This window comes from Medicago truncatula, chromosome 6 (genome assembly GCF_003473485.1).
Source record: "Medicago truncatula cultivar Jemalong A17 chromosome 6, MtrunA17r5.0-ANR, whole genome shotgun sequence".
NCBI lineage: Eukaryota > Viridiplantae > Streptophyta > Magnoliopsida > Fabales > Fabaceae > Medicago > Medicago truncatula.
Window position 1 is genome coordinate 10,717,808 of NC_053047.1, and position 144,179 is coordinate 10,861,986.

Below are 144,179 nucleotides of genomic sequence, written 5' to 3' on the forward strand. Positions count from 1 at the left end.
TATCTTACTAAACAAAGTTTGAAAATTGCAATAGGAAACCATCGTGAAAGTGAACATAGACGAACATCGGCTTTCAAGGGAGGTACAATATCACCATCAACATGCGACAGCTTTACAGCAGTCTGTTTTGGTGTTGGTGAGTGTGAGAGACTCCGAGGGAGACAAGATGGATGGTGCAAACTGCAATTTGCAAGGAACAACAAGAACAACGGATTGCTTAAAAAAAACAAGAACAATGGATTCTTGCTGCCTTGAAACGGGTGTAACCTCTGGCAGCTCATTGTTGTAAGCTTCAATTATGTATAATGTATATTTTTTACTTCTTTTTTATTATGTTTAGAAGAACCAGATGCTTGTGTGACACCTACTTGTGTCAATGCATGGCTCAGATGATTGCCATGTATAGATTTGTTTTATCAACTACTATATTTTTCTGTTGTATTTTTTTGTTCAATGGAAATTTATATTCTCTACTATTTCGTTGTAGATAAATGTATAGATAACATTTACTTTGACATTCATGTTTGCAGATATTAAGCAAACCATTTATATTATACCTTTTCCTGTGCTAGGGTTGAAGACAGTGGTGATTAGTGACAAGGCAGAGAAAGGTGAGAATCTATCCCCGAGGTTTTAAGATTGGTTGTGCCTGAATTTTATATACTAGTTTCAGATACAATACTATAACTATCCCCGAACTTCGATTAAATACAAGACCAAAGCTAGTTTTAGTTTTATGATTATATCTCATCATGCAAAATTTTGTGAAAATAATTTTCTGACGTTCTTTCATAATTTATGTAACTAGGGAAAATATGAGAGCTTTTCATTTTGTCATGGGGCTGAAAGAAGATAGGCATCTCTTTTGATTGACCTCCACATTGTTGTTGATGTTTATTTTGGTGATTTCTGTTAAGAGTGTTGAATTGGAAGTATGGAGGAGCTTATAAAATATCTGACAGGTATTCTCAAAATGTAACAGGTCACATAGAACATAGAAAAGAGAGCTGCATAGGTGAATTCTGATGTATTGAAAATGAGTTCTCAGATACCACTGAATTATCATACAAGCTATTTATACTTGGTTTTCAAATTGAGATTCATATTGTGAATCAGAAGAATCATTTTTCGAGTTGTGAATTATCATACAAGATACTTTTTACTAATAAAAATATGATATTTTTAAGTAAAAATAAGTGACAACTATATTATAAGCAAATATATCATATACAATGAATAAAGAACAGTATACTATGGTAAGATAAACTGTACTTCTTGTTAATGAAGTTATGTATTCATTTTCTGGGACATGAGTTTCAAGAGTGAGATATTTGAAGAACAATATATATGGTCCAAGTTAAATTTCTAATTTGGAAGCTAAACCTTGCAGATATGAAAAGTTTGCTAAATTAATAGTGCAAACTTTGTCATGATGGAATTTAATATTTTGAAGAGTGTAGTCTCGTTCTCGTTCCTGACACAAAACAGGGAATTCAGGTTATGACAAAAAATAAGAGAGAAAATGAAGAGGATCGTAACTCAAAAATTAAACCGGGCTACATTAGTTCTTCTGTCAAATTTTCAACACAACTGTTTGTATTTTTCTGGTGTCATACATAGTTCACATAACCAATCTTTCCGTAGAATTTATCCTAATTTATTGGGCTTGCGTATTCTAGGAGATGGTTTGTTACCCCTTATTTTGAGCATAATTATTGTGTGCGCGAAGAGTTGCTATCGAGTGAGACGTTCCTTTTCACCCTGTTGTAGCTGCTAAAAAACTCTAGTTTATGGAAGTGCACTTGCGGACGAATTAAATTGTCCGGAAGTGCACTTTAAGACAGTAATAAAATACTTGTTTTTTCATGTATACATCCAATCTTATGTTATGGGGATCATGATTCCCTCTCGAGTGGTTATAGGTTCAAATCATGGATTAATTAACCTCTTGCAAAGGGTGTAGATCTTGTCATGGTGAGATTTTTTGTCACCAGATATGTATTTATGCATCTTAAGACTGATAAAGCTTCAAAATATAAGATAGAATATTTATACAAATTGATATTAAAATGTAAATGTACCAACTGCACCCGAAATTTTACTTCAGTATTACAATCTACATAACACTGTAATAATTATGTGCAACTGGCACATATCCCTCTCTGAAAGCTTCATAATTGGATGCTAAATTTTCATCTGTGCAAGTAGCAACTATATTTGTTGGTCGCATAAGAGATGAAAGTACCTGCCTATGCGGGAGTTTTAGTGTACCAGGCTGCCCGTTTTATAAGAGATGAAAGCACCTGGTTAGGGGAGGGGGGTGACTGGAGGATAGAACCTCCAACGTTGTCGACATGTCAAAGTTTGAAGACTTGGTTTGCTGTTGATTGAACTACAAGTTCAATGCCAAGTTCTGCAGTAATATGCAGTACCTGTAGCTTGCCTTTAACATTTATGCAGAGTACTAATAATATATATGTGATTCCAAACTATGCCCTTATTGATAGCTATAAATGACTTGAATCTGTTGTGAATTAACTTTTCCAAAATTGTTATGTTTTTTAAATTAAGATACATAAATAATTTTATATTATATCTCTAACACATTAGTCATGTTAGAGTCATTTGGTGCATAATCCATAGACTGGTCTATCTTGTATGTAAAGATACAACTCTAGATCATTGATCACATAGATTGTTATCATGATATAAATCAACCACTATTATTAAGAATACATGAATGGCTTTATATTATAGACACCTTTTCCCATCCTATATTTGATTTCTCGTGCGCCATTTGCACTTCGGATTCTATAATCCGAATGGGATAAACACACAATAAAAATCTCCAAAACACGTTAAAACATTTCAGATTTTGGAATCCAAATAAGGCGCGCGAAAAACTCATAAGGTGAGAAAAATAACATCTATATTATATTACTCCATATAACAAACTTAAGAGTAGACTACAAGTAACATCACTCTAGAGTTGCAAGTTCTCCATGAGATAAACAAAAAATGGGTAAAATAGTTCCTTATAAAACTTTTTGCATATGAAATGGAAGTATTCAAATAAACTCATGGTGCTATGAATCTATGTTGACATGGAATTAGTAAACCTTAAATTTAGTCTCTAAACTATCATTCTCTCTTATTTGGTCTATAGACTATATAAATATATAAAAAGTAGTTTCTAAACTATTATTAATTTATCAATTTAGTCTCATAATTTCTTTTTTAAAAATAGAAGAAAAGACAGTTTAGGGACAAATTTGATGAATTAAAAATAGTTTAGAAACTACTTATTAAATTTAATAATTCGTAAACAAAATAGGAGGGATAGTGGTAGTTTAAGGAGCAATTTAATAGGTGTAATTGACAAGGAATTGATGTTGTATAAAATGTGCAAAGAGTAACATGGTAATGCTAAAGCAACTTTAAGCACTTTGGTGGATCATGAAGATCATGAAAACAGACCAATCATAAATATATCTTTAGAATGTGTGGCTGTTTCTTTTACCACATTATTGTTTACTCACATGCTTTCATTGAATTTCTAGTCACCTCCATGCCTCATCCTATGAAATTATTACTACAAAAGTAACTTTGTATGAGTGATCTTCAACACACTTATTCAACCACATATTTTATGTGCCCTTATCTAGTCCCATTCCCACCTAAAATGGTAAAGTATGTTTCCTTTATAATTTTAATTGTTACCCTTTTCTTCTTTCTCAAAACAATTATACATGAAGTTACCTTTTCTTCTTTCTCAAAACAATCATACATGAAGTTAAGCTTATTTCAGCCATAAGATATATACAGAAGAAACCCAATTTAAGAAACAATAGAAGTCAATTATCAAGGGGTGTGTGCGCGCGGGGGGATAGGGGTGGGGTGTAAGATATGGTCTACTATGAACCAATATTTGAAAATCGCTCAAAATATTGTCGATAGTAGAAGTTCAGTGCTCTCTTTATATTTACGATTGAGAAAGTGATTTGATCGATGTTAGTTCAACGAAAACGAAAAAATAAACATAATTTGAATTTTTATCGATGTTAATTTGACATTGACCGGTCACTGTTTCAATCGTGAGAACAAGTAATACCGTTAGTTTTTACCAGCATTAATGGTCATTTTTAGAGTTTCAAACGACTTTCAAATATTGATCATTGTAAATTATGCGAGACACTTCTCCATCCAAACATTGGTCATTGTATGCATTTGTTGTATTGAAACCAACAAGGGGAACATGTGGCATGATTTTAGGAATTTCTGGGGATAATGTTTGATACTGTGAGGATTATTGTAGGGTTCTATGAGATTTAAATTAATTGTGACCAGGACATAGTTGTATGTATCAATAAATGACAATAAAATTTTGGTAATTATGTATATTGTTGATAGGAGATTGAACCCTTCAATTAGACAGCATAATGGTTTATAAGAGACCAAATTAAAGGCTATGTGCAATGCATAGTCATGAGAGTGAGGACAAGAGATGTAAAGGTCAAGTAATTATGAAATAAATAAAGGAATGAATATGTTTTCAGTGTTAATAAAAGGTTTAATTGCAGTTTTGATCTACTATTTTCATCTTGTTGTGAAATTGGTCTCCCTATTTTAAAGTTCGACAGTTTTGATCCATCCATCATATATTTTTAACTAAAAAGAGGTGATATGATAGGTTTTAAATGTCTTAGTATATGATCTGAAAATGAGAAAATATCAACATCGATGAAATCGTAAGAAAACTTCCTTAAAAACTTCATTTAAAACATGTTATATCATCATATTTTAGACAAAATAAATGATATAGGAACCAAAACTGTCAAATTTTAAAATAGGGGGACCAATTTTGCAAAATAGTGAAAACAGGAAGACCAAAACTGCAATTAAGTCTTAATAAAATGAGTAAATTTTGATTTTGGGTAAAATTTTTGTTTTTTTCCCACCATTTTCAAATCTAAAATCATCATTATTTTGACTTGAAAAAAATTATCATTATTTTTCATCAATAATATTCATTTTAGGTCTCAGATATTTTTTAGGGGATTAACATGCTAACATGACACATGATCATGATTTTCTCTCAAAAAAAAAAAATGACACGATCATGATCAATAATACATCTTCATGTGCCTTTTATATTAATTTTAGATTTTAAATTAATCTCTTTTTTTTTTGGACAAATTTAGTCCCACATGTTCTGAAGAGTCAATTTGTTGGAAATTTACAATGAAACATACAAGTAACAAGTGTGTCATAAAAACAGTCTGATGCAAAAATCATGTATTATTACATAAAAATCATGTAAATCTTATATGTTTCAATTATTCACAAAATAATAATTAACTTGCTCTATTAAACTTTGAAAAAAAGTAAATACAAACACTTCTTTTACCAAAAACGACAAATGAAAAGTGTGAGAGAGAGGGGGTATCAATCAACTACCTCAAAAAAGAAAGTAATTTATTTATTTATATAATAAAAAAGTGCATAGAGGCTAAAATATTAATTAGTTATATATTTGTGTATTTTTTGAGTGAATTGGTTATCTTTTGCAAACAACTGCAAAACCTAATCTTATGAACCGAATAAGATCATAATGGATGACAAAACTCTCCTTTAAAAGTATATATTTATGTTTGATTCTTATTCTTTCCGTACATTTAAATATTGTCTCTTTCAATTATAATAAATTATATATCATTATTATAAACTATTATCAATATTTTTAGTTTTAAATAACATTATTTAGGTTTAGATTATGTTATTGTTATAAAAATTATTTAAATAATTCTTATGTACTTGCTTCTCACCGTATATGTTTGTCCATTCTCTCTTTCAATGGGTGTAATCAATCATGCATGAGTCCTAATTTGGACCACAAAATTCAAAAGGCTAAAAAGTGGGGGGAGAGAGGGAGGGAGCAAGCTTTCAAAAGAATCTAAGACTGCCAATACCAGTCTGTGCTTCTCTCAGTTCTGCTCTATGAATGCATCTTTTGAGAGAGTGAGTGAGGATAACAAAATCAAAATTATAGTAAATAACAATATTATAAAAGAAAATGATAACGAAGGGTATTTTTTAAGAATTTTAGATAGTAAATTTTTATGGAAAATTGTACATTCAATAATATTAAATTTTTTTAATAAATAATTTTTTAATTGAGCATCTTTAAAGAATGCTTTTAGAACACTCGTTAGCAAGATACTGTAATAAAATATATATATATATATGCCGCCAATAATTGCAAAGGAGATATTTTCAAACTTCTTGTTTTTGCATTATTCTTTTAGAGTGATAACAAATAGTTACAAATATTACCATTATTGTTAAGATTATTTTCTTTTTCTTGTTCAATTTCAATATGTTATGAGGTTATTCTTGTTTGGTACTAAGCTTGCCTCAAGCCCGGTAATAATAATTTCATAAAGCTAAGATCTCATCCCTTTTTTCCATCCTATAACTATATTTAGTAAATAGTGTTAAATGAATGGGTGTGTTTGTTTCAAGTTATAATTGTTGATTCCCGAGGGTGGGAATAAAGTTCCCATGGAGATGGGAATAAATTCATAAATAGTTTACCTATTATAATCCCTAATTTTATGGTTCCTAGGAATATTATAAAGCTAACCAAACATATTTTTCCTAAATTCCTTGGAATAAAATTCCCATCTTTATATTCCAAGGAATGTTATTCCTAGGAATAAATTTGGTAAACTTGAAACAAACACACCCTAAGATTTCATCCCAATAGTAAACTTAACAATGAGGGTGTTGAAACACATCTTATACGTCCAACATTCTGAAAACCTGAGTAAAACATACCACAAACAACTTTAATACTCACCCTCATGCTAAACATGAGTCTGAATTCAACTCTCACACTGCAATCCTTATCCGACTCTAATGTCAGTGTCAAATAAACTTGTATTTCATCTTAGAAGCTAACTCAAAGTATGAGGCAGCCAAACATATTTATACATTTAACAACCTAAGAATATGAGCAATCGTAGGACCACAAACAACTTTAATATCCACCCTTACAAATGAGTGTTCATAAAAATGATACAAATGAGTGTTCATAAAAACTAACTCAAAAGATACGGTGTCTTAACACATTTATACTTTAATCGAAAATATGAGCAATGTGAAACTTCCAAGTGTTTTTCCTTTGTTTTAGGGGTGGTTTTTAAAGGGGTTTTTGTTCGAGCCGGTGTTGTGTGACAACCGATTTTCCCTTCTTTGTTTTTTCTCCACCTGAACCTTTTAGTGCTTCTTGCACGGGCTTGTTGGTTAATAATATTTTTGCCGATTAAAAAAAAAAGTCATGTATATATATATTTTTTAGGAAAAAATATGTACATTTGAACACATGAAAAATTGTGATTAAATAAGTTAAAAGTTGTTGTTGAAAATATTAAATGAATGGTTATTGAGTCGTAGACACTTTATTATATTCATTGACCATCAAATGAACATAATTGACCATATAAATTAATGACATTAACAATTCAAATTATTCATCTAAAAAAAATATTCAAATTATTATCAATATTTTTTTTGTCAAATTCAAATTTTCATGTAAAAATATGTATGATTTATATAATTATTTATAATTAAAAGAATTACATGACCAAGGATGGATAAAAGCTGGATAACACATATGGTAAAGGTAAAAAAAAAAAGAAGATATAGTTGGAAACATGATAGTGTAAAATGATAGATGATGTTGATTGGTGAGTGTCAACATGAGACATAGATATAACTTTTTTCACCAATTTAATTAACTTTTTTCATTTGTTTTCTTTAGCTTTTATCTGCCGACAGAAGCTCTGAGTACCATAAAAGAGAACACTCAGAATTGTGTGACATGTAACACAAAACTTGGTTCTATTCTTCTTCACACCCCCTTCTTCTTCTTCACACCCCCCTTTAGACATGGATATTTGCAACAATGTATCAGTTTCAGAAGAGTTTCAACAAGAGTTTTCTACCATTGATGACCTTTTTCCTGCTCACAACACGGTTAGTCTATACACATATATAAATAAACATGCATGCATATATTTTGCTAGTACTTTATGTAAAAAATGGTTATAGAGATATATTTTTGTATGCATATAGTATTTGGTAATACTTCAAGTTCATAAGGATTGTAGCTTTAGTTTTTTTTTTTTGTGAGTGAATGTTTATACAAGTTGGTATTACTTTATAAAGTTTAAAGCTTTAATTATTCTTGTACTACCAAATTTTGATTTGATTTTTTGCAAAAAATATATAATTGCTAGTACTTTATATTAAAAAAAAAGATTGTAGAGCAATAGTTTGTGTATGCATAGAATTTGGTAATACTTTAAATTCATAAAAATTGTAGCTTTAATGTTTTTTTTTTTTGTGAGTAAATGTGTATAAATATAAGTTTTTATTTTACTTTATAAAGTTTGTAGCTTTGATAATTTTTGTTGTATTGCATGTATGTAATGTGAGTGTTCTATTGTTGTTGGTACTAAATTTGATTTTTTTTTTTGGCAAGGAAAAAAAGTTTTCTATTGTTAGAAATTTATGTTAAAAAAAGTTTGTAGAGCATTAATTTGTGTATGCATAGAATTTGGTAATACTTTAAGGTCATAAAGATTGTAGCTTTAATATTTTTTTTATATATAAGGTTTCTATTTTACTCTATAAAGTTTGGTAATAAATTTTGGTTTTTTGTGGCAAATTTTTCAGGAAGTGGATTTAGGGATGGAGTGGTTGTCAGTGTTTGTTGAAGAATGTTTTTCAAGTAAACCAAGTTGTGTCATAGCACCTTCTTCTAATGTTCAAATTCAAGAAAGTACAAACACAAAACCTTCAAACACAATGCAAAAACCTCAACAACAAAATCAATCTTATTTGCAAAATTTTGTTGTTCCTGGAAAAGCAAGAAGCAAGAGAAAAAGACTTTCAGCTCCTAGTACAAATATTTGGTCACATTCACATCTTATAAGTGATGGTAATTTGATTTCAGATCCTCCTTTGTTGAAACAAGCTTATTGGTTAGCCGATAGCGAACTCATTGCTCCGAAAAACGAGCAAAAAGTCTCTGCAGTTGCGTACGGAGATCAGAAAGAAGCAAAAAGAAGGGTGAAGAAAGAGAGTTATGAGGTTGGAATTATTCAAGTTAAGAATAGTGAGAATGTTAATGATGATGATGAGGAACATATTCCAAATGCAAGAAGGTGCACTCATTGTTTGTCACAAAGGACCCCACAATGGAGGGCAGGACCATTGGGACCAAAAACACTATGCAATGCATGTGGTGTGAGGTACAAGTCTGGTAGGTTGTTGCCAGAGTATAGGCCAGCAAAGAGTCCTACTTTTGTTAGCTACTTGCATTCAAATTCTCACAAAAAAGTTCTTGAGATGAGAATGCAATCTATTAAGTAGGGCTTAATTAGTGATTAGTGAAGTTGGTTTATAGTTTATGTTATTTTCATGTAGACCAAAAGATGGGTTTTAAAGACCAAAACATGTTTTTTCATGAAAAGTATAATTAAGTAGCATGTTTAGATTATTAGAGTTTCTAATCAATTTTAAGAGGAACTAAATCATGGCTTCATATTTAAAATGATGTTGAAATATAATGCACTGTGATTGTTAGAGTTCCTGATATTTTTTGGGTCGAACTCCCGATATTTTGATGATTGTTCAATAAGTCTCTCAAATTGCTCAACCTATTGAATCATAACTTCTGATGACATTTTTTGTAAGTAAAACCTGATCGGATCGTAACTTCTGATGGTTATGGTTACTATTTTTAAAAATGTAAGCGATTTGAGGGACTTATTGAGAAATTATCCGATATTTTAATTCCAACCTCAATCCAAATTGTAGCAAACAATGCTACAGTTCTGGTTTTTGGGTTCAGATATGGGCTCAATGGTTAGGAGAGCTGCAATCAATAGTGGAAGCCCAGTAGTCATTTTCTCTTCCAACCTCCTGATTTTTAAAATTTACCCTCGTCTAAATTTATCCATCTGAAAAAGGAAAAACATCATATATTTTAGATTTACCTATCTGAACACGAAAAAAAGAAAATGTGTTTTTTTCCCTCCGGATTGATACATCTGGAGGGAAGTGATTTCTAAGAAAACTACGGGGTTGTGCGGAGTTAAAAGTATCCCTCTTGAAGAATAGTATAGTACTAAATCTTTTGGATTGATGTCTACAACAAGAGCTTTATGTGTCTCCCCTTTGGGTCGGACCGGTCTACTTGATATCTATCGATCGTATTATCTGCCATATAATTAGGGAGAGAATTTTCCCACCCTAAAAATTTCGAATATGCATATTAATAAACACAATTTTATTCCGTTTAGAAGTATACTTTCGAATAAATAAAGTGTCTAGAAGCACACATATAGAGCTATGTGGGGGGTGACAAAAGTTGTTCTCTGTAATCATATGATTATAAAGCCCAACCCAAATAATTGCATTTTGATGACACTGTTCAAAATTATTAAAGTAGAAAAACAAGCAAAGCTTAAATCCATACAAAATCTGAGTAAAATAGAGTTTTGATTTTATTTTTTATAATGAAGTTAAAATAGAGCTATTAAACACACTTTAGATGCAACGGTAAAGTTGTTGCCACATGATTGAAATGTCATAAATATAAGTCTTGGAAACAATCTCTTGTGTAAAAACATGGTAAAACTGGATGTAATACATCAAGCATATGCGGGAAATCTAGTACACTTGATTACTTTTCTACACGCACTTTGGATGCACATATCTTAATGATGATTTGGTATTTTTTATTTATTTTTATAATAGAATAGATGAATAATGTAGTATTGTCTAGTTTTTATAAATGTCAAATACAGATCCCACATGAAGCATCATCAGTATGATAATTCCAATACATGTGGAGACCATAAATTGTAGATCACAATAGAAGAAGTCAAATGTATAAAAAGGACAACCCTTCAAAATAATATATTCAAGTCTACAAAACTATATATTAAATGAATCTTCAAAACTATATCTTCCACACCATCTCCAAGTACAATATCTCTCATTTACATATATTTAAATATAAGTCACAAAATCACCTATAACATGTGTACAAGAAGAAATTAACCTAACACAATAGAATCATAGGAAGTATACTAAAAAACAAGAAAACAACAAATGAAGGGAACAAAGAAGAGGATGAAGAAGGGTTAATTTGAATAATAAAATCACAAGTAGGAGTTGAAATATTATTTGTTGTAAGCATAGCTAACCCTTCAAAATTGCAAGCCAAGTCATTCTGATTTTGCACTTGATAATACATATTAAATGCATATGAAGCATTTCCATTAGCATCCAAATTGTTGCAAGATGATCCATATCCAAGTGGGGTGCAATCAGCAAAAGTGCAAGCATAATTAATATTATCTGCAAGGTTGCTTAAATTATTGGCATTTGGATTAAACATGCACCATTTTGGATCAAGATAATGCACATCTTTTGCACCAACCAATAATTTATTTTGACCATGTTGATTTGAAACATGCATTGGAAATTTAGGTTTACCATCAAAACTAAATATTCCCCAATGTCTTTCAAAATTTCCTGGCTCAATGGATTTTGCATCTTCATCAATTAATCCAAATAAATAAACTTCAATGTAACCTTGTCTTCTTGGTGTACCTTTGTTTGATGCAAGCCTAGGTAAAAGACCATTATAGAATCTTAATGCATTTTGAATATTTGCATTTTTGTCACCATCTGTTGGCCACCCTACTTCACCAACAAAAATTGGCATGTTACCAAATCCAATTGATTTCAATGCTGAGACTAAAGTATCAAAATTTGCATCAAAAACATTTGTGTACAAAACTCCATTGTCATTTATAGGATTTGATACTCCATCAAAAAATGCATAGTCAAATGGAAAATTGTCATTTCCATAAAGACTTAAAAAAGGGTAAATGTTGACTGTGAATGGTGCATTATTTTTGCTTAAAAATTGGACTATTTGTGTCATAAGTTCACTTAAATCAGGCCTAAATATTCCAGCTGATGGAACAGCATTGTTTGAATCTGGAGATTCATAAACATCAGCATTTAAGGGTACTGTGGCCTTAATTGAGTCACCTAATCCAACTTGATTTAGGGCATTTTGAATGTTCATTAGGGCAGGGAAGGTTACATTCAAGAATGAATTGTTGTATGCTTTCAAAAATGGCTCATTTCCAACTGCCACATACCTGTAACAATAATAGTGTAAAGATGGAATGCATAAATATGTGTTTAGGAAATAAATAATTATATGAAAAAAAATCATATGAAAACCATAATATATAGTTTCAAATATCTCCCTCATTCACATACAAATAAATAAATTTCTGACAAAAAATATGCAGAATTAGGGTTCGAACCCTAACATACTGCTGATCCACCTTAAAAATGTGAATTTTTAGTTGATAAACTATTTGACATAGAAAAACTCATTTAAGTACATAAAATTATTTAAAAATCTCATCATATACAAATGATTTTTATTGAAAATATGAAGTACGTGAGAATATAGTTGAGTTGAGTCCACCAATTAAGATCTAGTTTTGTTTTTTATAAAAGAAATACTTGAACAACTCAAAAGAGACACAAATACAAGTACCAAGAAAAAAAGAGAAAAGAATCTAACTTCAGAAATTGTACAACCTGAATCACTTTGCTAAGTTTCATCTTCATATTTAATATTTTTATCTGATGTGATCACCGTCCATGGCAGAACAAAAAGCATTTAACATTGGCCAGCCATACAAAAAAAATGCAGAGATCCAAAGTAACATATAGTTCCAAAATTCCATATCACTCTCTTTGAGTGCAATTTAGAGAAAAAACCAAAAAATATACTAAAAGTTAATAGAAAATAAAATACTATCAAAATATCACATTAACCATATACAATTTGAACCTATTTAATAAAATAATAAAATCAATTTAAACCTTTAAATTAAAATTGGACAACATCATATATTCGATCTTGATCATACGGTTGATATCATGTGGCCATATGAAATGTATAATTTCCTTAATTTATAGAATCATATTCAACTTTTTCCAATAGTTATCAACCGATCATTATTTTTTTCTGAAAGGTATAATTATCAACCGATCATTTCTTATCAGCTTTATGGTTACATTTCATTGAGTCACTTTCCCTTAATACTTTTCGAAGAATGTTAACCGGTGTCTCCGAGGTATTGGTTAAGCAACCAAAAGAAGTAAGATTTTATTAAAAAATGATGTAATAATTAGTTAGTCAAAAATAACAGTTTATATTTTCAAGACAGTTTTTCTACTTTTAGATTATGGAGCATTGGTTAACAAGACTAATAGTACTTTTTTTAGTGACTTTCCCTTAATACTAGAACCTAGTCCAATAATTGACATAAAAAAAAGTCATTCAAAAAACAAAATACAATAATTCACACAATCAAGATTTCAACTAGTTTCCATATTAACTAGTATATATTTTCTTCTTAATAATTTTTTATAGATGAAATGACAAATAATGATTGAAACTCATGCATCTAAGTGGAGAGATCGGGGTTCAAATTCCAACTGCAACTTCCAATCTAACAGTTTCGACATTTTTACATGTTGAACTAGGACTTCTGAACATAATTTTTTATAATATCAAGAATTACGAAATCCAAACAGCAAATGCAATTTAAAACCATGATCACATCCACAACGATTAACAATAAAAACTATATAATAAAAAAAATCAAAATATAAAATTAAACAAACTTACTTGATATTTACTCCACCAGATTTGAAGTTATAACGTGTAACATTCTTTCTAACCCATTGCAAAGCACGATCATAATCACTCATTTCAGCTAATTGATTATTAGGAATAGCAACCATTACTTCAATACCTGACCCACCAAGTGCACTCATAGTTTCTTCATCAGCATCAAATAACTTCACTTTTTGAATTCCATTATCTTTCAACATTTGTACAACTGTGTCTGGTTTCAATGGATGTGTTGCTTGTGTTCCCCAATTCACACCAAGTCCTTCCACATACCAAAAAATTGTACTCATCATCATAGCCATAAAAACCCATCTTGAAAACCAATTTTTCCCCATTAATTTTCACTAAAAGATAAAAAATAATATTGAATACAAAAAAAAAATTGTAATTGAAACACTTCTATATTTGTATATTTTTTTGAAAGAACTTCTATATTTGTATATGGTAACAAGATGAATATGATAAGTCTTTAATTTGATTTAAATGAAAAATATTTTATAGAAGAAAAAAAATCTTGTGATCACTTTCCTTACCCACTTATAAAAATAGGAGTGAAGCTTAATAAATAGCTATGTTAATATATTTATAAGAGTGAAAGAAGATGAACAAGTAAGAAGAAGCTAGGAAAATGGAGTGGGAATATATATGATAAAAAGTGAAATTTATCAAAGATTAGAATTGATTGAAAGATTATATTCCCTAAGTGAAGAAAGAGAATGGCTATTGCTTCAAGAATATATTCTATTTTTGATTGATTGGGGTGAGATGAATCTAGAGAAAGCTATAAAAAGTTAGAACAAGTTGGAGAAGAATTTGAAGTATGAGAAGCTAATTAAGGGAAGAAAATATAAGTATATGAATTATGTATGTGGTGTGAAAAAAAGGTAGGAATTTCTATAAGAAGAACATGAAGAAGACAATTAGAAATAGATTAGATAAATGGAATTTGGTTATTTAGAGATGATGAAGAAAGGAAAGAAAGATTTTTCTATTGCACCCCCCACGTGTGTGTTTTGTGGACTACAAGGAAAGTGTGTTACATCTCTCTAGCATACTTTATAAGACGTCGGTATGTCGCACACTTAAGAAGTCGGTGTGTCATGTTATCTATCAAATTTTTTATTATAAATTTTGTATGATTAAAAAAATAACATTTTGTTTGTTTAAAATATATGTTAATCTTATATAATTGCTCTTGCAAGAAAACAGATTTAAATCTCTTAATTTTCAAAGTAATAAATCTCACTAGTATATATATTTTTTATTTTAAATTATTGCTAATGTATAGTAAATTTTGAAAATAATTTTATATTAAGAAATAAAGTGTGCGTGGTTCGAATGACTCATTTGAAAACTCTTCTTGACAATGTGGTAGTCAAGTGAGTATCAATGTTGATGTAAATGGTTGTGGATGGAAAAACTTCGTTAATTTGGTGGGGGTGGAGATAAATCACAATGATGAATAACTCGTACTTCTTGACTATCAGGAGGAGATCGTTAAGATGTAAAGTGTGAGTAATAGTCTTACTTTGTATTAAAAAAATTTGATGTTGGGGACCATATATGTGAGAGGATTCATATACCTAATACCTAACAACTTGATGTTGGTAATCTCATATACCCTTTCATGACCTAACAAGAAATACTATATGAGGTAAAAGAAAAAGAAAGGAAAAACTACATCAAGAGGGAGATGTTGAGTAAGAAGATGTTAAGGAGGGACATGTTAAAGGGAGAGATGTTGAACATGGAGATATTGAATAGGGAGTGTGATGAAGAAGATGAGGATTATATTGCGAATTTTGATAATAGCGAGTTTGATGAATTAAATATTGATGAGGATTGAGACTCAAGTCATGAATTACCAGCTGAAACATTTATTGTGTCAAGATAAATCAACGGTGGCTACAAATACTTTTTAGAGCTACTAAAAAGTACTTTAATTATTTCAAAATGTCTATGCTATGAATGATAAAAAAAAAATTTATTTAAGGCTTAATTGCATTTTTAGATCATTTTTTTTTTCTTCAAAAGTTGCGGTTATGGACCTCTAACTAATTTAAATACAAAACAGCCCCCTATATTTTGATTCTTTGGCAGTTTTGGACCCCCAAGGCAAAAAAATAAAAAATATTGACACGTGGCACCTCACTTAGGGTGCCACGTAAGCGTTGACCGAGTCAACAATGGACTGGGGGTCCAAAACTGCCAAAGAATCAAAACATAGAGGACTGTTTTGTATTTAAATTAGTTATGGGTCTATAACTGCAACTTTTAAAAAGATAGGGGTCCAAAAGTGCAATTAAACCTTTATTTAAAAAGAAGGGAAATGCTAACTTTAGAAGTCCAAAGAAGAAATTATAGTGATCAATACTTGCTTTTGAGGAGTTATGTTGAGAGAATATATTTGTAAGGTTTTTATTTGCTTATACACGCATTCCTTCAATTGGATTGGATGCTTATTTCTTGAAAAAGAACATATGGTTAGTTTTTTTTTTGAACAATCAAAACATATGGTTAATTAATTTAAGGTCAAATGCATCTAAATGTCCCTTAAGTTTTTCGTTTTTTTTAAAGTGGTCCTTTAAGTTTCAAAAATTTCAAACAAGCTCTTTAAGTTTCAAAAGCCCCAAACAAGTCTTTTTAGTTTTCGAATCGTTTTAAACAAGTTCTTTTAGAGGATGACGGTGATGATTGAGATGATAGCAACAAAGAGCATTATCCACCATTTGCAATGCCTAAAAAGATGACTAATTTTAAGTGGGTGTTAGGAACCAGATTTGGTACCAAAGATGAGTTCAAGGAAGCAATTACCAACTATGCTATCTACAATAGGACTTGTTTGAAACGATTCAAAAACGAAAATGACTTGTTTGAGACTTTTGAAACTTAAAGGACCACTTTAAGAAAAACGAAAAACTTAAAGGATTTTTTAGATGCATTTGACCTTAATTTAATGTCCATAATATGTAAAGATGAGAATAATAAGATGATTCTCATTGCATAAGAGAGAGTTGTGTCGGTGGTTTATGGTACAAGTAAGCAATGTGATATTGATTGCACCATGCATGCGTAACAATCTAATATATGATAGCAAAATTTCAATTCATATAAAGAGGCACTTCTGATTTCAATGAAAAGTTCAAGTAATGTTTAGATTCCCTCACAACATAGATTAGTCCCCTCATAGAGCAATAACTGTGGCGTAAATAAGTTGGATAGAAATTACTATAGTTGTAGTAAATTGGGATTGTTTTACTACATCTTAGTAATGGAGTTGTTGATGATTCAAGTTAAGGGTCGAAAATGAGTTGAGTTGAGTTGAATTTGGTTTGAATTGATTTGATTTAATAAGAATTTATTTAGCTTGAAACTTGACTCGAGTTTAAGAATTTTTTTTAGCTCGGCTTTGACTTAATATTAATTTGCGTACAACTTGATTTGGCTCGGTAGTTCAAAGAACATATTCAAAAGTCAATTTTTTAGATATTTGATGACGACAACAACAACCAAGCCATTTCCACTAAGTATTGTTGAGTACATCAATCAAACGACGCCATAATATTTTATCATATATATCATATCTTCATCCAACTCATCATTCTCTTGATCTTTTTTAATAGTTTCTGTTATATTTTTTTCTTGGTCTTTCTTCATGCTCTAGTGATATGACTACACTCCTTATGATCTTTGCTTATTATTATAGAATCTCCATGTTTTACATGCTTGAAAAACCAGAGAATAGATTCTCTCAATTTTTCTTAATCGTCCGATGTCAATCATTAAACATAATAGAGAAAAAAGATAAAATTATAGAGAAAAAAAGGATCAGATTTGATGGTTGAAACAATTGAGAAAATTTGAGAGAATTTTAATCGAAGGAATCCATTCCCTTAAAAATCACTTATCTAGATATTTTTTTATCGAAGGATATTTTTTTAGTAGCTACCAAGTGAGTTTTATGGGACACCTAGATTTGGTTTAATGAGTACTAAATCGTTTTTTCTATTACTAGTGAAATTGATTGAGAAGTGTGAACCCATGAGATTTGGTTTATTGAAAACATGGAAAGTGATTGATGATAGGTATGGTGCATATCCATTATGACGTTGAGTCGGCAGTAACATTCCCACCATCCTCGCCGTTGCTTCTGTATTGCATCATGGATCGATGGATGATGCATTCCATAATTTCTCAATCAACTTGTACACGTGGCAGTGATCAATTATCACTTGAGAAAAAGTATTCACAATTAAACTTTTTAGCATGGAGTTAAATACCCTTAAAAACATGGTGCTAAATTACTAATATCTCTAACATCCTATAGATACACACTTTGATAGTTATTTATTGAATGTATATTTTATAAAAAATGTATATTCGATAGATAACCACCGAATTATTTAGAAGGCCTTAGATATATTAAGGGCGTAAAGAGAAAAGTATTCACAATTAAACTTTTCAGCATGGAGTGAAATATCCTTAAAAAAACATGGTGCTAAATTAATTAAATAGGCTTAATTGTACAAGGGTGTTTATCTTTTGACTCCTAATATCTTTAAGATCCTATAGATACAGTTTGATAGTTATTTATTAGATGTACATTTTAAAAAAACGTATATTCAGTAGATAACTACCAAATATTATTTATAGGGCCTTAGATATATCAAGGGCGTAAAGAGAAACATTCATTTTATAATAGCGCAATTTTAGGCTTTAAATTTAAAATGTGCGTTAATTAAAAAAAAAAAACCACACAACACATGTCAAATAATACATCCTCCAGTCACTGTTATAAACAAAAATCAACATTTTAGATTCATTTATTAAATGATGTACATGGTCTATAATAATGACCATATACATCATTAATTGAATGAATCTAAAAAGTTATTTTTTACTTATAATAATGATCGGAGGATGTATTTTAAAAAAAATTACAATACATGTTGCATCGACATAAAAAAAACTTAGGAAATTGCCTTTAAACATATCAAATGATTCAACCTCCAAATAAGGTAATCAAAATCAAACATAACATAGCACGCTTTTAACCAGCAACACTAAAGGCTCTTGACCTTTCTCATTTACTTTTACCCTTTTACTATTTCCTTTTGTGTGATAAAATAAGATATTTAATGTGTAATTAAATCTTAATTTTATTATATATATATTTTTGACGAGAAATCTTAATTTTATTATATTTGCAATAGTTTTAGTATTTGTCATAAAATTCTTACACTTTCTTTTAATCTATTTTTCATCATGTTTTTCAATCATTTTATCAGACATTTGAACCATAATAGAGGAGTTTTAAAGAAGTTGTTCATGGATGAAGGGACATTTTATGATGTCTACAATCAAGTGGTGTAATTTCATTTTTTCCCTAAATAAAACAATTTCATAGGTATTTTGAGTCTTTTATTGATAAATCTTATAACAAGATACCTCATGAAATTTTTGGAAGATATGAAATGATTACCAAGGTTCAAGAAAACTTTGAAGACATTAATAGATTCCATCCCAAGTCCAAAGAACAAGTTGGAGGAAGAGAATCCTTGAAGAATAAAGAAAAAAAAGGAAAAATCCACACCTAAGGTTGAACCCATGCTCCTTGTACATGCCTCAGGCGCATGAGACAGAGAGCATTCTCTATATGTCATCTCTTATGCGCCTCGAGCATGCCCTCATGAGCGAGACACATGTTGTTATGAGAAAATACAACTTTTTATATTAATCCCAATAAAGAGGTAGAGGGGACTCGAAGAATCCTAATCATTGCTAATAATCTGAAATAATCCTTTTTAATTTCTGCAATAAATTCAAACTCTTTGCGCAATCAAATCAAACTTGAAAAATCCTTCAAATTTACTGCTTTTAAATATGTTTAGCTATTTGCCTTGATGAAACGACAATCCCGATGGAGACGATTTCACTTACTACTTTATTGCTTGGAAATAGTTTGGTGCACTTGAAGTAGCAATAAACGTCGCAGGGGGGTTTGAATTGTGACCTTTTTAAATTTAATCCTAAAACTTATTTGGTTAGATAAAAACAATTATATAGTGTATATTTAATTTATAATGTAGGAGATTTATATTATCTTTTTGAATTAAATAACTTGAACAGGAATCCGAATACTCTGGATTAATTTATTTAATTAAGGACAAGATTATTCTGGAGAGTGATTAACGTGAACTAGAGCACTCTGGATTAATATAGTGTAAAATAAATGACAAGATAAGGGAAGAGAAAATAACACAGGAGAATTATTCTGGTTCACCAAATCCAGCTACTTCCAGTCCTCACACTTCGTGTGGGATTCTCCACTATAGTATCCTGCTAAGAGAAACTTCTGACTAGCACTATAAATTCTTGATCACACCAGATCAGTCCGTTACACCCTGTATTATAAACCTCAACAGAGTTCTAAACTTCTTTCTCAAACTATTATGACAAATAGACTTGAGAATTTACAATACACTGTATGATAAAGATTTTGTTGATCACTAATTCTTTTAATATTAAAAATTGGGTTCATAATAAAAAGAAATGCAAAAAACTAAAAAAGAACCATCATTTTGTTTAATACAAAATGAATCTTAAGTATATCGGTTGTTGTTGCGTAAAAAAAGTGTTCTTGCTATCTAAATAGTGACAAACTAGAATTAATATCAAGAAAAAAATAGTAGCAAATTTGTACTGGCATGCATGATTAAACTTAAAACATTAGAAAAAAAATACTAATCATTTAACATATTAAAGTTGTATCCTTCATGCGAGGAAATAATCAATGAACAATTTTTAGATAAGTGCGCCAATGCTATTTTGGAAGAACAAGTAAATTTTCTTATATTGGTTACTTCAATTTCTGTTATGTTAATGTCTCATCCAGTTGATATATACTACTTTTTATCGTAAATGTGAATACTATATGTACTCCCTCCGTTGCTATATTTAAACACCCATTTGATTTTATTTTTGTTTTTAAATGTAAATTTTTTTTCAAATTACTAGATGCATTTACTATTTTTTTTTCCTAAGCATACCCCTAATTAATACTCTAACTTGTCTTGAAATATGAAAAGTCAAAGAAAGAATAATTTAGTAATATTAATACATAAAATAGATACGTTAATTACATTAACAATTTTTTTTTAAGAAATGTAAAAAATGAAAAGATGCTTAGATATAGGGACGATGAAGCGAGTACTTGTTATTATAAATGTGAATAGTGTAGTGTTAAATTAAAGTGTAGTGTTAACAAGCCTAATTGAACTTGGGATTAAGCTATATTAGCTAGATCCTAACTTTTTAATATATACATTCTTTGTCCCATTTAATCTCAAATAGTTAGATAAACATAAAATAGGATATGCTCCCAGATTTTCATTGGTATTTCTATATTATGTGCCATTCAAAGAAAAAAAATCACTCTTTTATTTTAATTTGTATAAATGAGCAAATGTAACACTCAATGTTAGTAAATCCACATCTAAAGCCCACATTTAAACACGGGAGCTCGATCCGTGATAGCTTTATTTATATCTCTTAGAATGTGTGATTGGATCTAACAAAACTTCACAAAATCAATAATTTTCTTAGGAAATATATACACACATGCCTCTCTCTCCAACAGTAATTTTATTTCTATATTGAGCTTCATCAAATTTCATCTTTCTCATTTATTTTTATCTTTTTCCATTTATTTGCTTTAAAAAAATGAAAGAGTGTGCAGAAATTTTGTACCCTCTTTGGCGTGTGAAGTAAAAAAAAGATTGTTAAAGATTTTTGACCTATTATCAATTTAAAGAGTTTCATTAATAATCAATTTAATTAGTTTCTTGTCTATAAATTGAGTCAGCCTACTCCTTTGTGTTTCCATTCATTCAGCCATTCTCTCTTTCCTATTCCTTTTAATATATTTTCTCTCTAATTTTTCTTGTACCTTCATTCTTTTGCATTTTTTTCTTCTGAGCAGTAAGAAAATAATTATTAGAATTATATTATTTGTATATCTTTCTAGTAAAATGAGTTAAATGGTCATCTACATTTTGTTTTCCATTTGTGCAAAGAAATATAAAGGATTATTAAACTTAAACAAATGTCAAATTCAAAAGGAAGGGTAGAGAAACATAAATATAAGGTAGTAACGGCAATGACATTTGTCCAGTATTTTTCTTATGCTTAATAGCTTTTGGAATTTTCATTTATATATGGGATGATGTTTAATATTTGATTTAAATTTATAGATCCCTTCTCTGTGCTTGTTTAGTTGGTGGAAAGGGAATGATGGACATACACATGTGATATGGTTAAATTTAGGAATATTTACTGTTTTAATTTTTCTTCATTGTTTTTTATCTGTAACTTATCAATGAAAATTTACATAGGGAGATTACAGACAATTTAAGTAAGGGTAGTGCAATTTATCAAGAACGATTTTATTACGAAACAGTCTCGAAATTGATGTTAGCCAATAAAATTTCTGTTTGGCCAGAAATCATTGGATGATAGGTCATTTTTTTTATTTTTTTATGAAACAGTAATCAAGTAAGACTGATATCCAATGGATAGTATTGTGCCATGTCATTTTAGAAGAAATCATGATTTTACATTTAGCTGCACATAGCATTATGCTTTAAGTAAACAATTCTTAATTGCCAAAAGTGGAAACCATTTTTTTTGGGTTTTTTTAAATAGTTTCAATGCCAGATATATGTGTCAATAGTTTCAATGCCAGATATATGTGTCAATGAGTCTTTAATCGGATAGGGATTAGCCAACTTTAATTAAGAGCACCTTTCAAAAAAAACCATAAAAAAACTTTAATTAAGAGCAGGAAAGATACATACTTTGGCTTGTTTTATTTTGGACCGTAGATCAAACGCATGTTGTTGATCTTGATAAGTTTCCAAGGTATTTATTTTCCTTAGAAAAAAAAAATAGAAATGGGTATTTGATCTAAGAGTAGACACATCAATCCAGTGTCGTTTCATTTGCGGTTGTTTCAATTGTCAACGTCGTCTTGTAGTCAACTTCACCTCGATCGTCATCGTAGAAACATTTATTGTGGCCGATCTTCATATGGTGGGAATCACATTATTGATAATATGATTCCCAATCTATGATTTTCCGATGTGTGATTCTATGGTGACGATTGGAACTGAGGCTGACTGTAAAATGACAGTGGCGATCGAGCAATTTTTAGTAGTATGACAGTGAATTGAGGTAGTAGTCGAAGAACAATAAGTGTTTGGGAATCGAGTTTCCTTGTTAGGAGGGTGTATTGAATTGAGATTTTATAAGACTATTTTAGCAAATCAAATAAGATTTTAAAAGACTTTGTGAGATTATATTGATTATGTTGGATTTTAAAATACTTTTTTAAAATAACTTTTTACAATCAAGATTTTGAACACATGATTTCAATAGAATTATAACAAATATTTTTAAAGAGTTCAAAGGACTTTACAAAATTGTTAGACTCACTCTAAAGTTGGTAAATCTTAATTCGTTGTTAATCCTTCCATTGCTTCTACATACTCTGATATTCATATATTGTGATGTTTTATAAACTCACACACACAAGTGGAGGTACTAGGGTTCGAACCCCGGTCATGGCATCCGGCCTAACAATTTCGGCACTTTGCCAGTTGAGCTAGGACTTCTGGATTGTGATGTTTTGTTTTTACCGATACATTAAAGTTGACAATGTAATAACACATGCCTCTATTTCCAATGTTTATTTCATTTCCGTTTCAGCTATATTCAATTTCATCTTTCTTATTTACTTTTCCCTTCCTAAATACAGTTAGCCATGTTGTTCATATCAATTAGCACTAGGTTGCCAACACCTTCTTTACTCAAAAATCTCATTTTCAAGTGCTAATCAAATGTTAATGTGATACAACATCTATGAAGAACGTTAAGAGTTTTTGGTTCACTAATAGAAATTCTCGATTTTCCTGCGGATTTGCATGCGGAATATGGTGATAAATCCGCAGGAAACATTATTCCTGCAGATTTTCCCAAGGACTTGCACTCCAGGTAAAACCTTCGTGGGTAATTGTTCCCTAAGGATTTCAGAAACGGCAGGAATTTTTCCTACGGAAATTTCCTCTGGAAAAGTCAATAATATCCGCAGGAAATGTTTGGTCAGACCGTCAGAGTGGGAGAGGTTCCTCTGCCCATGAATGGTTCCTGCGAACGTTCCGCTTGTAATTCCGCAAATAATTCCGCAGGTAATTCTTTAGGAAACTGAACGTAACCGCAGTTAAATCCGCAGGTAATTCTTCAGGAAACTGAATTTAACCCCAGTAAAATCCGCAGGTAATTCTTCATGAAACTGAACTTAACCGCAGTAAAATCTGCAGGAAATATACTAGATTTCAGTGTTTTGATTAATTTCTATTAATGAATGCCAACAACCATATTAAAATGATTTTTAATTATTTATTTGGTAAAGAAGTTTATTAGAAACTACCAAATTAAAATTGTGAATCTATCAAATTTGTCTTTGCTTAGACTTCAATAATATTTCAATTAACCAACAATATTTGAAGATAAAAATTGTGAATCTATCAAATTTGTCTTTCACAGTTCATGGTTCTTCTATGTATCTTGAATATTTGTGTCCTGCTCTTTAAATCAGGAAGCCAAATTCAACTTTACTATCCAACCGCCCACGCCGCAATAGTTCTGGATACAAAGTGTCTGGCCTAAAAATAATGGACAAAAAGGCATTAGTTATATGGTCAACATATTTAGAACTAAATCCCTATAACTTTTCAAATAACAAGAGAAGATGAGCATACATATTTAGAACTATACAGAAGGAGATGAAAAAAAATCTGGAACTGTCAGAATCATCCTTATGATCCCTAATTCACCTATAAACAATTCAGAAAATAAATTGAATCTAAACCAATTCCAGAAACATTGATATCGCTAAGAAAAAAATCAATAACCGCAAATCAATTTGGTAATAGAAACACTAATTAACCAAGAAAATATCTAAACCATTTTTTCATAAGTGCACAAATTTCAAACTAATAAAGCTACTATTTGATGACACTAGCTTCAAATGTCATTATGTAATGTAAATAAGATAATCATAGTCCAAGTCAATATTAGAAACATTAGTGTCTTGGCCTGTTCTCCTGAAATCACAGTCCAAGTCAATAAGATAATCATAATCAATATTCTTTTGAAGTTAATAAGGATAAGAATCATACCAAATCAAGGCCAATTCCGATTCAAAACGCATCCTCACCCCTAGTAACAATAATAAAATGTTAGTTATGGTTAAGAGTACTCATATTTGGTAGAATTTAGGTTGCAATACATAAGAAACTACCAAATATTTGGTGTGTCTGATGTCCACAACATCATCAATTCTGACTATTGGTGTTTCCGCTGATTAAACTTGAACTGCTAACTCTTCCACAAACATTTCATACATGAAAGACCATCACCTGCATATTTTCATGAATATATAAATATAAAATGAAATCAAACAATATATGTTAAAATATTTGGATCATCCACGAAAAGCTGAATATTTTGAGATATGGAGTCAAGCAAACTTTTACCAAAGCATAATTGTGCTGTATTTTGTAAAAGCTCAATCAACTCGTGGGGAACTTCAGAAATCATAAAGGGGAGACAACGAAATTTGCAGGGAAATCTGCAGAAATACCTGCGGAATTTCCTATGGATTCATAAAAGAAAATGAAAAAAGAAAATAAAAACACTTCCGCAGGAGAAACCCCGGCAAATGTATTTCTTGCCTACGGATTTTCATGCGGTGATTGCAACTGCAGGAAACTTCCTGCGGATCAATTTCCGTAGAACAATCCGCAGGTAAATCGAGTGTTTATGGTAGTTGTACTTTGTGTTTTGCGTCAAATGTATATAAGTCAGGACAGATAATGTTTTTATTTCCTTTATATAATGAAGGCTTAAACTTTTTAAAAGTCATTTTAACTAAAAAGGTCAAACTATGAGTCATAAAATAAATTCGTTTAGATCTATTAGACCAGCCTATTTAAGTAAATATATGAACAATATTATTTACATTATTATATTTTTTAAGCCAAATAATATTATTTATTATTAATATTATTATATTATGTAAATTGAATTAAATTATAATTTTTTTAAACCTTTCAGTAGTTTAAATTTATTGGTATACATTAATTTTTCACATATTTAAATGTATTATTATAAATTAGAGTTGAAACATGATATAATATTTAGTCAAATTTTCTAAAAGTTCATGTTAAATATCAAATGGAAGTTTAATCTCATTGATCTATAAGTTTGCTAGTATATTGAAACTTAGACCACATTACTTAGACACGTATTTCAAAATTATTTATTTAAGAAAGAATGCAATGAACAACAAAGTTACATATCACATTTTTTTTAATAGAAAAAATAACATAAATTATTATCCATTAAATATAAATAACAGTTGTTCTACAAGGAATCCAACACATAGCTTTCTTTCTATTCTATAAATTGAGTCACCCACCTTTCCATGTTCATACTCTTATTTTTTTTAGGGACTCTTACTCTCTCTATTGTTACTCGTTTTCATTTTCATTTTCATATATTTTCTGTAATTTTTCATCCTCATCTTTTGCATGTTCTTTCTTTTGTGATAAAAATTAAAATATCTTTCAAGTATCCAAAGAAACATTCTCAAAACACCCAAATAATGTACTTATTCAACATTATTTGCATAAGTACAAACTTCAGGACCATCCTCATCCAAAATCAACATCTTCAATCCTCCACAATATATTGACATATTTTCTTGTTTGTTGAACTTCCTTATAATTTTCTTTTCGATAGACTTTCATTTTTAAATGACTAGTTTTAACAAGAGATTTGCTGCATTTCTGTTTATTAATGGATTAAATTTTCACATTATCTTGATCTCTTGTTTCTATCATGACACCATCTTGTAGCAGTTCAACAATACATTATATTGACATATTTTCAAAAATAAGATGACTATGAACCGATGGAAAACAAAACTAACCATTTTATTTAAAAATCTAATCATCACATCCATTTTCAAAAACTCAAAATTCAAAATTGAAATTATATGAACAGCACATATGAAGCACCAATAGTTTGGTTATTTTGAGTTTGGTGTTGTTTAGTTTACTATAGTATAAGTTGAAGCTATTTTGGAAGAACAAGTAAATTTTCTTATATGGTACTTCAATTTCTGTTACGTTAACTACGTGCCCATTTTCCGATTTTTTATTGCGTTAATATTTAAAAATTATAAATGATGTTTTTTATGAAATTTTGATTTTGACTAAAAGTATATATATAAATGTTTGTTACTTTCAAATTATAACAAACTAAACTAACTAGCTTTATCTATTTCAGTGACACCAACAATATAATAAAAAATATAATATAAATTTTTATACATCAATAACATTCTTTATTATAGAAAAAACTGTTTAAGATTATAATTGAGATAATGAAAAAGTCAGTTCAAAATCTCATATTTTCTTTATAGATGTCTCAACCAAGTTGATATGTACTCCTTGTTATAGGAGTACTTGTTATTGTAAATTGAATTTGGGATTAGCTATATTAGCTAGATCCTAATTTTTTTGATAGCTACATGCTTTGTTGCAAAGCATATAATCGTTGTCCCATTTAATCTCAAATATTAGTTTGTTAGTCTTTAACCGTTTTCATTGGTATATAACCATTTCTCAACAAACCAATGTTCTAAAAACCGACTCGGATAGTTAGGTTTGGACTCAAAATGTCAATATTATGTGCCATTCAAAGAAAAAACAAATCACTCTTCTTTTATTTTAATTTGTATAAAATTAACAAATGTAACACTCAATATTATGTGTCATTCAAAGAGAAAATCAATATTATGCGAACAAGGAGTAGCAAACAAGCCAGTAAATCCAAATCTAAAGGCTTACATTTAAACATAGAACTCAATTCGTGGTAGCCTTATTTCTACCTCGTGGAATTTGTGGTTAGGTATAACACAACTTCACAAAAGTAATTTCCTCAATAAACACACATGTTTCTCTCCCCAACAGTAATTTTATTTGCATATTGAGCTTCATCCAATTTCATCTTTCTCATTTGTTTTTCTCCTTTTCCATTTTTAGACTTCAAAAAAATTAAAGAGTGCAGAAATCTTTGTACCCTCTTTGGCGTGTGAATTAAGTAAGAAAAAGATTGTTAAAGATTTTTTGACCTATTATCAATTTAAAGAGTTTCATTAGTAATCAATTTAATTAGTTTTTTGTCTATAAATTGAGTCAGCCTACTCCTTTAGTGTTTCCATTCATTCATCCATTCTCTCTTCTTTGCGTTTACTCTCTTTTCTATTCCTTTTAATATATTTTCTCTCTAATTTTTCTTCCTCATTTTGCATTTTTTTCCTTCTGTGATCACTGGATAAAATTCTATATTATGAATCTCACTCGTGTCTCACATGTTTATTTTTTTATTCTCTTCACGACCTTACATAAAATTGTTTTAAGTTGTTATCTATGTTGAATTCTTCTAGTAATTAATCTCTGTTTTCTTTCTGTAGTACTGCGTTCTATTCAATCATTTTTGTTTAATTAGTTATTTAACCCTACTTACATTAGGTTTAATCTACTCTTCCATTTTTATTATTTTTTTTGTTATGTTATCTTTGGATTTTGGTCTGTATTTCTATATATTTTTATTGAACTTGTAGTTTGTAAAACAAGCTCCACTACAAAAAAAAAAAAAATATAGTTTGTATATATTTCTAATTAATTAGCTGCCATTTGACTAACTTTATATATATTTACAATTGCTATTATTGTCTAAACTTCATTATCTTTTCTATCTAAGAAACAACTCTATTATTTCAATGAATCACCACCTATATTATATATAACACACCCAAACACTCAAAAAAATGTATTCGCGTTATAATGTAGGGACTAGAAGAATGATTGACAATAAATAAAAGAGATATTAACTGTTTGTAATTATTTTCACATTCTTAAATAAAAAGTTAAGTATGATATGTGTATCGCAATGACATGCTCTCACTCTCATTTTTTTTTATTTCTTTCCTTATTTCTTTTAATCCAAACAGGAACAATTAATGAATTCAACAAAAGTAACTCAAAATGAAGAATGAAGAGATGACGGTCCGTGACTTTTAGTTGGTGTCAAGTTGTCCTCTTGGTTATGTGTATCACAACATGTAATCCACAATTTTGAAGCATTTTTGGAAACTTCTCAAGAGGTTGGGTAACCGAATTTTCGTTGAAGTGATTGATGAAAATTTAGCGATATTATGGATATAATAACAGAATCATGAGCTTAATCGGTTAGTGGTACTTGGTTAAATAGGATTGATTTTTATCTAATTAAGCCTCATTAACCCCTTAAGCATATGGATTTCTGTTATCGCAACCATATTATTACTAAAATTTTATCAATCATTTCAACAAAAAATTTGCAACCCTACCCTTGAGAAGTGTTTCTATATGCTTGTAGATGGAGGATTGTAGAAGTGTTTCACACAATCATGAATGACGATTTGACAACTGTCAGCGTCTAAAAAAACTAGCATTTCTTCATCTTGGTTTACGTCCTTAGGGTTCATTCTCGGAGGGTCTTGTTCACATGTTGATCTTATTTTTTAAGAAGATAAATGATGAAGTAAGGCAATAAGAGTGAGAGGCAACATCAAACACTCGTACATATATTACTTACTCTTTTATTTTAAATATATAAAAAGAATATTATCATTAAGTTGATTTGATGAATAGTGACCTAATTAGTTTTGATGATAACAAAATCTACTTACTATATTATAAAGATTAATCCCTATGATTTTACCATTTTGTCCCTAGGAGGGGCATTTTAGTAATTTCCTATTTATGGAATATGGTTAGTGCCACCTCACATGTTTTAGGGTTCATTTCCCATTTTGCCCTTCACCAATATTTTTAATTATTTTCTAATTTTTATATTTTTAACTATTTTCCAATTTTATTTTATTTTATTTTAAAACTATTTTTCAATTTTTTCACCCAAATCCAGTAGCTTCTACATTGCAGTTGTGGGAGATTATGGTATCGTTTGACCCGACTTTTTTCCAACTTCTCTATATTTTTCAGGAGAAGTTAGGTCAAACACACTATCAATTATTTTAATTTCAATATTGTTTAATCATCACAACCTCATAAATATTTTTATTCACAATGTCATTTAATGATACCAAATACTTTTATTTCCTTTCTTCAATCTCGCAAATATTTACAAAATACACTGCAAAAACATTTTTTTTAAAGTATAGTTGAATTAAAAAATACATTTGCAGTGTATATAAACAACAAAATATATTTTCTAAATCCATGAAATAGGCATATTTAATTTGTTTAGAAAATTAAAAATCAATCATTCACATTAAGCCTAACTTGAACTTTTTCTATAAAATTTTGTCATAACTTTAGAAAACTCCAAATTCAGATTCACAAGTAATAATGGAAAATAAAGTTGAAATGGGCTATAATAGTTTTTTTTTTTGGTACAAGGCTATAATAGATTTTTTTTTTGAGAGGAAGGGGATATTTAATCAAGCTAAAAATGAGAATGTTACAACTTTAGTAAAATTCAAATTTTGAGCTTATCATATAATTTAATCTAGTCTAGCTAAAAAGTGTATGTTGCAAAATTATCACCCAATTTGATTCTAACCTTCAAATGTCATAATAGAGAGTTTACAAAATGATTGGTAAAAAAACCTTCTAGCTAAAACAATACGAATCTAAAAAGAAACAATTACAAAAAGTATAAGAGGGCATTAGATCATTGAAATTTGAATGTTGTTTCTTCATCTATTTCCACAACTCAAAATGGTATCAAGTTTTTTACTTATATTTTCTTGATCAAATTTCATTTAATGTTACTTTAATTTTCTCCCCTTTTATTTTACAAGATATTTCTCTATCACATGCAATCTTCATTTCAAATTTGATGATATTTTCTTTGCATAATGTTTCCATTTCAGATTCTTCAATTTCTTACATGACTATTGGTAGAAATGGGATTTCCCCCCTAAGGAATTGAAAATCACCTCAACAAAACAAGACCACCCTTTAAGTGTATGGTTATTATTGATCTTCTATTATTACTTTCAATTTATATGAACAAGAAAAAAGTAGGGTTTTTTGTCAAAAAAGAAATAAGAAAAGGAGGATTTATTATAGGAAATTAAAATCTTGCAAAATGGAGAATGAGCAGTGGTGCAGCATATGCTCTAAAATGGTGAGTCCAATGAATGAATATGAAAACAAATGTCCATTTTGTGATACACAATTTGGTGATGCAATGGAAAATCTAAGGGACCATAATAATGATGCTATTGATTTAAGGTCAGCTTGGGTTTTCTCACTTTATGCACCAATTTTTCTTGGTTTGATGAATGCTTTTAGTCCTTCTCTAGCTACAATTTCTTCACAAGAAAGCACATCAAGAAATGATGAAGAATTCGAACAAGAGACTGGAAATTACAATGAACTTGTAATTGGAAGAAGAAGAAGAACTTCAACTTACATGATGCATCTATTTAGAGGACTTCATGTTAGAATGGTTTCAGAAAATGAAAACATAGAACAAAATAGAAACATTGATAACAATAACAATAATAATAATAATAATAATAATAATAATAGTATATTTGTTATTGATCCATTCAATGAAGGTGCATTAATTGTGAGAGGTCCTAATTTGAATCACACAAATAGGTCAAATGAAAATAATATTAATACTACTATTGGTTCTTTGAATGATTTTGTGGATGGTAGTGGATTTGATTTGTTGTTACAACATTTGGCACAAATTAGTCCTAATGGATATGCAAGTGTAAATCCTCCAACAAAGAAGGAAGCAATTGAAGCAATGGAAAGTGTGATTAATGATGAGAAATTGCAATGTACAATATGTTTGGAGGATGTTGAGATTGGGGATATTGCTAAAGAAATGCCATGTAAGCATAAATTTCATGGTGATTGTATTGTATCATGGCTTAAGCTACATAGTTCTTGTCCAGTTTGTAGGTTTCAAATGCCTTGTGAGGAATCAAATGTTTTGGCAAATTTGGAAAATGGAAATAGAGAAAACCAAAATAATGAGGTTGTGAGGGGTAGAAATGGAAGGAGGAATTGGTTTCCTGTGCTTCAATCTTTTAATAATTTCCTTCCTTTTCCTTGATAAAGTTGAAGCGAAGCTCATACTACTGAACTGACAACTCATCGACATCGATAGCTACATCTTGACATGTCACGCTAAGGAATTATTCCGTATTTTATATATGTTTTAGATTGTATAGTTTGATTTTCTTGTACCATTGAAATATGTATTATGTATTTTAATATTTTCAATACCAGAATAAATTCTTATATGACTCATATTTGCTGAAAACATGACGAGACTTGATAATTTTATAAATGGAACCGTAGTATTTAGAATCGGATTTACTATTCTAACACTTTTATTCATCAATCTAAAACAGAATTAGCATGGTGTACGTCAATGTTTAATTCCCACATGGGATCTCATTTTCAATGAAGTCGCATACATAGTTTTCATTTTAAGCCTCTACCTTTAATTTAACTTTGTTGTATATTTGATTTATGTATCATAACTTTCTATGCAAGGAATATCTTTTCAATTGGGATTTCCATTCCCAAGTCACCTCTTGCTAACATTAGAATATGTTTATTTTGAGGAAATTTGTTTTGTTTTCATTTGGTTTCATGTTTTGAAATATTTAGAGCAAACAGTCGTTTTTGTCCTTAAACGTGTGTGACACAATAGTCATAGAATGTACAAAAAAAAAATATCACAATAGTCTTAGAATGTATAAACAATTATGAAAACATACATAAATGTGTTTTTTCTTAGACAAAGTCTGATATTTGAATATGTCTTTTGTTAGTTAGTTTGGTTATCGAATGTATCTTCAATTAGTCAATTTAGTTAAAAATTATTAACAAAAGACACATTTATTTTTTTTTCCTTGGTAATTTCAATTAAAAATAACCAAACCATTCTCTATCTCATTTCAAGAAAGTGAAACTAATTGTGGTTGATAACCTTTTATGGTTATAATCAGTTGTGATTGTAATTTCTTGTTCTCTATGGATTTATATATGTTGGTTTAAGTTTCATTAAGCACTTTTAATGTTTCCCCAAATAAGAAATATTCAGAAATTTAAAGGTTATGCATATTTTTTTTTTAAATTATTGAAATTAGACTTAGTTACAAGTGTATGTACAAAAGCTCTTTGGGCTAACTTATAGAAACAACTAATAGATAATACGAAAACAGTTTGACTTTATTTGAGATATGAGTAATAGAAAAACTTATTCATGAGCGCACTTACGCTATATGATGTAAGTAAGTTGTTTATCCAAACATGACCTATATCTTGTATACCAGACATATTAGTCCAAAAAACATCTAATATTGTTATGAACTATTTTTGCATTTCTAAAGGACTAATGTGTTGGCATAACTTGTCATGTAAGAATATCTAATATAATTATTAAAAAAAAGTTTAATTCATGTCAGAAGACAATGTTAATCGTATAAGATGTATAAGGTGTTTTTTATGAGTATGAATCGAGTTCAGTAAACCAAAATTTACAACACTCAACACACTACGCACCAACCAATTGTATGTGGTTCTTTTAATTTGTCTATAAAGGGAAGGGCCAAGGGGGATGGGGGAGGTATAGAGAAGCAAGAAGGATGAAGTGAAAAGTTATAAAGTACATTGAGTCTATTGTGAATGTGGTGCTCCTGAGAATCATGTCAAAGATTCCTAAGTGGAAAGTTATAATGAGACTAGGACACGGATCATGTCAAAGATGTAACTTCTAAGAATCAGCCGATCTTAATTTAACCAACAATCAACATCTTAATTATCTTCTCTTATGGTGTGGATTAATTGAACATTCCAATCAAGTTTCAACAAAGCTTGGATTGTGGGAATCTCAACCACATAGCAATTCAAATGAATATTAGTTATGGAAATAAGGTTTGATAGTGTGCACGGAATCAGGATAACGAACAACATTCTCAAAATTTTGACCCCGACTATCATTTTAATTGTGAAAAACTACTAACCCAATGATCATCTCCTATCCGATAAAGTTAGAACTGTCAGATGGGCTGCCCCCACCCAACCCACTTCAACCCGATAGACCAACACATATAAATGGATTAGAGTGGGCCACTCAAACCGAAACCGACCCAAATAATAGTGGGCTATGCAACCCATTGGGCTAATTATGCCCATATTTGAATATCAAAAAAATTATTTAAAAAAAAGAGACGCAATATTCATGAAAGCTACTCTTTTTTAGACATATAACAAGAATGATAAATCAGACAAATTATTTCTTTACAGGACTATTTACTGGCAACAATGTCTATCACGTGAAACTTAGTTAAACCATTTGATGGAAACTTCGTACGAATGGCAGTACAACTTCTTCTGTTGAAATATATTTGCTCCTCTTCAAATGGATCGAGTCTCGGTTTTCAAAATTTTCAAACAACAAGGATATATGGGTGGTGTCTCCTTCAAGTGGAATTGACCTCCAAAACGGGGTACCTATTCCCCCTCCCTTTAGATGTCATCTCAACCATTACATCGATCCAACATGCCCAACCGCCAGTGTGAAGCTACAAAACAAAAAGGGTTACCCTGAAGAAATTATAAAAGGCAACATCAACAAGTTGAAACTTAGCTTCGTAGATAGCTATAAAGTCAAGGTGGTTGGACGAGATGGAGTACCCATCTTATTCTTCCTAATTCTCCCCCTAATAACTTTAACCTTTGTTTGTTTCTACAGAAGAAAAGAAAGAAATATTGAAGAGAAGAGTTGAGAAGAGACGATTGACATTCTTTTGTTTGGTGGAGAGAGAGAGAGAGAGAGAGAGAGAGGGAGAGGGAGAGGGAGGATGAATTAATAAAAAGTGAAGTGTAGCCAACTAAACTTATAGACAAGAAACTCAAAACAAAGAATGAGAATTTCACACACATAAGTGGTTTTTTTATGCATTGGATTGCTTTGCATTGTTTGTTATCAATGATGCAAAATAAGCCATAACAACCAATTCAAAAGAGTTCATGCTTGAGTTATTTCTTGGAAATTTTGATATGCACACTCAAACAAACATTACATGATACAATTTTTTTCTTGAGTTATTTTATTATCATAAAAACTAACTAGGTCATTATTCTTCAAATCAACTTAATTCTAATATTCTTTTCATATTTTTAAAATAAAAAAGTAAAGTACTATATGTACGAGTGTTTCATGTTGCCTCTCACTCTTATTGCCTTCCTTCATCATTTATCTTCTTACAAATAAGATCAATGTCAACAATACCCTCCCAGACCTTAAAGACGTAAAAATGTCACCCCAAAGATAAAGCTACTAAGACCTCACTTTAGGCCCACCAACTAAAATTTATTTTTCTATTAAATTTTATAAACAAAAATGACTCATATGCAGAAAAAAAATTGTCACATATATTAAAACTTGTTTTAAGCCCCAATATTAAACTTTATTGACCCAACTGTAAGACAAAATTGCAACTTTTTGCTGTTCTCCCTACACTTGCAAAGAAAAGCGAGACAAATACCATCAATTTATAAAGAGAAAAAAAAAACTATTTTTTTATGAAGGGACTTATTTGTCGATTCAAAAAATTATTATATTTATCTCTTTCTTATTTCTCTTCTATTTTTCTAGTACCAAACAATCAAATCAGTTACATTTTTTATTTCTTTCTCTCTTTTCCGACTCTCTCACACATTTCTCTCTTCAGAGCTTCGCATAAAAACCAAACACGCTATTAACGTTAATTGACCCCTTAATCATCATACCTATATCCTAGCTATCCTTTGAGGCAACCAACCTAGACTCTTCATAATTGCTTCATTACCATCTTTGAATGGAATCATATTTTAGACCGGATAATATAGACATTGTATTGCAATGTCATCTATGTGACCAATCGTGTTATTATTGTCATCAATATGGTTGATATGAGTTGGTTTGAAATTTGAAGGATAAGGTTAAAAAAATTATTTTGCTTAGTCCAAGACATGAATTGATGTTATATCTTTACACGTTTTTGGCTTTTTTTCGTACAGCAAGGATCAATGTTTTATATCAGTATAACATTTTAGGATTGTCATAAAGATATTTTCATATCATCTTTAAGATTTTATTTTTGAAGTTTTCAACAGCATTGATCTAAATTTACAACAGCATTGACAGGGACGTTTCACATTGTATACAATATATATGAGTCGGGGTTCGAACCCTAAATTCTCAGTTTATTCATCGAGGTGAACTTTTAGCCATTATGTAATTTAGCAAAAAAAAAAATATGATTGTTCTAATAAATAAAAAAGTCTCATGTTAGTCGATAATAACGTTAATTCATAAACAACAATCATACTTTTCAACCCAACGAAATATATTTTGCAAAGACAATCACGATGATTCATATAAGGTTAATGACAGACAATGCTTTGAAAACATAATGTTGTAAACTTGAGGTCGGAACAACAATAAACTATACTTAAATTTAAAAAGTAATTACAATAAATTGTTCTTAACTTTGTTAACTACACTTATAATATTTAGGAAGGTAGTAAAACTTTAACCTATTCAATATTAAACTTATCTCTATCAATAATGTCGATATTGATAGATTTAACACTTTTACCTTAGTTTGAACTTCGAATAGAGAACCTTACAATTGTGTGTTTGAATATCAGATGGTGGTTGACATTTTCTCTAATGAAAAAACAAAAATTATTAACCTATTTCTCAAAAATAGTTCCTTGAATATGGGAGAGAAGAGCTATAGTTAGTACTATTACTTTTCTTCACCCACCGGAAACTAAAACAAAGTACGAACCCGACAAAATCATTTACTAATATTTATGACTTTCTAATTTTTTAACCGAAAATATTTATGACTTCTAACTATCACAATCCGACTTTTAACTTTCTTTACCAACTTTCTTTACCAACATAAACAGTGCCTAAAATAAAAATATTACCCAACCTTTAAAGTACTATTCTCTATATCATCATTATGTTTCCCTTACTCTATTCATTATTATTTATTTATATTTTATGAAAACCCTACTTGAGTCATTCCTATATAAATTACCTCAAATATACTTCTATTGTCTCACACAATATCATATAGCTATACCTATCCTTTTCAACAATGTTGAAGCATTTCTATTTGATATCAAACATAATGAACATTTTGTTCATGTCACTTTTAATAGTAATAGCTACATCATATGTAGGTTGTTTTTATGTCAATGATGAATATTGCAATCCTCAACCATCAATATTGATAAAATCATTTTGTTTAGCTACTTCCTTAGTTTACTACATTTTCATGACTAGACCAAACAAAATATACCTAGTAGATTTTGCATGTCACAAACCAAAAAACAATTGTCTTTGCACAAAAGAAATGTTGTTGGAAAGAGCAAACAATTTTGGTTTTCTTAATGAAGAAAGTTTCATTTTGATTCATAAGATTTTAGAAAGGTCTGGTGTGGGACCCACCACTTATGTTCCTGAAGCATTATTGGAAATGCCACCAAGACTAACACTTGATGAAGCAAGAAATGAATCAAATTTAGTTCTTTTTGGAGCTGTTGATGAACTTCTTGAGAAAACCAAAGTTGAAGCTAAAGATATTGGAATTCTTGTGGTGAATTGTTGTTTATTTAATCCTACACCATCACTTTCAGATACTATTGTTAATCATTATAAACTTAGAGGAAATATTTTGATCTATAATCTTAGTGGTATGGGATGCAGTGCTGGTGTTATTGCGGTGGATTTTGCCAAACGGCTTCTTGAGGTAGTTTTTTCTCTCTTTATTTTATACATATCTTAATTTGTAGAACTTTATACTAAAAATAATTAATTATTTGTCAAAAAAAGAGTACAAAATTAATTGAGGAAACCTTATTTTTGTGATATTGCTTCTTGTTTGTCGGTTTTGTTTTATACTTGTTTGTTGGTACAATTACTAGACATTTTTGGTTTTTTTTTTAATAAGTAGGACCATTGAGAGACCCAAATTTTTTTTAATAGTAGAAGTAGCATATATATATATATATATATATATATATATATATATATATATAATATTTTTAAAAAAAGTAAACAATTATTTAACCATTCATCAATTTCATATAATTTTCCATCTAATTCTTTATAATATTTATAGCAGAGATATCAATATGTATTTATGGTAAAAAAAAAAAATTAGAACAATATGACTTTTTTTTTAAAGAACAATATCACACACACAAATATATATATATATATATATATATATATATATATATATATATATATATATATATATATATATATATATATATAATACATTATTAAAAAATATATAAGTTAGTGGGAGCTAAAGCACAAGCTCCAACCTATAGGTCCGTATCTGAGTAGGACTAAGGTAGTTTGGTTTTAGTTATTTTTTAGGTTATTTAAATATAGCCAAAGTGTAGCTTTAAATATTTATTATCTATTTGTCCAAAAAAAAAAAAAAAATTATCTCATTTTAACTATTTTTCTCTACAATAAATAAATACAGATAATTTTAACAAAATAATAGTTATTAGTTTAATACTCTCTGCAGTCTCAAATTTAAACAAATAAAAAAAGTGTAGTTGGTCCAAATTTAGATCAATAACGTAGACTTTTTTGTATACATTAACTTGAGACCGAGCAATATATTTTAGTGACTAAATAGAAAAATAGTGATACTTGAGTAACTAAATTAAATATATACTCAATTCTCGTAAACTTAACTCAATTGATATGGACAATGCATAATATATGCAAGATCTGAAGTTCGAACCCCAACCACCACCAAACAAATATTTACTCAAATCATTAACTATTAATATTACATAACACATACATATGTTTGAACACTATCATTTAATGTGGTTCTACCCATGCTTTAGGAATTAGTCTTTATAGTTAACTGCATATAATACAAATTCACACACAAAAAAGAAAACACATGCATATGTTTGAACACTATATCTCTTTCTTGAACTCCTTATGAAAGAACGTTATTTTTCATTTTATTTACGTAATTATTTTATGAGGTAAATAAGTTAGTTTGATGAGAGGGAAAACATTGAATTGATAAGGAAATACAACTTCACATATACCTACAACTATATATATATATATAGATTTTTTAGGAACATATGGAGCCAACCTAATCTGATCGACCACCACATTATTTTGGTACCTATCAAAAAGTATAAGCAATAAATATAGAAGACATAGGTGCATATAGTTATTACAGACAAGTAACTCCATATATTGTTTTCTCATATAATTGGTCCAAAAAAATGCATCTTCCAATATATCTGTTCACTCACAGTTTCGATATGTTCGTACAGTTTCGGTGTGAATCATAGGTCCATTATTGAATTAAAGATTCTGACACTTTCATATAGCAATAACAACTATAATAATGATGATGATGATGATGCACATTTTTCTGAAGTAACTTTAATATTTTTACTAGTGATAATCAATAAGTAGAACATGATTGTTAATGCTAACAAAGTTAATACACACATAGACATATACAAATAAAATTTATCAATTATTTTTTATTTTTGAATCTTTAATAAGTGCTTTTAGGGCACTGGTTAGTATAACCCTAAAAAAAAATAACAAACATGATATTCAATATCCTTGCTGGTTACATGAAATTTGTTTCTAACTAAGTAAGCTTGATTATTATGACATGCAATTACAGGCACACCCAAACTCATATGCATTAGTGCTAAGTACAGAAAATCAAATCTCAAGCTTATACAAAGGCAATAACCCTTCAATGCTCCTTACTAATTGTCTCTTTCGAATGGGTGGATCGGCAGCCCTACTCTCAAGTCATCCATCGGACCGTAGCCGCTCAAAATATCAGTTGGTGCATTCGTTGCGCACTCATGTAGGTGCCGATGACAGCAGTTACCAATGCGTCTTTCAGGAAGAGGACGAAAAAGAAATAGTCGGTGTTAAACTATCGAAGGATCTCATGAATGTTGCTAGGGACGCACTTCGTGTACACATAACATCGCTCGGTCCATTAGTCCTCCCAATTTCGGAAAAACTCAAGTATGTGAAAAATTTAGTTGAGAGGAAGATTTTGAAGAAGAAGATCGAACCATACATGCCAAATTTCAAGTTAGCGTTCGATCAATTTTGCATGCATACGGGCGGTAGAGCAGTTCTTGATCGGATGCAAAAGAGTCTTGAGCTTGATGATTTTCATATGGAGCCTTCAAGAATGACACTATATAGATATGGTAACACATCATCAAGTTCTGTTTGGTATGAATTGTCTTATTGTGAAGCTAAGGGGAGAGTTAAAAAGGGACATAAGATTTGGCAAATGGCTTTTGGATCTGGATTTAAGGTTAATACTGCTGTTTGGTATGCTTTGAAGAATGTTGATCCTAAATCATTGAAAAATGCTTGGATGGATGAGATTGATGATTTTCCTGTTCCATTGCCAATGAACAAACATATGATTAAAGCATAGTTTATAACTTTCATGTCTTGTTTGTGCTTTATGTGTCTTGTAAGATTACTTAGGTTTAGTTTTATGCGTGTTATGTTATTTATTTGAGAATAATTATGTACTCTAATGTTGTGTGATGTGATGTGTGCTGAGATTATTGATTAGAATATTCGGCCAGTTATGTAGTTGAATTGAACTGAAATTTCTATTTAATGATTGATGAAAGTTTCCAACATATATTAGAATTTTCACATTTTGAATAGTAATGAATTAAACTCAAGTTACTGGACCAACATCTGGTTGGTGTGATAGGTAAAGAACTCAAGTGATTTGATTGAATATTGACTTTTGTGCATAAAGAAACTTGGTTTGGAAGAAAAAATCTATCTTGTATTTATAACATGTATGATGATGAAAGAGAATGTGTTCTAAGATGTTGTTATGAGTTTGATCCAAATTCATAACAACATCTTCGTGTTCGAATTGCCGTATAAATTTTTTATAGTTCTTTGTTGAGTTTTTAAGATGAGTAATGACGAAAGGGAATATGTTCAAAACAACGATGTTGGAACTCCTTTCCTCCATCATCACTCATCTTATAACCAACATGTTTATAACAACATTCGACATTTAATTTTCTTAGTTCTTTGTTGAGTTTATAAAAAATGCAACAAACACGCCTATTTAAATAAATTTTTGAGTGTCTTGAATCACATAAACTATCGGTGCATCCTTAACCACACAAAAAATGGGAACCGCAACAGTTAACTGCTGCTAGTGCCAACAACAGTTAACTACCGATCTAACCAACGATAGTTAATAGCAGCTGACACCAACGACAGTTAACTATTGTGGTTTCCTGATAACAAAAACATACAACTTTCTTGATAGAATTGTTGTTTTATTTTACATATAAACTTTCCTTCATTCATACTTTGATTCAATCATTCATAAAATCATCATACATCCATTCTAACCAAAGTCATTCATATCATTTATGAAATAAATATAATACATTCAAATCATTCATTAACACAAGAAATGATCAAGTCATTAATTTACATCCCCTTTAAAACCAAAACTAAAAACGATCAAGTAATTAATCCTACGAATTACATGAACGTACAAGTCAAAACAAAAATAAAGCATTGTGCCATGTCCCGCCCATGCTTCTGCTTCCTCAACTGCTTCCTTGTTCTGCTAACGGAATATGTAGAAGCTGGTATGCATGTTTCCCTAATCATGTGCAAGTAATCACGATACTCCTCAGATGTGAAGTCACCACTCAAACCCTCATCACACAAGTTGACATAACTCATTATGATACTCAGGGAATCGAACCTATCTTTGGTATGGTCATGCTCAATGATTTGTTCTCATTAGCTGGCCTAAGAGGATCTCCCCTGATAGAACTATACCAAGTATCTTGATGTGTGCTGCAATCGAACCTCCACCACCAGACCCCACTATGTCTAAGGTATGACCTGCACACAGAAATCCAAGAAAGCCTGAACTACCTGGGCAACACCAAGAACACGCACATAATGGTGATATAGGGATGTCTTGCACGTGTTTGTATTGTCTCTTTACCTGCTCAGGTAAGTGATCAAAAACCTTCTCTTGACTGCACATAATTCATATGGTCATCGTAGGGACTGAATACCACGTCATCCACTTTCAGACGATCAAGGATCAACCAGTACGAGCCCGAATTAGCATGACCCCTATTAGGAATGGATCGGGTTGTGCGTGGGGTATACAGTGCGTGAAAAAAAAACTTATATTAACATTTTAAAATAAGAAATATAAAATCAGATACACAAACATAACAAATATATATCATTACCTACAGTAAGGTCATGTTTCCCCCAATGATTTTTTCGCGCAGTTAGTAGCGTAGCTAAGATTATGATAAGGGAAAGCCAAGGCCATCCCACCATATGACCATTCATGTATCGTGCACAAATTCTGCATCGTCTCAAGATATATCAACTCGATGTGCCTATTGCTCTTACAAGTGAGAAAACTACATTCGAACAGATATAGCAAGAAACACCTCATGCACTAGAGGTGACGGTTATTTCTCTCCACCATTTCCTCCCTCGCAGTTGGATTTGATAAATTATTTGGTAAGATGCTCCTTATAGATTTGCATCAGTGAAGGATAAGTGATATTATCACCATACTCTTTGACACATTTTTTTTATGGCAACAACCTCAAAAACACCGATCAACTCAGTCATAAGCGCAACTCCTACCTCATGGAGACCTTTTTATCATGACTCAACATCTTCCCTTTAATGGGAATGTGTAGTATACACGCCACATCATCCAATGTAACGATCGTCTCCCCTGCAGAAAAATGGAAACTATTAGTCTCTTCATGCTACCTCTTGGACAGGGCAGTAAGCATAACATGACTCACATTCATGAACCCCTTAAAATGCAATGGAAAAAGACCAAAATCATGAATGGGACCCCAAAACCAATTCAAATTATATGTTGGGCGTGAAATATCTTCTACCTTACCCCCATGTCCAATGCACCCGAGTACACCTCTTTCACGTATCTGAACTAAAAAAAAAATTAAACAATTAATTAAAAAGAAACGATAACATAAAAATTTAAATGAATACAAACAAACATATAAAAATCTCTATATTTAAGATTGAAACATATAAAACACTTATTTCTACAACTCTAAACTGTAACATACAAAACAAAAAATATGATAACAATATGAATTAAAAATAAATACTTGTAATTTGGTTGATGAGTTGATTGAAGTTGAAGAAAATGGATGGAGTTGGTTTGAGGGAGTTTTTTTATTTTTTTATTTTTTTATTTTTTTTTATGTTTTGGACATATGATAAGGGTTGTTGTTCTGTCCTAACATAAGTCCAAATTACAACGATAATTAACTACCATTGTAAGAACGACAGTTAACTACCGCCTAATCAGTGCCAGCGGCAGTTAACCGTCTTTTCAAGGTTTTTGGTCTTTTACTAGTGCTTGTGAGCAATTTTATGTGTGACAAGAACAATTTCCGTTGGACGTGATCCAACATAGAATAAATGAAAAAGTAGACAAATACTTAATTCGATTATATTTATAAAAAATATTTGACTTTTTTGATTCATGGTATAAATGATGTATTTGATATATATTTTAGACAGTATACATCAATTACTCAATAAATTTAAAAAATTAATTTTTGCTTATAAATAGGACCGGAGAAGTACTAAATTAAAAGTTCATATGTAGTGTAGGGCTATTTTCCAAAACTTTGGAAAAAGAGTCCCCTCCTCAATCATTAGCAGCAATGATTCTATTGGGAGGAGAATCCCTACCTCTTGGTGTTGGGGATAAATTTGAAGTTGGAACCAAAGAAGTAAAATTTGAAAAGAAGTATGAATGATCAAACTATAAACGCCTGTCCAAAGAAGTAGTCTTGAAAGATATGATGTTCAAACTACTCATTAAAGTAAATGATAAAGGTCAAGTATATGTATATCAAATTACTCGATACATTAATTATGAATTAAGATTCAAACATTGATTCGTTACGCTAAATAAATCTCAACTTTTGTTGATATTTGATTGACTCAAACTAATAAAATAACATAACTTTTTTTTTTTGAATAAAGCATAACTTTTTTTTTTAAATGGTCAAAGTTGGTAATGTTAGTATTTTGGTGAGAATGAAGTTCTTATTATTGATCTTCTTATCACTTTAGGTCTTTAACTCACATTCTAATCATGAGAGACTTAATTATTATCGTTGAAAATAATATGAACAAATCGTGCAAAAGAATTAATTCTACTTATACATCACTTAAAAACAAGTTCAAATTAATGTTAAAAAGAGAATAAGATAAACTCGGAATATCAATACTATAGTAACGAAGATGTCCAATTTTTTTAAGGAAACCGGAGGAAGAGAGAGATAGAGATAGAGAGGGGTTAAAAAGTCATTGTCCCAAAAAAATCTATATTTAAGATTGAAACATCTTAGGGTTAAATAAGAAAATAATCCCTCTAAATATACCAACATATTTTAGTCTTCATAAAATATTCGTTAAGTTATTGGTTCCTTCAAAAAATTTCATTCATAACATTAGTCCCTGCTCTACATTGAGAACATAGATTAATTCAATTGATGAAAATTCTTAGAAGGACCAACAACCTATAGAATATTTTAAGGAGATTAAAATCAAATGTTACTGTATTTAAGGGGATCATTTACTTTATTTAACCCAACATCTTATCATGTCATTATTAGCTAGGCTTGAACAAACATTACTGCTTTTGTGGAGGAAATCTAGATTAGCATTGTCTGGATGTATTGTCTGAGAAAAATGTGATATTTATAGAAATGGACCACATACTAAGCATTACCTTTGTTATTTATTACACATTTGCTTTAAATTTAATGACACTGGTGGATAAGTTATTGCTGAAATACTTTAGCTTCCAATTAAGAAAAGACAATGACATGAATTCAGGAGTTCAGTCACAAGCTATTCAAGGTAACGGTCCAAATTATTTGAAAAGAAAAAAGAAAAAAAACAATATATTATTCTATATGGAAATATCTACTTTGAGTAGAACCGGTAATGAACTGAACTAACACAAATTTAGATTGAACTTAATTCGATAATTAATTCATTGAATTTGTTTTATAAACCTAGTTTGATTTATATGTCCCTTAGTTAGTTTTTTGTATTGATATTTGAGATTAAAGTTTAAGAAACAAATGTAGTCTCTCTTTTTAGTTCATTTGATTGACACTATAGTATTTGTCCCCACAACCACATCTTATTAAGAAATATCTACATGTCATAACAACAATACTTTGCACGATTATACCAACATGTTTGTACCTTGTGGGGCTTCATAGATGTCTTATTATTTCTAATATTTTTTATTTAATAGCCTAATTAATTTTATGTTTGATTTTAATGTTTTTTAAGAAATTATTTTCTCAAAGTATTATTATTGTCGACGTATTGATGTCAATGTCGTACTGCCTCAATTTTTATTGTCAACTGTTTGTATACGTATATATACTATCGATGATTCTATTTAATATGCACAAGTAAAATAGTTTTGCACCATAAATAAATGTGTTTTTTTTTCAGCATTAAATCAGCAAATCTCATCGTATCAAATTTGATTAAAGATCAGATTTATTTTTTTTTTTGGTTACAAAAGATCAGATTTATTGATCTAACTGTTAAAATTAATTTATGTATAATGCAAAAATTATCTTAGCTAAGACTTGGCTGCCAACAATTATTACGACTATGCTTCTCACATCTACCCTTAAAGTGATGTATCTATTAAAGGAGCTTTTTCTTAAAGAGCGTTGGACCAATACAAGGCAGGACTCTTATTTTTTGTTGGAAAATTTGATATCTTACTAGTTTCATTGTCTCTTAGCGAGGAAGTCATTTAAAAGCAGAGCAAGATTCTTTATGCACTAATTCACAGAAATTAGCATTTGAAAGATTCGGACTGCGATCTCGAAATGAACATATTTTAAAGTCTCAAATCTACATCATTATGTCAATCCTTGAGGGAGACTCCAACTAATCCCTTACCTCTTACAAACGATCATAATCCTCTTCTTATCCCTCCTTTCACAATATCTTTCTATCACTCTTTAAATTTTAGAGCGGATATCAAAAGAGAAAAATTATAAGGAAAGAAGATCGAGAAAGAAGATCCACAGAGACAATGACTAGAAGGAGATGATCCAATTTAATTTTCATCACATAGACCAATTCGAATGATCAACCGCAATCTCCAATTCCTTAACACCTAAAATAATGACAAGCTATAGGTGTCTGGTCTTTGTAACAGATTCTGGGTGATTCATCATATTAGCACACCTTGTGCGGGGTGAATTTATCCTTCTTTGAGCAATATATTTCATTCTGATTTGTTAAAAAAAAAGACTTAATTACTCTTTTGGTCCCTTAACTTATTTTTTGGTTTCGTTTTGGTTCCTTAACTATTAAAAGTTTCTTTTCGGTCCCATAACTTATTTTTGGGTTTTCTTTTGGTCCCTTAACTATTAAAAGTTTCATTTTGGTCCCTTAACTTATTTTTTGGTTTCATTTTGATTCCTTAACTCTAATACATTCATCCTAACATAAAGGACCAAAGTGGTTGACGGAGGAAGAGTTAAGGGACCAAAACGAAACCAAAAAGTAAGTTAAATGACCAAAACGAAACTTTTAATAGTTAAGGGACCAAAACGAAATCAAAAAGTAAGTTAAGGGACCAAAACGAAACTTTTAATAGTTAAGGGATCAAAACGAAACCAAAAAATAAGTTAAGGGACCAAAAGAGTAATTAAGCCAAAAAAAAAAAAAAAACAAGCTGTTATTTTAAAAAAAAAAAATCATTCTACAATAATCAAACATGTCAAGATGTAATGATGAAGAAGAAATCATCCATCTCGTTACAACTAGAATTACTTATTCTATAAATAGTGTCGCTTGGACCGATGCTAATTTTTTAAATTTAAACTATGCAAAAAGATTGGAGTTTTGGAGTTTTTAAATTGTGAAAAATCTGAAATTATAGATTTTTTTTGAATGTTTATTGTAAAAACATGAAGAGCAAATTAAAAGTGAGATTTACAATAAATGTTGGGTATAAGAACCTAGGGAGGAGAGGTCCCATGTTACAGTATATTTTTCATTTAGTTATCTCTTTGGAACATGGGCCCTATTCTTCATGTTTGAGCAATTCTTTATAAAAATTACATTACTAGGCTGCCTCATTTGAACGTACAACATTGGTGTTTTTTTGGGTGCATATACTTCCAAATTGATGTAAGTTGAGGAAAATACCGATTAATTTGGTGGTTTTTTCTCACTATTATTTTTTTTCTTTTTCCTTTATTTGTATACCATAAGTGAAGGATATCGAGTTAGAAGGGATTTATACCTTCACACTCGAAATCACCATATCCTTCAGATAAATATTTTTATCAACATAAAGATTAAATAATCTACTAAAACAATCTTTCAAGGTGACTTTGCAGAAAAAAAAAAAAAAAACAAATGTCGACTGACCCCAAGAAAACCCATATATTTTTAGGGTTTTGTAGCAATTTAACTTAAATTTACGACCATAAAAAAAATCGAGATTTACTTTTATAAAACTTATTGTATACGACGACCCTGAGGAGTGGAATGACCGCGAGAGATGGTTATTGAGTGAATAAGAACGACGACGATTGAGTTAGGGTTTGTGTGAGAGGGAAAACAAATACGTTTTCTCATAGAAGAGGGTAAAAACATGTTAAAGCGTGATAGAAAAAGTGAAATTTTTGAAAGTGTCACAGGTTTTTCTCTAGGTTTTCTATTAGTGTATAGATCCTCAGCAGCTAAAAACCCTGCAACGGTCTCTGCTGCAAGTATATTAATTGTTGGATTAGTCCAAGAGCTTTGATTTTATATATTAAAGTTAATATATAAAATAAATTAATTAAAATCAAAGTTGATGGATTAATCTAACAGTTAATATACTTGCAGCAGAGACTGTTGCAGGGCTTTCAGCTGTTGAGAATCCATACGTTAATAGAAAAACCCGACAAAAACTTGTGACACATTTACGAATTTTCACTTTTCCTTTTAACCTTTCACAAGTTTTTACACTCTTCTCTGAGAAAATATATTTGTTTTTCCTCTCGCAGAAACCCTAACTCCCATTCACTCAATAATCATTTTCCCTCTCCTGGTCTCACACGAACCCTAACTCAATCGTCTTCGTTCTCACTCACTCAATTGTCGTCTCTCGTCGTTGTTCCACTCCTCAGGGTCGTCGTACACCATAAGTTTTATAAAAGTAAATCTCAGTTTTCTTATGGTCGTAAATCTGAGTTAAATTGCTGCAAAACCTTAAAAAAAAAATATGGGTTTTATTAGAGTCAGTTGACGTTTGTTTTGTTTGCAGCAAATTAACCTCGAAAAGTACATAATCCAGGACAAACACATATTAACTTTTTTTCCATATAGTGGGTAACAATTTTAATTAGGATGTTTTGTTTTTAACTTGTTATTTGTTTGATTTTGGGATGAAAGTATTAGAGGAAAGACACTGTTAAATTAAAGACAGAAAATTAAGGTATTTGACATAAAGTCTGGGTAAATATTGAATTTTAAATGAGTTTGAGAATAGGGATGAAAGTAGAGACTTGTTGTGGTGGAGATATAAGTGTAGTTGAGAGAGGTGATGGATGGAGTAAAGGAAGATGGTTTGATGACAATATGTCGAAGAAAATAGAGAATAAATGCAACACTTTATTTTGATATTGATATGAACCTTTGTTAGATGGGGATGTGTTAAAGGATTGCTTTATAAGATTATTTAATTTTTTCAGTTAATAAAAATATTTATGTGAATTAGGACATGGTGATTTCGAGTGGTTTGGAGGAAGGGTGAAGTTAGACAAGGGATATATACACTTAAATATAAAATTTATATAGATAAAGAAAAGAAAAAAATAACAAAAGAGAAAATAGACAAAATAAATTATTATTTTATGGTGATAAAAAACTTTCATATATATGCAGTAGTTAAAATTGGAAAACAAGTTTTTTCGGTAATTTATGTTTTTTGTCCTTACAGTTTATAGTTTTTGAAATTCAGATGTCGTATACAATGTTCAGGACACTAGGAATGTCGAATACAAAGTCCAAGACACTTAATAACAAATACTCAACACAATTAACAATAAACTACTTAAATTAAAATGCAGGAAGAAAATAACACAGAGTATTTGTTAACCCAGTTCGGTGCAATGTCACTTATATCTGGGGGCATCTACGTTAGGAAGGAAATCCACTATAATAGTATATTAGTTTGAAGTCCTATGTGAACAACCTCCGGTTCACTGCCTTCTCACCTGATGACAGTAAGTCATTCGCTATTTTTAGAGTCTTTTTATGATATTTTTGAGTTCACAAGCAAGATTAAGCAACAAGAAAAGCAAGAAAAACCGAAGAAACTGAAAAAAGGGGATCGTGTCAAGATTACTGAAAAACGTGACACGATTTGGAGCTTTCAAGAAATATGCATTCGGCATTGGTGAAAACGTGTCACGATGGCAAAAACGTGACACGATTATGGAAACCCTAATTTTGGTGGTTTGTTACACAAGGAAGAAACGTGTCACGATTTACTTAAATCGTGCCATGATTTTAGGAGCAGTTCTTGCCTATTTAAGCTGAAGACTATTCTGAAAACAAGGGTTACGATTTGGAGAGAGCCAAGTGCGATTTTGAGACCTAAAGACGGCTAGGAGGGCGATTTCTTCAACCTTCTATCAGTTCATGTATGTTTTGATTCCACTATTGATTATGCTATTTGTAAACTCAATTATGAGTACCTAAATCTCTTAGAGATTAGGTCTGAGATGATTCTTTGTAACCCTAATTGAACCATGTTGCTGTGAAACTCTATTTATTGTGAATGACAATCTAGTTTTTATTCAATACATTTGTTCTTAATGCTTTTTATATCCTGATCAAATATAAACATGATTTAGTGAGAATGAATGACTACTGACCATAGCTTTCTACTTAGACATAATTGAATTGTTCTAATAAACAAGGTTAGTCTAGGAATGGATAATCGTTTGTTAGTGATATTAGGTTAATGTGCTTAAACCTTCAAAGATTATTAGACCACCTAAGGAATTAGGGGCTGTAATTTGAGAAGAAGGTCCTAAGTTAAAGGATTGATTAGGACTATTTTGTTAACTATCGTGGAACTAAAAAATAATTCATAAGAATAAGTGCAGTATACCAATTCGGGGAACATAGATGATTCGAAAGACCTGATCTTATCTCTCTTTATATTTACTAACCAAATCCATATTTTCTAACTAAATCTTTATTTTATGTTATTTAATTTTATGCAATCAAATCAAATCTACGAACAAAAAAATTTATATATCCTAAATATTCACTTTATTGCTAAATTGAGATTAACACAGTCCTCGTGGATACAAACTTATTTTATTACTTCGATACATTTTTAGTACACTTGCTAAAAAGTCTATCATTACCTAATCACTATCTGTGATATTTCTATCTAAGACTCTCCTAGATATGAGATCTCATCTCATTTCCCCTCAATCACACAACCTGTGATTACAAAGAATACTATCAAGAAGCAGTGGCGGAGCCCTTCATGGGCTAGGGTGGGCCATGGCCCACCCAGAGAAATTAAAAAATTAACGATCATAGGTCTACTTTGCGAGATTTTATACAATTTGTGTCGGTGTTAGGTTTCAAGTTGATCCAAATTTCTGCAAAATGGTGTAGTGGCCCATCCGAAAAATTTAAATAATTCAATTATAGGTCTCTAATTTGTGTTTATATATTATAATTAATTTTAGTGGCCCACCCGAACTCTTTTTTCTGGCTCCGCCACTGTCAAGAAGGAGACACACTTCAATAAACAAAATATACTCGTTGCTTAAAAGCTTCAGAGTGATTCACAAATACAACTCAACTTTCAGTCCAGCTCAAGTATCAAGGTGATACAAGAGTAGCTCACAAATAACAATAGACAGACTATTATCCTAAATGACACTTTAACAATTGTGGCTTCAGTCGTCTTCTTTAGGTTTGAGTCTTCCTTTATATAGTCAGAGAATGCATGGGCTTGATGAAAAAATCGAGCTAAACAATACAGTTGATCCAATAGAGTCTCCAACTACAATATTCTAGAAGCATATATAATGTTTCCTAAAATGCTTAGGACATTTAAAGCTAAAACACGGTAATGCATAAACCGACATAAGCAGCTTCTAGAAACACACGCCTCTTGGAGCACAAGCTACATGAATCATATCTTCAATGATCTCACGCATAAACCAATTCTTTCAAGATTGCAAAACAAAATACTTCACCTTAAGCTAAGATGTCGTACTAACATGTCTAGGATATTTGGTCCAACATCTTGTTTTAACAAAATGCGGCCAACACAATATAAATTCCAACATTTTTTATTTTTTTTATCCGGTAATTATGTTTTAAGTATAGATGAAAATTATTTCCATTAGTTTCTAATAATTTTGAAGCTACTTTGTCACAATAAAAATAACTTCTAGTGCTTTATTCTTTCATATAAACATTTTGAAAAGAAAAAAAAAGCTTTGACCATTTTAAATTAAATCCATACATAATTAATTCTACACTACAATCTGTAGCAATTGGAGAGCAATTTATTCTGTTCAACTAAGTTATTGTCAAATTTGTTCCAAAAACAAGATGCAAAATATTCCAGCTAAATGTCCTAGCAATTCCAGCTGAAACCATTCAAGTCAAATTTTTGGCTGTGAGAAGAAGCACCATTGTCATCATGGGAATTCAAGTCTAATTTCATATCAAAGTTTGCTAGTCTATAATCTTGAGAAATTTTGTCACTATTAAGTTTAAGTTGCACTCCACTAGTGTCAATACTTTTTCTTCTTTTCCATTCTTCACCCTCTAAATCTTCCTTTGAAATATTTCTCCGCCAAAAGTTTTCTTCTTCATGAACTCCTATATTCATAGACAAGAGGCTTGACGTCCTTTCTGGTACTTCATCCGATCCTATTTATAAGAAATAAAAGACTAAATTAAATCACACAGACAAAAAACACGTTCAAAGAATGCAATTTGTCGATTATCAATAGGACAGGAGGGAGTAAAAAATTACCCTTTAGTACTTTATCATTTGATGAGGAAAGAAACATCATATTCTCCTTCACTTCTTCACACAATGTGCCATTATATGCTCTAAAATTCATGCTCTTGTTATGTATTTCTTGGTCTCTTTGAGAGTCCTCACTATTGGTTAAGAAACTCCCCATTGAATAATCAATGGTCTCACCTTCTTGTGTTTGTTGAGCCCAAAGTACATTCATTTCTTTTAGTTCTGAAAATTTGGAATCAAGGTTTTCAGTGGATACTCTTGATGCTAATTCAGATAGTTGAACCTTTGCAGCATCAAGTCCCATAGCTCCTAAATTTTGTCTTCCTAGTGTTTCCTTAGCTTTTTCAAGCACTGATTGAAGGTACTTCCCTTGAGCCTCTATCCGTAGTTGTAAGTGTCGTTGTACCTGCTTAAAGACGCATTTAAGTGTCCGTGTGTTGTCAATGCCAAGCACATATGTTATTCAAAGGATAACATTTGAACTATAAAATGACCGATGATTTATAATTTCAATGACTTCGGTTGAATTTATCATATCTCAAGACCTAATCTAAAAGGTCCTATAGAGGCCAAATTGAGGATTCAAATCACTTGATCTTTTTACAAATGTATGAATATAAGTATTTGATGTTAAAGTTCAAAAGATGTTATATACCTCAAGCTGCTCATGTAATCTTCTTTGCACTTCAATTTGCATATTTAATGCTTCATTTATATCTGAATTTCTGAATTTAGAAATGATTCTTGTTAGTGTTTCCTCTCATTAGAGAATGTTGTTCTGAATTTTAAAATAATTGAAACTTAATTACAAACTAATGCTGAAATATTTGTATTCTTACTTGTTTGTTTGGAGTCCTATGTTTAAATCTTTCATATGAATTCCACTTGATTCTGACATTCTGCTTGTCACTACTTCTGAAGTTGGTGCTGGTAAAATAAATTCATTTTCATTTTTCAAATTATGTGCTTAATAAAAGATAGAATATGTGTTATTCATAATCTTCTTATGAAAGACATGGAAATAATATTTTAAAAAATAAAATAAAAAAATGTTCCCTTACCAATTTTACTGCTGCCAGTATTTGTTTGTCCATTCATGCTTCTACTGATCCTGTATTTCTGCCATCAAGAAAGTATAAATCAATGATTAAACATAATTCATGAACAAATAAAACCATTAAAAAAAATCCCATAAAAAATAACAAATTTATTCATGGTTTTAAATTGTTGCTATAGTGTGGTTGCAGTTACGCTACGAACCTTTAGGGTGTGTTTGGATTGTGGGTTTAGGAAAGAAAAAGAGGGGAGGGCTCACTTTTATTTTTTAAATTACGAACAATGTAAAATATTTTTAAAATAAATTACCGATTTTTGAAGTATTATATGATTATTTATGATGTTGTCAATTCAGTTTTCTAAAAATCATTTTATAATATCTGTAATTTGAAAAAGAAAAGTAAGCTCTCCCCTCCCTTCTCCTCCTAAACCCTTCATCCAAAACACCCTTAAAATACTGCAGTGTAATACATGCAAATGCGACTGATGTAGCCGCAATTGCAATTGTCATATCATTGCAGAAACTTGTAAATCTGTTGTATATCGTGGCACAATTGCGATTACAGACTACAATTTTGAACTATGATTTTGATCTCATTAAATTTTTACTTGATCAAAGATTTTGTGCAACACATGCAAGAAGATTATACTCAAATAAAAAAATAAAATGGCCAAAATTGAAAATTAGTTATATGGTATAAATAGAAATGGTAAAAGGGTAGTGATGTATAATGTATTTACCTGTAGGTGACTCTTTAAATGGTATAATGTAAGTCCAGGAATTCCCATAAGTTTCAAAACTGTTTTTGGTGTAGCTTCTGCATGGTAATAGTAATCAAATTACCTTCAAAAAATTGCAATTTTCTTCTACATAATTGGATTCAATTTATATGCATCAAGAGTGCAAAGATTTTTAACACTTTGATCATATTAACCTTAAAGGTTATATAAATGATGGATCACATTGGTTGACAATGAAAAAAAAGTTTACACTGACAGTGGTCAAAATCTATGAAGCACGGATACGGACACGAACACCGGACACGACACGGATACTGACATGCCGATACCGCTAATAATTTGAGATAATCGCATATTTCAATGTAATTATATGTGTCGGTGTCGTGTTGGTGTCGGACACGACATGTGTCCGAAACTAGGACACAGCTAATCTGAGGAGTGTCTGTGCTTCATAGGTCAAAAATAATTTGCACATAATTTAGGTATGAATAGACTCACTATCTGCTCCACCAAGTTGATTGACTGCTTCAATGAAACGTTCATGAAGATCTGGTGTCCATTTTAGTCTTGGCTTAGCATCAGTTGAAAGAACAAGTCCTGAATCTGAACTTCCATTTCCTCCTCCTTGCATGTGCATCCTCAAAGCATGCATGTTCCTTGCTTGTTGCTGCTGCTGATGATGATGATGGTAGTACATTCTCTTCAATAGAAGGAAAAAAAATGATCTTGGTTATTACTCAAGTTAAGATGCACAAGAAAATAATTATTCTCAAGATCAAGGTCTTAAGAAAACAATATTTTGAAAACCAAACTTAAATTTGAACCAACAAGACCTTTGGATCATAGTTCAACCGCCTTAAACCGCCAGAACCGTGATTGAACCAAAAAAATAAATGAACTATAGTAAAGGCCAATTCAAGGTTCAACCTGTTTAACCATCTTGTTCGGGTTTTAAAACCCTGAAATAAATTTTGTGGTCATGGATTGAGTTACGACAACAAGACTTTTTTATTTTTTTTTCTTTGTACTGCAACACAATCGCGATTGAAGCGTTATCAACCTCGATTACCACAATATAAAAAATTGCTCAATATCATTATTTTTTACCTGTTGACAAGTGTGATTAGATTGTTCTAAAATCTTCAAGAGCACTTCCTTAGGGTTTCAACTCAAATTGTGCAAGTTTCTACAACTCTTGCATCCTTTTTTCTTCTAGACAAAAAAAAAAAATCTTAATAAGTGTTAGTTGCACTCATAGATATCTTTCTCTTTATAAAGAAAATGCACTTAGGAGAGGGACCTTGTGAGGAATGGAATAAGAAACAACTCAAAACTATACTATAAACTTAATGTCTTAATTAATTCAATATATACACATAAGTACTTAAAAAGATGTGTCATTCTTCTTACTTTTCATCATTATGGGATCTCATTCACTTCCACTTTTTATTATAGGAGCAAAGAACTTATCCAATAGAATTGTGTGCAATATACTTTCTTAGAAACCTCACACGTTGCATTTAGAATCAAATTTATTTGTAATAAAAAAAATAATAAAATCAGATTTATTTGACCTATGATCAGTTTATGCCTGCATATGTTTTTGTTCCCCTGACAAATGGAAGAACCTTATTCCAAAAGTTAAGAGAAGAATTCAAAGTGACATGAATTATAGAATAAACTTTTTTTTTTTACTTTTTCCTTGAAAGCATCAGAAACCACACTTCACATGTTTGTCAAGAAAGATTCTTGACTTGGAATTCTATCAATTAGTCCTTGTCACTCACATAGGTAATTGGGGCAATTTGGAGTATAAATTTTACTTTATGTTATCATCAACATTGCCAATGGAAATTGACCCAATTGTAATCTAAAGTAGATGGAAAATTATACAATAATTTGATTATATAAAGTTGGACAATCAAAATATATATATAGATAAAAGGCACTGGAGGAGCTACAAGTTTGGCTTAATTAATATAGGCTAAGACCATAAACATGACCTTATGAAGAAAATTTTAAAATTTCACATTCATATATGCAACAAATTCAATACATACTACCAAAGATGAATGATGTGGAAATTTGCTAAGAAAAAAAAAACAAATCAAATAACTTACAGTGGCTAAAATTACAGTTCGTTATATTTACAAGAATCAAAAACATAATTAAGTTAAAAAAAATTATACTCAATCGTAGTCGTTGATTGGATGATCAAGGGTCATTATGCTTATAGGATAAATTTACAGTTACTAAAATTAATCGTTTAAGTCTAAAGTTGTTTATGCTCACTCTTTCTTTTGAAAGGACTTCTTGTTATAGAGGAATCAAATTTCTTCTTATTAAAGTATCTAAAAATATAAAATATTATATCATAGATAGAATTGAGAATAGTTATAAAAATGGAAAGCTGATGTTCACTCCTTAGAATTTCTTTTAAAAGAAAGGAACAGAATAAGAACACATTCCATTTTGTCTTGTTTGGTAAGTTTGATGGATATGTGGCCAACAAAGAATAAAAAAAAATTAAAGGACCTTAGAAGTATTCATGATGCCGGCTTTGCCTTGACGAATCCTAAGCAGCTAGAACCATATGACAAAAGAAAAATACCAATGAGTTTACTTTTGTTCCTCTATGTCATGAACATCCATTTTGATTATTCAATGTGTTAAAATTATGAAAATATTTTTGAATGTACTTTTTTCTTAGTTAATTTGATAATTGAATGTGTCATTTTTTTAGTTAATTTATTCTTCGAATGTGTCTTCTGTTAATCAGTTTAATTTATAAAATTACTAAGGAATGAAAGTTAATAATCGAATATGTCTTTTTGGAGGGAGAGTACTACTTGTCTTTAATCCAATTGTATTGATCAAGTACCACTTGTACTTATTTCTCCTTTTCTAATAAAATCTTTTTGCTATTCAAAAAAAAATTGATTATGGCAAAATCATGTAAGGGTGTTTTGGTAATTTTAATACATTCTATGATTATGGTGACATCGTCTTCACATTTAACCATCAAAATAGTGATTAACTTCTCTTGGATTGGTTTGCATTTCAAGGAATCTCACTATTTTTAAAATTAGGTCATCTTTATGAATTCCACGTATATTTTGTAGATCTCATAAATTTTAGAGTCTTGCTAAGGGTATTATTGTTTAAGAAATTTTGCATATGCCAAATATGGTATTGATGTAGTGAACTGAATTTTTCAATGGTTATGGTCGTAGTGTCCCATTGTAAGTGCTAAATTTTTAATCGAATTTGAAAGTTAGTCGAGGTATCAACTAATAACTCTCAACAATTATTCTCCTTCTTCAGTTGTGGCCTATGATTCTTTAACTACTCCAAAGAGTGTTAAGTACATTATTTTTGGGGATTTCAAGCTACTAGACTAAGAAACTCGTAAATGAAAGATAAAATACCAAAAGGTAAAGGGGCAAAAAGCATAAAATGATTTGTTTGATTGAGTTTGTGTGTTGAAAAAGTTTACAAGTTTAGTATTTATAGGAAAACACTTGTTCGGATGGCTCAAACGATGGGTTGGTACCCCCCATGTTTGGCTTGAGTATTCCACTTTGTGACATATTCCGTTGATATTTGCTACATGTGTGTAACTTTCTCTTATAATGTGGTATCGTGCTCATAACCTCCGTCAATTAGTAGCGTATAGACATGAAACACGAGTTAATTGTTCAATTGTCTAGTTTGATTGAGTTTTGACTAACTTTGATGTCCCCATGACCTTCGTATACCTCATTAAACTTGAAAAAGATTCTATTAACATGTATTTAGATGTATTTGTACCCAACACGACTAGCCCTATTCATAGGCCAACGGTGCGACGGCCTAGGGCCCTGCTTTGTAGGGGGCCAAAAAAAATAATTAGGGAGGTAGTGTATATAGTAAAGCTTAGTTTTATGGGGGTGTATATAGTAAAATGTATAAACGGGCCCTAACAAACATAAGGCCGACAACTTTATTTTTTGCAAAACTACTTCAAAAAACTTCAAACTCTAACATACTTACGTCTAATTGACCTTCGACTTCTTCTTTTTTTGGAATTTCTTTTCTCACCCTATTCACTTCTCAAGCGCCTTCAAATTGATCATTTTTTTCGTTTGAATTTTATAATACCAATTTTATTTGTTGTATTTCGGATTTATAATCTAAATTGTGATTAACTAGTTTTTTAAAAACAGTGACAAACTATTAAAATGAAAAAAATGGAAATGACAATTTATAAAGACATAATGCAAATTGTCAAGAATTGAACACATTTTATTATCTGATCAAAATTCATAAGAATCAACAATTTTTTTATTGTTGTTTATATGACAATTACTTTAGTGACGAATATATTTGAGGAATTGAAGACATTTGCATCCCAAAATGCTCGAAGAAACTGCAATCTTATGACTTCCCGATAAAAGTAAAGCTTCTTTTTTTTTGTTGATATTTTGTAAAACACTTGTAGATTCTCAATGGTGATCTATATATCCTAGTTTTATTAGGGTTGGTTCTTTTAGATACGTTTGATATGCCTCCATATCGTATTACTTGGCTTTGTTGGGTTTGGTTTGGCCCCCCAACTTTTTTGTTTTGTTATTCTTTTTTATTAGTATTACATAGGGTGAGGTGCATTTGACACTCGATGTTTTAGGATGTCATCATAATTGGGATTTCAAAACATTTTATTATGGTAACTTGGGGTGCCAACATAGTTGAAAAGTCAACTGACATAATTAATATGTATCACATTCATCTTTTATCAAGAAAATAAATTATTAAGCCTTCTGTTCCAAAATACATGTCGCAGTCAACCACTGTACACATGCCAATACACAACTTTGACCATTAATATTTTAATTATGTATAATAAAAAATTATAAAAATTTGATATGTTGAAAATATTCCTCGAGAAAAATCAAAAAACATTTTACATGCTAACATTTGTATTTATATATTAGTGAAAAAATATGGTCAAATTAAGCTATGTGAATAGTGCACATTATTTCTTTTTTTGGTGGTGGCCTAACTTTGAACCCTGGACCTTGCATATATTAAATAGTGCACATTATGTGAATAATGCACATTATAAAATTGCGATATGTATTTTGAAACGGATGAGATATTATTTAAGGGGTCATTTTCTCAAAATTAGCCTAAGACCCACAAAATGATAGAAACGACCTTGGTACCCATATGACCTGCCATCTACTAAAAGAAATATGTCTAACCCTAAATTGTCTGTCTGTCGATCTCAACTAACATGTATTTGTTTTGTAAACAAAATGATTAAAGGCATTATAAAATGAAAAAAAAATATCATATAAAAAGTAACATAATTTTTTAAGGAAAATTATTGGTTGTCTTTGTTATGTGTAAAAAAAAAAAAAAGTAAGTAAAAGGAAACGAAGTGAGCATTTCATATCTAACAAGAAGTTCTCATAATTTATGTTTTTTTTACTATATTAATAATAAAATATTAATAGCCATAATTCTTTCTTTTCAATTTTTCCTCTTTCACATCATATCATTATATTTTTTAAAAGACAAAAATGGAATTTATTACCAAATTAACACTACAAAAAAAATTGGGAGTAGAGACGGGCAAAATCTGTCTCGAAAATGAAAAAAAATCTGTCTCTAATGTCTTAGAGACGGAATCAGAGACAGAACAAGGTTTGTCGTTGTTTTTGTCATCTCTAAACACTGTAGAGACAGAATAAATATGTCTCTAACAAATAGAATCCGTCGCCCACACTTTTCTGAAAGTTAAGCAGAATCCGTCTCTGCAGAGACGGAAAATACCGTCTCCAATATAAATAAACCGTCCCTAAAATTTTGTCACAAAAGTTAAAATTTCCGTCTCTATTAATTAATATTCCATCTCAACAGAGAAAAACGGAAATTCCGTCTAAATTTTTTTTTTTTAATATATTTATTTGACTCAATATTCTCACTATTTAGTGTTAAAACAATGTTTAAAAAATTCATTGTGTTTGCTACATTTAACTCAAACTTTCAAGAATGTCAATAATATTTTGATACCCATCAAATTAGGAGACTTCATAAAAACAAAATATTATCACAAAATATTAAAGGTAACTAAACTAAAGTTTATCATCAATCCACCTAGTAGTTACCAAGATAAGTTTACCATCAATCCACTTAGTAGTTACCAACATAAAGTTGTCTAAAATATAAAAGACCATGATATGTTTGATCTAACAAAAGATACCAAAATAAAAGCAACCAAGCTAAAGTTCATCTATCTAGTTGTCACCATTATCACCTTCTCCTTCCGGCATAATTGAAGTGTTCATATTAGGCACAATATTCCCAATCATTTGCTCCAAGCGCTCCATCTTCTGTTTTAGCGTTTCTTGTTCAAGATTTTTCTTTTCAAGTTCAGCGGTTAATGCTTCAATCTTAGCCTCCATAGCAGCAACTTCTTTAGAAGAAGGTACATCGGTAGAAATTGAGCGTGATGGTCTCAACGATTCTTTGACAACAACAGCTTGAGATCCTAATCCAAATATGTGCCCCTTCTTGTTAATGCCTCCAACAATTTCCATATAAATATCATTGTGAATTTCTTCAGTAGGTTGTTGACTACTAATCTCACCACTTTGAGAGTGTTTCTCAAACATTTGAGTTTGGTACATTTCCTGCGAAAAAGAGTTACTATTAGTAATATAATTTAGATATATGAAAGAAAAAAAAATGCGTGTATACATACAGCTATCCTAGCTTGTGTTTCATTAAACCACCCATCTGGTTTCCCTTTTGGTCTATGAAGTTTGTCGTAAATCTCAAACCATGTTGGTTCCCTATCCAATTCCACTCTCTAAAACATAACCAACAAACAACAAGTTAGTATGAACATTTTTACACTGTAATTTAAACAAAAAGAATCACTAACCATTTTTTTGCTATGCACTCTAGCAGATATGGATCCTCCACTATGCACATTGTGCCCAACTTTAGACTGCCTATTTTGTTTATTAGTCATAGAATTTTTTTGCCATTTCTCTTCTTTCCATTTAACCTCCAATTGTTTCAAGTTGTCTACACCAACCCATTCACCTTTATCATCACCACTACGCACCTTGAACAAGGCATTTTTTAATGCCAAAGACCCCCTACTATTAAAGCTCTTTTTAATGTTAGCTTCATCATTTGCAAGCCACTTGAATTTAGCCTACAAACAAAAAAATGTCATGAAGCTATGTACTTGAAAAGGTAAATCAACCTAAGTAACAATGAAGCTTCATATTTAATATCATATAAATGAAATAGGTTAAAACAACATATATCACAAAAATACCTTAAAATCATTAAACCAAAGCAACGGTACTTTCTAAAAAGTGGGGGAAAAATGAAAACTTTCAATTTCAGAGACGGAATTCTGAGACGGAAATAGTCAAAGACGGAAACTTTCTGTCTCTACCAGAAGTTTGACTATTTCAATAACTATTTGACCATTTAAAAACGGACTCAGAGACGGAATAAATTAGATACGGAAATAAATTGTCTATAATTTCCGTCTCTAAGTTACCTTTTATAGAACAAATCATAATCTAACAATTTAGAGACCGATTTAGAGACGGAAATATTTTGAAACGGAAATTACCGTCTCTAAAACCGTCACAAAATCATTGATTATAATTTCCGTCTCTAAATTCTTTTTTCCGTCTCCAATTCCGTGTCCATTAGAGACAAAAAGTAATCCGTCTCTAAATTCCGTCTTTATTTCAGTTTTTTCTAGTAGTGTAAAATGATCTTCCTAGCACAAGGTGTATCAAGGAAGAACAGAATAATCTGAACAATATTTACAAAACAAAAAAATGGTCAAAAAACAACAAAAATAACAACTAAAGAAATAACAACTAGCGATCGACCGTCCAATAATTTCTTTTTTTATAAGCCAGGAGAAAGGACGGACATCAAGAGAAAGCAACAACATCCCAATTAGGTTTGCACTCCGAAGAACCTCCATCCTATACCGCCAATCTCAAAATTTTATTAAAAAAAATGGGAAAAATATATACAAGAGGGGGACCAGACCAAAACCCTCAAAACAAAAAAGAAAAGGAAAGAAAATCAACATAATAAGGGAATCTATGAGTAGCGGACCACGTCTATCTCTAAAGAAGTCAAAGCGTAAAGCAAGTGATAAAGCAATCAACCACAAAAAGGCCTAAACTAGCCAACATATGAGAACTAAGGCAAGTAGCATTATTTTGATTTGGTAATTGATGGTGACATTTCTCTCCGCTCACTTAATGCATTCCTAAAAATCGAAGGTGGAATGTTCACTGGATTATTTGAGTGATAAACTTGAATAGGCATATCTCCTTGATCACCTAAACCATCACTGCAAATGTTATTCACAATATTTGCACCAATATTTTGCTGACATTGAATCTCCTTGAAATCCATATGAGCGTCCCTTTCTTTTCTTTCATTTCCTTTGAGATCACTGTTTTCTGCATTAATCAATGGGACAGTGCCATGAATATTACCCTTCTTAGCTCTTTTCCCTAACTGTACAAATAATTCAGACCTTAATGTTGCTTCAAAAAGCAAAGAATCTCGAGGCCTGCTTGTGGAAAAATTTGCATTTATTGCAGTGTCTAAGTCTATTTGTTTAGCCTTGGTGTCTTGTTTTTTATGATATTCAACATCATGATTATTAGAAGTGTGTCCAGCTAGAGAAATCTCTTCATTTTCATTATCTGATGTGTCGACTTCATCCATTATTTTCTGTTTTTGTTTCCTTGTTAAGACTGACATGAAATCTTCCTTAGCTACTCGTTTATCATATTGCCGAATACGTTTCCACAATTCTAAATCATGTTGAATATTTTCGCTGGGATGAACTTCATGCTATTGTGCAACGTCAACCACATGCTGAATACGTTTCCACGATTTGTTTTGTGTCGTGACAAACATCTGAACAAAGAACGGGCTGCTAGCATTTGCAGTGTGGGCCTGAATATGGGACTCATCTTGCACGTCATCGTGCTCAACAGGAAATTGAGAAGGATAAGTATGAAACTCACAAAATATTTAGAGGGTACTTCTATCGAACACCTTCACTCGAATATTCCAGTAGAAAAACTCACTGAGGAGTTGGAGAGGGTACCCTAGAACGGGTGCTATACGGCGGCTTCCCATCAAGAAGTTCTGGTCGCATCATTTGTTTTTGCTTCTTTGTCAAAACTGCAGTCAATAGAGGATCTGCTGCCGCTTTTTTATCATACTCTTTGATATGTTGCCAAAGGTCCAAGTCATGTTGAAGCCTTGGAGGAACACGTTGTACAGTGACATCAACATTGGGTGTGGTGTAGCTACCTATCATTGCGAGAGGACTAAGCCACCAGCCATGATAATTGAAGCGAAAATGAACAAATTTTGCTTTCAACCACGAGAAGGAAAGTAACTTAATTTTATCCACTAATCGCATTATCGAGCATTCTTTACCGTTGAAAGTCCTGCTATTTCTTTCTTTCCATATTTCCCACACAATAGCAAACCAAATAACCTGCAAGATAGATTGTCGCACCTTAGAGCCACCACCGCCAAAACTGAACTGAGGGAAATGATCCGTTGCATAATACGGGAGGACCGAAGAGATACCAACCCATCGAATAATAAAGTGCCAAACAGAACCAAAAATGAAGCAATGTAAAAATAAATGAGAGGCAGTCTCCAGAGAGCCACACCTACTAGCACACAGACAAGAATTATTATTTAAAACACCACGCCGATTCAGGTTATCCTTTGTTGGCAACCTATTACGAAACATCCGCCAAGCGAAAATCACAACATTCAAAGGGACATCCTTATGCCAAAGCAACTCAACATCCACCGGATCAGTGTCAACAATAGTCTGAGCAGTTAGAAAATTATAAGTGCTACAAACTAAAAAAGCATTAGATGTTTCCAAATTCCAAAGCCACATGTCCTCCTTGTCAACCTGCAAAGTCACAGTTTGGACTAATAATCTAAGTTCCCCCACCTGCTCCTCTTCAACACAAACAACCTCCGCCTCCACTTCCACACCTCACCGTCCTCCCCCCACCCCAACTGAAACATATCAAACACCGACAACAATTTAGACACCGCCAACTCAAACAATCTACTGAATCGTTCCCTAAAAGACACACCACCTACCCACACATCCGACCAAAAAAGGTATGTTTCCCATTCCCCACAAGGTGACAGACATGATCACTAAACCGCTCCTCCCTACGCAAGGCAACGATGTTGCGCCACCAAGCCTAAGCATCCCTCCCACCTTCCAATAACCGCCCTCCTTCCACACCATCCCTCGCTGATATCACCCTATACCACAAACTCTCCTTATCCACCAACAACTGCCAACACCACTTCCCCAATAAAGTGCAATTAAACTCTCTAATTCTCCTTACCCCCAAACCACCAACCTCTTCAAACAAACAGAGTTCCAATCAACCCAAGTTATTTTCCTGTGGTCGTCACCCCCCCTCCCCAAAAAAAAAAAAAATTAAAATAGATTCAATAGAGGAGACGATACCTGATGGAGCCTTAAGAAAAACAAAGAACATAAATAGGCATAGATGACAGGACATACTTCAACAAAACCAGACGACCACCCAAAGATAAATGTTTAGAATTCCACCCCGACAGTCTAGATTTAATACGGTGAATCAACGGTTCACAAAACACCAAACGTCATGCATCACCACCTATAGGCAACCCCAAGTACACAAAAGGGAGGCATCTGACCCTGCATTTCAATACTAATGCTGCCTCGGATAACCAAGAGTCTTGGACATTAACACCAACCCCTTTGTACCACTCTAAAAAATTTCAGTTAACCAAATATATGGTCTGTGTGACCACACTTTTTAATTGCGTGACCACTTTTTTTCCAGAATTTATTTGGTTAACTAAGTGAAAAAATAGTGGTCACGCGCATTTTAGTTGCGTGACCGTATTTTTCTGCTTCTAAATAGTGATCACGCAACTGAAAAAATGTGGTCACACAGACCATATATTTAGTTCACTAAAATTTTCGAGAGTAGTACGGAGGAATGTACATATTAAATATTAAAGGTGTCTGCCAATCTTTATTCCAATTATATGTTGGGAGAGAAACACTAGAGCAGAGACAATCGCAAAGTTACTATGCTTGCATAATTGTACAAAATGTTAATATTTTTAATTGGAACTTGGTCCCAATGCATGTGTATATCACTATGAGACCCACACTCGTGAGTATCTGACTTGGACTGCGTTGGTTTTTTGTCCTATAAGTCACTGAATCTGAATTTCATTTCTTCCACAAAAGGCTAAAAAAAGGAAAACCTTTCAAAAAATAAGTGTCGCATATACTTATTTCATTACACTATCTTCTATTGATCTGATTGAAATTCACATGGATTCCATCAATTTATGTGAGGTCCATTAGTTTTTGATAGAACTCATAAATTTTAATCAATAAGATAAAGTGGGTTGAAATAAGTATGTTAAATAGTGTGTTACAAGCTGCTCTATAAATACAAAGTAGAAAAATATAATAAGGAGATTTTATCTCTTGAAGACCAAGTTGACACCAGGAAGATTCGAACAAGAGATCTTAAGGAGAAGCACACACAACATTACCAAACCAACCCAAATGAGTTAAGAAGCACTCGATCTTTTTCCTCACTCATGCAATCAAGATACTGATAGCCATCCGATTTTGATCAAATGAACTTAAAAATAAATATTTAATTTTATCTTATAATTCCAAACTTACCAAACTGAAATCTCAATCGTCTAATCATGATCAGACGAGACGGTCAAAATGCTTGCCCGTCCGACCGTAAAAAATTTGGTGACTGCACCAAATCCTGGTTTAGGGTGGTAACACTAGTCTAACACCTAGGCTTCTGTTGCATTTGACTCAAAGATTCCCTGACACAAAGCCAGGTTGGTTCGTGTGTTATTGAGATTCCACTTTCAAACTCTCACTGTCACACACACACACAGTTTTGTTCCATCATCATTCACTTGTTCCTATTCACACAAAAATTTCCACCAACATGCAACAACAACATCTTCATCATCTCCACAAAAACCTCACATATCCAAAACCAAACATCCTAGTCCATAAAAAAATCCATTTTCAAACCAAAAAATTCATCACTCACAACACTACTACTCTCACAACCAAACCCTCAAATTTTCTTCATATCAAAAATAGGGTTATTGCACCTGAAAATGACACCAATATTAATGTTGCTGAAAATGACACCAATGTTAATATTGATGTTAATGTTGAAAATGAAAACTTTATCAAGAAGAATCAATGTCCTGAGAAAAAGAGTTTCTGGGGTGCAGTTAGTTTGATAATTGGTGCAGCAGTTGGTCCTGGAATGTTAGGTTTACCATCATTGACAATAAAATCAGGACCATTACCATCAACAATCATAATCTTGATTTCATGGCTTTATGTAATCTCATCAATAATTCTTGTAGCTGAGCTTTGTTTTGATGCAATGGAAAATGATAATGTTGATGAGGTTAGTTTCACAAACCTTGCAACAAGAACATTAGGTCAAAAATTTGGTTCATTTGTTGCATTGGTTTATACAAGTTTATGTTTTTCATTGCTTGTTGCATGTGTTGCTGGTATTGGATCAATTTTAGCACCAATTTTTCCAAAATTCAGTAGTTTGGTTCTTCATTCATTGTTTCCATTTGTTGTTGGAACATTGATTGTGTTTTTCCCTTTCAACACTATTGATTTTGCAAATAGGGTTTTGTGTTTTTTCATGCTTGTTTCGATAACCGGATTGGTTGGAATTGGAATTGTTGTTGCTAGAGCTAATATAATAAGCTCTTTTGCTTCAATTTCATGGAAATTTTCGTCGATTTTGCCGATTATACCGGTTGCTGTGTTAACATTAGGGTTTCATGTGATTACTCCTTTTATATGTAAAATTGCTGGTAATACTATTGATGAAGCAAGAAAAGCAATACTGATCGGCGGTGTTGTTCCTTTGGTAATGGTTCTGTCATGGAATTTGATAGTGTTGGGACTTGTTGGAGCTAATAAAGGTCCAGACTTTGTTGGTGATCCTATTACCCTTTTGCTTTCTGTGAATCCTTCTGCTTTATCTGCTGTTCAAGGATTTGCTTTTTCGGCTATGGCGACCAGTTTGATCGGTTATGCTGTGAGTTTGCCTAAACAGATTCTTGATACTTTGGAATTGGTATCTGGAAAAGGTGATGATAATGAGTATGGAAAGGGAAGAGTTGGATCAGTTTTCTATGGTGGCAACGGCGGTGATGGTGTTGGTTATTCTGGGAAGGTTGGATTTGGAAGTTCAACAGATTTGAGTGAAATCAGATTGAATGAGGAAAGATTTGATGGAATTAAATTGGTTGTAACATTGTTAGTACTTTGTTTTTCGGTGTTGATAGCTTCGTATTTTAGATCTACTTTTTCGAGAGCTCTTGATTTTGCTGGTGTTTATGCAAATTGCTTTCTGTTTGGGATTATTCCTCCTGTCATGACTTGTATTCATCAACAATCCAAGAAGGGGAAAATCAGGTATGGTTTAAGTTTTTCAAATGATGCTAATTAGAATTACACATTGATTTCACAATGTGAAGTACTGACACAGGCACGAATACCAGACACGACACTGACACATTGACTCCGATAATAATTTAAGAAAGTGAACTTGTTGAATGTAGTCACATGTGTCGGTGTCGTGCCAGTGTCGGGCACTGTGATGTGTCTGACAGCCGACAATCATTCAAAGGAAAGGCACAATGTACCTATGCATTACTGCCCTTCATATCGAAGGCGTGTCCGACTGACATGACACCGTCACATGTGGATTATTCCATATTTTAAAATTACTAGTGTCGACGTGTCAATATTCATGTTGTGTTCGATGTATGTGTCAGTACTTCATAGCAGTGTGAATGAAAAGGCTGCGGTTACTGATTTCTAACTGTAACAAATGATTTTGCAGGCCATCTTTCATTCCAGGGGGAAATGTGACACTTCTGCTGCTTTTCACTGTCTCAGTCATTTTGGGAATTTGGCATTAGATGTTCTTCAAAAGACAAGGCTTAGAAGGATTTGGTTTAGCTGCAGTGGAAGTACTCCGCCGTCACTGCAATCGGTAAATTTCAACTTCCGAATTGAGATTGGAAGGTTCATATTTCAAATTTGAATTCAAAATATGACTTGGTTATGTCGGAAATCGGAATATAAGTCATCTAATCTTAATCCAACGGTCGAGTTCTCTGAATACTTTAAATGAATAGTATTTCGACAGTAGACAATTCGGATTCGGCCTAGAAATAGGACAGATTCTGTATGGAACAATAATGATGTAGCTCATTCTGTCAAGCATTCAAGCCATTTTCATCCTTTTTTATATTCCAATAGTTTATAATTAGTAAAGGTGGCTATCATATAATATGATTCATATTGCATAAAGTAAACAGGATTTAATAAAGAAACTATATGATTGTCAGATAATGGAATACATGTCACCAACACAAATTAGATTTCAGTGAGATTATGTAGTTTTGTCTCCAACTTATTATAATTTATATCTCTGCTATAATTGCATTAGAAATACACTTTAGAATATTCTCTTTATAACACTATGCATGTTAGTGGCTGAAATTTGGACTTGGATTGGATCTGGTTTTCACCTTTGATTACTTTGTCAAAAAAATTGTAAAAAAGTCTTAAGTCCTAGCCACTTTTTTTCTTGACTAGGTTGTAGCCACTTCATGATTGTGGGTTCTAAGGAGTATGAAATCACTGTATAATGTGTTTTATGTTGGGCCATTTAGGACGAGTTGTGCATATCATTAATTATATTAATCATATAATGATTTGAGGTAATTATTTATCTCAGACTACTTACTTGTTAAGTGTTGAAATTTCAATATTGTAAATTTGTTATATCAAGAGTTACTTGTGTAAAAAACAGATTAAAGTTACGTACAATACACCAAATGGTAGAACCGTTTCTTGAATCCTATTGCAGGAGCTTTAGTGCACATGGCTACCCTTTTATAAATTTGTTATAGCAAGAGTTACTTGTTAAGGGTTGCAATGAGAGGGATTTATGCAGCACTTTCCCTAACAAATTAAAGAGAGATAGAAGGGAAGAAAGAATGAATACATGTCTCGTACGTGCAACTTAAATGATAAAAAAGTTTTAGGAATATTTGAATTGCTACAAAGCGGCTCAAACCCGCAATTTCTCACTTCTAACACCGTCGGTGGTAAGGGTGTACACTAATACATTGAATTGGATCGCGTTTGATCAAACTTTTATCCGATATAATCAAATATCTTCGGTTCAAGTTGGTTAAAATCTCATAAGTTTTCTTTCAAACCCAAACCAATCGAACACACCGACAAGTATGTTGGTTCGGGTCGGGTAATTTTCTCATAAAACATAAATATGATTGGGTAATCATACTTTTCAAAATTCAAAAATAAATCAAATGCTTTTTATTTCACTAAAATGCTTGTACCTACCTACAAAAGATTATCATTTGAAATTTCAACACTTAAACTGAATTTAAACACTTTTAAATTAAATTCATGAGATGTTAGCTCCGTCAAAAGAGTTTTACGTTTTAACTAAAGGGATGAAGTTCAAATTCCATATAAGTCAATTGTAAAATGATCATTATTATTTCCATTGTTAATAATAATAGGTTATCAGTTCCTGATAAAAAAACACTTTTAAATTCATTATTCATAAATCCGTCAACAAAAAAAGAACTCAAAATTTACAATTAATAGATAGATTAGGTTCACGAATATAAAATCATAAATTTTTATCCTAACCGAACCATTTTAATGTTTGTCAAAAAAATTCATATTTGATCCGAACTAAAACTAAAAAGTTGAAGTTAACTGTTCTATCTACCCCTCAAGTATGTTTCTCAACCCTGAAAAATAAACCGATTGGGAGTTACATCCTGGTAAAGAAACAACGATCAGATAATAACCCCCAATTGATTTTGTAATTGGGAGTTACGATTTGATAAATTCGAGAGGCTGAGCAACTTGAGGGGTGGATATAGCAATCAACAAAATTGAAGTAAATATATTAGGTTGAGTTGAGTTGTGAGATGGTTTGGACTGGCCCATATTGCAAACGGCCCTAATAGTGTGGAAGGATTATAATAGGACTTTTTTTACTATTAATTTTCTCACCCTATCAGCTTCTCATACACCCTATTTTTCTTACAAAAATGTCTATGAAATTTCAGATTATATAATCCAAAATATGCTAATACATAAGCAGCAATACTAAGTTTCAAATATCACTTTTAAAAACAACAAAAAAAAAAAAGTAAAAAAAAAAATGATAAAACATGTCTAAAAAAATAAAAAATACCACCAAAAAAATTCTTAAAATAAAATAAAATTAATGCATTTTTTTTGGATTTTTTTAGAATATGAAAAATAAAAAATGGGTCTAAAAATCGGGAAGTTTCGGAACAATCTGACCAAGTAGCCTAAAAATTGGATTTTTGACTGAGAACAACTTACAATAACCTAAAATAGAAGAATGATAGTTAGGAAGATTAATATGGTCCTTAAATTGACTATCCATATTGTTCTGATTATATAATCCGAACTGTTTTTTCCCTGAATAAGGGTGTTTAGGGGGTGTTCGGATTCTATAATCCAAAAAAAAATAAGGAACGTGCCCTATTTTTTTAGATTTTCGAATTATAAAATTCAAATTTGTGAAAAACTCATTTTCCACCCATAATAAAGAAAAGACTCAATTCGAATTATAAAATCTAAAAACCACACAAACATTTTAAAATAAAAATAAAAGAAATAGGACGCACGAAAAATAAGTAGGATAGAAAAAAAGTAATAGTATTATAATATATCCATCAGCCCATAGAACTTCTGGAAATCTAATTTTATTAAAATAGTAAATATGACATGTATGATGAGGTTATGGCTATATTGATATCGTTTTCAATGGGACACTCATGAAAATATTTGATGGAAGCTCATCATTGGTTGGTGAGCCACCAACACCACCCTTCACCCCATATTTTCATGCAACAAATCAGGATTTTCGGATTCATAAACAAGCATAGTTACATAAGCACTATGATCATTTTCCATTTTCTCCCACCCCTAACCTCTTTATAGATGGATACCTATTTTTCTCTTTCTTTTCTCAAATCATTTTCACTACCTTTCCAATTTCTCACTCCTTAAATCTCATGAAATAAAGGTTATAAAAAAAGACACCTAGATCGATTAGTGTAATATTAAAACAAAAGAAGTCTAAGAAGTCACCAAACCACCACATATATAAAAAAAAAAAAAACCATAATAATCTTTGGACACACATACATGATACACCTCTCGAAAAGGAAATAAATGATATGATTGATGAAATATGTTGATGGTGCGATAAAAAAAAAGATAAAATAAGATGTTGAAATTTAATCACTTAAAAGCGATAACGATCGCCCCTTAAGTGAGTTAAAATGACAAAATGCATAGACAAAAAATATATTATGGCGCAAGTTCAGATGTTCAATGTCTCTATTCTTCATCATTCGTGTGTGCATTTTGCCACTAAATTATTTAGGGTTAAATATTTTTTTTTAGCTTTCGCACCAGTTTTCGACCCACCAATGGTGAGCGACTAATCTAACTCGTGCGTAGAGACATGCGCACTGGCCAAGCGTTGTTCCCCTTGAGGATCGAACCCGGTATTCCCCGGATACGTTCTTGGAAGGAGCTCCTTGCTACTGGAGCCCAAGCAACATGGTTTGATTAAATATGTTTTAAGTCCTTATAAAATCACGAGTTTTCAAATTTAGTTCCTATAAAATTTTAATGGTAATTTTAGTCATCAACAATATTGTAATTTGTAAGAATGGTCCTTATTTTGAATTTTTTTTACAAAAACTGAATACCAGTCCTTCAAAATAGTCTTTATTTCTGTAAAAAAAAATTAGAGACTAAACTTAAAAGCTTAGAATTTTGTAGGGACTAAAAATATATTTAATTCAATTATTTAAAATAAAAAATTATAAAAGGGGAAGTTAAGTTCTTAACAAGCATAAAAGCACAATGAAAGCTTTGCTTAGAATGGAAAGGAATGTGCATTTATCACATTTTCAATTTCATCAAATCAAAACCCAAAAACTCCATAGTCACAAGATCAATGATGTACCTTTCTTTTCTTCCAATATATCCGATATAGCATGCCTTACCCGTACACTTACTTTATATTTCCATTATCTTATCCAATTTATATGATATATATCAAACATCTTTTTACCTTTTAAATTCTTCCTTAATTTGTTCCTTTCTTTCTTTAGTTCACACACTCACATGTATTTCTAGTTTTGATCTCTTCTCATGTTCTTATCTCTTCTTTTAACTTTTCCTCAAATAATGGCCTAATTGACACAAACACAAAAATATAGACAAAATAAGAGATAAAACAAAAAGAAAAAGATAAACTCACACATTTATTTGCATACATAGTCATAGAAATTATTGATGTATAGCTTGAGCAAGGTACATTCATACCTTCAAGACATGTACATATTTACGATTTTGTGTGTTATGTGTATGAAACATGTGTATTTTGTATAAATGTTGGAAATGAGATGTTTAACTGATTAAAAATGTTGGAACTATGCTTTCTTATGTGTTGATACTCCAAACAAAATTAAGGAAAAGAGTCCCGATTAATATGGAATTTAGTTGAAAAGTATATAAAATGCAGCCAAAAATTGTTATGTACATCCCATTATAGAAAAACGGTTAACTAGGCTATTGTTCCGAGTGGTAAGAGATTTAGACCCTTTAAGCATGTGGCTAAGTCGTTTGGGCTCTAGTGGTAAAGAGCTCCTTCCAAGGACAAACCTGGGAAATACCGGGTTCGATTCCCAGGGAGAATAACGTTTGGGCAATGTGCATGCCTCTACACCGGTGCGAAAGCAAAAAAAAATAAATGTTTGGTTCATGACTCATGCATATGGAAAAAATTTGGTTGAGAGGGGAGAACAGACCTTGTGTCACCCACAGATTCCTAACGGAGATTAATCACCGTTAAATAATGGATAAAACTTCGTACCAATATCAAGATAACAAAAAAAACTTGATAAATAAGGACTAATTTAGCAAACAAATTAATAAGTCAAATCGATTGCTAAATTAATCACTAATATTACCGGCTAATGATTTATTGACATTTCATAAATCGGTCTTTAAATCATCCACGTTGTTATTTAATGATCAATTTAGCAATCTATTAAAAAATTTGATCGTTAAATAAGTCGATATAAAAACCAAAATAATTCGGTCACTAAATCAATCGTTAAATAGAATATTTTTAATACCGGCCAAATAATAAGCCAAAATTCTATCAAAATAATTTGAGACATTCAGTTATTGTTAAATTTGTTTTTAGTCCTTACAAAATAAAAAAAATAAAAAAAAATCAAGTTTAGTCCCTATAAAATTTTAATAGTAATTTTTGTTTCAGAAAAAAATTTAATTTTTTATCCTCCATAATTTAGTAGTTTGTAAGAATAGTCCCTATATTGAAAATATTTAAAAGAAAATATACACTTTTAGTCCTCCAAAATAGTCCCTATAAAATGCAAATAAGGACTAAAAATAAATAATTTTTCTGTAGAGACTAAACTTAAAAGCTTGTAATTTTGTAAGAACTAAAAACAAATTTAATTCATTTTTTTAATCACTTAAATTCATGATCACTTGATCATAAGAAAGTGATTCAAGAAAAGAAGAAAGGAAACACCCATGATTTAATGCAAAACAGCTTGAATTGTGAAGTATTTGGGTAGGTAGTAGAGTGTAGGCATGTGACTACTATAAGTTTCTTTGGATATAAGATTCATATAAACGGCAGTCAAGAAATTAATACACCATTGTTGTTGGCATTTCGTCACTATAAGTTTCTTTTTTCTCAAATAGAAAATTTAATGTCGTCACAAAAAACAGTTTGTTATTGTACTCCTTCTCAAATACATACAAAGTATTGGATTGAAAATCAAACCATTTATATCCACGAACTAAACTCAATAGTGTTGGTTGTGAGGAGTGTGTTAAAGAGTCTCACATCAGATAAAAAATGGCTTGGATATTTGTTTGTGGAGTTGTGATACCATCTTGGAAATCGTGGTCGGGATTTAACATATCCTTACAAAACCGGTTTGTGAGGTGACGATTGCCTCCACTTAAAAACATTTCGTCAGACCATCTCTTATCGATGTGAGACTCTTTAACACACTCTCTTCGTGAACATAAATGGTGATAATCCGATAACGAAAACATGATAATATGTGGTCTAATAGTTCTTAGAGACGTTCTGATACCATTTTAATAATTGTGGTGAGACCTTGTGGATTATCAGGGTCATTTTCCCAAAGAATCATTGTATTAACACACAAAAATATTGCACTCCTTCCATTTTATGATTATGGAAATTCACTGTTAAGAGGCATCTTTTCTGCACATATTCAGGAAGTTCTTCACGTGCTTTGTTCACTTGCTTAACTAGCACTGACTCATTTCGTTGAATTTTGTTCTTGATTTTAAAAAGCACTCTTTAGTCTTATGGTAATTATTTATTCTATTTGCAATTAATGCTACTTTGTATGCATGGAAATTGCAGTATGAATTTGGTTCCAGCTCTTTGAGGATGTTTGAAAAAACTGACGTAGAAAAAAAATAATAATGAACACAATCAAAACACAAGCAACTTGGGAAAATTTAAAACTGAAGAAAAAAATCATGATTGTTGTGTCTAATGACAACAAGATAATAACATTGCTAAAATTGTTACAACATATCGATAACCCTAATATACTCACTCTTTAAAATAAATACCTAATTTGAAGTATTTTCGAATGGTGCATTTTATAACGAAGAATTATAACTATATATAATTATAATCAGAGGCACTTCATTCATTAACATGTATATTTTCAATCAACACATCAAACATGTAAAGGGGAATCTTGACGCAACAAGTAAAGTTGTTGTCAGATGACCTTCAATCACGTGTTTATATTTTGGAAACAACTTCTTATATAAAAAACAACACTAAATGAGGGGACCATTTCCCTCTGTGTATGTAGGAGCTTCGATGCATCTGACTTTTCTGTTTTTTTTTTTTTTTAACACATCAAGCATGTAAGATGCCTACAAATACTAGCAAATTCATAGAGTGGTTTTCTCTTAGTCTTTTTTTGTACATAAGTCTCCATGTGAGAGACTATTTGATGAGTTTAATGTTAACGATTAATGTATCTCAAGTTTTTATTTTTTGACTAAATTATCTCAAATTTTCCTATGAACTAAATCTTTATAATCTTAGTGTTTTTACCATTTTCATATAATTAACCTATTCTTATAAGATATCTCCTCATATATATATATGGGGTATGTTAGAACACACCTTCTAGAATACACTCACTTATTTTTTAGAAGGAGTATTTTAGCAAATGAAATAACTAAAAGGTTGTTAAATACACCCTAATGTGTAGCTTTGCTAAAACACTCCCACATAAAAACTAGCGGGTGTGTTCTAGCATACCCTATATATATATATATATATATATATATATATATATATGATTGAAGCGTATCTTGCGGGGTACTTGAAACATAGAAAGGGCAACAATAGTCATGCCTTGGTGGGAGGCACTACCTGGATAGCCACAGTCTTTATTAAATTCTAAAGTTGAAAAAACTAATGCTAAATTTTCCTTGGGAATTAATGCTTCCCACTCTATTGGTGAGATGTCACACATAGATATATTCCACAAATCATAAAATACTATATAATAACTGATTTGTTTTATAAAGAAAAATTTAGTTTATGATCATCTTAATTTATACAAGGTAAGATAAAACTATGATCTTAATTCAGTCATCCCTATAAATCTCAATTGATATGTAGGTCCAAAATTACTCTAGAGGTTTTTTTTCTAGAGAAAATTACTCTAATGTGTTTGAAATAGCAATAATAAAAAAATTAATATACATTGTACCCAAAAAAAATATGTATACAATACAAGTACTTAAAACTATACTAATATATTCTTATATTACAAACAAACCTTGAATTAATTACACAAAAGCAGATGTTAATAAAAATACATATAAGAAAATGAATTAATAAAACAGACCCACAACTAACTAATATAAACATAAGGAAAATGCACAAGAGCATAATCCAATCCCTCTCCTAATTGTTATATATATGATCCATGAATTAAAAAAAAAAAAAAAAACTATGTAACTATTAAAATACCTTGATGACCATAAATCTATACAATATATGCATAACCAAGAACTAATTCTAAAATCTAAGGGATTTTTTTTGGTTTTTTTGAGAGAAAATCTAAGAAGTTATAGGATATATAATAATGAAATTGATATGATAAAAACCATGCTTTCTCTCTTGATATCATGTGTCTTCTCTTGAACATTAACTCTTCAATAGCCATTCCCATGATTCAAGATTTGAGAGGGGACCAATTGATGAAGGTCCCTCAAGTTCTTCATACAATGTTGCATTCCTTCCAATTTCCTGCTTTGAGACCACAGATGATGTTTCATTGTTTATGTCATTGCTCAAACATGTGTCTTGTGAAATGCTCACCATAGAATTGTTGGTAGAGAATTGCTCCATCTTGCACTCTTTATTTTCCAATCCATAAATGTAACCATTGTTATTATTCCCTTGATTCATGTAAGAATAATTTGATAACATGTTCTCATTCAAGGGTGTGTTTGGAATTTGGATTTGAGGTTGAAGTTGATGTGATGAAGATGAGCTACTTTGCATTAATGGACCATTGAAATTCCCTTGGTTGGTAGCATGATAATTATTTGTGAGATTAATTTCATTGTTCATTAAGTAGCTTGGAAAACAATAACCATTTGATGATGAAGGTGATGAATTGATTCCTTTGAAGTCATGATCATCAATGGTATTGTTGCTAAAAGGAGGATCCACAAGAGGTGGGAGTGAAGAAAAATCCAATAAATCATCACCTATTGAGTTCATCCTTAAAAGATTGGAAAATGAAGTAGTCTTTTTAACTTCAATGTTGTTCTTGATGAAAATCTTTGACACAACCCAATCATCCTACAATAATATATCATATCAATATCATGCATTTCCAAGAAAGAAAGAAAGAAAAAGTGTAAGGTAGAATCTTTGACAATTGAACTCTATAGAAAGCAAAAGGTGTGATGAAGGGAGAAAGGACCACATGAGAAAGAAACTCATATAACATCACAAAAGTCACTTTATAAAAAAGCTGAAACAAAATTATAGAAAAACTTAGATAAAAAGAACTCATAATTTTGGTCGGATTTTAAATTACAGTTGCAGTCGAACTGAAAATTTTGTCGTAATTCTTAATTTAAATTTTGTCGTAATTCGTGATATTTTAAAAAATTGCGGATAAATAAAAATGATGAAGCGAAAATTATGATCGTTTGCAATTCAAGTACAATGGATCGATCACAAGTAATGTCTCTCTAATTCATCTAATTTGCAAGAATGATTAAACATTTTCAACTAATGTACTAACCTCAATAAAACATTACATTAATTTTTATATTGAAATTAAAAACTATTGAAAAGCTTGATCTTTTCCTTTTCTAAATCAATAGAAAATGGTAACAAAATGAAATAAAATTAAGAGGGTACCTTTGCATCACTAGGAAGGTTGCAAGTTGATAATTGTCCATCCAATCTAAATTCATGCATGACCCAATTGGTTTTCTCTCCTCTTGGAGCTCTACCTTTATAGAACACAAGAGTTTTCTTCATACCAACAAGTTGGTTACTTTTCCCTTTGTAGATCTCTTTATCTTTTCCAGTTGCTTTCCAATAGCCTGATTCAGTTGCTCTATTAGTTCTTGTTCCAGTTGGATACTTCCTATCTCTTTGACAAAAGAAATACCATTCTTTCTCTCTCATCTTAGCTTTCTCTGCAAAATATCATATTCATATTGTTAAAAAATTATGAACAAACAATCATATGTAACGAACTCCAGATTATCAGAACTTTTTATCCGGATAATCGGAGCTCCAGATTATCAGAACCCTTTATTCCGGATAATCGGAAAGTTAAGATCAAAACATAATAATCATAATTTCATATAAACAAATGAAAACTAAAAAAGAAAATAATACTTACTTGGTAAATCCCAAGGCTCACACCTATTCAAATCAGCTTCACCAATTGCAATTGCACTAAAATTACTATTCAATACCTTTTTAAGCAAATAAAAAGTAATGATTTCATCATCATTAGGGTGGAATCTGAAACCAGCAGGTAAATCAAGAGGTTCATCACTTTTGTTCACCACAATAGGTTCTTGTTCTTCCATGATGGATAATGAAAAAAAACTATATAGTATATATATAATATGGTTTTGATTATGAGGGTTGAATTATATATTATACCAAGATAGTATATGTATATATATGTGAGAAATTTGGTATAAATAAAAAAGATGAGAATCTTATATGAAAGAGGCAATGAAATTTCGAAGAAATAAAGAAAAGAAATGTGAAGAATATTGGAAGGGAAGGTTTAAAGAAAGGAGAAAGAAGAAAGATATGATGTGTTTAAATAGAGGAGAGAGCTTATGTTATGTGTGTAAACAGCTCACATATAGATACGTGCTGTGGAAGACACTTATTGGTGAAGCCTAATTAGAAAATTTGCTTTAATAAAATAATTAAATATTATCATAAACAAAGGGGAAAAAAAGACAAGATATAATATAATTAATATAAGAAAAAAAAGATTATGCATGTAAAAAAATATAACTAACAGAAAAAAAAAATATAATATATTTTTTGTGAAAGGAAAATTTAAACATTTTTTGTTTATGGTGTTAACCCTAGAGGTTATTAGGGGAAATGATAATATGGAGTTTAAAAGAAAGAATTGTTCTACCAACACATTGAACTCTGGCTTCAACATTTTTTCTTAGGAATTTTTTTTGTCGGGTAGATAGACGAAATGACAAAGTCATTATAATCTCACACACATAAGTGGAGGTACCGGGGTTTAAACTCCGGTCATGGCATCCAACCTAACAATTTCGACATTTTGTCTGTTGAACTAGGACTTAGGAATTGTGAACATCCTTAGGCAACTTTAACTTAACTATTTAAGAATAATTGTTTGATTAAATTTTGATATTTTTTAAATACTTGTATTTGAATCGTATTGTATGTCCTATCTTCGTGGCATTTGATATATCTACTTGCTTGAAAATGGATATGACAAAACCGTCTTTTTTTCAAATAAAATTAAAATTAAAATACTTAAACTAAAGTTTATTGTAAAATAAATAAATAGAAAATTTCTGCACCAAAACAAAAATGGAAAGTTTGTATAGTGTGGACCCTCTTTCTTCTTCTTTTTTATGGGTTGTGGACCCCTTTCTAAGGAATGATCAAGCACCCTGGATTAATGAAGTCATTATATTTTAAATATAAAATGATCGATCAAATCTAATATTATAAACCATTAAAACTCTAATTTTTTTATTATTTTTTAACAAGCAAAATGAGATCTATTATTACCCAAACAAAGAATATTACCCACCACAAAAAGTATAAGGATACAAGTCAAGAGTACAACAAGTTAATTACAAAACCATAACAAATATCAAAGGAACTAACAAAAAGAACAAACTAAGTGTCAAAACCCAAATACATAATAGGATTAAACCATCAATGATGAAGAACAAAAGCTAAATTTAGATTTTTCCCTTTCAACCACTAAAATGGTAACAACTTTATTTTATCGAACCAATGAGATATCGTCTCCTCCTTTTGTCGAAAATAGCGGCAATTCCTTTCTTTTCAAATAACTCATACACAAGCTAGCCAAATAATATATAAAGAAGACAACTGATTTTGGAGAAGCCTCCTAAATTACCGAAATATAAAAGTTGATAAGACACATGTAACGTGCTCACTACGTGAATTCCTAGTCAGTGTTTTACTGAACCAAACACTCCCATAAAAGTTACATCCCAAAAACAGATGATCAATGTTTTCCTCCACTCAGCAGTCACTAACACACATATTGGAATTGGAGTGAATGATTCCACGCCTCACCAGATTATCTTTTGTAGGATTCTAATTCCTTAATAAAAGAAATACTTTTAGCAGAACTGTTTTGTTCAAAATAATATCATTATGTTCGACTCGAACGGTTGGCTCCATTGTAGTCAAAATATATATTCTACACACCACTGACGGTATAACCTTTGTCTAACGCAAGATGTTATCGCCACCTACGATCCACACTAACTTGCAAAGAAATGATATGTAATAGGTCACTATTTTCCCCCACATGCTCCTCCTCCCCAAGCAAATCATCGACGTCGCCAATTCCAAGCATTTCGCTACCCCCAATCTAACTCAATCTGTCACTGACAACAGTCGAGTCTTAGGAAGATCAAACAAACGACTATACCTATCGCACAAAGAACCCCCTCCAACCATGCATCAAACTTAAAGAACGTTCTTACCAACTTAAAGAACCCCCTCGAACCTTATATATATGATACATTGTTCTTACCAACTGAGTTAAGCTCACGAGGACTGTTGGAATCGTGTGTGTCTATTGAAAAGCTAGGATTATTCATTTCAAAAAAAATATAACAAAAAAGCGAGAAAAGTTTTAATACTTTTTAATACGTTTATTAAAAAAAAACTTCTAAATACGTGTATTTCAATCGTATTGTATGTCCTATATGCGTGGCATTTTTTCATTATTTTCTGTATCTACCTTTTTTTTTTTTTTTTTTTTTAATAATATATCTACCTATTTCAAAATGGGATATCAACGAAACCGTCTTTTTCCACATAAAATTTTTATCTTGTGGACCCTCTTTCCAACGGCAAATAGAGCACCCTGGATTAACTGAGGTCGTTGTATTTTTAAATATAAAAATAATTTTTTATATAAGTTAGATATTCATGTACATTTACACACACAAAAAAAAATAAAAAAATAACCAAGGGGACATACTAATTAGAGGTGTCAAATGGGCCGGTTTAAGCCGGGGCCAAGAGGCCCGACTATAGAAATGGGTCAGTCTGGTCCAACCCGTTTATGATTGGGCCGTGAATTATAGAGTCCAGCCTGACCCGTTTATGTTTTATTTTTAAAATTTATTCCCTCTTTTTTATGTATTTTCTTATGTATTAATTAGTTACTCACCAATATTTTTTTGCTAAAATATGATTGGATGGACATAAAAATATAAATAACTTTTACATTAACATTGAATAATAATTAAACTCTAGATTATTCTTTCAATTAAATCAAATTAATAATTTATAAACTTTAAAATTTTAAAACTGTAAGCTAAATTCATCCATATTTATTAAGTTTATTTATTTAAATATTTTTTTGTTAATAAAATTTAAATTAGTTGATAATTTTTTAAAAAAATATGTTGTTTTTTAACAAAAATAAAATGAAATATGGGCTAATGGTCCGGCCCAAAGTCCAGTTGGCCAGCCCTGCCCGGCCCAACTTTTGTATGACCCAAATGGGATTGGGCCGAAAAAACCCCGGTGTATTTTTGTGCTAGTTTTTTAGGCCCGACCCGGCCCAAAAATATAGACCAATGGGTCGGCCCATGAGTCCGACCCATTTTTAACAGCTCTAATACTAATAACTTAATAGAAGAAAAAAGATAAGAAAAATAAATATATAAATGTAAAAAAAAGATTGATATTACTCATTTTACGACTAACTTAGTAGATATCGAGTATAATTATATATCATTTTTTACTCACTTTTTCGGTTAAAAAATTGAAAACAATGAAGTAAAATACTTCTTTTCGTCCCTGTAATATTAGCGAATTCCGGTTTTAGTCCCTGAAAAAAAATATTAGATTATATCCCTGTAATTTCATATTCTTACACTTTTGCTCCCTCATTTCACCACGTCAGCAGTATCTGCATACATGGCACGTAAAATAAGGGGCTAAAAATTGGAGTAATCTGAAATTACATGAACCAAAAGTGGGAGGAATCTGAAATTACAAGGACGTAATTTATGCAGATTCTGCTGACGTGATGAAAGGAAGGACCAAAAGTGAAAGAATCTGAAATTACAGGGACATAATTTAATTTTTTTTTTTACAGAATCCAAAATCGAAATTCATTAATATTATAGAGATGAAAAGAGGTATTTACCCAAGTAAATAAGATGATGACATAATAGACTTGTACAATATTTTTATGAGGGGAATAGTCTTATAAATCATAAATTTAAACAAAAATACATGATATATTCAAAAAAGTATCTTAAAAAAAAAAAAATTCAAATTTTTTGAAACCAAAGATATACCCTTTTTACTTTCTTTTCTATTGTATTTCACTATTTCCCATTCTTTCTCTTTCTTACCTCATTCTCTTACACTCTCACATGTATAGTGAGAGAATTATTATTCTATTTTTGAAATAGATACATCTTTATCCACTAGGTTCAATTCAACCTAACTGACAAAGATTTTCGTAGTAAGTTTCCCTCACACATTTTCTACTACCCCTCACGAACTTTCTGTTCATAACTAACTTTGAATAAAACAACAGAATATATACTTTTAGCAAAAAAAACTGTTTTCTATTTTTGTATTTTGGAAATTATGTAGGAAATATCCTTTTGATAAGAGATAAGTGAAACAGAATATATACTTATTTCATACATTATATCCTACTAATACTTAGTTATGGGAGCTAATTTGAAATTTGGATGGATATATCATCAACGAACACGAAATTTGGCTTGAGATTTAAGAGTGTGTTCCTCTTTGAAGTTTCATGTTCGATTCTCTTGGGTGCCAATTTAGGTGGGCTAATCATCAATGAACACCAATTCAGATGACTGCCATGCTTTGCAATTTAGCTCTTTGTGCGGATTTTCCTAAAAATAACGATTTTAATGCATATCGTTTGATTGACGTTTGATTAGGTTATTTGAAAAGAAAGGGATTCTCGTTTTTTTCCGGAAAAAGAAGAAAGTTTGATAAGATTGATTCACAAAGTTAAATTTAAATGTTTTGGTGGATGAAAGCAAAAAGTTTTGCTTTTATTTATGATATTAATCAGCGGTGGTCAAATCCATTAGTGAATAGAGTGATCGTAGTTTTTGCTTGTCTAATTTACTAGGTGCTTTTTAAGGTATATGTATATCCAATTTTTTTAATAATGGTATATATGTGAAAAAAGTATTCATCAAAATAATAGAAAGTTCTATTTGGATCGATGTGTTTATCTACTAGTAGCAAAATACCTTAAAAACTTTAAATAGGTTCTATTTCAATTACTTTAAAAAGATTGTTAGGAGAACTCTCTTTTCAACACACTCTCTGTCAATGATGGTTGGAATCAGCATGTGCACCAAACTGTATCAAGTAATAAAGTAGTAAGTTATCGTTTTCAAATAGATTATTTAGGTTATTTGAAAAAAAACGAATTCTCATTTTTTCAGAAAAAGAAGAAAGCTTGATAAGATTGATTGACAAAGTTAAGTTTAAATGGTTTTGGTGGATGAAAGCAAAATGTTTTGCTTTTATTTACAATATTAATCACAGGTGAGCAAATCCATTAGGGTATAGAGTGATTGTAATTTTTGCTTGTATAATTTATTAGGTGTTTTTTAAGGTACACATAAATCCGGTTTTTTTAATAATGGTATTCATGTGAAAAAAGTATTCATCAAAATAATATAAAGTTCTATTTGGATTGATGTGTTTATCTACTAGTAGCAAAATCCCTTAAAAACTTTAAATAGGTTCTATTTTAATTACTTTAAAAAATTGTTAGGAGAACTCTCTTTTCAACACACTTTCTGCCATTCATGGTTGAAATCGACAAATGAACCAAACTGTATCAAGTAATAAAGTAGTAAGTTATCATTTTCATAGGGATTGTTTAGGTTATTTAAAAAAAAAATGAATTCTCATTTTTTTGGAAAAAGAAGAAAGTTTGATAAGATTGATTGACAAAGTTAAGTTTACATTGTTTTGGTGGACGAAAGCAAAAAATCTAACATTTATTTACGATATTAATCGGCGGTGGACAAATCCACTACTGTATATAGGGTGATTGTAATTTTTGCTCGTTTGATTTGCTAAAAAATGAAGGACAGAACAGAACAACTCTAGTTGTTCAGTGTTTAATTTGTAAAACTGTTTCAGGTACAGGACAAACTAGAGGCAAGGGACAGGACAAAAACTCATATTTTTGTCCCTCACCAAACCACAACACAACTTTTTGTCTCACGTACAAGTTGTCTAAAATACCAAAATAACATTTTGTCCCCAAAAAATCGTATAAAACAAAAAATTACTCAATCCCATAAAAAATTTGTTCTGTGCTGTTCTACCTTGTGTTGTAATGTTCTATCTTGTACTGTTCTGTCCGGTACTTACTGTTTTGCAAACTAGGCACTTTTTAAGGTATACGTAAATCCAATTTTTTTATAAGGGAAATGTTAACCAGTGCCCTCATGACAACAGTTAAGGATGCAAATATAGTAGTATTGCATTGGAACTTGTACATTCAACTCCTCAAAAGTCTAAAAAAAATAGTATTTTCAACTTAAAACTTTCTTTTTTTGGTTTCCTTAACCATTGCCCTAAGGGCACCGATTAACATGACCCTTTTTATAATGGTATACATGTGAAAAAAGTATTCATCAAAATAATATAAAGTTCTAGTAGCAAAAACAGTTGTGAGATTTTTCGGAAAGGCCATTAATGTATGAGCTTATCTCAAGATTTTTTAAGACAAAGAGTCATTTATCGTTCAAATTGTTGACATGGTGAAACTTCATTCATGGTGGAGGTTAAAAGTATACATGCAAGAGGAGCTAGGGGCCTAGCAGACGGGCAAGTTTAAAAGCATAAGGTAGAGAGGACATCTATCTTGCCAAAAGGTAGTTTAGGAGAGATGGGAGATTATAAGAGCGAGATGAAAGCATAAAAGGATCGGGAGAGGGGGGAAAAGGGGTCACTTGGAAAAACATTAAAAAAAAAAAACACACACACACACACACACACATCACCCTTGACTGAAACAATACCACCAATTATAGGAACGACTGTACTTCTTGCAAGTACAAATTCAATATCAACGGCATAACTTGACTTGAATTTCATGACAATGCGCTTCGTACCAAATGTTTTGTTTGGTTTAGTTTAAATTATTTAGTTAATCGAACCAGCCGATCCTACGAATACATTAAAAAAAAAAAAACAATTGACCTAATTAAGAATGATATTGGATTTTTGTATAAATTAATTTTAAAAAATCATTTATATTCTTGTTTTAATAACTTAAATATTTGTACGTGAAAAGAAATCAAGTAAAAAGATTAATCTGCTAACATATTTTTCTTATATAATGTTAATGTGTACTTGAACGAAGTATAATAGCTCTAACCCTGACTGCGGTGTGCTTTTTCAGAGTCAGAGTGATAGGTAGTGAATTTAGGTCACGAGGTTTCCCAAGGCATATGTTGGGTATTTATAGGCGGAAACCCTAGAAGAAGTCGGAGCGGGTTTCCCCCGCGCCTCCTAGGCAGGTCCGCTCTAGCCACGTTCTCGTCGCCTAGATTTCCAGCCCACACCCTCAAGAGCAAAGACTGGGTCGGAACGTGACTTGGACCCTAGAACTTCGGATAGATGGGCCTTGAGGCCGCTTGTTAGGGCCATGTGCTTCGTCTTAAGTTTTAATGGACCCATATGATTCTAGGACACGCCGCCACGTGGCGGGCACGTGGGTGGCTAGAGCATTTACAACTGGGTGGGACCTGGGGTTAGTTTCTTAGCGGTACACAACTCCCAAAGCACGAGGCTTGAAGAGGTGAAGTGATTAAGTAAGGTATCTTTAATGCCTACATTAAGTGACTAATTCTTGAGTTGGCAGTACATAATGATATGTTAAAATTACAACTCGAAAAAATTTGGTAAGCTTGGTCTAAGCATGGAAGGTCCATTAGTTGGGTCGTGACATTTCATTCTAAACCAAATTATGTTTTTTATTAGAAAAATCCCAAATGATGTTTCACAGGTTGAGACAGTTGGCTATTAATCAGACAAATGACAATACTAAAGTATAGTATTAAGTATATTGCCTTTTGAACAAGAAAGCTTGTTTTCTTCTTAATCAATGCTCACCGTCCAAATTTAGAAAAACTTACTTTTGACAATACTCATTTTCCATTTTTATCACTTCAGCAGCAATATATCCCAAAATAGCACATACTTTTGACACCAAATCAGAATATAATTTTATCTTTATTTTTAATTCTATGTATATGATCGAATATACTTCTATCTATAGGTATCTTTAATTAATATAATTTAATTTTCTCTGAACAATTCAAACTTCAAACAAGACCAATACCTAACTATATGAACCTGTGCCTAATTAGTGTTTATTATATTTATCCTATCTACTTTGGGTCAAAAATTTTTTTGTCCTATCTACTTACCTTAATTAGTGAAATCCAATAATTAAAGAGTGTTTGAGTTATTCAATTGATCTGAGTCAAGAGTTAAAAATGTTGAAGGAAAGTACTACTGTAACATTAAACATCCAAAAATATAAATAATGATATCCAATTTGGACCAATCAGAAAGTACAAAATGAAACATCGTTCTCATTTCTAAGGTTAATCATACTATAGTTAAGGAACTTTGTTTGGTAAAACAAATTAAGAGGATTAACATTGGTCATGCATATTTTAATGGTTAATTAATGTATCTAAAAGTCATGATATGCCACCTTATAGATTTAGTGCATCATTCATATCTATCCGTGCGTGCATGAGACGTGAGTGGAAATAATACTATTTAGTATTAAATCATGAAGAAAAAGTCTAGGACCAAAATCACTAATCATGTTGATAATATATATATAGATTTAAGAAAAGAGAGATAGAGGAAGATATATTTATATGTAACTCATGATAGTTACTTTTATTTATAAAACAATCAGTTTTCAAGTCAGTTAATGAGTATAAAATTATTATATAAAGCTTATCATAATTATCAATATCTTTGAAGGTTAATTTGAAGCATAGTTAGGTATATCAATAGGTCATACGGAAGTCTAATCCTATATTTATTGCTAAGATCCAATTAAGTACGTAATATATTATATACAAAGACTAGTTTTCCTATTTTTTTAGTTTTGAAAAGAAAAACATAAGAGAAGGTAGGTAAAGTAGCTTTTGACACAAAATTCAAATAATTTGATTTAATTATTAATTAACGTGGACAAATTCTTAACAATATAGTAGCATGCATTCATGAATTAGCTAGTAAATGCAAGCATAGACTAAAGAAAATACATACATTATGTTAGAAAAAGGTGTCATTAGTGATTTTGTATTCAAAAGAAGCAAGGTGCAATTAGAAAGTGATAGATACATTAGCAATTAAGAGCAATTAAGGAGTTGAAAAACTTGAAAAGACTGAGATTCAATAAAATCAAAACAAGCAAGTGGGATCAGAAATAAAAAAACTAGAGCAATTTTAAATGAAAAAAACAGTCAAAATATTTTAGTCTATCAATGTTTAGTAATATATTGTTTACAGTCAAAAACTACAGCAATTAATTTTTGTATTAATTATTAAGATGTGACTTTAGTCAATTAGGATGTAAAACCTAACTGACTAGAGGTATCAGACCATGATATCAAGTTAAGAAAACACACATTCAGCTTAGCTAATCAATAAATAATTTTTTTTCTTCTTTCTTTCAATAGAATGAAAGTTTCCAGGGATGTTACATTGATACATTCATCTCTGAAGACTACAAAAAATAGAGGAACACAATGAATATAAATTACTCTTCCAAAGCTGCAAAATAATTACAAATGGAAAATAATGAAGCCATCTTCTATAGTTTATTCTTTTTAGTGTAGGCTCATTTACAGTCGAATTTTTACCTGATTGCGATTTCTGATCGTCATGAATGACAGTAATTTCTCCTTCAAGGAACTCTTGAAGTCTTGATAAAACTCATGTTCCAAAATTTTAAGGCATTGATTCTTATACTTGTGTCATCGTATAGATGATACAGCTTCTATGGCGCTGCCTAGGGGCCATGCAGCTTCAACAAGAGAATCGTGATATTTAACTTGCTTCACTAATGTAATATCCTGCAATGGATCTAGGCCTGCCAACAAAAGGAAAGAAATCAGTGTAGGAAGATAATTTCATAGATTTTGCAAAGAAAAAAAAAAGCATCATCGTCATGCACAACTGTTCCAAAACCAGAGCAAAACATACCGAATCCATCCACAAGCAATGTATATTGGTATACAAGATCCATGCATAAATATGGAAGGTTCCCATCGTCAACAAGTGGATAAGTGGATTTGGCGTCCTCGAGTTTTGTTTGACAAGCTTGCTTTGCTGCATTCTTAAAATCGACAGGACGAACTTTTGCGACGGGTGACTTTGGATTCGCAAAACCAGCCTAGGAATAAATAGTATGATCATTAGCACGGCAATGCTGTTGCATTAAATCAAGGGATTAATATAATTATTTGGCCTAAAGATTGACTTTAGTAATAAAATACCTGAGCAGCCCGATCAAAGAAAAATGAGGCGACAAAAAGATTCTTCTGTCCATCGCCGCCACCACCATTCCATATCCCACCAAAAGTACACTTCATATGTGCACAAGTTGATTCATTAACCGTGAGAGCATTAAGAGCTATGCTTTTGCATTCATTCAAGCTTGAGCCAGAAGGGGAGGACGACGCATTAAATGACTTTCCTCCATACTTGTAAGATCCTAAAGAAAAAAAATATATGTTTAATAAAAATACCATTTGTTTTTGGCATCAACTCAGAACCTGGTATACAGAAAGCAAAAGCTATATTGACCATCATAGCCAGCTAAGATGCAAGGGTTTCCAAAATCATCTGAAGCCTTTAAAATCTCTGCACGAGCTGCTAGTAAACCAAAGCGCAAGTAACTGAAATCAAAATATTAAAAATTAGTGGTCATGGAAGATGGAATTTAATCAGTGCCGGCCCAACACATTTTGAGGCCTAAAGCAGACTATAATATGAGGCTTTTTAAATGAGTAATTAATATAAATTCGTAGGTTTTATAAAAAAAAAAAAACATTACAATTAAAAAGAAAAATAAATTATTGCATTATATAAGTGGAAGTTCTATAAGTGCAGCACTGTAATAAAAATAGTGCGCATTGTAAAGATGTGTGGGGAAGTGTTAAACCCATGTTGTAAGCATCATAAAGCATCGCATCTACCATCTTTGCTTCATGACAAAATTGTATAATTCATTTGTTGTGTGGCCTTTATTCATTTGTAAATATATATACATAATTTTGTCTATTATGAGGCCTTTATTCTAAGTCCAAATTCAGAGGCCTAGAGCGAGGGCTTGGGTCACCTTACCCTTAGGCCAGCCCTGAATTTAATTGCAGAGCATTTATCACTCTGAAAATCACGGTAAACATTACAACAGTAACTTGATCCCATATCCTGAAAAACATAACATCTCAAATAGCCATGTCAACAGCTTAAGAAGAAAAACCTGTGAACATAGAGGTAATATTTCCTTCCCCTTAGGAACATCTCCTTGACATAGGGTTCTCCTCCATCTGGTACTTTTGGAGCCTCGGCAGCACTTGTCTCTGAGATGGCGTATGCCATTTGAACAGATCCACCTCCAAGATCAACCACCCCAACAGTGTCTGAATAATCTCTTCCCAACTTTCCCAATAGATAGTTAATAGTCACCTAAAATAAAACAGAAGGCAATCGTATGACAAACTTAATGCTCTAAAAATGTTTCCATGCAATGTATGGCTTTAGTTACTAGGATGGTATATGAACATTGTTAGTGTATGTTAACAACTTGAAATAACAGGTCAGATCTCAAGCTTTCCAGAGTACCATTTTCTTTACTTCCAATACAGATATAGAGAACACATTTGTCTCCTAACCTATAAGAAGATGCTCTTCCAAGGGTTTCCCCTTTTTATAATAGAAGAGCCACTATATTCACTAGATGTATTTCTTTTAACTAATCAACTACCCTATTTAATCCTAACTACCCTTTATTCTTTGTCCTAACAATACCACTTCCCCTAAAAATTTAACCTTGCCTCAAAGTTGTAAACCTAAATCACTTTCCATGTAATTGAAAACAAAATCATCTACCCCTGGGATCTCCCTATTGGGAGAATGAAGATAAAACATATGTAATCCGCCCCCTCCAATTTTCTAGAAAAGCAAGCCAGTTCTGCAACTTTGGTTTGTCTCCCAATTCCTGCTTGCACATTCATCTTCTCTTGCCATCTCCAGAGTATTCCCAACAAGTAGTTTTCCTTGAAATGTGGAGCTTTGTCTGTGTGTTCTAAGACAGATTGTGCTCCATGCTTTCTCCTTTCTATAAGGTACTTGGGCTTCGATTGTTAAGTTAAAAATTGAGCTTGGTTGACAAACATTGCTAATTTTCCATGCTTAATGGCCCCCTCTTCTTGGTCTAGATGATTCTTAAAACTGGAAAGTGGAATCCTGAATTCTATTGTTCCACTATCTTGCAATTTATGCTTTTTACCATGAAAAAAATATTGCTGTCTTCTACAATATTTGGTTGTTATTTGATTACCTCTCTATTAGTACATTGGAAAATTAGGAAATAAGTAATTAGATCAGATTATGTTGATATTTTATTTACTGCCTTTAAGGAGTGAATATTTGCTTTCAATTCCTTTAAGACAACTTTCCATCTTGAGATGATTTGTTGAGATCTTTTGTGATTAGCCTGATGTAGAACTAGCCGTAAATTGTGTATATAATCATACCTTTGTGCATCAATAGAAGCAAGCAATTATCCACAAGTCCTAGCTCAACTGGCAAAAATGCCAAAATTGTTAGGCCAGATGCCATGACCGGGGATCGAACCCCGGTACCTCCACTTGTGTGTGTGAGTTTATAATGGCTTTGCCATTTCGTCTATCTACCAAAAAAAAGCAAGCAATTCTGCCTCATCCTATTTCCTTATGGTATCAAGAGCAAGGTTCTGAAAGCCTTTTGATAACCACTATGGAAGACGAAAAGGATGAAGGCAGCAAGATAGATGATAAAAACATTAAGAATGAAAGTGTCAATGAAACAGATCTCTCCTTATGATCTGTATTCTAGTGATAACCCAGGAAACATCATAGCACAGGTACGACTGAAGGGTGAAAATTATGATGAATGGGCTCGTGCAGTCTGAGGCTCGTTGAGAGAATGAAGAAAGTTTCAATTTAGTGAATATCTCCAGATAAAAATCTCTGTCCCTCTGTCCTCTCGGGTGATTTTTGTTGTTAAAAATCAAATCTCGAAATCAATATGTTCAAAGTCACTGCCTCCTGCTGTTTACTACCCCTGATTCTTGGGAGCTCTCTCAATCTATTTTGCTGGTAGTCAAAGGGGTGATGTAATGTTGACCCTGCAACGCGGTCTGAGAAAGATCTCAGCGAACTTTGTCTTGTTGGTAAGCTTCTTACCAATAAGCCGATCAGGTTCAGCTTTGCAACCAGGCCAAGGTGTTGCAATAACAGAGACAGAGGACAATCGTTTTATATTCCAATTTTTTCATCTTTGGGACATGGAAAGAGTTTCTCAGAGCGGTCCTTGGCTGATTGACAACTTCATGCTGATTTTGAGAAAGGTGGCTTTCAGGGAGGAACCTAAGATAGTGCCTCTAAATGTTTTGGAGATATGGACTCAAATCCATCAACTTTCCTTTGGATTCATGATGGAGCACATTGGAATTTTGGAAAGCAGTCACATTAGAAAGTTCGTCAAATATGATGAATATAACAATAATTGTGCTTGGAGTAAGTTTATGAGAGTGAGGGTTCTGATGAATGTCATGAACCTTTGAAGAAAAGCTGAAGTTTCAAAAGGAGTGAAAGTGGCACAATGACCGTCTATTTCAAGTATGAGAAGGTTGAAAATTTCTGTTTTGTGTGTGTTGTTCTGGGCCACACTAAAGCTTTCTATCCTAAGAAAGTTGAGCCAGGCTACGTGGAGGGACTAAGAGGAATTAGTCCCTCCAAGATCCGTCCTCAGATAGTGAGCCCATCCCTTCTTTCCCTCCATGTAGCCTGGCTCAATTTTCTTAGGACAGAAAGCTTCAGTGTGACCCAAAACACCACACACACAACAGAAATTTCCAACCTTCTCGTACTTGAAATGGACAGTCATCATGCCACCTTCACTTCTTTCACAACTCCAGCTTTTCTTCTAAGGTTCATGAACATTCATCAGAACCCTCACTCATAAACTTCTCCAAGGACCAACATTGTTGTATTCATCATACTTGACGAACTTTCCAATGTGACTTCCCTCCAAAATTCCAAGGGTAAAATATGTTTTTGGTCCCTATAAATATACCAACTTTTCGTTTTAGTCCCTCTACAATTTTCCTTCAACTTTTAGTCCCTATGAAATTTTCAATCACTACTTTTGGAGGAAAGTTAATAATTAGAGGTAGAGAGAGACCAGAGGAAATTATAGTTCCAAGAGAACAGTAAAAGTAAATGGTCTATCTTTGAACTGAATAATATGGTATTTTATCGCCGCTTAAACCATGTAGCCAACTCCAACAAATAGGACAATCCTTGGTTGTTGGGAGGTGGGACAAATAAAGAATCACGCTAGAATACTAAATTGAATAAGAATTTTAATGGAGGATACTAGTGGCTATGGTGCTCAAATGACATCGTGGTGCTCAAAAGACGCCAAGTCACCATTGGTAATTGTTGTGGCGGTGAGATGATAATGGTGAATGGCGACAATAATAGCTGGACTCTGAATTGTATACTGGGAATTGCAATTCTTAAGGTCCAAACATGTAATTAGACTAAGAAATTCTCATGTACAAGATAATTGAAATTAGAATGTCCAATTTAAATCCACGGCTCAATTCCATGTACCAAATAACACCAAAAAGCATTTTCAAATAGGTATTCGAAGAGCATGCATCATATTAAAAAAAAAAGGATGCAAGAACCAATCTTCATGAAGGATTAAAGCAATAATTTAAAATATAATCGAGAAGTTTCAAACATGATAGTTAGATATATTCTTTGAGTATCCACCAATTTGAAAAGTAAACATTAAAATCCTGGCAGCAATTGATTTAATAAAAAAAATTAGATACTGAGTTTCAAATCCTAAGAATACTTAAATGACTAAAGCAGAAAATTGAAAACTAATAAGGTAACTACTGTAGTGGGTTATAAAGAGCGTGCAGAAAACACAATCCACTAAGAAACGAGTATGAGCACATCTGATATTCAATAATCCAACATTGTCAAAATTCCTTACTTGAACTAGTTTGTAAAGATCATTCACTATTCAGAATATAAATGAAGCATCAGAGTCATAGACAAGACTTTGTGTAAAGAGCAGTGCATCAGCAGACTCGAATTGTTCGTTTTGTATGGCAGGACTTAATAAAGGTGCAAAATAGACAAATCCTAAAGCCATTATGGGGGAAGGGCAAATATAATAGTATTTCTAGCTAACTACTCTCAAAGACATACATTATCATTCCTAAACTGACACAAGACTTTGTGTAAGAGGACATTCTGCCAATTCTTTCTATCAAAACCATTTGGAATTTGAAGTTATCTGATCGATGTCACTAAAAGATTGTCAATACTCATCTAGTCTAATTTCTAAATGCATTCAAAAGTTAAAGCCAATCAGTATAAGTTCATGAAAACGTACCCATTGAAAAGCACCTTCTTGGGTTCCATCTAGCACAGCAACCGCATTAGGCTCAGATTTTAGAGTACTTCTTTGCTTAAGTAACTCTCGGACCTTATATGAATTAATAAATCATAGAAGTAACATTAAAATGTTGAGTATATAGCTGCTATTTGCTAAAAGCATTCAACATGAGACAAAATGCGCTAGGTGATATTTACCGCTTGTAAGATCCTATCAGAAGCATCCCCTTCCAAAGCCCTCAATCCCGCAGTTGCCTGCATTAGCATCATTAGGATACATATAGTTCAGATGAGTACAAAATTTATAAATAAAAATTATACGCACCCCAACTCTAACGGGTGTCATGGAGCGAAACTCCATAGGAACAACACTTTCCGCTTTATCCAAAAGAGAAACCAGAGATTTCGCTGCCTGTTGTGGATCCCGTGCATAAGCACTCAAACCAGGTTTTATCTGTAACACCATAAAAATTGTTAACACCAGTAAATAGAATCATGTTTTACATTTGAAAAATAAAATAAAAAATTTGGTTCACAAAAATATATTTTTGATTTAGAATTGAATCCTTCAAATCTTTAACACATATATCACATTTTCATTAATTAAATATATAAAAATTTACTTATCCAAGAGTTTCTTGCAAGCAATGTAGTCAAGTGTAAGTGGTTTAGCTGATTAAGGATGAATATATTATTAATTAAAGAATGTTATGTTTGATTAATGGAAGGTACTCAAAACTCAAAAGCATGTATGTTTACAGAACACAAAAACATTGAAATGCATGAAAGGAAGGATCAAATTACATTGCTTAGATAGTGTTACACCACTTAGGGCATATCTTCAATGTAAGGTTCAAAAACTTAAAGCAATGTTGTCAATCATAGATCACAGAATAGCGATTTGTTTAAATTCTGCTACGCTACAATGCTATTGCGCCATTATTTAAGAAAAGTTATATTATTTAACATCACTTTGTACTAAATAGTGTATCGTGGAACAAGAGCTATTTGTTCAAATTTCTAAATATAGCTGATATTACTAATATTAAGAAAAGTTAAAACAAAGTTTGACTTTTCTCCAACATTGGAGTCGAGTGACATGACAATCATCTATCAATAGAGTTCTTATACTGGGTAACTTCTTAGGCCAAGATGTGATGAATCAAGAGACCCCCCTTAAAGTCAATTAACAACACAATTATAATTTACGTGTTGCAGTAAAAATATGAGATAACTTCGACCCATCAACTTAAATACATCAAACATTGTTTGTTTTTTTCTTCCTGTAGACGGAGTGTCAAATACCACCTTAAAACTCACACACACGAAGCAGATATCTCAGGTTCAAACCCAGGTAACCACGGAAAATGTTCAGCCTAACAATCTCACATCGACGGTTGAGCTAGGCTGTACAGACACATCTTAATCTCCTTGCATTGGAGATGTTAGTAGCTTATTATCAGATGCATATTTTACAAAATTTACTGTTGAATTCGTCAAAATATAAGAAAAAAAATTATCATTGAATTGAAAGTTTATACTATAAAAATCATCTCTATAGAGTATTTCTACGTAAATCTAAATCATCGAATTACATCAAAATTAACAGAGTTCATTGCTAATACTTATGATCTCTATAGCACTGGCACTTCTTATCAAAGACACTTGTTTGTGTCGAACACCGACACATCTGATTACATTCAATTATGTCATTTTCTCAAATTACTACACATGTCAACGCGTCACTGTCATTATCATGTCTAGTGTCTGTGTCACTGTTGTGTCTAGAGCCTGTGTCAACACTTCATAGTTTATGATGCATGACACCAACACATGTAGTTATATTTAATGAGAAATGATATTTTGACAACCATTTTGTGACGACTTATGTGACAACTTTATCTCTCATACTCACATTATTTTTTTACTTTCTCTCTCTATTACTTTGGTTTCCGTGTCACTATCTACTTTCCTTTGTAAATTAGTGGTTGTCACTCAAATGGTTGTTCAAATAACACACTCATATTTAATTATGTCATTTTCTCAAATTACTCCGGGTGTTAACGTCTCAGTGTCACTGTCGTGTCTGTGTCAGTGTTTCATAGCTTATGATCTTTGTAGTATCAGCCACTTGTGGTCGAAGGCGTGTTCTGTGTCACACCTATCAATATTCAGTGTCTGTGTCGTGTCAATGTCATTGTGAATTATGTATTGTTCTCAAATTACTATCACCGTCAAAGTGTCAGTGTCTTGGTGTCGTGTTCGGTGTATGTGTTAATGCTTCATAACTTGTGATGCATTGAAAAACGAAAATGAACGGTTATAACTAACTAACTAACCTGCAAGAAAACCTCGAGATCATTCCCAATTTTCACAAGCTCAAGATTCCGATCAAACCGAAAAACATGAACACGACTACCAGAACTTCCAGCATCAAAAACAACAGCAAACGAATCAGAAATTTTCCGATCAGGAGAAATCTTCCGATGCGTGAGAGCATAATCTTCGATGGACTCGTTCGAAGAAGTGGAAGGCATGATATAGAGTATGAGTGTGACGAGGAGTAGAGGAAGTGCCAGCATTAGAAATGCGCCGCGGATTTGGTAGAACTTGTCGGAGAAGGAAGATGATGACTCCGGCGACGGTGGATGGCCGGAGTTTTTTAGCATTTTGGTTGTTTCGAGGTCCATATTGGCGGTGGCGACCGGTAACGAAGTTTCCGGTGGTGGTGGATTTAACTGTTCTGTGTGGATTTAACTGTTTTGTTAGGTAGTTGAAGTGAGTGGTTTTAATTGTGTTAAAGTGAAATGAAGGAAAACGACGACGTTTTATTGGTTCGAAAAAACGACAATGGGAAGTGAAAATTGATACACTTTGAGTCTTATTGTCGAATTAGTAAGTTATTGTGTCACATATTTAAAAAAGGAAATGTTAACCGATGGATACGGGATTAAGGAAGTAAATAGAGTAATATGATATTAAAATTTGTGTAATCAACTCAAAGTTTAAAAAATTATCTTTTAAAATTAAATTTTTTTTTGTCTTCCTTAACCAATGTTTGGGCATTGGTTTACATGATCCAAAAATAAAAAATGTATTTTTTTATCTCGATAAATATATTCCTTAAAAAAAAATCTCTGTAAAATAATAACTTTTTATTTTAGTCTATTTAAAATTTTCTTTCTACTTTTAGTTCTTAATTTTAAATCAATTCATGTGTGTCATTTGTATTTTTTAATGAATTTGTGTAGAATATCGTAAAACTCTCTTTCAAATAAATAATTTTTGAAGGATCTGCCAAAAATATAAAATTCATATTTAATTTATGAATTGTTAATTTTTTTAAGAGATTCTTATAATATTATAAAATTTTATTCAAAAATTTGAATTTTACATGAGTTTTCTTAAAAAGAGACCAAAAGTGAAGATAGAAAAATTTTGGGACTAAAAATTGAAAAAAAAATTAGAAAGACTATATAAGTTGCAAATTCAACACACAATGAAGAAATAGCAAAAACTATCACTGAACCAAAACTATTTAACAAAATGTTTTCATTGATGGAAAAGAAATCTGAATTACATTGTTCCAAAATTATTGAATCTTTCTATTACATGAAATGGACCTGATAACAAAATTATATTATCAGATGAAAACTAGAGTCCTAAAAAGCAACAAAATACATGAGAATGAACAAGAAGTGATTTTACAACAAAAAGTGATTATACTAAAAAAAAGTTACTTATTAATAACAGTTTGTATAGGAACCATTATTTACTATGCCTCTTTACGCTTTTTCTGTTTTTTTACCACTTGTGGTGGTGGGAAAACAGCACGAAAAATCCAAGCAGCAAGTATTGCTCCAATGAATGGACAAATCCAGTAAACATAAAGTTGATCCCATGTGTGGTGCCAGTCGTCTAAGTATGCCCAACCATATGCCTGCAAAAATAAAAAGTATACCAATCATTAAATTATTCATAACATGTTTATCGAATCGATATTCAGATTGTGAATCAGAAGACCTATTTTTTGAATCGTGAATCGAAAATTATAATGAATCCTAAGATGTATCACTGATAAAAAATATGGACATGGCAAACTTATAAGTGTGATGATTCATCGTATTGAATCGGGATTCAAGAAGAGATTCATGTTCAAAATAGACACGCACACAAACGAGATTTGTATCTTTTGGATTCAATTTAATACCGAATCGAGATACGTCTCGCCTGTTTTGTATGATATTGATAACCATGATTCCTCGTACACCTATGCACGGTACACTCCAAAAGGCTTAAGGATCACAAACAAAAAATTGTCAGTAGGATTACATTATCACAAATGGTAATGATCACAAACAAAAAATTGTCAGTAGGATTAAGGATTCTTAACATGAGAAAGGTTAAAACCACAAGAACTTTTTTTTTTTTTTTTGAATAAGCTAAATTAGCTCAATCAAGTTGACACTGGGGGGAATCGAACCTGAGACCTTGAGGAGGAGCACACTCCTAGGTCCCAAGCCAATACCACCATGCCAACCCAAGTGAGTTTAAAACCACAAGAACCTCAAAGGAGTAAGCTACAATGCATGGGGTAAGACTTAATTGTTGATTGCTATATTGACTATAATACCAATGACATTCAATGAAATGGTTATGAGGTTTTGTATTATTAGGTAAGTTATTTGTTGAGAAACTAAGCATGGCCAAATTAAAACAAGATTAGAGTAGTTTATCTTGGATACCATCGTTTTAAAGACAATATAGGCGGTAAATGAAAAGAAAAAGAAAAGAAAGTTTGGAACTGTTTTTGCTTGTCTACAAAAGAGGAGGAAGTGGATAAAAATTTGACATCAGTACGCATATCATACTGACACAGATACAGACACGAAACTAACACTAGCGTGTAAACATTGATAATAATTTAAGAAAATAGAAGTGATTGAATGTAATCACTGTGTTGGTATCATGTTGTTTCCGACACAGACTATACGTCTTCATTCTGAAGTATTGATGCTACATAGAGATCAAAACTATCTCAAACTATTGAGAAAGTGCAATCACATTAATGTTGGACAAATATAGCAATCATACAAGAAAAAAGAATTACAAAAACAAATGGAACTAACTAAACTTTGAATGAATCATGCCATAGTAAACTATGATCAAGTTTCCCCTCATTTTAGGTGGCAGATGGAAGATTGACGATGGCTCTAATTAGGTGCAGGCTATGCATGACCCGTGACTTAGTCATTCCACAAATGCCTGGTGCCCTCTGTGTGGGAGGACCATTTTATTTGAAGTGAAGACTATTGTGGCTTGTACACGGTTAAATCCAGATACAAGGTTTGCACCTATGAAGCACGGACACTCCTCCGATTAGGCGTGTCCCAGTGTCGGACATGTGTCGTGTCCGACACCGACACGGCACTGACACATATAATTAACACTGAATTATGTGATTTTCTCAAATTAATCGCGGTGTCGGCGTGTCAGTGTTCATGTCGTGTCCTGTGTCCATGTCTGTATCCGTGCTTCATACTTTGCACACAATGTGGTTCCGGGAGGGTGGAACTCTATCTGGAAAATTAAAGCACCATCAAGGGTAAGGAAATTGATTTGGCATATTTGTAGAGAATGCCTACCAACTAGAATGAGACTCCAATCAAAAGAATAGTCGGTCCTCTGCACTGTTCTATGTGCAACGATGGAGATGAGGATGATTACCATGTGCTCTTTGCGTGTGCAGTGACAAGTCACCAGTGAGTATGCAGGTGTGAGTGGCGGCCGGTTTGCTGGGGATTATCTGTAAATGACAGCAGTCTGATCTCCTAAACAGATTCTGATGGACATATGTACTCATGAAGAGAGTGACATAACATAAGTAGTAAGCTAACAATGGTAATTTGGTTAAACCGGAGTAATTGGACGTGGAACCAGGAGAAACTTGTAGCAACACAAGTGAGTATGTTAGCTGCCTCGCTGTGTGCAGAATTGTTGTAAGCTAAGGAGCCTCATAGTGCCAATGTAGTAAGGGCAGTTACCGATGATGTTCTTTGGAAAGAGCCACCTCAAAGGGTGGGTGAAATGCAATGTTGATGTAGGAGTTCATAGAAGGCTCAATTTTAGGGATCATGAAGGTAATTTTGTTGCAGCCTTTGCATCCTGGACAGATGCGGTTATGCAGGTAAAAGAGGGCGAGGCAGTGGTACTACTTGGAGTCATAAAATGGGTGAACATCATGGGATTTCAACATGCTAATTTTGAGACTGATTGCAAACTTCTCATTGATACCTATCCTCGGGTCTTATTGTGACATTAGCGAGTTTGGACTTTGGTCTATTGTTTTAGACATCAAACACTTTATCTATAAATTCCGACTTTTTGGTGAAGTTTATTCGGCAACAAGCAAGTATGGTTTATTTATGAAGTGAGAGATAGTGTTGTAACCTTAAATCAAATAGATATCATAAATAAGCAAAACAGATTAGGCCACCCTCATGATTAACATCTAAAACGGTTGCTTAAACAGATTAACAACTTCAAAGTTTCAAACTTTAGGCACACATCAGAATATATTGAAAAAGGAATAAAAGAGAATTTAGGCCACCCTCATAATAAGATGATGTAAGCATACGAAAACCAGTTCACTGAAACACATACGGAAAACAATGATAACATGAAAAACGGCGAATGAAAAAATGAATCACTTACAAGGATAGGATTCATTGATGGTCCGGTGTAAGCAGAACCGATGAGAATCACAGCTACGGTCGACATGGACATCAACAAAGTCTTCATGAACTCACTACGAGGACCTCTGAGCAAGATGAAGAGAACAGCAAAAGTGATTGAAAATGTCAACACTCCTTCTGCTATAGCTCCAGTATGCAAATCAACCTTCAAAGCAGGTCCTCCAATCATGTGACTATATTTTGGCGGTATTACTTCCTTAATTGCCTTAGCACCAGCCACTGCACCTAATGCCTGTGTAACATAACTCGTTAATTCACTTCAATCTATATAAATTTCTCTAATAAGATGCTCAAATTCTATAAAAGAAGCAAAACAAAACCAACACAAGTCACAAGTTAAGCCCTGCAACTACAATTGTCATATAGTTAAAGAAATTTCTGAAAACGCTTTGATGACTGCAAAATTTCAGGTCAACTTAGGTTATGTTTTCCATGAAATCTACGTGTATCCTCCTATCAGATGCAATCCAGATCGAGATTGGGACCGAGAGAGAGCAATAAGGATATGACATCTCTCCAAGTGATATATTTTTTCTATAAGGATCTCTGCTAAAGAGATTTTAAGCATATACACAAACACCGGACATGACACTGACATGTCGACACCAGTAATAATTTTAAAGTGTCGAATGCCAGACACTCCTTCAATCAAAAGTGTCAGTGTTACACATAACTAAAAAGTATCTGAACAGAATACACATTCTTCTCACTTGCAGACCTCACATAATTTCACTAAGCCAGCCTATTGGGTTTGACAACATACCTATAAGGCTATAACATTAAGTGCATGTTCGGATTTACAATGAATTTGGAAAAATCACGATGTGCCACCGTGATTTTGACAAAAGCTACACTTTTTTAGTTTCAACAATATCAGTGTCTCTGTCATCATTATTTCATCGAAATTTGTCGTGATCTATGAAGAACTGACACCACATAGACACCAGATACAACACTGACACATCAACACCAGTAATAATCTGAGAAGCTGAATGTTTGTATGTAATCAATCACATGTGTCACTGTCGTGTCGGTGTCAGATGCAAACGCATATCTGATACCAAACTCGCCTTAACATAAATCATAATCCAAAATCTAAAAATAAAAAGACCCTTTTGAAATAAAATAAAAACCTGAGCAGGGAAACGAATAGCCATAGAGATAAGAGTATCAGAACCAAGACCAGCAGCATAGAAAGAAGCATTTCCTGTAGGGTTAAAACTTGCACCACCCAAAGCATTACCAATGGCAGTAAAAGTAAAGATAATTATGAATATTAGCAATGTTGTAATTATAATAAAAGGATAATTAACACCATTATATGTCACAAATTGAAGATCAAAAGCTTTCATAATTTCTGTTGTGACTAATCCAAGTGTTGAAGATATAAACATCCATGTAAAAGTCAACACAAAATCTCCTATTGCTGCTTTTATTGGATTCACCATTTTTTGATTAGATCACACTCTAATATCAAATCAACAAAGTTTCTTTGTTTCTTTGATCTTTGTGTTGTGAATTTTTACTATGGTAAAAATTGTGACAAAGAGAAAAGAAAATAAATGATGATAGATATTAAAAGTATAATTTAGAGAAGTTCCGGAATATGTGTTGAGATTCATAGGATGATGATGCATATGCATAGCACTATGTTAGGTTGTTAAACGATAACAACAAAATGCCAAAAACAGAAATATGTGGTCCCTTAAATTAGATCTAATAAAGCACCGATATGTACAATTTTATCTCCCTAGAAAGAAAAAATGTACAATTTTATCAAAACACAATTTCATATACCATGTCACATGTGACACCGTATGACTTTTTTATTTTATTTTTAAAAAATCAAAATGGATTATATAAACTTTGGTTTATCCTCTCCGGCACACCTTGTATTGGGGGGATAGTTTGTTGGTGTTTACAACTGAAGAACAAACAAAAGGAAACAAATAATTAAGTACCACCCAAACACAGGATTTTGGCACCAATCATGAAACTAATAAGGGATAGCTACACAGTTATCTTTACGCCACTAAAAGGAAAGAAGTTTTATATTTTCTAAAAGCTTAAGAATTGAGTTCTCTTTTCCCCGGGAAATTCTGTTGTTTCTCTCATTCCAGATAACCCAAAAAGTCGCAAACCAAATCATAAACATGAAAGAGCATCGCGATCTTGCAAGACCTGAAGCCGAACCAAACTGAAGGAATGATCCTCTGTGTTTGACGGAAAAGCTATATAAATATGTAACCAGTTCCGAACCAAATGGCAAAGCTGAGCAAAAACACCGCAATTTAAAAATAGATGTTCATTAGTCTCCTGCACACCACACCCACCTACACACATTTGATCCTCATATTGAATTATCCCCCGACGAAATAAATTAGCCTTAGTAGGAAGTCTATTTCGAAAGAGCCACCAAGCAAAAATCAAGACCTTAAGCGGAACGTCCTTCCTCCACGACATGTCATCAGAAAACAAGTGAGCCCCATGGATGGGAGGCGCCCCACCAGTTAGAGTCCGGTAAGCCCCTCTAGCTGTATAACCTTCCATAGGATCCGAAATCCAAGTCCAGACATCATCGAGATCAACCTGCAACGAAACATGAAAGAGCATCGCGATCTTGCAAGACCTGAAGCCGAACCAAACTGAAGGAAATGATCCTCTGTGTTTGACGGCAAAGTTGTATAAACATTTAACCAATTCCGAACCAAATGCCAAAGCTGAGCAAAAACACCGCAATCATTTATATATACTAGCAAAATGTGAGTTTCTATCTTTTCGCTCTTTTTATTGCGCTAATGTTTGAAAATTATTAACCGTGTTTTTTAAATGAAATTTTGATTTTGATTAAAACTAAAAATATAAATGTTTGTTGTAGTTATAACAAACTAAACTAATCATGATTATTTATTTTAATAACACCAACAATATAAAAAAATATATATATAATCTAATTTTCTTTTAATGAAACCAACAACCATCTTTATTATAGAAAAAGTTGTTTAAGGGTATAATTGGAATAATGAAAAAGTAAGTATAAATATGGGTTAATAGTGTTTTACCCCTGTAATATAGGTCATTTCCGATTTTACCCCCTGTAAAATATATTTTTTGGATTTTGTCCTTGTGATTTGAAGATTTTTGGTTTTGTACTTTCATGAATTTTGACTGTACAAAATCGAAGATATGGCAGGGGGTAAACTGAAGTTTGCTCAAATTAACAAGGGGGTAAACCGAAATTTGCTGTAAACCTAAATTTGATCAAACTACAGGGAGTGAAATTTTCCACGAAGGTCCAAAACCAAAAAATCTTCAAATTACAAGGATGAAATTCAAAAAATACAATTTACAGGGGAAAAACCGGAAATGACATATATTACAGGGGTAAAACACTATTAACCTTATAAATATACTCATCTAGTTTATTACACTTTTTAAATAATAAAGGAAAAAAATAGACATATATATATATATATATATATATATATATATATATATATATATCGTGTTTGTTACATTTTTTGAATATTTAATATTATTCTTATCTATTTGTTACATGCGTTATTTGCATTCAAAATTGAAGACATTTTTTAATGGGTTAATAGGTCTTTACCCCCTGTAATATAGGTCATTTCTGGTTTTCCCCCTTAAAAAGGAATCGAATCACTCTTAAAGTTGGAGTTCAATTTATGTTGTTAATGTAAGAACTTATTTTGCGAATGATCTATAAATACTTATTTAAGTGTTTTTTCTAATTTTGATGCAAATACTTTATGACTTATTTGTAACAAAAAAAACTTAAGATGCTAATTTATTATAATCATATAACTTATAGTACGGCAGCTGATATTTGAACAAATAATAAACTGATAAACTAAAAATATGTCAATATTCCAAAATGACAAAGATGGGATTTAACTTGTCCCGTGAAAATATTTTTCCGTGTTTTGTTAAGCATCGAGGATACTATATATTTCTCCCATATTTTTTTTGTATATTATTGATAAGTGAAATGTATTTATTAATGTTTTTATCGGTTGTTTTCTCTCCTCTCTATAAGGTTTTTTTTTTTTTTTCATACAAAAAGACACGTGAGTAAAAAAATGTTGAGGTGCAAGTTCATTAGAATATGGCATAACTGAGTTTTTGCTGCTGGCAATTAAGTTTCATAATTAGAGAATAAATTATCATTTTTTATTGGAGATTGTTTTTGACTCTAGATACTAAGAAGTGGAAAATAAGTTATCATGGAAAAATTTGTTTAGTAATTGAGTTTTATAGTAAATTTTCTTTTGTTTTAAGGGGTTATGGTTATCCGGAATTTGACTGTGAGGTAAGGATAGCTTGGTTAAATATTGTTCCACCTATAAATCGAACTCGAGTTCTTCTGAAAGATTCATCCTTAATGAAGTTCATTAACCACTTGAATTCAATTGTTCGGTTAGAAAATTTTGTTTTGATCGATACTAAGGGGGTGTATTGGATTAGGATTTTAAAGGACAATTTTTGTTTAAAAAAGTCTTGAGGATTGTTTACGAGATACCTTGAGAATAATCCCAAGGGTGGTATTTATAATCCTTTGTGGGCTTGTTTTTACCTAACTTAATCCACAAGCAAGCTGGGCCTTAAGTATTTTTACTAAGCTCTAGATGCTTCTAGAAGGTAGTTGAGACGGCGCCTCTAGAAGGGCGCACCTAGGCCTCATGAGCCCTTACGAATATATTTATAGTCCATTTCCAATAAAAAATTATTACTTTTTTATCGTACCTGATCAGAAGGTGACAGTCGGCACTGTTTAATGCGGTGATTGTTGGTGGTGGAAATGCGTTAGTTTATGCACTGGAACGGGGGGTCTACCTGCAGACACTCCGACACTCAAGTAAGTAGAAGTCATAAATGGGGGTTAAGAGATGAGAGAGATTCTACCTTGGAAAATGCGAGGAGTCCCTTTATATAAAGGTGAGTGTTTTAAGAGCCGTTGTAAGTCACACGTGTGCCTGACGATTAGGAAATTGTGGAAAGTTTAACCGCCGGGGAGAGATTGGGGGGAACATGGGAAAGAGACATTACAATTCGTTTGAACTGGTCTTTGTTGCTCCGAGCATCCCCTCGCAGGGAAGGAGTGTGTTGCGAGTAAAATGCCGAATGCGGTATTTGGACCAGAATTGTTATTGGGCCTAAACAATTGGGCCCTAGGTCTTCGACCGGTCCATAACACTTTTAGTTTCTTTAACATGTGCAATATTGCACATGTTAGACAGACCCATGATTATATTATTCTCTTGTGTTGTCAATTAAGTTACATGTGAACTCTATTTATATAGAAATAGAATGACTTGAGGAAAAAACACAAATGACTTGGGAAACAAGCACAATAGCGTGCATGAACTAATGGTATGATGCAATAACTTAATTGTTATATGAACATCCACTTGTAATATTCATAACAGTTTAATTTATATTAAATTGTTATATTAACATATAATTTAGAACAATATCTTGAAGAGAAATGCTAACAAGTGTCCTTAGGGCATTGTTTAGTAATCTTAATTAGTAAATTTTTGTTAGAATTTATGTAATCAATGCATTGAAAATTGAAGTTTTTAACTTTTTTAAAAAATAATTTTGTTATTAGGAATATTTAAATAGTGCTCTTAAAACATTCATGATACTATTATGAAGATGTTTCCTTTATCTTAGTAATTTGTGTTTTGTTTCTTATAACAAAAATTAGAGGGTTAAATTATACGTCGAGAGTAGGGCTAGAAATGAGTCAAGTCGAACCGAACCTGTTTGAGCTCGGCTCGATTCGATAAGAATTGGTTCGGCTCGAAACTCGGCTCGAGTTCGACACGAACTATTTTTTCAGCTCGAGTTCGGCTCGTTTAAAGTTCACGAACAGTTCGGTTCGGCTCGTTAGGTTCAGTTCGGTTGCTCAACTCGTCCAAAAAAAATTATAAAAAAAAAGTTAATTTATAGATCTTTAATATTTTATATATATATATATATATATATATATATATATATATATATATATATTAAATATTGAATTAAAATAAAAGTTCCCACAAACATGCATATAATAGACATAAATTATATAAAGTTAAAGATTGCATAAATACGAAGAAAAATATCTGATACAAGTAACAAAGACAAAAAAATCCAACAAAATTCAATTAGTTGTGAACAAAATTCATAATATTCTTTTACTTTTAAACTCCAACTGCTCTTCCCTTCAAGACAAAATTGTATTCAGCCACATTTGCCACATTTGAATTAATTTTTTTTAAAAATTAACTCAAATTGATTTATATATATAATCAATAATCGAGTCATCTCATGAACTTAACGAGTCGAACTATATGTAACTCAAGTTCAGCTCATTTAATTAACGAACTTAATTTTCAGCTCAAGTCCAGCTCGTTAGGTTCATGAACCAAGTTCAACGGATTAGATATAGAGTCGAATGTCGAACTATAATCGATTTGGTTTGGTTCATTGCCAGCCCTAGTCGAGAGTAAACAAAAATTCACTTTGGGGAGAGAAAATACTTTTTATTTTGAAATTTGATGTTGACGAAAAAGAAATTTCTAAATTATAAGGTTTAAATCTGAAGAAAAAAAAAAATATTTTTTTAAAAGAGAAATCTGAAAAAAAAATGCTTTTTTGTTTTTGTGTACAAAACTCTTTATTTTTTTACGATAGGATCAATTGTAGCCATAAGCTTATGAATTGTGAGATTAATTAATATCAATGATGAAAATGTTCGATGCACTATCATCTACAAGACCCAAGAAAATGTACAAAATGTTCGATGGGTGTGTTTTTGTAATCTTTTTTCTTTGTTGGCCCTTTATAGGGTAATCTGACGTTCTTTTGTAACTGTGGTGGTGTTTCTTTCTTTCGCATCTTGTGGGATTGAAAACACCTGTGAGTATATATCTATCTATACACACACACACACACAAAAAAATTTGTCTAGGTCAAAGTTGAACACTTATTCCATTGTTTAGGTTAGAGCTTAGTGTCTAGGCGACCATCCAAGTTAGGGTTTGAACACCATAAATTGTCTAGGTCAAAGTTGAACACTCGATCAACCGATTAGATTCATGCACTGGTCCCCAAGACTTCTCCCATCCGGTATGTCATGGATACACACATATTTTAGGAATGACATTATCACGACATTTAAAAAAAAAACAACTTAATCATATGTGCATTCATCATGTAACTACACATATTTTTTGTATAGTTTTTTTTTCCTCAAAAAAAAAAAAAAATACACGAAAAGTATTCCATAGTTAATAATTCTATGTACCTTACCGAGACAAAAAAAAAAATTTAATTATTTAATAAAAAACTGAAGCAATAAGTGCAAATTAATTGAACAATTATTCATAATTGTCACTTTTGATCAAGTCAACTTGTCTCGGTACCTTGGTGAATATAAACTGCATCATACTACTTGTTTTTGTCGATGTGGGATTATTCTAGTTCATATCTTATTTTAAAAGTTGTTAAAGGGAATTTTCTTATTCTCATGTAATAAACCAAAATTATTAGTTGCAAACAGGATATTTTCAATGTATAGAACCAAAATACTGAACACACTTCCACCGACCTTCAGATGTATACTGATCACAAACAAAAAATTGTGAGAAGGATTAAAGAGTCTTATGATGAGAAAGATTATTAAAACCACAATAACTTCAAAGAAGTGCTAGAATGCATTGAGTAAGACTTAATTGTTGATTGCTACATTGACTATTGGAAAGTCAATCATAAAATGTTTCCATTCAAGCTAATAGATTTGCATCTACCTTACCAATGACATTCAATGAAATGGTTATGAACTTGATGATAATGCTATCATTAAGAGTATATTGCTTTCGAACTTTTTCCTTGCGCATAATAGAGGAGGAAGTGGATGAACATTTGTCACCAGTGCCAATATCATATCGACACAGATATAGGCACAACATTAACATGTAAATATTGACAGTAATTTAAGAAAAGAGAAGTGATTGAATCTAATTACTGTGTTGGTGTCATGTTGTGTCAGCAATGTTGTCCATGGCGGAGAGCCAAAATCCTGCCATATTGGCCGTTTCGTGGCGCCTTCATAGTGGATTATGGCGAAAAAACCCACCATATCGGTTGATGATACTAACCATTGCAGCGAGTGTGAAACCGCCACCATTACAAGGCTCGGCGAATTCTACAAACAAGTGAGTCTAAAACGTCAACCTTTACATGGCTCTGGCGAATTTTACGAACAAGTGAGCCATACCAACACTTAGTAAATATATCTTATATTAAATTGTTATATTAACATATAATTTAGAACAATATTTTGAAGAGAAATGCTAACAAATGTCCTTAGGGCATTATTAGTAAAGTTTTGTTAGAATTTATGTAATCAATGCATTTGTAATTGAAGTTTTTGACTTTATTAGTAAAAAATAATTTTCTTATTAGAAATTTTAAAGAGTGTCCTTAAAACACTCATGAAACTATTTTGAATGTGTTTCCTTTCTCTTACGATGTATTTGAATGGAGGGTTTATGAGGGAAGGGAGGGGATGATTCACTTTCATTTTTAAATTACGGATAATATGAAATATCTTTTAAAAAGTTAACATATTAATACGATAAACGATAATATAATACTTCAATCGCACTTGAATTATTTTAAAAAAAACATGTTATATAGTCCGTAATTTAAAAAAAAAAAATCTTTGAAAAAAAGTATTTACTTTAGTAATTTGTGTTTTCATTTACAAGTATTTACTTAGAGTTCCTTAAAACAAAAAGTATTTACTTAGAGAGAATAACTGATTTGTCTCTTATAACAAAAATTAGGGTAGCACTTCGGTGCCTTTAGCTTTGGTGTCTTTGTCTCTATCTCTCTCCTAACCGATAATTTTTCTCCTTAAAATAATTTATTTTAATTATTCAATATTACTCTTTTTCATCTAAAATACTTTTAATTTTGAAATTTGATGTGGACGAAAAAGGAATTTTTAAATTATAAGGTTTAAATCTGGAAAAAAAAAAAATATTTTTTTCCAAAAAAAAATTTTGGAAAAAACTTATATGTTTTATGGTACAAAAATCTTTGTTTTTTTACATAGGATAGGATGAATTGAAGCCATAAGCTTATGAATTGGGAGATTAATTAATCTGAACGATGATGAAACTGTTTGATGCACACTGTCATCTACAAGACCCAAGAATCATAAACAAAACACCAGAACTGATAAAAACAGCACAAGACAGTGGTGTCTTACACTTTGCTGTTAACGGAGTTTCTGAACAAGATTGGTTTTCTGTTAAGCAGTTGTCGGTTACTTACCCTTCTGTTCTTCCTTCCTTTGGTCTCCATCCCTGGTTCGTTTGTTTTTCATTCCATTCACAATTTTCTTATTCTCTTTTTTTGCTTAATTTAACTCCATGTTCTATATTTTTTTTAAGATAATAATCATTTTCGTATGTGTAACAAGTAGTATCGAAATTTCAAAATAGTCCTTCATTGTGCACTTCGTTAATCAAAATAGTACTGATGTTAATATATTTCATTAATATTGTAATATTGTCATATTTAGTTATTGCAAGTATAGAGAGATTGTTTTAGCGGTAGAGACTATTTTGACCAACAGAGTGCACATAGGCTATTTTGAAATTTTGATACATTTGAGTGACTATTGTGATTACTGATCACATATTCTGGGACTAAAGTGACTATTACCCCATATTTTTTTATAAGTCACACACGCCGTCTAATATAATTATTAATCCGTGCTCAGGGTCACCACTCATTGTAGAAGTATAATGGGTTAATATATGTTTACCCTGTAGTATTAGCGGCTTCTGGGTCGTTTCTCGTTTACGTAAAAAACAATTGTTTAGATTTCAACCCTGAAATTTGAAGATTCTTGGTTTTGGACCTTCATGAATTTTAACGGTACATAATCTGTATATGGCGGGGGAAATCGAAATTCGCTCAAATTACAAGGCTACAGTAACTTAAACAAAATTTTTGACAAGGGTAAACTAGAAACAGCTAATATTACATGGGGTAAACATATATTAACCCAAGTATAATTTATATATACATATATTTGAGTATTGATCTGTGCTCAGGGTCATCACTCTGGTTGTAGAAGTATAATTCGTATATACATTTGAGTATTAATCCATGCTCAAGGTCACACTGATTGTAGAAGTATAATTTGTTGTATCATTGGTCTCTGCATATACCGAAACTGCAACCATATATTTTTTATAACTCATACACGCTGCTAATATACATTTGATTATTAATCCGTGCACATGGTCACCACTGATCGTAGTATAATTCGTATATACAACATTTGAGTATTAGTCCGTGCCCACTGATTGTCGAAGTAACTGTCATCTTTAAGACCCAGTAATGGGAAAACAAGTATCTTGTCTCAAATGTGGAACACACTGTCATTATAGTCTCCAAATGTATTAAAATTGCAAACACGTCATAGTCCGTGTCTCTTTGGTTTGTAGTTATAGGGATTAAATTGACTAGCAAAAAATATATTTAAAGACAAAAATGATTAACTAAAGAGATATTTGTGGATAACCAAGGGATAAAGTTCAAGAGGTTAATAAGCTCCACCAAAAGACAAACTGTTTGAAAAAACTCAAGTTAGATTTAGGTAGAACAATTCTTGACCAAACTGTAATTACCTTTCCGACTGTAGTGTCAAGATGGTTCCCCTGAGAACCGGAGGTTTAACACAAAAAATGATACTGGAGGATATTGAAATTTTGATACATCCAGAGATTATAATGAAAGTGTCTTAACATTCAGGGACAAAGATGATTGTTTATCCATATATAATGAAATCGTAATTATTAATGTTTACATTTGTGGTTAATTAAGTTGAATTGTTGGTTAGTTAGCTATCCCATTTTAAAATACAGTTTGTCATTTATTGAACTGCATTAAGCACGTGTGTGAACTGCATTAGCCATTCAAAATTTTGTTGTCTCAAATTGATGTTCAAATAACATTTCTCTGTAATTTATATCCTATTACGCACATACGCAACTCATGATATTGATATTGTAAACACCGAAAGGGATTGAATGTAAACAGATGTGTTGATTTCGGAGACTGACACATGTTAGACACGCCATCAATCTAACTTGTCAGTGCTATGTAAGTTTATATCTTGTGTATAATTTTCAGGTATGTTGCAGAGAGGAGCCCCAATTGGTTGAAGACGCTGAAGGAGTATTTTGACTCTACACCCTCTGCTGCAGTTGGAGAGGTATTTTATTTTTCTATGAACAAGTATTGATAATGTTCTATAAGTATGTTTGTAATTTTTACCAATTATAACATGTCAGGTGTATTAAACTTTTCGGTTAAATTTCAATTTTAAAATAATTCTGATTTTTTACTATTGAATACACAATCTATGTGTCGAATTGCGACTAGTGAACAGTACAAATAGTACACAGAACTGATTTTCTATGTATCAAATTCACTGATTTTTCTACGATTTTTAGTGTGTAGGACTCTATTGAATATCGTGAGCTTAACAATTGATGTGATTGAGTTTATCTTTTCTTCCACAGATTGGATTGGACAAAGGATCCCAAGGAAAGAAGATTGATTTTTCTCAGCAGGTATAAGCTAATAGCTCCCCATTCTTTGGCTTTACAATGTATTTTTTGTTGATGATTTTGAAACTCTAATCGCTTCATTTGAAGCAATAATTAGATGCACTTTTCTCTCGCTATTGTTTATATATGCATACTACAGTAGTAATCTTAATATTTCTAAAGAGTTCGTGAGAAATTGCGGGCAATTCAGTTGGAGCTAAACATTCTGTTATAACAGATAACATAATCAGTTATTATACAGTATAGTAAGCTAAAATCACAACAAGTAGAAACTGTTCACGGCATTATACTACAAACCAATGGTTTTCTTTTGAAAAATTATTACGCAAGTCTAAGATGATTTTGGTGTGCTTTTAAGAGTGATTGTTCATGTAGGAGAAACAGAAATGCTGAATGTATATGAAGTTAGGCACTGTTTTTGCTTAAGTAATTTGAATTGAGAAGTCTTATTAACTTTATGGTCTTTGAAGTTAATGACCCTGAATTCGCCAAATATCAAAATTTCAAAACTGAATTGGTAGCAGTAATAGTTAAAAAGCCTGGAAATTTCGAACCTGTTGGTTTTGTGTGAAAGTCTTATTAACTTTATGGTTTACCAAATTTCAAAGCTGCAACTTTAATGTGAAACATATTGACTAATGAATAATCATGTATCAATGACAAAAGACGGTCCTTTCTTGCTGAAGAATGTTATCTGAATTGTTGGTTGGCTAATGCATTAAGACATCATCTCTATGCAGGTTGAAGTATTAAGGAAGCAGCTTGAACTTGCTAAAGAGTTAAACAAACCAGCATCTGTACATTGTGTTCGTGCTTATGGTGACCTTCTTGAGTTAATGAAGTATGCATATCTATTCTTCTCTTTTTTGTTGCGATTCTTACTTTAAAAGATTACTTGAGAATAATGATGCGAGGACGTATTTTTTGTTGTGATTCTCACTTCATGTTGGAACAGAAAGGAGAGGAGGGTATGTGGGTTCATACCACGAACCATAAGATCCGCCAAAATGCAAAATTTATATTTAATTATTTATACTTGTATACTTGCATAGAAAACAAAATGCATAAAATAACGTAAATCACATAAATGACCTAATAAAACTTAAATTGAAAATTCATAAGATCTTATACAATTCATAAGTCACCTCAGTTTTTGATAATACAGAGAACCAAAACCTAAAAGAAAATAGTCCAAATCTAGAGATCTAGAAAATCATTCAAGCAATGTTCATAATATTCATCCTTCATGTTATTTTCCATCTCAATTTTTTTTGGCATCTCAAACTTCAATTTCATAACCTAAATTAGGAATTTCCAAATTATCTACATCTGCATCCCTGTTATCAGTCATTTAGTCTATGCAAACTGACTGGAATTCCATTTCTTGGATGCGAACATTCTTTTCAATGTTCCCTTTTTGTCGTTCAATTCAATCAAACCCGTTCCTTTGGTAAAGTGACGCAATAAATAAACAAATAAATAAATAAGACCGCTATTTGAACATACGATGTTTGTAATCCTCTTATGATGTACAGCTGTCTCTTTATGGATGAGTATATTCTTCTCAAAGTTCTGCAATATTAAGTCAAAGGAATGAGATGCGCAAGGTGTCTGTCCAACGTAGCTTTTTCCTTTTCTCCACTAACATCTCTCTTTATAGTTTTCTGCATTATTCAATTTACAAAAGGAGTAATTAGTGTTTATTCTCTGTGCTAAGGTGCATTAAATCTATTCTACTTCTATACAAAGGATCTAAGATAGGCGGAACATTAATTCTAAATCTACTAACATAAGCACTTGTGAGACTGTTTGGGAGAGCTTGTGAAAACAGTTTATGACGACAGGTTCATAAGTTGTTTTCAGCTTCTCCCCATGATATCTTATAGTAACAACTTATAGCTTATATACAAACAATTTGAATTTATTTTATCTTTATGCTAGAAGTGTTTAATTAAGTTGTTTATTCAAATAGGGCCTAAACAAATGCACCAATGATTAAAAGGAACAATTCATTTTAATTCAAGAGAACATGAAAACTTCAAACAGTTAACTCAGGGATAAACAAAAAGGAAAATGATTATTCAGTGATTATTACCGAAAATCAAGAGATTCAACACTCGGAGTTGTATCAATGGCAGCATAAGATGGAAATGTTGGATTTCTATGAGTGATGGCATAGTTTAAAACCCCCGAAGGAAGTTGTGCACATCCTCACTTGCACTTTTGTATCCACAAAAACTTGAACAGTTCACACCAAAGAATGTTCCTTTTCCTCCCTGCATTCCTCTCCTATATTCCCTCCAACAAATCTCTCCCGAATACAGTTTGGGATCCCCCTTCCTTTCCCTCCCTGCATTCCTCTCCTAATTCTCAAACAAAGTCTTACAGAAACTAAATTAAGGATGCTGATCCAGAGTTGAGAAACTTCTACAAAGAACGAGTCTTGTCCAAAACCATCCAACATACACAATAATTTCCTCGAAACCCTCGTTTATATCTTATACTGCGAGTATATAGCAACTTTCAAGTCTAATCAAAAAGTAAGATATGCTTTTCCATTTAGAAGTCTATGCGTTGTGTGGATTGTTACCATAATGTAGACATATAACCCGCAACTGTGAGGTAATAAGGAAGAAAGCATTCCGTTTAAACCTATAAACATCCCTGGACCTTACAATTTTTCTGCGCCCATATGTTTTTTTAATTCTTATTGTTATAATGGTAATTGATAAATACTTAGATTCTCATTCTCTAATGGAATGCAATGCAAAGTGTTTTAGTGATATTATCGGCGATTATTATGTAGCAACCTTAAAAAATTCTAAATGTTCCAGGTCTGTGGGACCTTTTCCTGCTGGTGTTGTCCTTCATTCTTACCTAGGTTCAGCTGAGATGGTTCCTGAGTTTTCAAAGCTTGGTGCTTATTTTTCCTTCTCTGGGTTTCTTATGTCACTAAAAGCTAATAAGGCGAAGAAAATGCTGAAGATGGTGATTTTTATCACTTCTATTCTATGATTGATGCTCAATGTTATCTTATCTTATACTATAAATGTCAAAACAGTGACATTCTTATATTTTATTCTATTTAGGTCTCTTCTGATAGGATGTTGTTGGAGACAGATGCACCCGATGCACTACCAAAGTCGAACATAGATTCTCTTTTCTTTGTTGAAGGAGATACTTCTCTTGACAATGAGGTTCATGGACAAACATCAACTTCATCCTCAACCTCTGATTCTTCTGCTGCAAATCCGTCCCAAGTCTTAACAGATGCTTCGATGTTGCCCAAGGATACACTCAATCATCCGGCTAACATTCATAACGTAAGTAGCTCAAGTATTTTCCTTCATTGTCACTTTGCCCTTCGTATATCATTAACTTGGAGATATATTATCGTTTTAACTATAGAATTGAAAACCTCTTAGTTTGGCAAAGCCTTAGAATCAATGTTTTAAAATCAAGAGTGAATTGGCTAGTTCAACGAGTTGAACCGAGAACCGGCCAGTTTACTAGTTGGTTCGACCCCAATCGGGACTGTATTGATGTCCCGATTGAATCATGAGATGGAAGACTCACTGGTTTGGTCTCGGTCCGATTTTCAAAACATTGTTTAAATAAACAACTTAGGAACATTTTTTATATCAGTTGAAGAAAAAGAAACCATTCTGGTAAATTTACATTTTTGATTTCATGTTACATACAGGTACTTGATTATGTTGCATCTATGCTAGAGATTACAAAAGAGGAACTAGCTGAATTAAGTTACCAGAATGCAGTTCGCTTATTCTCCTATGAAGGATCAAAATTACTTCAAAAATAAACAAATTACAAGTTCTTGTAAGAAATTTTTTTTTGAGCTTATTGAGTTGATGACAGAAATAAATAGTAACCAGATAATCCACCTAGATACTGTCTTGCATAAAATTTAGTTCAATTTGTGATATCGACTATCGAGTAATATATATTTCATCCCGTCACATTTATAAGCAAAAATCAACTTTTTAGATAAAATTGTTTTTTTCTTATAAATGTGTCTGGATGAAGTATTTTGATAATGTAGAAATGAGTTGTTAGGTGAGAATCTACATAAATTGTGCCACATCAACTCAACTACTACATAAATCACATTTGTCACATCATCAAAATTTAGCCTCAAAACATAGGCCTCTTGAAAACTTTGGGGCAAAAATTGTCCAATCTCAGTGCCCATTTTAAAACTTAGTGTTCTTAATTCCTTAATTTAGTCCCTATTAAAGCAAAATTGAATAAAATTGGGCAAACTTTATGCAGATACTAAACATGAGAAATTAATTTTAGGTTAAATTACACTAGGGGTCCTTTAAGTTTGAGGTTTGTAACAAATTAGTCCTTTAAATTATTTTGGTCACACATAAGTCCTTTAAGTTTGATATTTGTAACAGATTGGTTCTTTAAGTTATTTTGGTCACACTTAAGTCCTTTAAGTTTGATATTTGTAATAGATTGGTCCTTCTACAACATCATTCTTTTGGTTAACATAAGGATTAAATTGAAAAGTTTTACAAACTTAAAGGACTTATGTGTGGCAAAAATAACTTAAAAGACCAATCTGTTACAAATCTCAAACTTAAAGGACTTATGTGTTACCAAAATAACCTAAAGGACCAATCTGTTACAAACGTCAAACTTAAAGGACCTCAGATGTAATTTAGCCTATTTTATACTTGAAAATTGAGATTTTTTTGATCAACTTGAAAAATTGAGATGAGTATTCACTAATTTTAAGTATGAAATGTGTCATGATTTTTTAAATAATTCAAGTATGAAATGTGTCATAATTATTTTTAATGTAGACCAGATCAACAATTATATGATTTCGCTAAAAATATTTAGGTTCAATAAGTGAACAATTGTTTTGTCTAGGTTTGAATTTGGGACCTCTAACTAATTATCCCTCAGTTTAAACTAGTTGATCCATCAACCTCTCAAATTTGTGATAAACTTATTACTCCAACTTTTGTGTTTTGATAACGGTAAATATTATTGAAACCGAAACTCTTTGCAAGACGCAAAGAGGCGGTGAAAAAAAAAAAATACAAGGATGCCGCATATAGCCATAACATCCAAAAAAACTCCACAAAGCAACAACAGCCAAGCCTATGACAGCAATAGCTATGATGCTGAAATCCAATTCCAGGCATCGGAATTCAGTCCCATAGCCCTGCCCCCACCAAACGGAATCACACAGCAGCAGGAAAACCCACAGAACAGCACCCAAAACATAACAAAAGACAGCAGAAAAACCTGCACAGGCTGCTGCCACCTGCAACAGCAACCGCTCCTTTCAGCAGCAGGAAAACGCAGATGCTGAAGGTCCCTGCCAGAAACGCTGCAGCACAGGCACGAGGCACCCAACAAAAACCCCAAATGCCGAAAAGAACCCTCCCCCGCCCCATTACCTTCTCAAACACTCCTCCGGATACCACTGCCATTCGTACAACATACAAGCCGAGAAATCCGTTCTACCCAAAAGCCACCTTCACAAGAGAACTTGAATCTCTTCAACTAGATCATCCACTCCTTTACCACACTCGTTGAAGACACGATCATTCTGAGCTTTCCACATAACCCATATAGCCGCTTGCCAAATCAATCTCCACCCTTTCCGAATCTTCTTATGGTAACCTCCCAAGTTCCAACACTCCCAAAGAATAAACAAATTCGGAGGAATTAAACACCATCGATTTGTCCACCTCATCAACCGCGACCAAATATCCTTCGCCAAATTACAATGAAGGGAAAGATGAATGGATGATTCCACAAGAAAGCCACCACCTTTGAAGGAGCCCCGGACTTCCAAATTTGCTTAAGCACCCTCCTCTCCTCCTCCGGGCACCCGTTAGCCTCTAACATCAATAATTCTAACTTCAAATACATTGACTTCACCGAAAAGCCCCCATTACCTTCTAATCTCCAACTCCACCTATCCCCCCCTTGAGACCACACATGCCCCTCCAAGTCTTCCAATAAATTTGTTAGAAGATTTTCTTCCCACACAAGGAAAAAAATCTCGGAACTTTTCTTAATAAGGTGATTTTTATTAGAATGTCCTATAGTATAATGGAATGAGGGAAATAACATATAAATTATATCATAAATTTCTTTTGAGACCTACAATATATTTAAGATCGAGAGCTTATAAGGAAAGAATACTACAAATTTGAAGATTGAAACCTGGATAAATAACCATAATGACATAACAAAAAATATAAAGAATTAAATCATTATTTAAAATTAAATTAAGAGATTAATAGTGAAGGGAAATCGAGATGACATAAAACTGCGGAATTAAAATTTTCGATTTTCTTTCCTTGGATCATTACGAATTCGACATGAACAGTGATAGAAATGTTACCTCTTGAAGTGCAGAAAACAGTTTCGATTACAGCTGAGCAACGTAGCAAAGCCTCTACTCGTCCACACGAATGGTTCTCCTCTAGTTCATGGTGCTAGCAAGCGATCGGAGGTTCATCGAGAATTAGGGTTTCAACTTTAGGGTTTCTCCAAAAACGTGTAACTTTGACTTCAACACAAGAGTTCTATTTTAGAACTACTTGTGTGCTTGCAAGCCAAGTAATCACTACCGGGCTTCAGTAAGCCCATTGCTAACTGATTAGTGTTATTTGCTAAAGGCACCCATCTTATAAGTCTTACTTATATTTCTTCCTTTTGACCGTTCTATTGTGCATGACCCTATAGGTTCTTGTATCGTTGACAATAATATTAAATATTATATTTAATATTATAAACAGTGAACGGTATCTAGCAACAAATCACTGCTATCCAAGTGACAAGAATGCCAAGTGATCTGACGAAACCTTTTCCATGATAATGTTCATGTGTACAATTCTTTTGTCATCATATCTATATTGAACACAATGCATAGATTTTGTCACCCTTGTATAGATCAATATTTATATTTCTTGATCCCAAATATACTGAATAATGAATAATCTCAATATCTCATAATGACTTAATTTAGCATAGCCATGCAATTTTACAATCATATTTCATCAATAGGCCTAAAGATATATCTTCTGTTATGAAGGAGGGACATATCTCATCTAAGACACTTATGTCCCTCAACATGATTCGTCAAGTGTCAATTAACCAACTTAATGGTTATCCTGTTACGGACAATGTTTGAATGACAATAAAGCACACGAGTCCACATCTAGGGATCATAGTGGTTTCAAGTCTAAGAGTGGTATACACCATTATCATTGTGAGAATATCTTATGACACTTCATAACATACTATGTAGTATTTTCACGGTGGGTCGATCCAGTATAAATATTACCTATAATATTTATATCTATGTATAGACTTAATATCTCACATTCATGACCATGAGATGTGGTCATCACTCTACATATATAATAGTCTCTACGCTTTATTATTATCTCAATTTATATTAAAGCTCGACTACAGAAACATCTTTATATTAATGTAATCTCATGATTAAGTCACACTTAATATTCCATCACATCAACTATATATTATAGAGACTTTATTAATCTTATAACAATTATGATAAATAATGTCATATTTTATTTAATATTAAAAATCATAATACATACGATAAGTTTAACATAAACTATTGACCTCTAAAACTTACACCAACGAACGAAGTAATGCTGCCAATCAAATATCATGCTTTATGCTTTAAATTATAATATTCTTCAACATCACCAAATATCAACAAAAGGGGAAGAGGTGGCATTTATGATGGGTAAGGGAAAGATTTTCCCACCATAGAAAAGTTTCATTTTTACCTACAGCTGCAGGTTATAACCTGCTACAATTTAAAATACAAAATTAATAAGAACTTATTATATTGTCAAATATTGATAAACTCTTGTTTTCTAAATCACCTCCCCTTTCCTCAAAATAAAAATCCACACCCCTTGTTGTTTGCCATCTTCCCATTTGCTCATGTTTAAGTTATGGCTTCGAAGACCTTCATATAACTTCAACTCATTTTCTTAAATTCCATCATCTTCAACCTTATAAATTATGGAAGCTTCAATCTTTTCTTAGCTATCATTTTGGGTTTCTGGTAAATGAATTATTATGCCTCAAATCTCCATGGCTATTAAATTGCTGGATCAAAATCATGAATTAGACATATGAAAAATGCAATTCTTTTGCATTTCAGTGAAAACCACAGATTTACATTTTCTCAATCTTCTGGATTGTGTTTGAAAGGAAACCCAACAATTTTATGAACTACCAGAACCCTACTTAATTCTAATTATGAGTTTTCTATTTTTGATTACAATGTATAATTTTTTAGAACATTAAAATCGATTGTTAATTTGTTAGGACAGTGTTTAACTTTTTAACTCTTTTGGTAATAGAGAACAGAAACAGGGTCAATTTTTTTTTTATAGGTTCCATGACAAAAAGTTGCAAATAAGTTGCTTGTGATAGATCTGAACCATTGATTTAAAATAACAATATATCAATGGCTAAAAAGTCTACTTTTCTATGATGAAAAAATCTTTTCCTTTTCCATCATAAATGCCACCAGGGGAAGAAAATATGACCCGAATCACGAAAAAAGTAACACACAAAAAACAAAGAAAGAAGGCACCCAACAACTTTTACATAAAAAAAACCCTTGCCTTTATCTGAGTCTTCATTGATTCATTCCATAAAATATCTATGAATATCCTCCATGTGTAATGTGTTGTCCCCTCATTTCCCCAACCACAAACAAACAAACACCTTGCAACTTCTATAAACACAACTTTAAATAAAATTAATTTAGACTCAGATATAAATGATAAAATTTAAACGTGTAGTGTTTAAATTTATCATTTATGTGTATATCTAAATACTTTTGATTTAAAGTTGTATCTAACTAAATATTTCTCACAAATAATATAGACAACAGAAACAACAATGGTAGAAGAAAGAGTATTCAAAGGAGTGTGACCCAAAACCAGAGAGATATATTGACTTTTTTGTTTTGTTTATTTTATTTCATTTTCTTTTTCACTAATTTTGTATTTTTGAAAATTAGAATTCCTTATTATTCTGTTTCTGTTTTTGGGATATTTGACTTTGGATTCTTTGGTGATTTTAAGGGACATCTCAAATTTGCAATTTGACTAAAATTTAGGTTTCCATTCTCAGTTATAATTGGAAAATAATTCATAAATTTGGTCAATGTGATAGATGAAAAATAACTTATATAATTTGATTGGTGTGATAGATGATGGCCACCAACGATTGTTACAAATTATGCAGTCTGCTCAAGAGGTGAAATAGACTCCTAAAAATGATATTATTTGAACATAAAAAATTGACATGATATTTTTTTTAGTAGTGTTCGGAGTCAATTATGTATTGTCGTTATCAACTGAGTTAAGCTCACTCACGTCATATATAAATACATCATTTAAAAACAAAAAGTAAAAAATGTTACATAAAATTGTATTGATTCTTTTAGTTGAAAAATTATTGACCAAATTATCTTTATCCACCGATCAAACCCCAAATTATGATAGCTTTTTCTCCTCAAAACTGGAGAGTTAACTAAAAAAACAATTGTTTGGATTCTTTTTGTGAATCTTGGTAGATATTTTGCAAACTAGTGTCCATGTCTTTGCTATTTTTTTTACGTGTCTTCTATATCACCAAAAAGGAAAAAGTGTACGTGTCTTGTTTTAATTTATCGTATCAATTTGGTTTATACTTTTTTGAGAAGAATCTTATGAGTATTGTCGCATGCATGACAAGAAACAAGCTTTTGATAAAGTAGAGAGATATTATGAGAAGCAATGGCTGCACCTGATGGAGGTGATGTTCTGGGAACCACTTTAATGACTCTTACAATTTTGTATTCTTTGTCTCAATATAGAGTAAGTATGGATGAGGATTTGGTGCTGTAGAAAACTATACAGTTTGGTGCTGCAATAAATCCCAGCAATTGATATCAAAATGGACATTTCAGATTAGACATCAGTTTAACACAGTTTAATGATCTGAGCCATTGATTTAAATTGGACGATCCTGATCTACTACAACACCTTGTTGTAACAGTTGCCAAGACTGCACCTTATGCCATAGAGTGCCATAAATTACAAGAAATGAATAAATGCTGAGAAGTCTCGGTATCACCGCAACTTGACAAACAACCAGCCGCGACATCAGAATGAATACCACGATGCACAAAGTTTGTCCTTGTAGGCAACCGGTTCCGTAACAGTCTCCAAGCAAAAATTGAAACTTTAAGCAGAACATGTTTATGCCAAACTAGAGCCTCTGCACGATCCACCTGAGGGCTGTCCGGAGAAGTTAATAGTTAATAATCGCTACTAACTATATAACCTGCAGAATGGTCCAGCTGCCATCTCCATGTATCTGTCACATTAAACTGCAAAGAAACACTACGAAGTAAAATGATACACTCCCCTAGCATCTCCTACTCCCACACCCACAACTGTCTTCTCCAACTCCAACCCGCCCCACCAACCTCCCAACCACGCGATGACATATGAGAAACTGTGCAAGATTTGTCAACCGCAAGATCAAAAAGGCGCCTGAAGCGCACTTGAAACGACACTCCATCTAACCAAGGATCATGCCAAAAAAATGAGCCAGCCCCATCGCCCACCAACCGAGATACACACTCTTGAAACCAACCTCCTCCTACCCCATCTAACCCATCTCTAATTTTGGCTATCTCCCGCCACCAAGAAGAACCACTCCGGCCCCCCACCTCCAACCTCCCATCCTCCTCACCATATCTCGCCACCAAAACCCTATACCATAAACTCCTCCTCTCCAATAGTAACTGGCAACATCATTTCCTAACAAAGCATCATTAAACTCCCTTAACCTCCGCAACCTCAAACCTCCATACTCCCTCCGAGAACAAATAGTGGTCCAACTGACCCAAGTTATTTTCCTATGATCCTCACAACCCCCCCCCCCCAAAAAAAAAAAAAAAGTTTATTAAAAATAGAATCAATGGAAGAAATTATATTGACGGAACCTTGAAGAAGGAAAGAGCATAGACAGGTAGAGAGGTCAAGACAGACTTGAGAAGAACTAAACGACCACCAAACGACAGAAACCGACTTTTGAACCCTGACAGTCTAGATTTGATGCTGCACAGAAGAGATTACCAAAAAATTAATCAACACAGATCACCACCGATTGAGAGGCCCAAAGACACAAAAGTCACTTTCCCCACTCGACACCAAAGAACATAAGCTGCCTCATTCAGCCAAGAGTCAGAGATATTAACACTCACCAACATACTTTTATTAAAATTTACTTTCAAACCAGACATAGCCTCAAACAAAATCAAAACCGCCCGCATAACCCAGACATTCGCCCAACTCTTCACACCAAGGAGCAATGTGTCGTCAGCAAACTGAAGATGTCTAACCCACCGATATAGTTTTTTAATTTTTTTTTTTTTTATAAAGTTGCAAATGCATGTATTGCATATTTGCCATATTTGTATCTCAGTTTTTTAATGACAAATGCTAATGGTTATATTTTTTTTTCTTCGTCCCAATTTAAACCAAAAATTTCAAATTTCTTATCTCTTAGCTCAAACTAATTGAATTATCCGACCCTTTTTAATTTGCATCTCTTTTGTTGATGACATATAAATAAATGGTTACAAGATAATTGACCTAAAAGGGCACCCCTTTCTTATGAGCAAATGTTAGCTAGCTACATTAAAACACAAATGTAATTAGAAACAATGAGAACAGAGAACCGATACATATACATATTGAACAACACAAAATATTTAGATTATAGATACACAAGAAACTTGTTAATGCAAGTGGCATAACTTTCAACGGTCGTATAAGTAGGTGTGGAGAGAGAATATTTATTTGAAGGTGGCATGAATTGAATGAGTATGAACGTGGGAAACGAGAAACACATGCCCAAAACTTTTGTTACATACTGAAAATCAATTAACACTACACACATGTATAGTATGAGTTAAGGGAAGAAAAAAAAACTACACATGTATATTAACTCAATATGCATTATTTTTTCCACGTGACTTCTATTTGTTTTGCATCTTTTTTTGCTTGCCCCTTTTGTAGTGGAAATTGCTCAAAATAAAATATGTATATGACTCTCTTTCATGAGCAACTAAGGGGTTACACGTTTAAAAAAGTAATAAAATATGTACAAATTGATCTCATTTTAAAAAGAAATAATATTTTATGAGGTAATTTATAATTTAATAAATAAATTACTTTTGTATAATGATATAAAGTTAGTAGAATCTATTTAAACGTTTTTCATTAAAGTCCCTGCTAGTGTATTGCCATTTGAGTTATTGAATCCTTAATATAAACTTTTATTAAAACATTATAAATAAATGAGGTGTACATGTGAGGTCCATTCAAGGAGTCCCTATTAGTGAACTACCATTGTGAATACTCTTATAAATAAAAAAAAGGTTTTTTTAAGAGTGTCCCCATGGATACTCTTTAAGTATTACTCCCTCCGTCCCAAATTGTATGACGTTTTGGGCATTTTACACATATTAAGAAATGTAATTAATATTGTGTGGGAAAGAGATATTATGAATTGTTTTACAAAATTATCCTTAATAAATGATATGGGAAAGATAAATGAAAGAATTGAAAAAAGAAAGAGTAATAAATAGTTAAGGATATAATAGAAAAAGTAACATTAATGTTTCATTGGTATTCTAAAGTGACATACAATTTGGGACAAATATTTTTTTTCTAAAGTGACATACAATTTGGGACGGAGGGAGTATAAATTAAGTAATTATTCTTTAAAAATATCAAAGTTTTCAATTTACAATGCACTGATTATACGAACTTTCATAAAAATTTACTATTTAAGGTCCTTAACTAAGGTCCTCGAAGCACTAGTTGACATTTCCATAAAAAAATGACATAAAACCACTAACCTTGACAAGTGAAAGAGAAAGAAAACTTAGAGGATATGTTTGGTTTAGAAGAGAAATTGTAAAGAGAGAAGTTGAAAAGAGAGTATGTGAAGAGAGAAAGATGTGAGAAATAAAGTAGATTTGATGGATTGTTTGGTATAAGAGAAAGAGAAAAGAAATAGAGAAGAGAGAAGTGTTGATTATACATAAAAGTACAAAAATACCCTTGGATAAAAAATGTCACATATAAATGATTTAATTCCTGATTGATTTTTTTTTTCCGATTACATCTTGAGTAGTTTAAATAATTACATTAAGTTTTTTGATACAATACAATTAGATTAATTTAACTAATTATTATATTAATAATTAGTTTAATGCTCGATTAACAAAAAATTTGACTTCTTAGCAAAATAAAATATTAATTAGTTTGGCTAATTTAATATTTAAATTTTACTTTAGAAGAACTCAACATCTTTCTCTTTCTTAATCTCCCACCCTAACGATTGCTGCTAAACCGACCGACCCATCTTAATCTATCTTCTCCCACACTAATAATAATTTATTTCCCTTTAAACTTGAATTTTACGGTCAGTATTAATAAGCAAACCATCCAGAAAACTATCACATGTCCATCCAGAAAACATGAATAAATAGGGCAACAAAATGAGAAACAAAACATGGTAGTGGTTCAATAAGGCGACACTAGAGCAACAAGATGCGAGGAAAAAAAAAACATGAATAATAGGACAGGAACAAGGGTAATATAGGAAACATAGTAGCAAAGTGAGTTTCTTCGGTCTTTCTTCCCATATGAGGGAAGAAACAAAAAAGCTATGGGGCCCGCATTTTTATAATCTCTCTCTGCAAGTTCTTTGCAAACCAAACGAGAGAAGTTGGATATCTCTCTTCAACTTCTCTCCCACCAACTTATCTCTTCTCTTTTTCACCTCAACCAAACACTGTGAAGAATTGAAAGTTTCTCTCACTAAGGGTCTGTTTGGTAGAGGAGAAAAAGGGGAGAGAGGTTGAAGAGAGAGAAGTTGAAGAGAAATCCAACATTTCTCTTGTATAGTATTAGTAGGGATGAGAAAGAGAGAAGATAGAGTTAGAACATGTGGGCCCCTCACTTTTTAGAGTCTTCCCACATGTGAGAAGAAAGAGACGAGAGATGTTACTTATTGTTGCTTTTCCAATTCTATCTTCTCATTGTGTTATAAAAGACAAGAAAATGGTTTTGCAGGTTATACTATTGTTGGTAATGTTCTTTCGAATGTTGCTATTTTCATTGTTGAGCTAATATAATTTGAAAGTGAATTTAGGAGAAGCTATTTTTTTGCATCAAGGGTAAGCTGGTTGTGGTGTGGTATTCGTAACTTTTTCTTTTGTTGTACATGTATTCGTATTTTATAACGTTAAATACCCGATATTCTGCTATTTGGCAAATATATGTTCCTACTGATTTAAAAAAAAAAATGTATACATTTCGTTATTTCTTTTATAAGAAATTAGGGTTAATGGTGCTTTACCCCCCTGTAATATAGGTCATTTTTTGTTTTCCCCCCTGTAATTTTTTTTTTTTGGAATACCTCCTTAATAGGTCATAAAAAAACGACTTTATTTTTTTTTTTTTGCAGAATTTTTTGTTTTTTTATGACCTATTAGGGGGGTATTCCAAAAAAAAATATTTTACAGGGGGTAAATCAAAAAAAATATTTTATAGGGGGAAAACCAAAAATGACCTATATTACAAGGGGGTAAAACACAATTAACCCTAAGAAATTATATAAATTTTGTTCAATTAATTATTAATTAATTAAATGAGTTTAAATAAAAGAATTAAATTAATTTGGTTGGAGATGTTATATAATGTAGGGGCATTGTAAGCAATACTTCTATCTTCTCTATTTCTTCTCCCTTTCTCTTATACCAAACAACCACTCAAATCTACTCTATTTCTCATATACCTCTCTGTCATCCATGTAATATCAACAAAAGGAGAAAAAAGGTGACATAAGTGGTCCATGTATAGAAAATATACCCTTTTCCTTATTTGAGTCTTCATTCATTCATTCCAAAAATATCTATCTATCTATCTATGTATATGTTTGTCTCCTCATTTCCCAACCACAGCTTAAACAAACATACAAACATAAACTTTACCTCAATTCATCATCTTCTTCTTCTTGCAGCTGATCTTGTAGTAAAGGAACAAACAAACAATAGTTACAAGGAAGTGTGTTCAAAGGAATGTGATCCAAAATCAGAGAGAAAAATATCGACTTTTTTGTTTTCTTTATTTTTATTTTATTTTCTTGTTCACTAATTTTGTATTTTAAAAAAATAAAAAGTCCTTATTCAGTTTCTGTTTTTGGATTGTTTGGTGAGTTCAACAGACATCTCAAAATTGCAATTATCATTTGCTTTATGTAGGTTGGTATTCTTCTTCTCCTTATGTCTTTTTCTCTTCTCAATATTTAGAAATATATATTGTTATACTCCATATTGTTATTATTAGTAGAAAAATCTATGTATTATTCTATTTTTTTTTAAGTACTGCTAATTTTTATTCCATAAAAAACTATGGCTGTTAATTTTTTATTTATTTTTTTGTAAAATAGTACTAGATAAAATATGATACGTATAGTTATTGTTTTGTTGACGATGTGGGAGCTAATGGTCACCACCATATTTTTCTTAAAAATATTTGGTTCGGTGTTTAAAGTGGAGTTAAAATCCTCTTCATTTTTAAATTATCTCTTTCCATTTATTTCATTACCAAAGTTTTGGTGTATAATTATTCAATTAATATCTTCAATTCTAAAAATATGTTTATTTATTTCATATATTTACCTCAAAATTATAATAACGGATATTTCCAATTTATTTAAGAAAAAGAGATGATCCTAACCCTTGAAAGTGTGTTATGAGTAGAATTAAGAATGCGGGTTGGTGTGCGTTTAACTTACTTCACATAAATTCACATGTTAAATAGATTGTGATGTTCGTCCGTATATGATAACAAGTTATGTTACGTCGTTCGTCTCAGTCTTCGGTTTAACGAATTAACTTATTTATCTAAAATGACAAAATAAAAAATTAAATATGATTTTAGTCCATATAGTTATAGTGTTTTTTTATTTTATTTTCTAATGTCGGTTCATTGGACTCTGGCATGATTTTAATGGTCCATTTTTAACAATATTTTGAAAGGAAAGCTACTGACAGGTGCTTTGATGTTGTTGTAAGATATTTTGGTACCTCTTGTAGGACGACCGACCTTTCGGACTTCAAAGGAAATTTACTTTGCTTTTCAAGAAAAATAAAAATAAAATATTATTGTTAAAAAGAAAGAAAAGAAGAATAAATAAACGATTGTTAATGTTAAATAGATATATTGATATTGTAGTGATTTTTGGTAGTGTTTGATGAGATTCATATTCAAAATATAACTAGCATTGAAAAATAATTCATAAATTTGGTCAAATGTGATATATGAAAAAGAGAAAAAAATTACTAACCCAACAACTATTTACTAGCATCAACCTTTGTTGAAAAAATTTCGACTACTAAATGGATTTCAATTACATCGAAAGATTAATCTTCATATTTGTATGCATAAATACACTTTAACTTACAAAAAAGATCTTAGTAAGGCACGTTCTAACATAATATAAGAGACATTATGGAGTATCATGTTATGAAATAGATTCAAGCCAAAATCTGGTTCACTCAACTAGCACGTGTCGGTGACCGTTAAATCAAGATCAGACTACGTAGATTCTAAGATCATGTATTTAATATTTAAAAGAATAATAAACAATTTATTGAAGTTTGAACCATTTGAACTTGGTCAAACAGTCACCAACGTGGTGACAGCATGAATGCGGGATTTTGGTGAACACAATAAATCCAAATTTCCATCTGATATGATTAAAGATAAAAAAAATTTATATAATTATTTTGTGATAACTTTTATATCAACGTTCATGTTCTCATTGTGCTATCTCTTGGTTTTCATCTTCAATACATACATTTATTTGTATACCTCTGATTGTCCACATATCCTAAAAATAGTTGTTCAAATAAGATATCTCATGATTAAATGACCTTCGAAAAGACACTAACACAATTGATAGATATTAATATGTCATTTGTGCAGATAGAGTCCAAATATATTCGTTCAAGACTATACACATAAAACAAAACAAAAACAACAAATTTGTCACCCTTGGAGAGAGGCCAAAAAGATATTTACTCTAAAAACAACACCATCTTCAACTCTATCTTTGAAGACAGTACCATCTCCAATCTTCATTATTTCTTCATTCATGTTCATCCATCGATCCGAAGATGGAGAAACCTCTGTCTCAAAGCCAAGTGTTTTGAGCTCACTGAAGAATTTGGCCCTAGACTTGGAGCAGAGCGTTTTGAGGTCTTGGAAAATTCTGAACCACCAAGATTTTCTACTGTTTCATATTTCCATCTGCACCCATCAGCCATAATATGTGTGAAAAGCTAAGTCCACAGAATTTCATATGAAACATCAGATTTTTTTTTAATTATGAAGAAATGTTTTCAAAAATGAACTGATAACCTAAATCTGGTTGTATAGAAAGAATGGTGGTTTTTAAATTTATTTATTGTTCTTGAAAACCAGTTTTTCCATTAGAAAGTGTGGTTTATCATTGTTTATATGTTCTTTTTTTTAGTTGGAATTTTATGTTGTTGTTTATATGTAGAGACCTTTAATTTTTTGATCCCTAAGGAATAGCATGATAGATGATCCTATAACATTTCAATCACCCAAGAATACTTAATGAGATAAATGAGATGCACAAAGTTTGAATTCAACCCTAAAAATATATTAGTGTTAAATATCTTCATGGAGAGTTTTACCATTCACTATAATCATATTTGTATCGAAAGATTAAGTTTTACAGTTGCGCAAGAGGATACTCACCGGTTCACACAAAAATAAATATTACACTGCAAGTACATGTTATAATATATAGAACATTTTATAAGCATTTGAATTTTACAACTTTATTTATAGAAATGTCGAATTTTTTTTTATGCAATAAGATAGTCAATCATCATCATAACCTTCTTCCACCAGAGCCATGTTCCCTTTGAATGTTAAAATAAGCAGCAGCAACTGGCAATCCCAAATTGTAAAGTTCTGCAAATTCTCTAGTGTTGAAATTCTGTCGCCAACCTGGAGCATAAACCGTCTCTCTACCAAGTTGACGAAAAATCACAAAGACGATGCGATGAATTCCCATCGAAGGTCGTGGACTCTCATAAGGGACCACTTCATGACCTGTGAAAATAATCATCAATCATATGTGTGATTTTAGAAGTAATTATAAAAAGCTAATTAATTTTTTTTAATGATTTAACGATCGTGATTGGCTGGCAGTGTTATGAATCGAATCCTACAATAAATTGTCATTAGCATGTATTAGGGTTTATAATAGGTTTCAATTGAGCATCAACCATCATCTCTGAATTTGTTCCTATTAGGATTAGTATATATCATAGTTATTATATTATTATGAACCCTAATATATGAAGCTTAATTATTTCAGAAGACTAAGGTTAGGTGTATAATTGAAGTTTTAAATTGTGGTAACGGAGTCTGAATTATGAGATTTTCACAGTTGTGATGGCATGCATATGTCATATTTATCCCATCACATTTTTACCACATAGATATCTAAGAAGATAATTTAGAAACTATTATAACAAAGTGATAAAATGATTTGATATGATTAGATGCATGTGTAAGTTTTTTTTTTTTTTTTTTAAGAACATATAATCCAATTTAGTTTTTAGAATAATTCAAAGCTTAACATTCATCCCAAACAAAATAAATAAATGGATGAACAAACATACCAAAAGTAGGTCCAGTAGTTGCAGGAATATCAGTCACCAACCTGATGTTAAGAAGAAAAAAAAAACTGAATTTTAAAACCAGTAAATCTTCTTAGAAATGTTATTTGCTTTATGTATAAGCCATAAGCATATACTCAAAGCTTATTTGCTTTATGTATTTTCAAAGCTTATAATATTTTTGTTGCTCACCAATGAAGATACTCCCTCAAATTTGGGTTACTAGGGCTAGGTGCATCTGGATCCACCATGATCTATAATGAAATAAATGAATTCAAATAGGGTTCAAGTAGAACAATTACTAGAAAATTGAACTGTTAATTAAAATCAATGTGTAAAATAAAACATCTGTCTCTAAATTTAGTGACAAGAATTCGAGATAGATTTATTTTGTCTGTCTGTAACTTTTGCAGAAAAATCAAGGGCTTAAAATAGAAAATTCATCATTAAATTTAGTGACAAGAATTTGAGATAGATTTATTTTGTCTATCCATGAATTTTGTTGCTGTATATATTTACTAGCATATGTAAATGACACAAAAATAAAACATTTAGTGACAAAAGAATTTTAATTTTGTTTTGTCTTTCTATGATTTCCATTGCTAATTCAATTTTTTTTTTTTTTTTTTTTTGTTTATTTATACACATACAACAAATTCAGTTAGTGGGACATAATTTCAGTTACCAGAGTATAGAAGTTTCTAAGATCATCTCCACCAACACTAACTCTTGGTTGATTGACAACTTGAGAAGGTTTGAATTCACAGCCATTGTTAAGTTCTTTACCATTGTAGGAAACTCTTATAGGAATAGAACTTTGAAAGGGGACCAATACATCACCAATTACACCTCCAACAACAAGAGGGTCTCTACTACTACCACTCATAACTAGTGGAAATTGAGTACAATTGCACTAGCTCTATTACAAACTAGGTTTTAGTCACATACTCGTGTTTTTGGTTATAATATTCATACCCTAGAGGTGGCTATTTATATACTTGATTTAGGGAATATAATGTCACTTGTCAAATCAAAGTATACGGAAATAGTTGGACCAATGATAAAATAAGACCACGTGAAGGGATGATCATGGTATCATCTTGCACTTGCATATTTGATAAACTCAATTGATTGAAATCCTCTTTTACATCTGAAAGATATTTTCCTCCGTAACAAAATATAAGTAAAAAAATAAAATATCTAATAGAAAACTTGGATCACATAGTTAACTTTTTTTTTGTTTGTTTGGATTTTAAGAGATTAGTTTTAAGTTTTACTTTATATTCGCTTATCACAAGTTATGTTATGAATGACATTGTTTAAGTTTATTCATTTTTTAACCTTAGAAAAAAATCATTTCAATTATGTTTCGTGAAATATTACTAGTTGAGACACTTTGACCCACTTTTTGGTGGATAGGAAAGGGCATAGCCCAAACGCCAAACCTATATATATATATATAGTTTGTTATCCCTAAAAAAATATAGTTTATAGCATTATATTAATATATTCTATAATTATATAAATATTGTATTTTTTTACGAAATATATAAATAAATATATTTATTTACAAACTTTTTTTTTTGAAGGAGGAAGGAATATTTATTTACAAACTTGTCTACCAAAAAAATTAAAAAAGACTGATTTATTTACCCTTCTCTTAATTAAATTTTATCATTTTATCGTTCCTTGTAAAAAAAAACAAAAAGGGACACATTAGTACCCATCTTAACATTAGTCATAATATTTAAGATAAATCTTGCGAGCTCCAACCAATTTCTATTCCCAAGAACAAATATCAATCTCCACTTTAATAAAAAAATGAACATCAAACTCCAACGTCACTAACTTATTCCATGCACATTAGCATACTTTGATAGAAAATTCAAGTATCAATTGGCCACAAAAAAAAATCAATGTTGTATCTTTTAATTGGCTCTTGATAAAGTGATTTTTAGACTAGAATAATGTGTTCTACCCACATTATGTGTGATTGAAAGTGTATTTTTCATTTGAAATTAAAAATACTTTTACAATTTCCAACGTGGCATTTAGGATACACAAATCAATTAATTTATATATCATACATAAAGGCATTTAAAGGCATTTTTTACCATTGATAAAATAGTTTAATAGTCAATATTGAAGAAGGGGTAATTTCTATAGTGGGCTTGGTGTTATATTATACGTATTTGCAACTAGGATGTTAAAAAATAATAAAATTGTATTTATGAATTTATGATAAAAAAAAAATATTTATTATGTTGTAGAAACGAATGAATTTTTTTTTCAATTTTTTTCTACAAAAATGATAGCCGATCTTAAAATACATTTTGCTAAATATTAATTAAAAACTATTACTTAAGGAATCCTTCAGAAAAAACTATTACTTAAGGAATGAATATTTTTGAAAGATTATATTTAGTATTCATATAAATTAAAAATAAAATATAATTGGAAATTTAATAAATTTGAATATTTACTAAAAAATAATATTAATTAAGGACTGAGAAAGAATGAAAAATATATTGATATTAATATAATTTAAAATTTCAATGTCATTTATCTATAAAAAAATTAATATATTTTCATTAAATATTGAAAACAATTATTAACTTAAAGACTGAGTGCTTATAAAAAAAAAATTTAGTTAACGATTATGGATATAAAAAAATTAAAAGGCTATTAAATTGGGGATTATGAGGTTTTTTTTTGTAGAGGCGATTATCATTGCGAACAAAATACATTTCGTATGCATTTCGTTCCACTTCAGTTTGAGAAGTGATAGAAGGGCTTTGAATCGTCCCGTGAGCATAACTTAGTTGGTAGAACAATGCATTATTATATGCAGGGGTCGGGGTTCGAACCCCGGACACCCGAATTCTAGCCACTAGGCTACCTGACAAAAAAAAAAAAAAAAAAGAAGGCTTTGAATCATCAATATTGATATAAGTGATAGAAAGGCTTTCGTATACATTTCGTTCCACTAAAATGCACTCTAATGAAAAGTGTTTAAATAGGTCTCACTAACTTTACATCGTTATACAAAAGTAATTTAATTATTAAATTATAAATTACCTCATAAAATATTATTTCTTTTGAAAGTGAGACCAACATGTACATATTTTATTACTTCTTTTAAACGTGTGACACATTAGTTGCTCAGAAGAGATAATGATCCTTGTTAAATAAGGACCTACATTGGAGATGTTCTTAAGTATGTGAATAAAGGTTCGATTTTTGACTCATTTTTATGAAGAAAAAAGATATGGTTGGAGGGAGAGAACTCACATTGTTTGCCTCGTAGGTTCGCCGACAAAGACTAGTTGTTAGGATTGTATTTTGTGATTGGCCACATTTTGTTAAAACAGGTGTTCTAGCAAGATGTTGGACAAGATGTCCTAACATGTTGGTACGACATTGTAGCGTACCTTGTTTCGCTTTCTTGAAAGATTTGTTTTTAAGTGTGAGATCTCTGAAGATTCTATGAAGATATGATTCACGTAGAGTGTTGTCCAAGAAGTGTGTGTTTCCAGAAGCAGCAAAGGTCGGTTTGAAGATATGTCGTGTTTTCTATAATGGATGTTAAAACATTTAAGGAAACAATAAATATATGCTTCCGGAATATTGTGTTGAAGACCATATTGGATCAGTTGTGTGTTTAGCCCGAATTGCTCATCAAGCCCATGCTTTTCTCAAACTATATAAAGGAAAACGCTAAACCTAAGAAGATAACTGAAGTTGCATTTCGTGAAAGTGTCAATTAGGATTTTAGTCTGTCCATTCTTGTTTGTGAGCCACTCTTGTATCACCTTGATGCTAGAGTTGGACTGATAGTTGAGTTGTAATTGTGAATCACTCATAAGCTTTTAAGTAAGAATAGATTCTGTTGATTGGAGTGTGTCTCCATATTGTTTGTATTTGTTGTAATCACAGATTGTGTGATTGAGAGGAAGTTAGATAAGATCTTATATCTTGGGGTCTCTTAGATAGAAATATCAGGGGTAGTGATTTGATGCGAAGGCAAGTAAATCAGATGTTATTTACATAGGACTTCAAACTAATACTATTATAGTGGTTTTCCTTCCTGGCTTGAATTGCCCCCAAATGTAGGTGACGTTGCACTAAACTGGGTTAACTAATACCTTGTGTCATTTACTTTCTGCAATTTACTTTAAGTTGTTAATTGTTATTTGTGTTGTTACGATATCTTAACATTACATTCGACATTCCTAATGTCTTGACATCGTTTACAACATCTATTTTCTACGTGCCAGAATTTTCATTGGTCACTCTAAGTGATAGTGAAAACTTTGTACTACCATCATGGTAATAAACATAAACTTTGTATATTTTTTCAAATAAATAAAAATTATGACTATTAAATATTTTGTTTTTAATGAATCAGAACTATAAGGGGTAAAATAATTTAACCTTACTCATAATATTTAACATTATTGGGTCAACTTGTAATATAATATAAATAAAAGTAGGTTAAGGGTTGTACTGCTATACACATTACTGGTAAACTGTCTACGATGGGTAAAATAATTTTGTTTCTATGACTTGTGTATTTTAAACATCATCTAAATAAAACGATGTTAATGTTTGATTGACCAATATTTATGCAATCTTTCACCAATTTTGTATTGGTCTCAAACAAACAATACACTATATATAAGAACATTAAAGAAACATCAAAATTGATACTTCCTCCATTATATATTGCTTGATGCTTAAGATTGATGTAAGCAAATTGAAAAAAATTTAATTACTATATTTAGATTAGAATATCTCAATTTTACCCTCTTAAGGATTGATGTACACTAGAAGAAGAAAACAAGATATGATTTTTATGAGCGATTTTACTAAGAGAAATGATATGTGTACAACTATTTTATGACAACTCTCTCTCTCTCTCATACTCTCATTGCGTTACCACTCTCTCTTTCTCTATTGTTTTGATTTTTGTGTCAATACCTATATTTCTTTGTATATCTTTGATTGTCTTATAAATTATCACAAAATAATTGTTTAAATAACACACGCATTTGTCGGTTGATACTCCAACCCATTGTACTAAAAGGTGTTCAAAAGTTATAAACTTTGATGACATGAAATAGGACTGTTACACCAATTTGAGAACGCAATGAATTGAGTTTGATGTCTAGTCTCCATAGTCCTTCCACCACTTTTTCAAATTGGTTCTTACAATGAGAATGTGACATTATTTGAAGTTCTCACTGAAAATCCATTTCTAGCTTTATGAAGATGTTCAATGTGACATATGAGGTTTTGTCGAATATTGAGAATGAATATACAACTCCTCCACGATATGATGCAAATATATACTATGATTTTATAACTTCTTTTGAATATGTTCTAGTATGTAAACACAAGATAATTATAATATGTGAACTACTTAGTGGAAATACCTTCGAAGGAATTTCAAGAATACTCTGAAAATGACTAAAGAAAAATATAATATTTTTCCTATAATGAATATAAAATTTATTTTTCTGCCCTCAATGTGTGGAAAAACTTATGTTCAAAAGTGATTCCTCTAGTACTCTAATGATTTTCAACAACTCTTCTTTAGTTCTGATTTTGCTTAGAAATCAATGGCATAATGCTTGTAGTCTAGGGGTTCAGGTTATTTCTTCACATATATTTCGAGAAGGCAACTGTTGCGTTGATAAGTTGGTAAATATGGGTCATTTGATTCAGGGTATTGTTTGGTTGATAAGTAATTCAAGTGCCAAATTGGCCACACAAAAATCAATGTCATATCTAGTTGTAATTGACTCTTTATAAAGTGATTTTTAAACTAAAATAATTTTTCTACTTTATATCCAAGAAAGAGTTTCAATGTCAACCACCACCTTTTCAACATTTGCTACTCCTCTAAAAATAATGGTACTCCTCATTTTCCAATGCTTTAAATCGTGACCAACCATATAAGATATGTCATCTTTTTCACCTTCTTGTTCATTACTAATTTCATGAATTTAAGAAAGTGTAGTGTTGGGCTATTGCATTAATAATGTTTTCACTTGTCACATTTAGCCCAATGTAACACACATGATAAGGAATGAGGATCAATGATAATACTTCTAATGTAGAGTGTAGATCTTGTGGGTAATTTGTTACTTAGAAACCTCCATCTAAACATTGAAATTGACATGGAAACAAAGAAATAGATTAGACATTGAAGTTAGTTGATGATTATGTTGCATTGAATCCTAAATAATATTTGCATTATAATAGAGTCATTATATAACGTGATATAGATGTTGATTGTTTTTTTTTTTTTTGTCAGGTAGTCTAGTGGCTAGAATTCATCTTATAACGTGAATAAGTGGGGTGTTCGGGGTTCGAACCCCGGCCTCTGCATATAATAATGCATTGTCCTACCAACTGAGCTATACTCACGGGACAGATGTTGATTGTTTATATTGGTGCTAGTTAGATATTTTTGATTATTTATGTTATAAGTGCTAGTTGATATGTGAAATGTTAAATAAATTATTAAAGTTAATTTTTTGATTAAGTTATTTTCATAATATTGCATGAGCTCCTATTATGCATGTTATGCTTTCATTATGTGTTTGAAATGTGATTCTCACCGTACATAAAAAAGATTCTCAAAGTCCTTAGATTCTAGGTTTGTCATGCTTTGAACAAGTAAATTAGAGTTTAAGGTAGTTTTCAATTAGAAAATTAAAATATTTTAACAATGATACTCTTTGTATTGAAGAATTGATAAAGTTTATTGTTGTATAATATATTAGTTTTTATTTTCCTCAAATATTTGCTAAAATAGTGTGCAACTTTTAAACATTTTTTCACATTTATAGGTAAATGGTGTCAAGCAAATTGCCTAAAAATTATTGAGGGATCAAAATCATAAGGCTTAAATATGACCAATTTGGGGTTGGCCCAGTTGTTGGCTTGAGATCTTGGAGTGTGCTCATGTCAAGGTCTCAGGTTCAATTCCCTATGGTGCCAATTTCGGTGGGCAAGTCCATACATAGCTTTGCTCTGACTTAAAACGGGGCCCCCCACAAGTGGGCGGTGGCATTGGTCCCCTCGGAGTAGTCGGTCCTTGGATTGGATACCGAGTTAAAAAAAAAAGCTTAAATATTTGTCCATGCAAATATGGATCACTTATGTTTTATTCAATGTAATTGTTAATCCTTTCAAAGAAACCTTTTAATTACTTATCACTTTTAATTTGGTCTCTAAACTCATTTTCTATTGATGTGGTGTCGTTTTGCTGACGTGTCCATGATGGCTAGGAGAGAATGATGACGACTCTTTAAAAATTGAACTAAATTAATGAACATATATTACTTGTTCAATGTTCATTCTATGTCAAAGGAGCTTCATTTTATTCACTCGTTATGCTCAAGCTCAAGACCTATTCTCCTCTCAACAATTGAAAGGTTTTGTTCTTTCATCTCGTTCTAGTTTCTACGTACTTATAACAAATTAGTAAAATTGAGTTTGAGGATAAAAAATTAGACCAAACCTTTAACTGTTTTATGAGATCATTAATTCATCTTTTTCCATTCATTTCAAATGAAAACACAACAAAATCTCATAGACTAAAGTTAATTCATTCATGGGTTAATAAGAAGAGGGATTCAAGAGTTAGATGAGATGACGAGGGATGAGAAGATGAATAATTCATAATGAATCCGGGGTTTTTGCATAATGAATTCGGGTTTCTAGGGATTTAAGACTTTGAGGGTCGAGGATGAAGACTTGATGAATAAGGGCATTTTCATCTATTCATATTGTTGGAACAAAATGTGTTTAACATTATTCTTTGAGAGTTTTTTATAAGTTTCCAGACCAAATTAAAAGAGATAAGTAATTGCAAGGGTTTGTTATAAAGGATTAGAAATTACATGGACCAAAACTCAAGAATTACTCTTTATCCAACACATTTTGCTCATTCACAATTGAAATTTCAAAAATACTCATACGTGCGTTAACTCACGCTGGTGTTAAACCTGCGTGACTTAACTCATGATGCGTGAGTTAAATCACGCATAGATTTACACTAGCGTGAGTTAACTCACGCAGGGGCATTATAGTTATTTCAGTTATGAATAATCTTTTTGATTGAGTAAAGAGCATAATTCAAACTTAAGTGACACCTATTTGCAAGGACAAATTATATATTTAAGCCAAATCCTATTGATTAAAACTAGAAAATCAAAAGTATACGCCAAAATACATATAGATAAAAAAAACTCGAAGAAATGAATTAAAGATAAAATGTTTAAGACCGAGAGACTCAACTCCTTCTTCTATTTCACAACTCTTTGATTAATTATATAGATCAAACAATTACATACAACAATAAGTGATATAAATTATTAACAATCACGTTGCTTCAACACACTAATGTGTGATGAAGAAAGTATACATTATAGTATAACTTTATGGGTATTGTTTTTGAATTGTGGTAGCAACTTAATCTCTTATACACTATTCACAACACATTTTTTTTATTGGTTGAGATTCATATATTTCTCACTAAATTTATGTGAGGTAGTTTAGTATTTCAATCAACATAAGAGTTTGCGTTGAAAAGTGTGTTTGAGAAAGTGTTGTTGACGGTTTCCATTAATTAATCAATATATGAAAATCTGAATTTTATCCCAATATAACACACATATGAAGAATGAATGAATATTCTCCATAATAGTATAGTATATGAAAGTGTAATTAAATATCTCTGTCTCTTGTACACTCCTGAGGAACTTGAGGGTAACGTTTACGATCATTGCAATAGTTATAAATTGTGTATTTTTGACGCACCCATCTTAGCCTTTGCCATTGAGCAACATCAAGGTCATGAAATTCAGGTTGATCCCACCATCTTTTTCCTTGTGTGTCACAAAATTTTGCATTCACAGAAGCTTCACACCCATCAATATGGAACCCTTTGTAAGAGGCTATGAAGGGTGCTTTGGACCAATCTGTTTTCTCTAAACCACCCCTTGTGGCCCAATCATCAGCATTCCATAAACTATTGTATATTTTCATTGGTTGGCTAAATGGGTATTTCACCCCTAACTGATTGATGTTCTTGAACACCCTTATTGGAATATCATCCACAAAGAAACTGCACATTCCATATTTAAGTTTTTATAAGAGAGAATATAGACTACAACTCAATATTGAAATATAAACAACAACAAAAATCATGTAAAAAGGTTTAAAATATAAATAAACAACAACTAATTTTTGTTTATTTACGTGTATTATTTCTTATATATCATTAAATTGTAACAAGCTTTTTATTTTATAGAACAATTTCCATTAAACGACAATTTAGAAAATAAAATTCATTACTTTTTACAATATTAAGAAAATCAAATAAAATTTTCTAAAGTTATTAATCAGTATAAAATTAAGGGTTAAGTGTTTTTGGTCCCTATAAATATATCCCTCTAAAATTTTCCTTCAACTTTTAATCCCTAAAACGAAAAGTTGGTATATTTGTAGGGACCAAAACATATTTAAATATTTAACCCTAAAATTAATTACTTTATTTATATTCAAAATAAAGTAACTATTTATAAGAGTTAACACATCAACATTTAGTTGGTAAAATTGTTATTGATTATGTGAATGATGAGATCATAGTGAAGAATTAATAAGTACTTACACAATTTGGAACATGTTCCACAACACAGAATATCTGTGATAAGCTTTTGTAGGATCAAACCAAAGATAAATTCTTTGTTCTCTATCTCCTTTGCCTCCTGTGAATACATTTGTTTGTAAAATGTATGGTTGACCTGTTCTGTTTCCTAAGAACTCAAAATCTATCTCATCATGTTCTGCAGTTTGGGAGGATAACTGCAATTTCCCAAAGTATAGTCAAAATAAATTAGGTGAAACAATAAAATAAGAGTTTAATTTTTATATAGATCAGTGTATAAAAAAAAAATACTATGATTAAAGTCAAATATGTTTAATAATTTGACGATTACGATTGAAAAATGATGTAATTTTTTTTATTGATGGTATATATAAATAAATCATAAAATAAAATAATACAGAAGAAATATTTGTCTTACATAGAAAGCAGTGACTGTTCCAGCTGAATCACCAGCTACCATTCTTATGTACATACTAAAGTGACCAAATAAATAAGACCCTTTGGATTGAAAGCCAGTACCTGTTATGTACAAAAATTGCATTAATATTAATAATAAATTAGGAAAATGAAAAGTATGAGTAAAAATCCTTTTAATTTTGCTAAGAAAATATAAAGAGTGTATACATTCATATTCTTAGAACTGGGGACAAGACATAATTAAGGTTTTATCTACCAAAAATCATAATAACAAAACTCTCTATTTTTGGGACCCTCTATTTATTTTGAAATAAAAATAAGTGGAGAGGATAACAATGACTGAAATATAAAAAGAGTATTGATAATTGAATATAAAAAATAAAATAAAAAGTCAACACCATATTTAACACCTTATAAAAGTACATTCCTTTATAAATGCTCATGTAAGAAAGAAAAAAAGTAGTAATAAAGATTAAATACAATTTTTGCCTACATATTTTGTCTCATTTAAAGTTTTTATTTTCCTATTTTTATATTTGCGATAAAGTTGATAACATTAGTTAAAGTGAGTTGTTAGGTGATAACCAACTTGGATACTGTAAATTTTAATAGATTGAAAATTAGTTGTTAAATAAGAATTGACCTAAATTGTATGACCAATATAATGGATTTAAAATAAAATAAGAAACTAAAGTCGTAATGAGTCAAAGTAGAGAAACTAAAAATGTAAATAATAAGCTGAGTTTGATAACGCAAGTTTCTGACCTAAGTAAGAACATTAAAATATTAAAAATTCTTTTGACGTTTGCCAATAAAAATGTAAATAAGTAAAAATAAAATCACATAGTGTTCGGTAGCGCCTCAAATAATTAAGAGCACCTCAACATAGAAAGCTATAAAAATAAATGTTATAATAACATTTCTTGAATTGAAAAAAAATAAAATAGCATACCAGTGGATTTATCAAGATTAAGCAGAATCTCAGAACCACCATTTAAGTATTTGATATGATCATAAGCCCAAGTAGGCACATAATTACGACCAAATGGAACATCAATAGGAGTCCTTGGATTTGCAGCAAAAGAAGCATATACAAATGATGACAACAAAATCAAACAATTCCACAAAGAAGAATTCATGATTTTATGTATGATTGTGTATTTTTTGATGATTTTGTGAATAAAATAAAGCAAAGTATATATAGGCATAAGATACTGTGTTGGACCACAAAGTCTTAAAAGAATGAGAGGCTGTAACACGCTCACTTGCAAGCTGGTTGTTGGTCATCAATCACATTCATGGTAAGATTAAATTTAAATGTGTGTCTGTATGATTTTAGTATAATTTTGTATCTTTAATCAGTTTGAAACAAAAATTGTTTTGGCTCCAAACTCATTATATTATACTGCAAATGATTAAAAAAAGAAGTTTGGATTAAAAAATTCAAACCAACGTGATTAGTTCAAGTGGATTAAGTTAGTCTCTTACCAAATAGAAAATTAACATTCAAATGTTTATGGAGAGATTTATTCATATTTAGAGTTCAACAACAATCGCTTTAACTTTTTTTTTTTTTTTTTAACATTCAATCTATTATTGTGTAAAAATAGAGGGTTTAACCATTTTATGCGAGGCCATTTCTGAAATGAAACCTAATAAAATAGTGTTGAAAAAAGTGGTAGAGTGAATATCATTAAAACTTTTCAGGTTCGTTTTCGCTGCTTGTTTGAATTATCATAAAATAATTTTTTAACTGTGGCGCAAATGTTTGATTTAGGGTGGGATGAAGGGGGGAGGCGTGAAAGTGGAGGCGGTGCCTATGGGCGTGGGAGGAGGAGTTGTTAGGGGAATCTAGGTTGTTATTACTAACTGTGGTGTTGCAGGTTAATGTTGATGATGTCTGGACTTGATTACTTGATCCAGGAGTGGGGTATACGGTTAGAGGGGCTTACCGCACTCTCACGAGAGGGACGCCTCTCAATCCTAATGCCCCTTTGGTGTATGCGGATCTTCTCCGGAGGAAAGATGTCCCCCTAAAGGTCTCGGTTTTTGCTTGAAGTCTCTTCCAGAATAGGTTACCGACGAAGGCGAATTTATTTCGAAGAGAGGTAATTCAGAATGATGCTCAACTTTGTGTCGATGGGTGTGGATCAATCGAATCATGCACTCATCTCTTCTTGGTATGCAGTTAATTTGGTAATGTTTGGCAGCTAGTTCGTAAGTGGCTAGGCGTTCATTCTGCAAATCCCTCAACCATGGTGGATCATTTCATTCAGTTTGGTACTTCAAGAGGTCTTGCAAAGTCACGGTGTTCTTTTATGCTTTTAATTTGGTTTACTAGTTCGTGGATTATTTGAAAGGAAAGGAATGCTAGACTTTTCCGAGCCAAAGAAAACACACCTTCTTGCTTCTGGAGAACATCATGCTTCTTTCTTATTCGTGGTATAAAGCTAAATTTGTAATTTATCATTATAAGTTTCATGATTGGTGCCAAAACCTGTTCTCATGTTTGGGAATAGGCTAACTATTATTATTACTATTGAAACATTGTTGTAGTTATTTGCTATCTCTTTTGCCACACCTTATGTTGGGGGAATAGTCAGCTGGTTTAATATATTTCATTTTTATTTCTTAAAAAAAACAAAAAAGAATATCATTAAAACTCGTCAAATAAATAAACCAATGGAGTTATCACATACTCAAGTATGTGATTTGATTATATTATGATATTCATTTACATATGAGTACGTCACTCAAGTATGGGACGCTCATGAGTTTCATCCAATCAGAGAATGAATGATAGAGAAAATGTTAGAAAGAATGTCCCTAACGCTTCTCGTAACATTATATATTGTAAAACAACACTAAAATCTCTTCCAATTAAGAAATTTAACATT

General features: G+C 31.5%; 15 protein-coding genes across 18 annotated transcripts in view; 6 read left to right on the plus strand and 9 right to left on the minus strand.

Annotated features, from left to right (window-relative positions):
- LOC25495868 (pentatricopeptide repeat-containing protein At4g13650) overlaps positions 1 to 1,140 on the plus strand; it is a 5,167-nt gene extending 4,027 nt beyond the window's left edge. For 2 of the 4 annotated variants that reach the window (XM_024785554.2, XM_039826726.1), the window contains exons 3-5: positions 35 to 285; positions 531 to 611; positions 809 to 1,140. The gene's annotated coding sequence lies outside the window, so the exon portion shown is untranslated. Of the gene's footprint in view, positions 1 to 34; positions 308 to 530; positions 612 to 808 lie in introns of all 4 variants that reach the window. The other 2 variants (XM_039826727.1, XM_039826728.1) reach the window with 2 other exon arrangements.
- Positions 1,141 to 7,781: 6,641 nt separating this feature from the next.
- LOC11408846 (GATA transcription factor 9) lies at positions 7,782 to 9,610 on the plus strand. The gene is made up of 2 exons (XM_003618962.4): positions 7,782 to 8,037; positions 8,740 to 9,610. The coding sequence occupies exons 1-2, from the start codon at positions 7,951 to 7,953 to the stop codon at positions 9,436 to 9,438; spliced, it is 786 nt and encodes a 261-aa protein (XP_003619010.2). The 5' UTR covers positions 7,782 to 7,950; the 3' UTR covers positions 9,439 to 9,610.
- Positions 9,611 to 10,990: 1,380 nt separating this feature from the next.
- LOC11411523 (glucan endo-1,3-beta-glucosidase 8) lies at positions 10,991 to 14,620 on the minus strand. Its single transcript, XM_024786312.2, has 2 exons — positions 13,802 to 14,620; positions 10,991 to 12,248 (listed from the first exon to the last, which is right to left on the minus strand). The coding sequence occupies exons 1-2, from the start codon at positions 14,140 to 14,142 to the stop codon at positions 11,135 to 11,137; spliced, it is 1,455 nt and encodes a 484-aa protein (XP_024642080.1). The 5' UTR covers positions 14,143 to 14,620; the 3' UTR covers positions 10,991 to 11,134.
- Positions 14,621 to 31,126: 16,506 nt separating this feature from the next.
- Positions 31,127 to 32,074, plus strand: LOC11413024 (E3 ubiquitin-protein ligase SIRP1). The gene is made up of 2 exons (XM_024786376.1): positions 31,127 to 31,236; positions 31,669 to 32,074. The coding sequence occupies exons 1-2, from the start codon at positions 31,127 to 31,129 to the stop codon at positions 32,072 to 32,074; spliced, it is 516 nt and encodes a 171-aa protein (XP_024642144.1).
- Positions 32,075 to 37,073: 4,999 nt separating this feature from the next.
- LOC25495869 (3-ketoacyl-CoA synthase 20) lies at positions 37,074 to 40,727 on the plus strand. The gene is made up of 2 exons (XM_013596126.3): positions 37,074 to 37,784; positions 39,726 to 40,727. The coding sequence occupies exons 1-2, from the start codon at positions 37,131 to 37,133 to the stop codon at positions 40,509 to 40,511; spliced, it is 1,440 nt and encodes a 479-aa protein (XP_013451580.2). The 5' UTR covers positions 37,074 to 37,130; the 3' UTR covers positions 40,512 to 40,727.
- A 10,959-nt stretch (positions 40,728 to 51,686) lies between these two features.
- Positions 51,687 to 55,329, minus strand: LOC25495870 (myb-related protein 2). Its single transcript, XM_013596127.3, has 8 exons — positions 55,119 to 55,329; positions 54,510 to 54,711; positions 54,012 to 54,088; positions 53,276 to 53,333; positions 53,054 to 53,141; positions 52,870 to 52,939; positions 52,218 to 52,620; positions 51,687 to 52,111 (listed from the first exon to the last, which is right to left on the minus strand). Exons 2-8 carry the CDS (start codon positions 54,706 to 54,708, stop codon positions 51,813 to 51,815), a joined length of 1,194 nt encoding a protein of 397 aa, XP_013451581.1. The 5' UTR covers positions 54,709 to 54,711; positions 55,119 to 55,329; the 3' UTR covers positions 51,687 to 51,812.
- Positions 55,330 to 60,085: 4,756 nt separating this feature from the next.
- On the minus strand, positions 60,086 to 62,780 carry LOC120575975 (uncharacterized). Its single transcript, XM_039826908.1, has 5 exons — positions 62,361 to 62,780; positions 61,348 to 61,380; positions 60,943 to 61,221; positions 60,760 to 60,867; positions 60,086 to 60,688 (listed from the first exon to the last, which is right to left on the minus strand). Exons 1-5 carry the CDS (start codon positions 62,778 to 62,780, stop codon positions 60,293 to 60,295), a joined length of 1,236 nt encoding a protein of 411 aa, XP_039682842.1. The 3' UTR covers positions 60,086 to 60,292.
- A 364-nt stretch (positions 62,781 to 63,144) lies between these two features.
- LOC112422745 (uncharacterized) lies at positions 63,145 to 63,987 on the minus strand. The gene has a single exon (XM_024786377.1). The coding sequence runs from the start codon at positions 63,985 to 63,987 to the stop codon at positions 63,145 to 63,147; it is 843 nt and encodes a 280-aa protein (XP_024642145.1).
- Positions 63,988 to 65,984: 1,997 nt separating this feature from the next.
- Positions 65,985 to 68,553, plus strand: LOC25495871 (tyrosine-specific transport protein 2). The gene is made up of 2 exons (XM_013596128.3): positions 65,985 to 67,608; positions 68,039 to 68,553. The coding sequence occupies exons 1-2, from the start codon at positions 66,095 to 66,097 to the stop codon at positions 68,115 to 68,117; spliced, it is 1,593 nt and encodes a 530-aa protein (XP_013451582.1). The 5' UTR covers positions 65,985 to 66,094; the 3' UTR covers positions 68,118 to 68,553.
- Positions 68,554 to 76,148: 7,595 nt separating this feature from the next.
- LOC11416022 (NAC domain-containing protein 87) lies at positions 76,149 to 78,678 on the minus strand. Its single transcript, XM_003618955.4, has 3 exons — positions 78,288 to 78,678; positions 77,795 to 78,078; positions 76,149 to 77,224 (listed from the first exon to the last, which is right to left on the minus strand). The coding sequence occupies exons 1-3, from the start codon at positions 78,478 to 78,480 to the stop codon at positions 76,562 to 76,564; spliced, it is 1,140 nt and encodes a 379-aa protein (XP_003619003.1). The 5' UTR covers positions 78,481 to 78,678; the 3' UTR covers positions 76,149 to 76,561.
- A 9,169-nt stretch (positions 78,679 to 87,847) lies between these two features.
- LOC25495872 (apyrase 2) lies at positions 87,848 to 96,742 on the minus strand. Its single transcript, XM_013596129.3, has 9 exons — positions 96,261 to 96,742; positions 94,247 to 94,375; positions 94,120 to 94,176; positions 93,920 to 94,012; positions 89,721 to 89,926; positions 89,042 to 89,133; positions 88,732 to 88,949; positions 88,439 to 88,628; positions 87,848 to 88,325 (listed from the first exon to the last, which is right to left on the minus strand). The coding sequence occupies exons 1-9, from the start codon at positions 96,609 to 96,611 to the stop codon at positions 88,210 to 88,212; spliced, it is 1,452 nt and encodes a 483-aa protein (XP_013451583.1). The 5' UTR covers positions 96,612 to 96,742; the 3' UTR covers positions 87,848 to 88,209.
- Positions 96,743 to 97,470: 728 nt separating this feature from the next.
- On the minus strand, positions 97,471 to 102,124 carry LOC25495873 (aquaporin SIP1-1). The gene is made up of 3 exons (XM_013596130.3): positions 101,810 to 102,124; positions 100,636 to 100,908; positions 97,471 to 97,861 (listed from the first exon to the last, which is right to left on the minus strand). Exons 1-3 carry the CDS (start codon positions 102,122 to 102,124, stop codon positions 97,697 to 97,699), a joined length of 753 nt encoding a protein of 250 aa, XP_013451584.1. The 3' UTR covers positions 97,471 to 97,696.
- A 7,667-nt stretch (positions 102,125 to 109,791) lies between these two features.
- Positions 109,792 to 116,427, plus strand: LOC25495874 (uncharacterized metal-dependent hydrolase YabD). Its single transcript, XM_013596133.3, has 7 exons — positions 109,792 to 110,065; positions 111,903 to 111,984; positions 112,295 to 112,345; positions 113,083 to 113,183; positions 115,177 to 115,330; positions 115,432 to 115,665; positions 116,046 to 116,427. Exons 1-7 carry the CDS (start codon positions 109,866 to 109,868, stop codon positions 116,160 to 116,162), a joined length of 939 nt encoding a protein of 312 aa, XP_013451587.1. The 5' UTR covers positions 109,792 to 109,865; the 3' UTR covers positions 116,163 to 116,427.
- A 13,927-nt stretch (positions 116,428 to 130,354) lies between these two features.
- Positions 130,355 to 132,069, minus strand: LOC25495876 (protein FLOWERING LOCUS T). Its single transcript, XM_013596135.2, has 4 exons — positions 131,869 to 132,069; positions 131,376 to 131,437; positions 131,187 to 131,227; positions 130,355 to 130,611 (listed from the first exon to the last, which is right to left on the minus strand). Exons 1-4 carry the CDS (start codon positions 132,067 to 132,069, stop codon positions 130,388 to 130,390), a joined length of 528 nt encoding a protein of 175 aa, XP_013451589.1. The 3' UTR covers positions 130,355 to 130,387.
- A 7,434-nt stretch (positions 132,070 to 139,503) lies between these two features.
- Positions 139,504 to 142,468, minus strand: LOC25495878 (xyloglucan endotransglucosylase/hydrolase protein A). Its single transcript, XM_013596136.3, has 4 exons — positions 142,235 to 142,468; positions 141,284 to 141,384; positions 140,869 to 141,062; positions 139,504 to 140,322 (listed from the first exon to the last, which is right to left on the minus strand). Exons 1-4 carry the CDS (start codon positions 142,419 to 142,421, stop codon positions 139,923 to 139,925), a joined length of 882 nt encoding a protein of 293 aa, XP_013451590.1. The 5' UTR covers positions 142,422 to 142,468; the 3' UTR covers positions 139,504 to 139,922.
- Positions 142,469 to 144,179: the final 1,711 nt, after the last annotated feature.

What these genes read in the sequence shown, in the direction of transcription:
- LOC11408846 (XM_003618962.4), top strand. Translation starts at nt 7,951, where the DNA reads ATGGATATTTGCAACAATGTATCAGTTTCAGAAGAGTTTCAACAAGAG. An exon ending in TTTTTCCTGCTCACAACACG is followed by an intron (nt 8,038 to 8,739) that starts GTTAGTCTATAC and finishes CAAATTTTTCAG; the next exon opens with GAAGTGGATTTAGGGATGGA.
- LOC11411523 (XM_024786312.2), bottom strand. Translation starts at nt 14,142, where the DNA reads ATGGGGAAAAATTGGTTTTCAAGATGGGTTTTTATGGCTATGATGATG. An exon ending in TCTGGTGGAGTAAATATCAA is followed by an intron (nt 12,249 to 13,801) that starts GTAAGTTTGTTT and finishes TTATTGTTACAG; the next exon opens with GTATGTGGCAGTTGGAAATG.
- LOC11413024 (XM_024786376.1), top strand. Translation starts at nt 31,127, where the DNA reads ATGGTGAGTCCAATGAATGAATATGAAAACAAATGTCCATTTTGTGAT. An exon ending in AATGATGCTATTGATTTAAG is followed by an intron (nt 31,237 to 31,668) that starts GTCAGCTTGGGT and finishes TGTGGATGGTAG; the next exon opens with TGGATTTGATTTGTTGTTAC.
- LOC25495869 (XM_013596126.3), top strand. Translation starts at nt 37,131, where the DNA reads ATGTTGAAGCATTTCTATTTGATATCAAACATAATGAACATTTTGTTC. An exon ending in TTGCCAAACGGCTTCTTGAG is followed by an intron (nt 37,785 to 39,725) that starts GTAGTTTTTTCT and finishes ATGCAATTACAG; the next exon opens with GCACACCCAAACTCATATGC.
- LOC25495870 (XM_013596127.3), bottom strand. Translation starts at nt 54,708, where the DNA reads ATGTACTACCATCATCATCATCAGCAGCAGCAACAAGCAAGGAACATG. An exon ending in TCAACTTGGTGGAGCAGATA is followed by an intron (nt 54,089 to 54,509) that starts GTGAGTCTATTC and finishes ATTACCATGCAG; the next exon opens with AAGCTACACCAAAAACAGTT. An exon ending in ATAGGACTCCAAACAAACAA is followed by an intron (nt 52,940 to 53,053) that starts GTAAGAATACAA and finishes TTCTAAATTCAG; the next exon opens with AAATTCAGATATAAATGAAG.
- LOC120575975 (XM_039826908.1), bottom strand. Translation starts at nt 62,780, where the DNA reads ATGGATGAAGTCGACACATCAGATAATGAAAATGAAGAGATTTCTCTA. An exon ending in TTTGGTTTAATGATTTTAAG is followed by an intron (nt 61,222 to 61,347) that starts GTATTTTTGTGA and finishes TTTTGTTTGTAG; the next exon opens with GCTAAATTCAAGTGGCTTGC. An exon ending in GAGTGCATAGCAAAAAAATG is followed by an intron (nt 60,868 to 60,942) that starts GTTAGTGATTCT and finishes GTTATGTTTTAG; the next exon opens with AGAGTGGAATTGGATAGGGA.
- LOC112422745 (XM_024786377.1), bottom strand. Translation starts at nt 63,987, where the DNA reads ATGTGGCTTTGGAATTTGGAAACATCTAATGCTTTTTTAGTTTGTAGC.
- LOC25495871 (XM_013596128.3), top strand. Translation starts at nt 66,095, where the DNA reads ATGCAACAACAACATCTTCATCATCTCCACAAAAACCTCACATATCCA. An exon ending in TCCAAGAAGGGGAAAATCAG is followed by an intron (nt 67,609 to 68,038) that starts GTATGGTTTAAG and finishes ATGATTTTGCAG; the next exon opens with GCCATCTTTCATTCCAGGGG.
- LOC11416022 (XM_003618955.4), bottom strand. Translation starts at nt 78,480, where the DNA reads ATGGAAGAACAAGAACCTATTGTGGTGAACAAAAGTGATGAACCTCTT. An exon ending in TGAGCCTTGGGATTTACCAA is followed by an intron (nt 78,079 to 78,287) that starts GTAAGTATTATT and finishes GATATTTTGCAG; the next exon opens with AGAAAGCTAAGATGAGAGAG. An exon ending in ACCTTCCTAGTGATGCAAAG is followed by an intron (nt 77,225 to 77,794) that starts GTACCCTCTTAA and finishes ATATTATTGTAG; the next exon opens with GATGATTGGGTTGTGTCAAA.
- LOC25495872 (XM_013596129.3), bottom strand. Translation starts at nt 96,611, where the DNA reads ATGGACCTCGAAACAACCAAAATGCTAAAAAACTCCGGCCATCCACCG. An exon ending in AAGAAGGTGCTTTTCAATGG is followed by an intron (nt 89,927 to 93,919) that starts GTACGTTTTCAT and finishes GTTTTATTTTAG; the next exon opens with GTGACTATTAACTATCTATT. An exon ending in TCTTTGATCGGGCTGCTCAG is followed by an intron (nt 88,629 to 88,731) that starts GTATTTTATTAC and finishes ATTTATTCCTAG; the next exon opens with GCTGGTTTTGCGAATCCAAA.
- LOC25495873 (XM_013596130.3), bottom strand. Translation starts at nt 102,124, where the DNA reads ATGGTGAATCCAATAAAAGCAGCAATAGGAGATTTTGTGTTGACTTTT. An exon ending in CTATTCGTTTCCCTGCTCAG is followed by an intron (nt 100,909 to 101,809) that starts GTTTTTATTTTA and finishes TATGTTACACAG; the next exon opens with GCATTAGGTGCAGTGGCTGG. An exon ending in CATCAATGAATCCTATCCTT is followed by an intron (nt 97,862 to 100,635) that starts GTAAGTGATTCA and finishes TTATTTTTGCAG; the next exon opens with GCATATGGTTGGGCATACTT.
- LOC25495874 (XM_013596133.3), top strand. Translation starts at nt 109,866, where the DNA reads ATGATGAAACTGTTTGATGCACACTGTCATCTACAAGACCCAAGAATC. An exon ending in CGAAGAAAATGCTGAAGATG is followed by an intron (nt 115,331 to 115,431) that starts GTGATTTTTATC and finishes TATTCTATTTAG; the next exon opens with GTCTCTTCTGATAGGATGTT. An exon ending in ATCCGGCTAACATTCATAAC is followed by an intron (nt 115,666 to 116,045) that starts GTAAGTAGCTCA and finishes TGTTACATACAG; the next exon opens with GTACTTGATTATGTTGCATC.
- LOC25495876 (XM_013596135.2), bottom strand. Translation starts at nt 132,069, where the DNA reads ATGAGTGGTAGTAGTAGAGACCCTCTTGTTGTTGGAGGTGTAATTGGT. An exon ending in TTGAGGGAGTATCTTCATTG is followed by an intron (nt 131,228 to 131,375) that starts GTGAGCAACAAA and finishes TCTTAACATCAG; the next exon opens with GTTGGTGACTGATATTCCTG. An exon ending in AACTACTGGACCTACTTTTG is followed by an intron (nt 130,612 to 131,186) that starts GTATGTTTGTTC and finishes TTATTTTCACAG; the next exon opens with GTCATGAAGTGGTCCCTTAT.
- LOC25495878 (XM_013596136.3), bottom strand. Translation starts at nt 142,421, where the DNA reads ATGAATTCTTCTTTGTGGAATTGTTTGATTTTGTTGTCATCATTTGTA. An exon ending in GAACAGTCACTGCTTTCTAT is followed by an intron (nt 141,063 to 141,283) that starts GTAAGACAAATA and finishes GGGAAATTGCAG; the next exon opens with TTATCCTCCCAAACTGCAGA. An exon ending in TGGAACATGTTCCAAATTGT is followed by an intron (nt 140,323 to 140,868) that starts GTAAGTACTTAT and finishes TGGAATGTGCAG; the next exon opens with TTTCTTTGTGGATGATATTC.